Genomic DNA, 142,768 nt, shown 5'->3' on the forward strand with positions numbered 1-142,768 from the left:
GGCAGATGGGGAGAAATACCTGTAAATAGACTTGGCAGCCTGATTGCCTCCTGCAAGTTTAGGCTCCCGGAAGGGCTCAGTGGCCAGTGAGGATCATCCTGGGGCCTTGGAAAGCAAAGGCCATCAGCATCTGTCACCCCCATCATCTCCTGGCCTCCCCATTCATACTGCCTTTCCTGGGCAGTATGTGCCCCTCAATGTGCCCCCTGCCTCTGCCCCACACTCACTCCCCCATCAGGGAGAGAGATCTCAAGTAGAGCTCTGAGCAAACCTTGTCTCCTGGGAACAGGTCCCAGCCCTGGGCCTGCCGTCTGAGGCCTTCCCCCACTCTGTCCCTCCTCTGATTCTCTGGGACTCCCACTCTGGGGTCACCTCAATGAGGCCCACAGACCTCATGGACTTTCAGGGTCTCTTAAAATTCTTTCAGGGTCTCTCACCAACCTTTCACCTTGAATGATCTGCCATCCAAGTCTCCACTTGTCAAAACCGTGCCCATCCATCAAGACTTAGGTAAGATGCTGCCACCACCGAGGAGCCCTCCAGTCCCCTCTGGAAATATTAAGAGCAAACACTTTGCAGGTCCTTGTGACGTGCCAGGCCCTACTCACTGTGCATTGACACACTGAATCCTCAGTACAGCCCTGGGCGGGTGCTAATTTTACAGAGGAGGAAACTGAGGCCCAAAGAGCTTAGGTCAGGTGCTCACAGCTGCACAGGCAGGAAGCAGAGGGGACCCCTGGTCCTGATGCTGCTTGTTCTTGGACACTTCTCCCGCACGTCCCTTCAGTACAGCCTCGTTATGGGGCCAACTTCTGCATCCTCACACCCTCAGTCCCACAAAATCACAAGTTCTAGAGTACAGCTCTCTCTAACCGTAACCTGAGTCATCTGACGGTTTTATTAGAATGCAGATTCCGATTCAGGAGGTGGTGGGTGGAACCTGAGAGTCTGCATGTCTAGGAAGTGCTCCAGTGTTGCTGGTGCTCCTAGTCTAAGGACCACACGTTGAGTAGCAAGACTAGAGCCTACACTAGGGCAGACAAGTCTTCCCCTTGCCATTGTTGGCTTAGCAGAGCCACAGGACTGTGGGAGCCTAAGACTGGTCCTTCACCATCCGTGGCCCTCCCAGGAGGGTGGGCCCCCTGTCGGTGCTCGTGACGGGCTGGGCCCCCACCGCTAACTTCCTTCTGCTCAGAAAAAAGCAGTGGGCTGGGGTCTGGATGCACCCCTGCCTTAGGATACCTCCCAGCACCCCTCCAAGCCTTGGCCCAGCTCTGAGCCCCCAAGGAATGCTTGCAGTTCTTCTGGAAACTGCTCTTCTTACCTGTGCTGCTGCCACAAAGCACCTACAGAGACAGCAGGTCTCTGCTCGGCCAACACATCCTGTCCTCTGGCCACGGAAGAAGGTGAAGAAAGCACTTGGCAGTGGAAGAGGCCAGTAACTACTGATGACTTCTTTGGAGAGAGGCGTCAGTGTGCCGGGATCCCTTCCCCCAGCCATGGGGCATAGAGGCGTGCATCTCCTCTCCTAAAGCCAAGTGGGGGAGGCTTCCAGAAAGCTGCTTGAAAGCTTACCCTGTGTGCCCACAGTGTGGGAAGGTCCCTGACTCCCACCTAAGGATGGGAGACATTGCTGTTCCCTATGGGAGGCTGAGCAGAGAGACAGGCTGAGGTGGGAAAGGTCTGACCTCCAGAGCTGGGGAGGCCTTGCATGGTTCAAACGTGGATTCTGCAGAAGGAAGACTCGGGTCTTCTTAAGAGGGGAAGGAGGAGGTTGACTTCACCAGAAGCTGGGTGTGACCAGGTACCAAGAGCTGTTGTAAGCAGCAGCTGGAGCGTGAATCACCTGACTCAGGAGAGGTCGCTAGTGACCGGAGCCCCAAAGAAGCAGGGGGCGGAGGAGTTTCCACTGATGGGGGAGTATGGACTTGAGCGGTCGTGAGATGGCCCTTACTGCTCACACAACTGGGAGGGCAGTGCAACTGGCCGGCTCTTTCCCCCCAGAGACCAAGAATTCACACCTCACTGAGGTCAGCTTGCTCACTGACCTGGCGGGGCCCAGCCCCCCCTGCCCCGTGCACGTGGGACACAGATGGGGCAGCCACGCCCAGCGCCGCCCTTGAGTGGGGTGGGAAGCCACCCAACTCTAGAACTCTCGACATTTTCTGCGGAATTCAGGAGGGTGTTAGTCCAAGTTCAAGGGTATAAGAAAGGCTAAAGATGCTCTTCCCAGAAAGTTACACATACATACATGAACACAAAGATTTTAATAGAATTTGGGAAGGAGACTGTGGACCCGCTGAAGCCTGCCCACAGTCTCCGTAGAAAACCATGCACCTTGGGTGGAGAACACCCGCCTGCAAGGAGGCACGGGCCTCTATTTCATTCTTGCAGGCTTGGTGGCAGTGCTGTGGCTCTACTCCAGGAGAGGGTGGCGCTGGGCTTTGCCCCTCTTCCATTCCAGGAAACCCCAGGCCCAGGGTGTCACCCTGCCCATGTACCTGCATCTTGGCTTCTAGAAGAGTGTTTTTATAATTTGTTGGGACTGGGTTTTTCAAGCAACGCTGGGAATATTTTGATTTGTCCAGCCCTGCCAATGGGACCCCGGTCAGGAGGTTAAGTGAGTTTCATTGCAAAGACACACTTTTCCTTCCCGGGTTGATAAACAAGCCTGCTGCAGGGAAACCGACTTCCTCCACTGGCGCTCAGCTGGAGCAGCCTGTCCCTGGCCAAGGAAAACAAATGCATAAACATTTCGGGGACATATAGGAAGCATTTCTGCTGGACGCCTGCTGCGAATGGCCGCTGGAGTTTACACAGCAAACCCCAGTGGGGCCTCCGCACAGCCTGGACAAGGCACTCCCTGCCTCGCACTTCCCTCCCGGCTCCTCCCAGCTTCTCCCCAAAGACCCACAATACGATAATACAATACGACAATCCGGCCACGGCTCGTGCCCAGCCCACAAGAGTGCAAAACAGGCCCTTGAGCTGTCACCTCCATACGCCTGGTACTTAAAGAGAAAGGGGTCTCCTTTCAGCCGGCATTGCAGAAGGAACACAGTCCCTGAGCTGCTGTGTCCTGAGCCAAAGAGGGGGCACACAAGAGGCTGGGGACCAGCTGCCGTCCAGTGTCCAGGACTCTCCCAGGCCTCTCCCTGGGCCAGGACGACACAGGAGGAGCTCACACCCTGATCCTTCTGTGCAAACACCCACCTCTGCAGGGCCCATTGACAGCAATGGCCCACGCCCCTGCTGTGCACAGCAGGGGCGGGCACTGTTGCAGGCTCTGCCTTTATGCTGCTCACGGCTTCTCACGTGGACGGACCTCGTGACAGAGGCTCCTGGAGCCCAGTGCTCTGTCTCTGCGTGCCCTTGCTCAGTCCCACTGTTAGGAGCCGTCACGAGGGGTTTCTTGACTTTGGTTTTGGACACATCTCTCTCTCTCTCTCTCTCTCTCTCTCTCTCTCTCTCTGGTCTTCTCTCCCACATGCCACTGCCTCTCTATACTTCTTCATATTCCCTTCTAAAGCCAGGAGGATGTAAATCAATGGAATCGAGGAGGCTGCAACTGTACAATTTTCCCTTTATGAATGATTGTGTTTTTCCCATTCCCACCTGTCCTACCCTTGCTCTGAGGGGGGGGGGTCTCCACAGGCTCTGCCCACCCACATTTCCAGCAGTTCTCTTCACAAGGGGCTCTGTGGCAGCCACATGGGGGAGACTCCCCCCGCTCCCTCTGCTCATCCCCATCTTATTGCCCTCTGTGGCCAAGAGGTCCCTCCCTAGAAGGTTCTTCCCCCCATATCCACTTGGCCAGGTCCAGCCTACCCGCCAGGTCCACATGACCATCCTCCCGGGATCTCCCAGGGATCTGGGTCTGCCCTGAGACAGGTTCTAGGGGACCTGAGTTGTTTCTGGTCAGCAGGGCTTACACTGGTGCCTTAGACCTGAGGCTGATCAGTAGAAGACAGGCTAGACCAGAAGCTCAGCCAGGGACCCTACTGGACCACCTGCCTGCACAGACCCTTGTTAGGTGATATCTCCAGGGCTCTGGGGCCCCTCCGCCATCACTGTTCCCACCCTAGCCATGAACCACGCAGACCTCATGCTTCCTTCGCCATCACAGAATGAATGAGTCTCTCTTTGTCCTTAGCAAGGGTTTGACTTCTGCTTTATAAAAAGCCAACTACCAGAAATAATGAACCCGGGGTCCCTGGGCTGACCATATCACAGGCTTGATGAGGGGACAGGCGGCCCAGCGGGGTGCAAGGGAGGGATGCAGACAAAAAGTGGCAGAGGCGGTCCAATCCTTGGCAGTCATGGCTCAGCTGAGAGGAAGCCACGTAGCAGCACGCTGGGCCCTCATCACCGTCCTGGGGGCCCTTCATGGAAGGGGCAGGGAGGTTCTGGACACTTCTGGAGCATTGCTGGTCCAGACAGGAGGGACGCTCTTCTGAAGGACTTGTCCCTGAGGCCTGGGGCTCAGCTGTCACCCCCAGTGATGAGTGGTGGAGCCATAGGCTTACCCACAGGAAAGGTCACAGGATGGGGTCGGAGCCGTTCCAGTTCACCGATGCCCCCTTCCACCTATGCACAGAGTGACAGGACAGAGTTAGAGCTGCAGAGGCCCACAGAGGAGCTGCCTCTTGTCCTCACTCACCTGAAGTTCCTGTCTCAGGGGCTTTGAGGATCTCTGGTTCCACCCTCCCTACCTCGCCTCTCCACATTCACACACGAACCTACACGCTAGGCCCTTGTGAAACACAAATACACCTCGGACCCCAGAGAGCCATGGAGAAGACAGAAGCAACAGGTCATTTGTTCATTCATTCATCCCACAAGGGTCTACTGAGAACCTCATCCGTGCCTGGCACTGGAGGGCCCTCAGCTGATGCAAGTAGGTGATTCACATGCGCGGATCCGGCCACCTTCCAGGGGTACTGATGGTGACACTTTGAAGCACATGGGAAGACCGAGATATGGGAGAAGGCTGGAGTGTTGTCCCAGAGAAGGAGGGAGAGAGGTGGGGGCAGAGGGTGGGAAGCAGGCAAGGTGGCACACAGCACAGGACCTGAAAGCCTCGAAGGAATCTGGGCTTTGCTCAAAGAGCCACCAGAAGCCAGTAGAAGGCAGTGAGCAGCTCGGTAAAACACAGACTTGCATTTTTAAAAATTACTTCATGAAGCCTTAAGAAGCAGTGAGTACTGGGGTGCATGGGTAGCTCAGTCAGTTAAGCATCCGACTCTTGATTTTGACTCAGGTCATGATCTCCCGGTTCAGGGGTTCAAGCCCCACATCAGGCTCTGTGCTGATGATGCGGAGCCTGCTAGGGATTCTCTCTCTCCCCTTCTCTTTAACCCCTCCTCCGATCATGCATGCTTTCTCTCTCTCAAAATAAATAACAAACATTAAAAAAAAAAAAAGCAGTGAGTATAATTTTACTGTAGCCCAGGGCTGGATACAATTTAATACTAGTTCAATTCCAAAATCAGAATTATTGGAGGTGAGACCACAAAACATCCCAAAACTTGATTTTAATACATGGCACCCTAGTGTTCTAAAACAGTGGATGGGATATTTCTGCAAGTTCTGGCACTGACTGTATTACACATATACATACATCCTAAGGTTATATGAACTAAGAAGCAGGTGTTGCACACCTCAACAGCAGTCCTAGGGTGCAGACTTTGGGAACTGGGGTCTAGAAATGCTTTTCACAGTGTGGGGCTTGAGGAGAGAGCAGACATTTTCAAAACCTGAAGTTCGTCTTCCAACTGAAGTCAAAATCTTAACTGCCAACAGAGGAGGGTTAAAAAAAAAAAAAAAAAAAAGGAAGCTTTTCTCGCTTTAATTGCACATCTGCATTGCCAAGTCCAGTATCGCTGAGATGGGAACTACTACCAGGGAGCGAACGGGTTCTCCAGAAGGAAGCCTGTTAGACTTCCCGATCGAATGCTTAGACGCACCAAGAGGTTTTGGTAGCCATTGGCTGTAAACCCAACCTTCTCCGCCTGCATGAATAACCCAGACGCCCTCTGAATTTCTTTCTCCTCCCTTCCTCAGGCTTCCTCTCTTTGTCTTTCTTCATGTGTGTGCCTTGCTTCAATTGCCACATCAATGGCTCTGGTTTTTAGGTGGGGAGGGACGGCCCTCCCCAGGGAGTGGGATTACTTTCCTCTTGACTACGGGCAGCTTCTTGGTATCTGTAAGACTGGATTTTCCTCTGTTGAGTATTTTGCACACTTTACACTAGCCCATTCCTCTTCAAATGGGCAAAAAGATTTGTCATGTGAAGAAAAAAAAAATCTTAGTGGTAATTCTGTGTGTCTTGTTCCCGTGGAAAGGTTTAGTGTGGGAGATATTTGCACATCGTCTGTTTTGGAATGATTACTATACTGTTGTTCTCCTAGCTTCACCCAGCACACTGTGAGGACAGACAGAATCTGAGAATATAGTGCTCGTCACAGTCTAGACACGAGACACAGCCCTGCCTTGTGTGGCACATGCCGGTCGATGTCCCCAGAACTTCTTATCCAGTCTATACAGGAATGCCAAATTGCATCTTTTCGTTACAATGCTTGGCATAGAAGGCTGAAATGGTGGATAATGGCAGAAAACGTGCCAAGCCATGACTGTTACACTGCTTTAGCAAACTCGTCCTTCAAATCTAGCTCTGCGTGCTCTTCATTATTGTTGATAATGCCCTATGATGCTGAGAGAGCCCACCCAAAATGGGGTTGGCTGGCTTTTTCACAGCCAACCCTGTCCATCCTGTATGAAAGGCTGGGAGGTGCCTCTCACCAGCCGAACCGTTCGATCCCTGGGATCCATCTGGTCACAAATGCTCAGAAGTGGGTCTGGATGTGCAAAAAAGTTTGCACACATTTCTAGAAGAGGTCTTTTCTCAAGACTAATTATTGGAAGACCTACCTCAGCAAGACACATTCCAAACATTACCTGTGATGACACACACAACCCTCTTGTGCTCGTCCACCGACCCTACCTCTTGCTCATCGACGATCACGTCACGTGAATCGAAACGGTCGGTACCACTCGTTCCTTTGGCTGTGGGGGCATTCAGTGATTCTGTGGTGTCTGGGTGCTTTAGATTTTTTGAGCTGCTATGTGTCAGCACTGGGGCAGATCCAGAGGAATCTATTAGGTGGTCTGGGGTTGAGCCACTCTGATGGATTCCATCAGCATCATAGCATCCAATCACTGCTTGAAGAAGCACTGGGACTGCATCTGGAGACTCTTCAACATGACTGGGAGAGGTCAGGCCACTCCTAGGTAGTCAGCACCCAATGCCTGTGCTGTTTGGGACTGGAGTCGATGATGCCCCAGGGTAGCCCCTATAGGTCCAGTCAGTAGCAATGATGGCTGCAGCTCTCACCTGCACAACTGAGCAGGCTGCGGGGGTAAGACAGGCTGGGAAAGCTCTGTGCTGATCACAGGCTCCAAGGGACTAGGCTGACCTATTGCGCCAAGTGGGTTACGAGTACTTCAACCATCCGCAGCAACACGACTCGGGGCTTAATTGATTCTACCATGCAACTTGAGATTTTCAGTTTTCTTTCTCTGCTCATCATATGTGCAGTTTTGAAGCATGTCAGGAAAAAGCTTTTATTGTTCCATTAAGATTTATAGGTAAGCATCAGCCTCTGTAAGTTTCTTATCAAAGTCTTGGACACTAGGGACACACCCTGAATCCAGACCCCCCCAGGAGGCGGCAGAAACGAGGTGTGGAGGAGAGCAATGCTCCACCCACAGTCTCACTCCAGGCAGGCATCACAGACCCAGATTGTGAAGGTGAAACTATTGCACAGACCACAATGGTTCCTTGCCCTAGTCGTGGCAAGAATGGGCATGGAGATGGGGGAGTCAAAAGTACACCAGACTTCTTGTATCCCTAGAAGACCTACCCTCAGCCTGGCCCCCGCAGCCCTTCTCCACAACCCTCGCCATCCCTCCCAGTCTTCACCCCTGACTCTGATGAGCAGAGAGAGGTCCCTCCTAGGAGCTCCCAATCTGCAAATATCTCCGATCCTGGCAACACGGGGTTTGGCCTCAATGCAGGGTCACATTTGTCTGCTACTGGGCACGCCACAACAATGGTCACCGAGTCTTACAGTTCGGGGGGCGGGGCGGGGGGGTTATGTTTAGTTTTGAGGCTTTTTACAGAGGTTAACTAACTCACTGCAGCCCAGCCAACAGGGGCCAATAGTGGGGAGAGCATTAGAAGCGCCAGAGAAAAGCAGTTCAGAATTGCTAGAAAATCAGAAATGTTTTTCAACAGCAAGGGCTGAAGACACAGGATACTGTGTTTGTGTGGGGATGAATGGTTCTCCAGCAGGAAAGTCCACGGTCAATTACAAGGACCGTAAACAGAGCTCTGCATATGCAATTAGGGACGAGCAGAGAAAGGGGAGGGATGAAACGGAACCGCAGACAGTGCAGCAGGCAGAATCCCAGCTCACTCATCCAGTGTTAATTCAGGACGTAAGAGTGAGAGTTTACAGCAGGCTTGCTCAGCCTTGGACCACTGACATTGTAGGCTAGGTGATTTTGTTGTGGGGGCTGTCCTGTGCATTCTGGGATGTTTAGCACCCTCCTCCCCAGCCATGATACCCAAAAACGTCTCCAGACATTGCCAAATATTCCCTGGGGCATGCAATCGCCTGGCGAGGACTACTGGCTTAGGGGTTGAGCTCAGTGAAGATGCTGTGGTCCCTGGAGCTCAGGGAGGCTCAGCATCACAGAGAGGGCCCACCTCATGGCCACAAATGAGGCCCTTGCCTCCCATGGGCCATCCCTATAGAAGAGCAGCAGGTACCTGCCTCCCCACCCCGATTTTCAGCATTGATGACACTACTGTATTTCAGCAGGGGGTTCTAGGGAGAACACCTAATAAAGCCTATAGCAGCAAGAAGAGGACAGACCTGGCTTTAAAGCCCCCAGAGCTGACCAGTAGAAATATACCACGGAATTCCTCTTACTCACTGTGGATTTCCAGACAAGCATCCTGTGGGCAAGTTCCCCTTGCTGTGCCCCAGCCACTGGGAGCCAGAGCACTGTGGAATGAGCCCCATAGGCTGGCTCTCACCTGGGCGCCTTGGCCTGTGCTGTGCCCTCCACCTGGAATAACCATCCCTCATCCCCGCCCCCCATTCTTCAGGATCAGATCCAGGACTCCTCCTTCCAGAAGTGTTCTCCGACCCCAAGCAGCCTGAGGGTCCTTTCTCAGCACCATGTTATCATGGGGTCTCCCTCCACCACTAGACTGGAAGCCCCTCAAGGGCAGAGCTGGTATCACTCACCTCTGTGCCCTCCAAGGCCTCTCAGTGCCAAAGCACAGGCTGCTGGGGTGCCGTTAAATGAACACACTCCTCCATGGCAGCTGCTTTTTCTGAAGCCCTGGGCGCCTGGTGGGGAAACCTTAGTCTTCGTGCACACTGCACTCTCCCTTGCCTTTGACCCAGGCAGTGACAAAGCCCTGCCCACGGACCTCGTCCTCTCTTGTCCCTCCCCCTCTGTTTCTTCCCGATTGTTCCTCCTCCCCACACCCCCACACACACATGAGCCCCTATGGTCTCCAAAGGAAAGGGATCCTTATACCCAATCAAGAGATGGGGAAACTGAGGTCTGGAGCAGAACCAACCCTCCTGGAGGTCATACAAGGTGACAGCAGCAGAGCCAGGACTCAACTGAGGTCTCCAGAGTCCCATTATGTACTCCTCCCTTGCATCATGATGTTGAGTATTCTGTGAACCCAACCACAAGGACACAATGGGCAGGGGTGTGTGCAGGTTGCATGACAGGGAATCAGAAGGGGCAGCTGGGGCCGTGGGAGCACCGAGGGAACCCTCCTTTGATGGGTGAGAGCCACTATGAAGAGGGCACCTGAGCAAGAAAGGAGTCCGTGGAGGCGTGAAGACTGGCACAGGCCCCCAGGCAGGTGGGGACACAGCTGAGGGAGTTGGGCACTCAGCTCCAGCCCCTGGAAGGCACTGTTCCCAACTGAAATTATATTTTCAATTTCTTGTCTGAGCCTCCAAATAGAAACATCTGTGGCCCAGCCCCAGGCCCTGGTTATGAGTTCTTTCCTCTTTCCTCTGGACTATTGACAACTGTTTCATTTTCTCCCGCTCTGGCTAGGCTAGAAGCTTGAGAGGTCACTCTGTGCAACTTGTTTGGAAATGACCATAAATGAGTCTGTTTTTGCTGAGATGGTTACAGAACAGCGGGAACGGGAGCGTGGAGGACAGACCCTACATTCCTGACACGAGTGGCGGCAACGGGAGACCTCCTGAGGCCGGGATGCGAGTCACACTTGAGAGCAGAGGTGGCGCAGGACCTGGGGTAGTTCGACTTAGGATCCTCTTCCCTGAAGGCAAAGCTGACAGTCTGGTCTTGTGCAATGTCGCTGTGGCAACAAAGCCAGGTGGCAGGAAATCACACTGCCCGCTCTGTGACCTTCCCCAGGGCTGGGACAGCACGGGCCTAAGCTCCAGGACCTGGGTTGTCTGTGACTCGAGGTGTGACCTGGGGCACTGACCTCCACTCTGGAAACCCCCATCTGTGAAAGGAAGGCCCACATCAGGTGGTGTTCAAGGGCCTTTCTGTGGATCTCGGCAAGTTGCCAGATGGGCCAGATGTGTGGTGTCCTCGGTGCTGGCCCGGGTGAGCATCCTTATGCTCACCTTATAAGGAGAGGTCCTTATGGGGCAACAGAGCTGGGTTTAAGGGTAGCCAGCACATCTCTCCCTGGATTAGGACAGGGTCGATCATGAACTTCTATTCAATGGTGAACTCTCTGAGAGCAAGAATCCAGTCTTATCCGGCTGTTTCTTCCATGGAGTCCAGCCCAGAAGTTCCATGAAGTTGAAGTGATGGGCCCACAGGTCTGGTCCCTCCTGTGGTAATGACCTGAGACGTGGCCTGACTTCAGGCCATGGCGCCACAGATACCCCCTTCCTGTCAGGGTGGGGACCTCCTGTGGGAAGCAGGGCTCATCCCCCAAGAGACAGGGCCCTTTCTCTCCAGGGTCTTCACTGACCTTGAAGGCCACTTTCCCAAGTTTCTCCCTTTGAGCTGTTTGAGAATCTGGGATGAAAACAAGACGCAAAGCCTTTGTAATCCAACCCCTTGGAACAGGATTCCAGGAGGCTAGGCCTGCTGTTTCCCATTATAGTGGTATGTTATCTGATGGGTACTTTGGTGCGGGGGGGGAGGAAGCCAACATTCCCACCATTCACTCACCCACTCAGCTTCTCTGAGAATAGTACTGGGGAAAACCTCACCGCATTAACTGCCCAGGTGGACCCGCCACGGTGGGACAAGTGACAGGGGAAGCAGTAGGCACAGGATGGATGCTCACACCTGGGGGAGGGGGAGAGGGAGGGGGAGGGGGCAGCCCACAGTCAGGAAGAAAGGACCCCTGGGCCAGCGTGTTACAGCAGGCCGGATGCTAGAGGGTCAGCACTTGACTTGACATCTGACTCACAAGGCAGCCAGGAAGGGCGACGGAGGGATAGGCGCTACCCTCACCGGGCACCAGAAGTTCTCAAAGTGTAGTCCGGGGCAAGCAGTGCCAACAGTTCCTGGGAACTCCCCAGAAATGTACATTCCCAGGCCCTACCTAGATCTCCTGAACCAGAACCCCTGGGGGTAGGACCCGCTGATCACACCCTCCAGGGGTGCCTGCTAAAGCCTGAGGATCACACCCTAGAGCAAATCTTCCCAATGGGTGAAACAGAGATGGGTACGGGTGTGTCAGAGCATTGATCCACACATCCATCAAGGGGCTGGGTAGGGTCTGGGCCAACCAGAGTCCCCAGGCCAGTGCTGTGTGCTACACAACGTGTGCTACACAAATGTGATTTTTGACCTGAGACAAGGACTAGGAAACACGGCTAGATGCCTTGCCCAACCCCCATGCCCTGACAGTGAACAGGGACAGAAAAGGGAAGGGCAGGGACTCAGCCTGGACCTTACACCCCAGGCCAAGGGCTCACTCCTGGCTGCAGGCAGTGTTCCCAGTTTCCTCATCATTTCACCCTTTCGTTCCATGGCACACCACTAGAGCTGGGCTGGGTGGGGTCCTGGGAGAAGGGGACAGCTGACGGAAGAGGAAGAGGCACTCTGGGCCCTCGCTCACACTCAGATGGCTCTGGCCTGAGCTCCCTGATGGACCAGAGCTCCGAGTTATTGTTGAACACTGGACAACTAGGGCTGAGCCCAGAAAAGTCCAACCGCTGGGCCCATGGGAGGTACTGGGTGAGTCCTGCAGTGGAACCATTCTTGGGGGAAGAGGAGTTTTTCCAGATGGGGTAGCTGGAGAGGTCCCGGTGATGCTTCCCAAGCCCGGACCCCAGGAAGGATAGAGAGACAGATGGAGGTCCTCAGGGCGGGGGAGGTGGGCGGAGCCTGTGCCTAGGGTGCGGTCCACAGCCCTGCTTGGCAGGCTCACCTGCAGGAAGGATGCCCCGTGGCCTCCCACCCGGTCCTGCAGAGGGTGCCAAGGCCAGTGTCACCTCCTTTTTCCACTGCCGCTCTTCTCTCATCACCTGGAATGAGTGGCCCTTTGTACATGAAAGGAAAGCGACCTGCATGGGCCTTTAATCCTCCCGACGAAAGAAAAGCCAGCACATGACCCCACAAGAATGCTTTGTGCCTGGCTTGGTGGGCAGGCAGGTGGACGGATGAACAGACAGACGAATGGATGGGGCATCATGAGGGTTCCCAACATCTCCCGCATCCCCTCTCTGGGGTCTCCACTGGGAATGGGGCTCCAGTCAAGGCTCACTTGCGGGCAAGTGGGCAGCATCCCTAGGCTGCAGGCAAGCCCCCTGGATCTCAGGCGGTCAGAGTCACGGGGCCTCAGTATCGTCCACATCATCCTCCATCCCAACCCAATCATTTCATAGTCAGGGACATGAGGTTCTGCCTGAGGTCACACCGGTCACACCGGGCCGCTAAGGCAATAATAATAATAATAAGAGCTGTTTACGGAAAACCTGGTAAAGTGCTAGGTGTTCTTCACAACAAGCCTGCGCTTGGCTCGCCCGTTTTCCCTGTCTTACAGCTGACAGCGTGAGGCACAGACAGGAAGACCAACAGCTCATGGCCGGAAAGCAGAAAGACCAGGGTTCGAACTCCAGAATCCAACTCTCACCACTTGCAAGTTCTACCTCTTCCCTGGAAAGCACTGGAATCCAGGCCTCCTCTTCCCCTCCCTGTCCCCCCCACCCCCGCCCACTGCTCCCCGAAGGCCTCCAAGTCATTGCCCGAAGGCTTTGTGGAAGGCCTGCCTGAGGCTGGGGGTGGCCCTCCAGAGTGCTGGTCCCAGTCCTGGGGCCTGGCCAGTGGGCTCATGAGTGAAGTGAGCCCCGACTCACCCCGAGTCTGAGCTGGACTGGAGGAGTCAAGGACCCCCACCCTGTGTCTGAGACTATAGGGCCCCTGGCCCGGGGTTCAGAGCGCCCAACCCGCACCAATAGAATGACTGGGGCTGCTCCTCTCTAATGCCGAGGGTGCTGCTGCTACAGGAAGCCATCTGTGAGCTACACGCTAGGGGCCACTGAGGAGTTGGGCCCTCTCGCCGCCCTACCTGGCGCCTTCCTATCCCCGCCCCTCCCCCTACCCGTCCTTCCTCTTGGTTGGACCTAACAGCACTTGCCACATGTGGTGGCTACCTCAAGAAGCACCTACTCATACCATCACCCCTGCCACGGGGGCATCCTCAGAAGCTGTCTGGAGACCGGTCACCTCACAGGTCACACACGTCTCCGCGTGGGCCACAGAGCCCACAAGACGCTCCATACAAACAAGCCCCAGGCACTGTGTCCTTCCATTCTGCAGGGGCCCCGCCTCACCACACACTCCTGGCTGGGGAGACCCAGAAACCCACCCTCCTTCCCACAGGTCCAACCACCCCCAACCACCACACCTCCCAGCCACTCAGGTGAGGTTCCACAGCCAGAGACAGACCAGACTCACCTGGTTCTGATGCAGAGCTCGAGGGGCGGGACGAGGTCATTGTCTCTATCCTCAGGGATGGTCTGGGTGGTGTCTGGGGGGCAGGAGAGAGAGGTGCCCGCTCATCAGCCCAGGACCCGAGCTCGGCCTACACCGACAGCCCAACTCTCCGGCACCTGCCCCACTTCTCATCTCTATGGGACCCACCCTTGTTCCCACCCATCAGTGCTCTTCTGAACCACAGCACTCTTCTCATGGCCTCCTACCTCCAGTCTTCACCCCCACCCTCCTGCCCCCTTCAGCTACCAGAAAAAGTCTTTCTCAAAACACATCTGATCTCATCACTCTCCTGCTCCAAAACCTTCCATGGCTCCTCGTTGCCTGGAGAATAGAACCCAAACTTGTCGGCATGGTATTCCAGGTCCTCTACTACGTGGTCTCAACTCCACCTTAGACCCCCCACTGCCATCAGTGTCTCAAGGCCCAGCTCTGGCCCCTCCTGTAGGAGGACCTGCCAACACATGATCTCTGATCCCCCAGTCCAGACCCGGGTCTGCATGGTTCTCTGCCCCAGGGATGTGCAAAGCCCGAGGGTGCAGGCCAGCGGGGGGCAGCGCACCCACGGTCAGCCGGATCTGCTCCTGCTGGTTGGCCAGGCCGTCGTAGTAGTACAGGTCAAAGAGCCTCTCAGCCCTCCAGTTCCTCAGGAGCTCCGGATGCAGGCTGAAGAGGACGCTGAAGTGGCTCTCACTGCACACCACCCAGATGGGGAACCTCGGAGTCTTCAGGAAGCAGCCCACCTGGAAAAGGCGGAGGGAGCGGACAGAGATGTCTGCGCCAGCACCAGGGAAAGGGCCTGAGCATCATCCATCCAACCCCGGGGTTGGGCTGGCCTCAGAGAGACCCTGCTGGGGATCACGGTCTGCGTGCCACGCTGGGGGCCCCAGGCACCACTCCCAGACACCAGCTGGTCTCCCGGAGCCAACCCCAGCACTCTCTGGGCCTTTGCCTCACACACAGTCCTGCGAGATACCCCGGCTGGAAACCCAGGCACCCCTGCCACTTCCTCTCCCGCACCTCGCTGGTTCACAGTGCGCCCATCCTGCCTCCAAAACTCCCTCACAGCCAGCCTCTCCTCCCCAGACGATGGCCTCCGAAGCGGTTCTTCCACACCCCCAGACCACAGCCGCACCAGCCTCTCACCAGCACCCCCACGCGCCAGCATGGTGAGCCTCTGTGCCTCTGCACCCACCGTCCACCACCTAGAGCACTGCTACACGGGTCCTCCCCTGCCGGGTCCTGCGTCGCCCACGTTACCCAAGCAGGGAGCACGAATCACCTCCTTGTAGCTCCCGGGCGGGGGGGTTACCAGGTACTAGGTCCCAGGTACCCGCCTTCTCTCCTACAGTGCATCACTGCCTCACAGCGAAGCGCCGGCCTGCCCTGCACACTGGACTATATACCCCTAGCAGCAAGGGCAGAGGTTCGAGGTCAACATCAGCAAATGTTTGACAAATGAAGGTCCTCATGCATGAAGTGGATCTTCAACCAGGTAGGACTTTACCTTGAAGGCAGGTGGGCTTAGAGCCCCAGGGGGAAGGGAAAGAGGGCCTCTGGGCGAGGAGTCAGGAGGGGATGCCAGGAAAGATGTCCGGAGACACCCGGGGGCTAGCAGGGCATTTGGGAAAGAACACAGGGGAAAGGGAGGATAAGGGCTGGCACTTTCTGATGAGAGACTCCTTTGGAAAGCTCCCCACAGAGACTTCCATGGCAGAGGGGTGTTCGGGAAAGGCAGATACGATGGAACGTGCCTTACACCCTCAGCGCTGCTGCTGTTCCGCCAGCAAAGGGCAGAGAAGTGGCAAGAGCTCCCCGCAAAGTCCTGCTCAGGTGCCCGGCTGGCTCTGCCCCTCGGACCAGCCATCCTTATGTGTGCTCTCTCCCGGTCACCTGTGACTCCCTTGAGCGGCACCTCTCCCCCACCCCGGGCCCAGGTTTATTCAGCTCTGCACACACCACGGGCCAGGCTGATTCTGGCCTAATCCCCACCAGCCCCAGGGAGATGTTTGCAAGCTCAGGTATTTACAGCCACAGCCTGCGGATTAAGGAAAGAATGGGAATTATTTTTCCAGTGGGGAGAAGGGCATACTTTCTCTGGCCTGTCACAGAAGAGTGGCCGAGCGGTCTTCCTGGGGCCTCTTGGAGCCCTCCTGGGAGCTGGCTTTGGGCTGGGGTGTCTCGGACAGGGGGGCTGTGCTCACAAGGCCCTGAACCGGGTCCCTGGTGAAAGGCTTGCCCACAAACAGCCGTCTCCTCCAAAGGGTGGGAAGGCGATCTTTACGATGCACTTGTTTTCCCATTTTCCAAGCGTCCCGCCCCACCCCCACCTGGCCAGTAGGGCTCTCACCCTGGCCCCTTGTGACATTAAAATGTGACTACAGAGCTCGCTCGTTGGTGGATGCGGGGGAATTAGATGCCTTAGAGGACGTGGCCGGACGTGCCTAAACCCCACTGCAAACTTGGCTCCTGTTCCAGGCTCAAAAGAGGCTTTTCTGGCGAGGGCATCACCTCGAACAGGGAGCCTTCTTGGGGACTCACGGCTCATTCACTGCAGGAAAAAGAACCATGCAACCTGCCAGGGGGCAGGCGTCTACATAATCAGCCACCCTGAATTTTCCAGCAGAGGGACAAAAGGGCAGCTTGCCATTTATTTATTCAACGGTCAAAAGATTACAGGCAAAAAAGCTGCCCAGAGACTTTATAAATGAGTTTTCTCATTCAGGAGCCCCTTCCAAGTGGGTGACATTTTCCAAAGATGAAATTCACTTCCTGTGGGTTTGGAGGTAGCTGACCAAAGGCTTGGGGTGAGGAGTGAGGCTGCGGGGCACATTTCCCTCAGTACAGTCTGAGGCTTTCTCCTGGTGGGTAGACGTAGTACAGCGAACATTCAGCACAGTTACAGTTAGGAATCACTTTTAAAGGGGGATTCTTCAATCTTTTGCAAGGGTGAGGTGAGCGAATGCCCCACCCCCATCCGTGGACTGCCAGCTTAAAAGCCCTGATTCAAAAGAACCAACATCTGATTAATGGCAGGGTTGCTGTCTGTCATCTCTAAGGGTAACTGTCATTCAACCTGACACACTCTGGTCCTAGGCACCACGTTCGACAGTGGGGGTACAGTAACAAAGGAAGCAGCAACCCTCTTGTCCTTACGGGGCTCGCCAGGTTAACGGGGAAGACAGACAGTAACCAAACAATCATCCAGACACATCTGCACTGCATTTCACTGAATCTAAGATGCCATCGAAGTTGCCATTATATTTTGTTTCACTAAGAAAGAAAGCAAGCTGGCACTTGAAGTCTGACACACCATCGACTGCATTAATGCATCAAAATCTCGGAAATGTTCAAATGTGCACAAAGTTTGCATCTCAAGGGGCACCTGGGTGGCTCAGTTGGTTAAGTGTCCGACTTGGGCTCAGGTGATGATCTCACAGTTGGTGGATTCCAGCCCCGCATCTGGCTCTGTGCTGACAGCTCAAAGCCTGGAGCCTGTTTCAGATTCCCTGTCTCCCTCTCTGTCCCTCCCCTGCTCATGCACGCTCTCTCTCTCTCTCTCTCTCTCTCTCTCTCTCTAAGATAAACAAACATTAAAAATAATTTTTAAAAATTTTTTTAAAAGTTTCATCGCAAAAGCAATGAAATGTGACACTTTGAACCAAGAAGAGGCCTCTCCGGGAAAGAATTGAGATTCTACAGTGGAGAATGACAAGGTAGCAGGGGACTGTGAGAGCAGACCCCTATTTAGATGGAGTGGTTAGGTCAGGAAAGCCTTCCCTTAGGAAGTGACATTTAAGTCAAAATGTGAAGGGAAGAAAAAGCAGGGGCAAGTCTCATAGGGTCTTGTAAGTTGTGGGAAGTTTGGGATTTCAGTCTGCATTAGTTTGCTCGGGCCGCCATAACAAAGTGCCACAGACTGGGTGGCTTCAACAGCAGAAAGTTATTTCCTCATGGTCCTGCAGGCCGGAGGTACCAGATCGGGGTGCGCAGGGCTGGTTTCCTCGGAGGCCTCTCGCCTGGGCCTGCAGCGGGCCGCCTCCCTTCTGGGTCTTCACGCGCTCTGCCCTTGTGTGTGTCTATGTCCTAAACCCCTCTTCTTACGAGGATACTAGTCAACTGGATTAGGGGCCACCCTAATGACCTCATCTTAACGTAATCACTTCTCAAAAGCCCTCTTTCCAAATCCAGTCACATTCTGAGGCTCTGAACGTTAGGACTTCAACGTGCCAACTTGGGAGGGGACACAAGTCAGCCCTCAACAGTTTCAGAGGATTGGAAAACCACTGACAGGTGGAAAGCAAAAGAATGATGTCATTCAATCTTCTAAAGATCACACTGGCTTCAGTGAAGGGACAGAACTCAGGGCAAGGCGGGGGGGGGGGGGGTGGCGGTGGGGACAGGGGCCAGAGGTGTCACTGGTGTCTAGATCAGCGATACTGGTGGCTTGGACCATGGTAGAAATGGACGGACTGGAAAAACAACTTAGGGCAGGAGCCACATGACCTTGTGATGGGTCAGCCATGCTCCAGGGTTTGAATTAGTGAGTGGATGGTACTATTTGCAGAGCTGGGGAAAATGGGAGGAGGCTGCAGCCGGCAGAGCCTTCCCCGCCAAGCTCAGTCTTTGCTCAGATCCCTTCGTGAAGGCAGCAAGGCACGTGCCCTACAGGGCATGGGAGAAGCACTAAAGTTAAACTTCTGGTCCCATGCTGTCCTTTCCTGGACTGCCAGTCCCGCACTGCCACAATCACCACGAGCCAGGAGGGGCTGGCCTTCCAATTACAGCTCGACAATGCGGTGCAGCCCACATTTGTGAGCTCGAGGGCAGGGAGAATGAGGTGCAAGTCAGATAGGCACGACCAGCCCACTGGGGTCATAGAGAGCCGATGGGGGTCCAGAACACGGCCAGGCTGTGGCAAGAGGCTGGCTAGTTCAGCAGGGGGTGCTTGGCCCAGAGCTTCCTCTGCCTCCCCCCAGACATACCGGGGTGTGGGCATCTAATAAGCTCACCAATAGGCAGGACCTCCCTACCCTCCAGCCCCCACATATTCAGTAAGGGTCTTAGAACCTCCCAGCCAGAGGCTGCACTGAGAAGCCCAGGACAGGCTGAATGACAGTCAGGCCCAGTTCTGCCATCTGGGAGAGAAAGCCTTCCTTAAAGAGCTTGCAGCCTCAAGGCAAAGGAGCAAATCCCCCTTGCTGCAGGGAGATACGAGCCCCAGGCTTCAGCCAAGCATATAACAGCAGAGGAGCATCCAGATTCAAAAATCCGGATCCTTGTAGGGCCTGAATTTCTTCAATCAGCAATTTATTCCAAGGGAAAGACGACCCCCTATTGATGTTCCCATCAATTATCCTCCACAGACCGAAGGAAAATAGTTTACTTTTTGACCAACGCCCTCAACACAAGAATGAAACCAGGGCTCATGGTAAGCCTGGGGATTCCACGAGCCTGGCCAAGGTTACCTTTCTCAGCCCATGGAATTTCGGGCTAAATGCTTTCAGAGCCCACCCAGGGATGCTCAGGGGCCCTGATGCTTCTCATGGGCCACGTGGCCACATTCCTGGGCTCCCTCCTGACACCAGCAAATCAGGGAGGGAGCCCTATCATTCTTTTCTCCCTAAGTCTTTGGAAGCCACAGGTTAGCCTCCTGTCCGTGGGAGAAGGGGTGTCACCCAGAGAGGGAATCTGGATGTGCAGCCATGCCACATGGCCCATTAGCAATGGGACAGGATACCTGACCCTGTGGTCATGCAGGAAGAGCACCACGAAATCAACCAGAGAACAATGTCTTCTCTGAAGACACGAAAACTGATGTTCAGACAAGGTCCAGCGGTAGGCTAGACAGGAACCCAGGGCCCGGTGGCCCTGCCCACCTTATAGACATACGGTCACCCTACCCTGCCCAGCTTTGCTTCGGGCCCAGCCCTTTCCAGGACCCTGGCTGCAGGGAGAGGGGAGGGAAAGGGACTAGTACACTAGCAAATACATGGGTGGCCTGTTAGGGGTTGAATTGTGCCCTCCACAAAAATATGTTGAGATCCTAGCCCCCAGTACTTCAGAGTGTGACCTTATTTGGAAATAGGGTTGTTGTAGATGTAACCAATTAAGCGGAGGTTAGTGGAGTAGAGTTGGGCCCTTAGCCCAACATGACCGACATCCTTCCTTCTAAGAAAAGGAGGAGGCCCACGGAGAGAAGATGGCCACATGACGACAGGCAGAGATTGGCATGATGAATCCACAAGCCAAAGAATGCCAAGAGTTGTCAGAAAATGGCAAAAGCCAGAAGAGAGGAGGATGGATTCTCTCAGTAGCTTTCAGCAGGGACACGGCCCTGCCAACGCCTTGATTTTGGACTTCTTCGGGGAGAACTTCTGCTCCCGGACAATCTCTACTGTTTTAAGCACCCATTTTGTGGTGCTTTGTTGTGGCAGCCCTGGGAAACTACGACATGGCCGAAGAGCTCAAATCCCCTGTCCCCGGAGAAGACCCCATCCCAACACCTGCCCGTCCCCCACCCCCCACGTACACACACGTGTGCGTGACATCTGCACCCACTCTGGCCCACGATCACACTATAAATCCCCAGGAGTCCCTTTGAAACAACCTTTCCCAGAAGATGGTATCGGCTGGCTTTGGGGGTAATTACGTGCCTATACTCAATAGCGGTGAAGCTATACTGCTTTCCAAACCCGCTGTGATTGAGCCTGGACCAAACTCTGACCAGCTCTGGCACCTGAAGTGGAACTTCTTCCCCCTCCCCCCCCCGTTTTCCTTCTCACCCATCCCAGGGAGCCGGGCCCTTCCGTCTCCAGAGACCTGAGCTGCCGGTACCTGGCACACGTTATAGTGCTCAAACAGAGATAGGAATCCGATGTCACTGCGCGCAGCAATGCCTTTCAGCAGTGTGATGTTCCCGTTCCCAGAATCTAGCTCAACCACATCGTTGAAAACATTGGACACCGCTTTCCCGGTCAGGAGCAGATTGACAAGTTCCTGCAGATTAAAGAAAGAGGGAGGGTTTGTCCAGGGGAGGTCGGGAACAAGAGAAAAGGGGTGGAAGAGGAAGGCAAGCAAGGAGGGAGAGAGACCAAAATTACAGGGGGCTGGGACTGAGTTCGTACGAGCCCCCGGGAAAGCTGCCAGCAGCCCCAGCCGAGGGATTCTAGGAGCGCATTGATCTTTACTCCATAGGCTTTCATTGAGTGCCAGCTGTGCACAGGACCCTGTCCTCAGCTCTGGGTGGCAGCAGGGGAGTGGGGGTGTCCTGTCAGGAGGGAAAGAATGGCTCATGACCTCAGGTGTCCGGTCTAAGCGGGGATCAGGTGTGTCCCTGCACGGCTGAAGCACAATGTAGGATGTGACCGGGGCTATAAAAACGTGTGCATGGCACACTCCAGGGCCAGGCACACATGGGACCACATGGCTGAGTCACAGCCACTTTGTGGAGAAGCCACATTTGGGTGGGGTCGTGAAGGATGGCATTTTTTTTCCTAAACTTCTTTTATTTTGAAGTAACTTTAGATTCAGAAGGATTTGTAAAAATAGCACAGAGAGTTCCTGTGCACCCTTCACCCAGCTTCCCCCAGTGATAACATCTTACACGACCAGAGCCCGTTAGCAGCAGCAGGAAGTGGAAAATGGTGTGCAGCACCAGTAACTCGGCTCCAGGCCTGATCTGGAGCTCACCAGTGATGGTGGGGTCTTCGAGAAGGGAGGGAGAGTGGAGGGCGGCAGAAGCAGAGAGGTGGAGGCGAGGAGCCCCAGTCTGGGTTCTGGCTCTGTCTCCGCCATCATCGCCAGGGTGGCATCACGTGTTCAGCAGCCATGCGACTTGTGCCGCACGGCCAACAGGTCGACATTCCCGCTGACCCCAGAACCGGGAAACGGGGACGTGTGGAGCCCTGTTCCTCCGGCAGTCTCCTTCAGCCAGTGTCCCCCGCATCAAGGTGGCAGGAAGCGCTCTTCCTTAAGCAAGGCAGCGATGGGTCCAACCCCCTGTGAGGAATGGGGACACTGGGGCTCGTAGACGGGAAAGCATTTACCCAGGCCCCACGGCTAGTTAGTGACGGCGCTGGACTTCTGTCCACATTTTCCGGCTCCCTGCCTGGTGTCCTTCCCTCGCCCCTCACTTGTTACCCTCAGGGTACCAGCTGGCTGCTAAAGATCCCAGAAGGGCGGCCGCTGAGTGTCTGCTGCACCCCTGGAGAAAGAGCTGAGTGAGCCCAGCCTCAGCACCTGGGCAGGCTGGACCCTCTGCGTCACCCACCCAATCTGCTCTGGAGTGCCTATAAGGCCAGCAGGCGGCCATCGCCCCCATGCTACTTGGGAACGGCCACAATAGCCCTTTCCCAGCATAAACTTTGGAGGTGAGAGTTCACAGGAGTGTTTTCCCCTGAACTGTAAAAGCCACGCTCCCGTTAGTGAATCCCTCCGTCAACACCAAGACCCCTGCCCTGGTGGCAGTAAAAGACGTCCCCTCTGATGGCCAGAGAGCGAACCCCATTGGAGGCAGATAGCAAAGGGGCCCCATTGTGTCCTTGCAGAGGAAACGAGAAAAAATTTGGAGGAAATGTCTGCTCTGAGATACTGTACCTCAGGGGCAGTGGCCGCTAGGAAAGGCACGGCCTTTTTCAGATGGGTTCAAGTATTCCCATCTGGTTTTCAAGGAGAAGTAAAAGGCCCCTGCACCCCATCTGTGTCCAACCTTCCTCAGAGCAGAAGGCCCTCTTGAAATGAGGGAAAAGGGGCGACACACGGCTCCCTGCCCCAAGTCTCAAAATCATGGGGTGGCAAAGCTCAGTGGTCATGTAGCCCCTTGCTACTCAAAGTGTGGTCCGTGGACCAGCAGCATCACCTGCTCTGAGAAGCCTGTTAGAAATTCAGAACCTCAGACCCCGGGCTGGACCCATCGAATCTGAGCCCGCTCTTCAACAAGCCTCCCGGGGCAGGGCTCATATACACATCAGAGTTTAAGAAGCACTGGTCTAATCCAAACTCCTCATGCTACAAATGAGGAAACTGAGGCTTGGGGAGGGGAAGAAAATCAGCCCAGCTCATTTGTGTGTGAAACCGTGAACACAGCTCAGAACTAGCCAGAGATTCTGGTCTGGCATCCTCTGAGCTCTGCTTGAGTGTCCACCCTTGGTCACATCTCTCTTTCCCTGCTGAGGGGGAAGCTCCCACAGAGAAGGCAGGCACCCAGAGGGGGCACTGGGCCATCCCGGACGGCCACTTACCCTGAGGCCTTTCTCTAGGAAGGTGGGCATCAGTCAACCCCATAGTCCCTCGGGTTGCCGGCACAAACTGCAGCTCTGGAGCTGGCCCCTGCACAGTACCCAGGTGTTTGCAGAGATGGCACAAGTGAGCCAGGACCATCGGGACAAGGTCCTCGTTTGGGCCTGAGCAATTCTGCCCAGCCTGTCTGTGCTACACATGCTGTTCCCGTGTGCGTCGAGGAGCAGATATAACGATGGCCCGGGGGCCACTCTGGGAGGCCTGGCCATGCCGAGAAAGGCACAGATGGAAGCCAGGAATAACATCTAGCTCCCAGTCCTGATGCTCACTGAAAGGATCATGAACAGATCTCTTCTCTGGTATCACCACATATCTGGGAGCATCGATGATAAGCAACTGTGCTAAGGGTCCCCCTGCTCCATCAGGCCCCCCGAGGGCCCCTTTGTGAGGCTGCAGAGGGGAGGGTTATTGCCAGGACGATGTCCTGTGCAAACATAAAGGGTGCCATGGCCCTCATCTCCCCAGCTGGCCCAGAGCCCCCAATGTGCCCCCGGGGCTCTGGCTGGGGCTCTGGGCTATGCAGCGCCTGGCTGTGTCCTCAGCCCCTCTTGCACCCCCTGCAGTGCCAAGCACACAGGTCTGGTGCAGCAAGCTCTCCAGAAGTGGAAGCTGAACTGAGTGGCCTTTCTAGGTCTCCATGACAGTGAAGCCCAAAAGAGGCTGGCACATGAGAGCCGCTTGGGGGAGGGGGGAGGGGGGGGAGGAGGGGAGCTGGCACGGGCAAAGAAAGAAGGGAGGAGGAAGGAAAAGAAGCACCCAGCTGCCCGGCGCCCCACTGCACCCCCTACCTGGGTGCAGTATCCATGTGCTCCAATCAGGTGGCTGGTGGGGACATCGAAGTCCTGGCGAACCCTGGAAAACACAGAAGGGATGGTATTAGGATGCCTCTGCCTGACGCTCCTGGGCAAGCCTCACCGGCTGAGCTCCGGGTCTGGGGGAAAGCCAGGACTCCTCAGTTCACACTCACTCTGCTCTGGGCAGCGGCCTCCACGCTGGCTTCACCAGGGCCACTGCCGACACGGAGAATGGCGACAGAGGAGTGACACGGCAAAAAGGTCCCTGCAATTGGAATCCAGCGTCCTGCTTTCACATCCCAACTGTTGCTTACTAACAGTGGGGGCAGGGACATCCCGGTCCATCTCTGGGCATCTGTCTGCGAGTCTGTTCAGTGGCAGCAACAGTCTCTAATGCCTGCTTGAGTCCTGAGACAGTAACTGCCACCGCCTGGGCACAGACCCTGTACCCCATACTACCATTATTCCTCCAACCCCTAGAACAAACCAAGGCTTTGAGAATACTGACTTGCCCGGGGCACTTGGCCATGGGCTTATGGAGCTGGTGGAGGACCCAGAAGCCAGTCTTGGAGGCCTGTGCTCCCCTGACCCCAGGTTACCACAGTGGCTCTACCCTCAGAAGGGGGCCCCTAAAAGGCAGGAGGTGAAAAGCCCCTTTGCCGAAACACATCCCTTGAACTGGAAGAAACCGACTTCTAGGGCTGTATGGAGCTGGAAACCAGGTGTCATTGTCAGCAGTGACTCTGTCATACGCGGGGCCAGCACCAGGAGGCAACCCCACCCCTCCATGAATCTCAAAGCTCTCCTACCATCTAGAAAGCCCACCACTAGGACACAATTCCTTTCACCTACCCCCACCTAAATCCTCCAGGAGACTGTCATTGTCCACCAGAACCGCGGATGAGCAAAGAGGAAAGGAGCCGTCATCTATGGAACGTGTCCGGGGATGCTAATTTCAGCCTCGTCCCCGGTGAAGCAAGGATGACTATATTTTACAGGCATGGAAAGTCCCAGCACGGCATCGCTGGGGGTGACACGAGGCTGCTGCACAGGCCCCGGGGCTTGCTGCCAGCCCAGCACCGTGCCCGCGGCCCGGCCTGCCTCCTCCGGCCCCACCCCAAAGAGACCACAGACAGACCGCCCAGAGGAAAGGGCTCAGCAATCGCGATGTTTGTTTTCCCTTTTAGTGCAAGAGAAGAGAAACCTGGTCTCAATTTTATGCTTTAAATCTAAGATCTGCCGAAAGTCCACAAACCTAAACCACTCTGGCCCCTGGTTCTTTCCCAAACGAGTCTAGAAACTCAAGCTCCATGACCTTTGTAGGAGAAAACGCTTTCTTGTGGTTTTTAAGAACCGTGGCCAAATGGGGATGCTTTGCGGTCCACATGGGCAGATGGGCTGGGGTTGGCCCTGCAGGGGCCCAGCGGAGAAGCACGGAGGCCTGGGGGTCCTGGGAACGGCCAGGGAGGCTCACCCACCAGAGACAGCCCAGCAGGCCCGGGAAGGAGCAGGCTGGGGCGCCAAATGGCCGCGGGCAGCGCTCGACTGGCGCTAGCTCAAGGCAGAAGAATTGATGGAAACGCTCTCTGCAGCATATACGGGCATCTTCTGAAGAGAAGAAAATAACCTCAAAGGAGCCCTGGGTGGACCGATAAGCATCGCTGGCCCCAAGCCAGCCTGAAGCTTTCAGAAGCGGTCTGATCTTCATAATCTCACAGCCTCGTGCTCACCCAGCGGGTCTGAGAGCCTGCGTCAGCTGAGCACAGGGGTACAGGCGGAAAGGACAATGGGAGGAAATGGTAATTGCATCCTTAGGTGCAAACACGATGGGAAATTCAGGAGTGAGCACGGAGCTTGAAAGGGAGGAACGTCTGCATTTCACATTAGGGCGTTCAGGAGACGCCAGGGAGCAGCTTAGGGCTTAAGAGATTTACAACTTTGGCAAATCTAGATGCCCAGACCTCCCTCTAGGGGAAATCCCTGGAGAGCTGAGTGTCAGGAGTCCTTGAGCAAAGGAAAAACGGCTTCTGCTCTGCCCAGAGACAGGGCAATTCAAAGGGCAGGGCCATCACCAGGCCCGAGTTCCAGCCCCGGCCTGCGGTGTGGTGGCAAACCTCTCCTCTCCAGCCTCAGTATCCCCTTCTGTGACATAAGGGACTTGCATGCACCAGATGAATGGTGTCATGGGCTGAACTGTGCCCCACACCCCCCCCCCAAAACTGGGCCCCGCACCCCCCCCCCCAATTCATATGTTGAAGCCCTGACCCCAGTACCTGAGAATGTGGCTGTATTTGGAGACAGGGCCTTTAAAGGAGTGATTTAAGTTCACTGAGCCCATTAGCGTAGGCCCTGACCCAAACTGACTGGTGTCCTTTCAAGAAGAGGAAACTTGGACACACAGGGGGACACCAGGGATGCATTCTGGCAGGGAAAACACCATGTGAGGACACAGAAGGTGGCAGCCACCTACAGGCCCAGGCGAGAGGCCTCAGAGGAAACCATCCCTGCTCACACTTTGATCTTGAACTTCCAGATTCCAGAGCTGTGAGTTCCTACTCTTTAAGCCACCCAGGCTGTGGCATTTTGTTACAGCAGCTCTAGCAAACTGACACAAGTGGCCCCCAACATCTGTTTGGACTCAGAGCTCTCTCTTCCAGTGACATCTTCTAGGCAGAAGCCAAATACATGAGCTACTCCGAAAGCATCCCATCCTCCTTCTCCTAGCCTCTGGGGCCCCTCTGGGGTACCCCCAGGTGTCCAAGGCATGCAGTGTCCTGGGAGCAGGGGCTGAATCAAAGGAGGGGCTGCCTGAGCCCTGAGGCTCCCACACTTTCTGGGCTTCTGAGCCACAAGCAACGATGAGCCCTTCCGTGGGATTGATAACCATTCCAGTCTAATAGGCAGGCTGTCCCTTCCACAGGCTACCTGAGGACTGGACAAACGCTGGGCCCTAAAGTAATCCTGCACAGCCTGGGGACACAGGTGCCAGGAGCAGGGAGAAGCCAGGGCTTGATGAAGTCTGCCCCCTGAGGCTGTTGCGCACTGGGGACCCCTTCAGGGAGGAGCCTACCTGGGTTCTGGATTCCAAGAAGCACCGTGTAGGAGAAGCCTGAATGGACTTGCCCAGGGCAGGGAACCTTAGGAGGAGGGGCTCAGCCCTAACTGCCCTACCACTGACCTCTTCAGTGTTCTGGGAGCAGAGGGCAAGACCCCTGGACCCGCGGTCGGAGTGACGGCCCCCCTCAGAGGTATCCGGAGGAAGGGGAAGAGAGATCTCTTCCTGGGATGCCAGCAAGGACCACTTCGCCCAGCTGTGCCCCCATTGAGAGGTCCCAGAGACAATGCACTGTACCCAGAAACAGAACGAAGAGGACACCAGGGCTGGCAGGGCCCTCCAGGCTCAGCACTGTGCAGATGGAAAAATAGATGCCTAGCAAGAGAACACAAGTGGACCAGAGCCAGTGACAGAGGCCAGCCCAGAGTCAGCCCCCAAAGCTGGGCTGGGGCTCTGCTGCCTCCTCCCAGTCATTCCTCGTCACACATCTCAAAGGGACAGAGGTTCTGCCACTGAGCAGCTTACAATGCTTGAGCCTTGAACCTGCAGAACCTGTCATCTCCCTCAAAGACACCATCCTCTCTGAAGCCTCATGAGGCCAGAAGAGCAAAGGCCCCCATCTCCATCTTTCTAAGGGGGAAACTAGAGAACCAGAAAGGAGAAGGGACTTGCGGTCTTGTGGTCACACAGGCAGTCAGCAGGCCAGGACCGTGTCCCCAGTGCCAATGTCACACAGTGTCCCCCGTGGCCTGGAACACGGGATGGTCAGCCTGGCGGGCCAGCTCCAGGCAGATCCGGGAGCCTTCAAGCCCCACTCCTGGTCCCACCCTCCCTGACTGGGGCATGGCTTGTCCCTTCACCCTACAACCTCCCCAACATGCATCTGAACATGTGAATCTGAGGATCTTGTACAGAAGTTTCCGAATAAGCAGAAATATGTCTAAGTGGCCTAGAGACACGGTTCCAGTCTATAGTCAAAGCCACTCACCTAAAATCAATGTCTGCGAGGTGGAGTCGTGGCCAGCTCGGCCTCAGACTGGCTGAGTGACCTCAGGCAAGTCCCTGCCTCTCTCTCAGCCTGTGTCTTCACTTATAAAACCAGAGGACTGGAACAAGGGGTCTCTAGGGACCTTCTGGGATGTGAAATTGTCTGGTTCGTGACTCTGATGTTTAAAACATCAAGCCTAAAATGGGTGGTAATTAACTCAGGAGGGTCAGGCCAGACACCTCCCCTCCACCTGACCCCAAGGTGGCGCCAGGCCCCAGGGCCACCACCACACCCCACTCCGCCCCCTCCCCTGAGAATTCTGTTGACTTTTGAGGACAAATCAGTAGGGAGAAGGGCAGCTGTGGAGCAACTAAGAGAACCTGGGCTCTGAGGTCAGGGGGCCCTGGATTCAAATCCAGTCACTGCCACTTCTTGGCTGTCCCCTCTCTGAGGCTGGTACCCCCAGCAGGAGGGGTGGGACGGTGCCTCCCTCTACCACAGATTGCTGTGAGAACTGAAGGACATGAACTATATAAAGCATCTGGCATTTGGTAAATGTCACTTCCTTTTTCCTACGATAACAACAATAATAACAACAACTAAAAACACAATGACCGAGAGGTCACGATTCCAGTAACCTCAACTACTCGTATCGCGGCCAAGAACCCAGAATACATGGAGGCTTGCGAGCGGTCGAAATTTAGCTACGAATATCTAACAAGGATTTGGGTAGAGTGGATGTTGACCATTTTCCCAGGAAGGCCTGCAGGGAGTGGGCGATGAGGCAGGACACCTGGCTGTCAGGTGCACTGTGTGACCTGCAGCAAAGGGCTTTCTGCGTCATCCCCTGCCGGGGACAACAAAACGCACATCAAAGAGTTGTTTCCATAAGGGTCAAGGCCATAAAAGGGCCTTGCACACTGCAGAGAGCCCCACAGGTTGGAGGGGGTGGCTGTTATTTCCCCTCTCCAGGCAGGGCCCTGCAGAGGAAGGGCCAAGGTGCACGGGTGGAGAGAAAGGAGCCGGAAGGAAGGGAAAGCAGAGGTGTCCAGGCCCTTCCCAAGCTGCCTTCCGCCTCACCACCCACTAGACCTCTCCCCACGTGCTGGCACCATCCTTTCCAACCAGACCTTATGCAATTGTTCTCTGCAAACCCCACCACTGGCCTTTGCCTGCTTTGTTCTCATTGCCTGCCAAAACCCTTCCCACATTTCCCTCAGAGCCCTGCTAAATGTCACCTCCTCCATAAAGATAGCTCCCTCGTCCCAGGACAGATGTGCCCCATCTCTCCGCAGCTGGCCCTTTCCTAAGAGCACTCGCCAATGCTTTTCCTGCGCCTGGTTTGTCCCTCCTGGCAGAAGGACTTTGAGGGCCAGAGTTATGTTGTGTCCATCTGCCCCCCACCCCCCACCTGGCACCCAGGCTCTTGTTCTGCAGATGCACAGCAAATGGGCCCTAAATTATGTGAGCCTGGCCCACACCTGTCCCAGGAGAAGCTCTAAGGAAGGCCCTGACGGAATAGGCTCCAGAAGCTGAATCCCAGGAGATGTGCAGAGGCAGGCGGAAGGAAGCTTCCCACCCAAGCAGCCAAGGTTGGCCTGGAACAGAAGATTCTTCCAAAAAGTTAATTGCTTCTCCCTCCTCCTGAGGCCCATGCTCTTTATCTGGACACCCAAGCCCTTTGAGGAACATGGAGGTATAGCTCTTAGGTGAATGGGTAGGAGTGCTAGATGCACAGAATGTCAGGACATTCTCTCAGCTCTGCCACTAAGTCCAGTGGGGTCTGGGCTTAGTCGCCCTCCTCTGCCATGGGAGACTCAGTGCCCATGGGCAGACCTCCTGCCCTCAGCCACACCCCACTGGCACTCACCAGCCGTGACTTGCCGCCCTAGCAGCCTGGAACCAGGCTTGCTTTGCCCAGACTATGCCGGCTGAAATTAAATGGAGAATGAAGCTGTTGGACCGCTTCTGGTTTGGTATGGGCCTACTTGGGGGTCTCAGTTCCCACTTCTCCTTCTAAGTCGGCAGACACACTGGGGCAGTGCCTGTCACTCCTCCCCCAGTCCAGATGGGGATGCGGGCACAGGGTCTTAACCTGGAAGCCAGGACACTCAAGGATGGTGTCAGCTTGCCACCAACCTGCCCTAAAATCTTAGATCCTTGGTTCCCACATCTGTAAAATGGGATAATGGCCTCAGGCCTCTGGGCCTGCCCCCTTGGGTTACTGCAAGCCCCAAAAGCCCAAGGTGACAATGAGGACCTCTTTCTCCTCCACCTCCAGGGAGGCTGGGTCTCTAGCCCCTGCCTTCCATGTGGCGAGAGGGCTTCACAGGGCCCCCAGAGGGAGCCAGTGAGATCTACAGGACACGGCTCTGGTCCACTATGGAGGGGACACAGAAGCAGGTGGCCAGAGAGAGGAAGGAGGGTCAGTGTAAGGAAGTGGGGTCTGAGTGGAGGGTCTCCTATTTCCAACGACAAAGGTACCCACAGCCCTTTGGGTCTATCTGCCGCGCATCACCTTGGCCTCTTCAGACACATGTGCTAAAAGAGCTCACTAGCATGGCCTCTGCCCTAATCTGAATCAAGGTTAAGCTGACTTGGAGTTCGATGAGGAAGTCCCTCTCTTCCTGTTTCCTAGCTATATGCAAAAGATGTTGGCATGTCGGGTAGGCAGGGCCCTTAGCCACCATGTCGGGTCTCTCATGCTGCATGTGGGAGACCCAGGTGAGGGAGGCCAAGGGCTTTGTTCAAGGTGCACAGAGCAGTTGCTATCTGTGTGAGGTCGGGGCGCCTGGTCTGGGTGGTTCTGTGTGCAGTACATTATTCTGGGCTGGAGGAGTCCAGGCGGGTGCAGCGGGAAGGTGGAGGAAGAACCTGAGGGGTATCCCATCTACCCCCTCCCATCACAATAGCACATCTGGGACCACCAAGCCTGGGATTCTCAACAAGAATAGCCCACTGCTCAAATCCTTATGCCACAAGCCCACCCACTGCGAAGGTGGTCTCTGACTCAGTGAGATCCGCTGGATCTGGAAACGTTGTCCTTTCTTTTCTTCATTTCTGAGAGGAACCAGTGGGGGCCTCCATTAAAGCCCAGGTCTGACCCGCCCCCAAACTCACATCTTCCCTCCTGCTTTCTTTGACACGTCCCAAAATCCAGTGCATCCCTTTCCCAGCCAGTGTGGTACACCTCTGTGTACCTGCCTGCCTTCTGGGCCCCCATGACGGATAGAGCCCAGGCCCGGCCACCATAGGTGTCAGGAATGGGGTCATGGCTGCCGGCAGGGCTGAGGAGTGCTGGGGAGAGGGCCTCCTCTCCGCTGGGCCCACCAGAGCCCACCACACAGCAGGGCCCTCCTGAGGACACAGACAAGACAGAGGGAAGAAGTGTGACAGGACAGAAGGAGGGACGCGATGTCCCAAAGACACCGTCTGGTTCCTGGATCCAGCTACTCTTAAAGCCCTGGGCTTTTGATATGAATCAATTAGCAGCGCTGTTTTCTGCTTACACTGGCTAAGAATCAAGTTTCCATCACTCGCCTTTGCATTACCAACACTCACGGTTGGCTTTCATTTCAGGGCTATTTCCACAAAAAAGAAAAGGTGCTGTTATTTTTCCTCTCCTGGAGAAAGTTACAAAGAGCAACAAAGCCACCATGGTGTGGCTGCTACCCCTCACCGTGATGCCTGGCTGGCGCTGTTAAAAATTACTTCAGCACATGACAAACTACTGCCTATTTTGGACTTCCAAGACTGCCTTTGGACGGCCCAAGTTGCCCCTGTAGCGAATGCCAAGGGTCTGAGGCATGAAAAGGGTCTCTTCACAGTTGCTTCCCCCCACCACCACCCAAGCCTAAGCCACCCAGTGGGTATCTCCGGGGTCCTCCCCTATGCCAGGCCCTGGCTCACTTGCTGGCTCCCTGGGGGACGGAGCACCCTCGCACCGCACTGTGCAGGTCTGGCTCTGAGCCAGCCAGGACCCCAGGGCCCTGAGCATCTTTGGGACTCGTGAGAGCATGCTGGGGAAAGTTCTAGGCTGTGTGGTTTGGAAAGCGGTGGAGCTAGGTAAGCATGAAAGCCTGTACAGATTTACTGTAAGCAACTCAAGATCTTAGGAAGGAAAACAGATGGCTTGAAATCAAGTGGAAAAAAATAAAACCTTCACAGGGTTTTGCAGTGAGCCCTGGTAAACAAAACTCAAAGGCCAGCTTCGCTACTATTCTTTCAGCCTCTGACGGAGAAGTGACCAGGCTGTGCCGGGCTGCGTGTACATCTGCCCTTGGTGCCCTCACCCTGGCCCCACCCAGAGCTGGCAACAGCCCATGGACAGAAGGCACTGACTTGGGTGCAAGGCCTGTCCCTGGACATCAGGCATGAGTCTGAGACCCTTGCTAGGAGGGAGGGGCGGCCGTGTGACCTTCATAGCCACCAGCACCCACATCACCTCACACCCAGCCCCACAACCTCACAGAGCCCTCATGCACAGACACAGGACCACAAATGCACACTGTGTTTGTAAAGAGTGGGTGATTCCCAGCCCCACACTCCACTCCTCCTCAGCTGCACAGCACGTGATCTGAGAGACTGCCCTGTCTGGGCTACCAGGACAGGTTTTCAACTACCCAAAGTGATAACAGATCACCCTGAAATGGCATCAAAGGGTTTGGCAATGCTGAATCTGAACCCCAGAGCAGGAAGGCCCTCGGGGATGGTCTGGTCCTATGGCTGTTAAGCTTTGTGTGCAGAGCTGGGGCTTCTCCAAACAGGGGTCTCCTGGGGCCAGGCTGGAGACTGGGAGGGGCAGGCAGGGGTCTCCACCTCCCCAACCCCTTCACCCTACCTCCCCCGGCCTCTACTCAAAACAGTCCTGGCTACATCTGCTTTTCATAGTGAGCCTGGGGATACAGTGTATTTGGAAAACAGTCAGATGTCAGGTTCACAATAGAAAGAATTTAAGCGGCTCTAGTTGTCCCCCGAGGCCTAAGGCACAAGCTGGGTCAGCCATAAACGTGCTGGCAACAGAGCAGAGGTGGGAACTCAGGTGTTCCGAAGCTACATCGGCAGCCAATGAGTGGGATGCTGCATGGGAGCCGTCACCCACTGGGCCACCGGGACAAGCCTGTCAGCTCAGCCTGACAAATGGAGCCCGTGCTGGATGACATCCGCCCCCGTGTGCCCAAGGGTCCACAGAGAAAGGCCTTTGCAAGTTGCTAGCCCCTGCGGCAGGCCAGGATGGGGTGGCCTTTCACAATCCCAGGACCGTTATCACTTGCTATCCCAGCAAACCTCCAGCCAGGTGTGGCATCCCTCCTGAGAACGGGGATCAGAGGCTCTGGGGAGCCGCGGAAGCACCGCTGGAGCGTGTGACTGAGACATAAGGGGCGCAGACCAATGCAGGAGCTCCCCCTTCTAACAGCTTCTTCAGAGGAGCCCAGAAAATGCCAGCAGTGCTAACATGCTGTTTCAAATAATGTCAGCGTGACTCTCTCACAGGATCTGGGCACCATTTCGAGCGGCTCTTCTCCTCACCATCAGTCCTGTCTTTCCTCCATACACTTGCCACCCCTTTTAGGAAGTCCCCCAGACCGCGGGAAGGAATGGCCGGCTCCACTCCATGATGTCGCCAGCAGCCCTGTACCCAAAGCCTGCCCCACTCCCCACCCGAAGCCCTCAGAGAGTCTCTCTAAAAGCGGTTTTGAGCTTGAACAGATAAGAGACAGCCGAGTGTCTTCTCGAGCACATCTTTGGTTGGCACCCTCCCAGGCAGGGACTGGTTCTCCCGCCTCCACTTCTCTTGCCCACTCTGAGAAACAGCACACAGCACCCAGGGAGGCCCCGGGCAGCTCAGGAAGTGCCTGCCAGGGTGGGCACCACCGCAGGTGGACCCATCACCACTCGCAGGGCCTCCCCGCGGCCACGTCTGCACCACCAGGCACGGGGCCAAGACTGAGGGCAAGACGGACAGGATGGGGCACGAGATGCCTCTGAGCGCAGCTGTGACAGGGCCACGCCGGCAGCAGCGGCCGTTATCCGAGCGGGCTACCCACCGGGAGCCGAGCCAAGCGCTCAACATATAAATCTTTATTTAATCTCGTGAAGCAGGAATTAGCATCCCCCTTTCAGAGAGTGAGAAACTCAGGTGCAAAGGAGTATAGAGTCAGGCCTGAAATCAAGTCTGTTTGAAGCCCAAGTTCCTTAAACAGAAAACCCAAAGAGTCCTGTCCGGGCCCAGGCTGTCTGGGCTAAGCTGTGTGAGCTTGGGGCAGGTCTTGTTTCTTCACCTGAAAGACAGCGATGCTGACGGGCATCATTAGTGCCACCTAACAGGGCTGCCAGGGGCGGGAAACAAGTGTGCTGTGTAACACGTTGCAGCAAACGATTGGGCACCCAGGAAGCTTACTAGGTGTCGGTCACCATCGTTCCTGCTGCTGCTGAGAATATCTTCCATGCTGTCTTCTTGGAAGGGAAGGGGAGGCCCAGGATAAGACGAGCCCCCCCCAAGTGCCTGCCGGGTAGAACGCTAAAGCAGATCTCTACCAAGAAAGGTCCTCAGGAGCCCTGAGCGGGAGGGAGATGTTCTCAACATACTTTTACTCCTTCCTCTGCCCTGAGAGCAAGGGGAAGGAGGTGACTCCAGACGGATCTTATGGGTCTCTGTGCCTGTGTGTGTCTGTGTGCATATGTATGTATATCTGTGTGTATGTGTCTGTGTATCTCTGTGCAACTCTGTGTGTGTATATGTATGTATATTTGTGTGTGTATATGTCTGTGTATATCTATATGTGTGCATGTGTCTGTGTGCATCCGTGTGTCTCTGTGTCTGTATCTCTGTGTATCTATGTGTGTGTGCATCTGCATGTGTGCATCTGTGTGTGCAGTGGAGAGGAGGGACGTGGCAGAGCTGAGACGTCAGGCCTGGTAGCATGAGGCCATGCAGGTCCAGCAGGGCAGCCATGCCTCACACAGATGCCCCCAAGGAGCCAGAGCCTGGGCGGGGACTCAGCCCTGCCTGGCTTGGTTGGATGGGGCAGGGAGGGGACAGACACAGCCCAAGTCCTCCCGCTCTGGACAACAATGAAGAGTAGCCTGGCTATGGGGGGTGAAGGCCCGTGCGCATGGAGAAGGCCTCCAGAGCCACTCCCTGCAGGAACACACCCAGGCTGGTGAGCAAGACCGTTAGCAGCTGCCCCAGTGACCAGAGCAGAAGCACTCTGATCACAGAGTCCTAGACCTTCAGAGCCAGATGGTTCCCTGTACAGGTGGAGAGACTGAGGCCCAGGAGATCACACAGCCAGATGTCACCAGGCATGGGCCTCCTGAGAGCCCAGCTTCCCCTCAGGTAGCTCAGGGGTCTCACCTACATACCCAGAGACCCCCACCCAACGTGGTCAGGCAGGGATTAGCAAACTTGCGCCTGGGGAGAAGACAGTGTGGCTTATGGTCTCTGGTGCACGTGAGCCCGGGCCAGGAATGAATCGTATCATTATGGCAGGATTAGAAGAAAAATGCCATTAGAAAATCTGTGTGTGCACCACATTTAATAAGGTCAGTAGCAGCAAGCAGCAGGCAGGCCGGCAGCATGAGGCCACAGAGCCCCCGCGTCCTCCTCCTACCCAAGCCAGAGCCTGCGGGGCACGGGACAGGCCCCGGCCCGGCCCGGCCACCAGGAGCATGTGTCTCCTTCTGCCAGGGCCTCCCCAGCCTGGGCACCACATGGCTACTCTTTCTACCTCTCCGCTCCCCAAGGCCCACCTGCATGGGGTTGTTCCCAAATCATCCCCCACAGCAAGCACCCCACAAAATGAAAATTCATTCCCTGGGTCTTCATGGCCTCTGGAGTCTGCTCTCTACTTGGAAAAGGAAGGAGTAATCGATTGCACTTTACAAAACTGTTAATGTTCTGTTAATCAGCTCCCCTCCCTGGTGACATAATGCACAGATGACAAATACGGATTAGAGGTCTAGAAAGCTCATGGAGAATGGACATGATGGAGAAACTCCAGCTCTCGGGCAGCCGGGCGGCCACATTTGATAAGGGTACACGGAACTGAAGTCCTCCACTTCCAGGGCCCCCAGGTATCCACCTACCCGTGTCCTCAGGGCTGGCCCTGGACCCAGACCTTGCAGCTTTCAGACTGCCACGGCCTACGGTGAGCCCCCCGTCCTGAGTTCATGGAGGCCCTCAGTCCTTTCCCAGACCTCCGTCTCAACTGCCCATCCCCATCCACATCCCAGGGGAGTCCACATGTGCTGAAGTATGCGCCCACCGACCGCAGTCTTACGGGGGACCCAGCGGCACTGTTAGCTGTTTGGGTGGGAGTCCCTCCAGGCAGCCCCAGCACAAGTGGGGAGACCTAGAAGGTAGCTCTGAACACACATGTACGTAGCATATAACTGCTCTCTCTCCTCCACCAGCCGACCATCCCCTGTTCTACTATTTCCTTCATCCTCTTGACTATGCTCACAACATGCCTGCTATGCACCAAGCTTGGTCCTGGGCTTCTCGGGGGTGGGGGTGAGGCAGCAGCGAACAAGACGGACAAGCCCTGCCTGGGGGTTTGAGGGAGGAAGACACTCACAGCTCCGTGGACCTGGACAGGATGGCAGACAGGGCGAGCAGGATGCATCCGTAGGGACCCGCTTCAAACTGGGAAGAGGAGAAAGGAATGAACACCCACCAAGTCTGCACCCTCTTCTTCTCACCTCCTCGGGGGCCACACCTAGGGAGCAGCCTGACCCTGAGCCAGCTGCCCCAGCCGGGTCCCAGAGGTCACCAGGTGGCTCCATGGCAGGCCCCCTAAACGATGGGGAGCACACCAGCCTGAGTGACAAGGGGGGCAGACACAGTGGCCGCCAAGGTGCATACCAATGACGACCGAGTCCCAGAAGTTCACAATACAGCAGCCAGGGCAGCCTCCCTTACCATGCAAGTGTTTGTCACAGGGCTGTGCTTTACAGTAGTGTTAATACTGCCCTCTGCCACACAAGGAAATGGGTCAGATACCGAGCAATTGGCCCGAGCTCACACAGCTGCTACACAGCCCAGGGGGATTCCAGCAGGCTCTATTTGATTCTGAATCCCTTACTCCAAAGACCTGCACTGTGTTAAGAGCGGCAGGGAGCAGGTGTGGGGCAGAGTCAGGGTCAGGAGGGCTGAGTGACCCAAGCCGTTCAAGTACAAGGACAGGTCCTGTCTTGCAAAAATTTTTGGTATTTTGTTCATCATGGGTTTTTTTGTGTGGATTAATATGGATATTTTAAAAATATTATTGATACTGATTATTGAGGATTTTGGTACCTCCTTGAATTTTTTACCCAAGGGGAGCCCCTCATTTATCTCCCCCAGGTCCCAATCCTGGGTTAGAGCCCACAGCCTAGAGCCTGGCTGCCTGGGTTTAAATCCTGGCTGTGCCACTCCTAGCTCTGTGATCATGGGGACAGTTCTCAACTTCCTTGTCCCCAGTCTTCTCACCTGTGAAACAAGGACAATTATACCAGGACCCACTCTCATCAGGGTGTTGTGACGATTAAGTGAGATCATCCTTATAAAGCCCGTAGGACGGACCTGCCACCCGTGTGGGCCGTTAGTATGGTGCTGGCTCTGCACTGCCCACCTGTCCAGTAGCCTCCTGCGAAGGGCTACGTCACGCTGACTCCCTAGAGAAACGCCACCCCCCAGCTGCAACTGTGTGAAGACCTTACGTATCCCCCCTCTCGGGATGACACCACTTCTAGTACGTTGTGGATGAAGACGCTGCCTTATGATGGTCAGTGTTCCTTATGTGTGGTCAGTTTCTTTTTGGACTTGAAACCAGACCCTCAAACACGTTTGTTTTGCTGAAACAATAAGAATAATATCGTCGATCCCCTTTCCATTTTTCCCTGGTTGCCAGGAAGCTCAGAGCCAAGTAGGGTATTCAGCTGTGGTAATTATTTCAGCTCAAGCTTCTGATAAAATTATCTTTTCTTTCCTTCAAAATACAGTCTTCATTTCCATACTGCAACTCAATTCATCATCTAAAAAATTATTGTGTGGGGCGCCTGGGTGGCTCAGTCAGTTAAGCAGCCGCCCTTGGCGCTCAGGTCATGATCTCACAGTTCGTGGGTTTGAACTCCCCCCCCCCCCCCCGTCAGGCTCTGTGCTGACAGCTCGGAGCCTGGAGCCTGCTTCAGATTCTGTGTCTCCCTCTCTCTCTGCCCCTCCCCTACTCGTGCTCTGTCTCTCTCTGTCTCTCAAAAATAAATAAATGTTAAAAAAATTTTTAATAAAAAATAAAAATAAATAAAAAATTGCTGTGTGAACTTTCGTGCCACGAGGAGGCTCCCTGATAAGGTTATGCTTGTGAACAAGGTGGACGCGGATCTGCCTTTGCGGGAAGTAACTCAGGGAAGAAAGAACAAGAAGCAACTTGAAAAGGAGGGGGAAATACAAGGTGCTCTGCAAACACACAGAAATGGCCTTCAAGCAGACTAAGGATTTAGGGAAGGAAGGAATGCAAAGGAAAGCTTTCAGGAGGAAGTGATATCCAAACCCAAAGGACAAGAAACAATCAGAAGAGAGGGAATGCTGTTCCAGGCAAGACGAACAGCGAGTGCAAAGGCCCAAAGGCAAAAGAGGGCAGATTTACTATGGCTGGAGCATAGAAAAGCCCCAAGAACATCATCTTTTTATAATTAACTTTTTTTCTAGAAATTCATAAGTAAGAAAATATTTTGGTGGGGGGGGATATAGAAATGGAACAAATAAATCAACAACAATCTTATATCAACCTCATTGTAATTCTCTGATCTCAAACCAGTCACTTAACTTCTGCTCTCCTCAGTTTCTCCATTTGCAAAACGAGGATGATGAATCACTACTTTGCGTATTTCCTTGGGTTCCGGTGCACGTTCTAGGAGACCACGGCTGTGGACATGCTCTGATGACTGCAAACGGTAATGCTGATGCCCTTGTACAGCAGGACGCGGGCTCAGGAGGGCCGGCGTTCTGGTCACAGCTCTGCTACTGACCTGCATGTTGCCTCCGGGAGTGACAAAGCTCTCTGTCTCCGCTTCCCCAACCAACTGCTGCCGTGGACCCACCCATGGTGTTGGGGGAGCCATGGCACCCTCTCTGTCTGCTTCCCCCTCAGCCATACCTGCAGCTGCAGGGCTGCAATGAACCAGGGGACACAGAAGCCCGCTGTGCACCCCAAGTCTGCATAAACATGGAGAAGGGTCAGTACTATGTGGGCCAGCATTTTCCACAGTCCTTGGAACAGCCTCAAGGGGAGCTTCCCATGAGCTCTGGATGTGCCCCTCCGTGCAGACTGGCTAGCAGGGAGAAAAGACGCCTGCCTGGGGCTTCTGGCCCCCACCAGAACATGACTGAATGGCACCAATATTCCATTTTGTTAAAAAATAAAAAAACATTAAAAAAAAATTTACTAAAATTATCTCATCAAATCCAAGCTGCCAAGACATGGGAGGCCACAGGGCAAGGTGCCTGCATCGAAAGGAGAGCTCTCCGGGCGGGCAGTTGGGCCCGAAACTGCCGTTAGGGTCCGGGTAAATGTCTGGTGCCATTTGGGAAGAAGGGGCCATCCTCCAGCGCTGCTCTGGCCCTGGGGAGAGCGAAGCCCAGCAAAGAACCCCAAAAGGAGGCAGGGGCGGAGGCTCGCCCAGCTCGCAGGGGGCGGCCAGACATCTCACCCGAGGGTGAGCGGTAATGAAAACACAGCAAGGAGGCTATTTATTTTGGGCAGCGATGGTTCAGTGTTCGTTTCCAGGCCTGGCACGAGGAACCCCTCTTAGGCCCAGGCCATGAAAAATGAATTTGGTGAGGGTAGTGCTGAGGCAGCTCAACGGCTTCCAGAAAAAACATAATTTCACTGTGGGGGAAGGCACCACCTTCCAGGGTGAGGAGGGCCAAATACTGACCACTGGTACACAGGGACCAAAGCCAAGTGAGGAGGGGGAGCCACTCTGGATCCAGAAGAATGACAGAAAGAAGGCAGCCCCTCCTCAGCACAGGCCCACCCTCTGAACCTCTTCCAAAGTCACTGTCTTGCTTGGGCTTCACCGAAACCCCGGGGTACAGACAGAGGGAGGAGAAAGGCCTCAGTTCATAGACGAAGATGCAGAAAACCTTGGTGCTGAGGCATCACCCCGGGGCCATCAGTGGGCGGTGACAGGCCCCAGGAGCATCTGAGCTATTTCCCAAGGGCTCTCCTTTGCCCCCTCGAAGCCTCCAGGGCACCTCCCTCTCCTGGCACCAGTGGCTCCACGCTCCGCTTCACCTGATGGTGTGAACACAGGAGCCCGGGGGCCTGCCTCCCTGGTCAAATCACATGCACGGAGGCGATCAGGCTTTGCTCGTCTTTTGGATGCACTGCTGTATCCTCATAGCACTCTGAGTGCATTTAAGAGTAGAATCCTTGGGGCGCCTGGGTGGCTCAGTTGGTTAAGCGGCCAACTTCGGCTCAGGTCATGATCTCGCGGTCTGTGAGTTTGAGCCCCGCGTTGGGCTCTGGGCTGACAGCTCAGAGCCTGGAGCCTGTTTCAGATTCTGTGTCTCCCTCTCTCTGACCCTCCCCCGTTCATGCTCTGTCTCTGTCTCAAAAATAAATAAACGTTAAAAAAAATTGTTTTTAATAAAAAAAAAAAAGAGTAGAATCCTTTCTGCTTATTTAGATCACCTGATGCTTAATTTAGAAGGCATTCTTGTCCATGCATTTAAGTTTCTTCTTTAAAAACCACAGCTGGACAGTAACGAGCTGGAAGTTACCTGCTAACTGCTCCATCTTCCATTTTCTAGATGAGGCAACTAAGGCCCAGTGACTTTCCCAAGGGCCCCATGTGGCTGAGGAATAAGCTAGCAGGGGCCCTCAGGTCCCTGCTCCAGGACTCCTACAGCTGTGTGCACCAGCTGGGAAGTGCACTGCATCGGCAGACAGCCCACTGGGTTATGTCCGTGAAGAACCAGAGAGAGCCAGAAACAGGGAGCAGGTGGCAGCCAGTCTAGGCCGGGACCCCTCCCATGCCAGAGCCCCTCTCTTGCACCTCCCAGAAAGGCCAGGTGGAACGGTCAGTGCAGAAAGACAGCGTCCTAAGCTGGGGACACAGGCCAGGCTCCTCGGACTGAATCATCTCTGGGCAACAGCTCTCGGGCAGAAAGTTTCTGAAGAGTCAGCACCTCGGTGACGGCACACCTGCCTCACAGTGGTCTCAGGACAGGCCCCATTTTCCTACCCAAGCAGCGTCTGTGACCACTCTTCCCTGGCTCCGCCCAGACGCACAGTGCCTTCAGGGAACAGGAGATAATAAGAGAGCAGAATGTCCAGTCCCACCACCCGGGCTCGCCAGCAAATCTCTAGGCAAAGTCGCCTTCTTGGGAACCTAAAAGAGCTCATCCCACAGCCCAGAAGGCTGAAAGAAAGGCGAAGAGGCATGGACCATTTGCTTGCACACCAGGAGAGAAGGCCTCAGCGCTGTTTCTTTCCTTCCACCCTGACACACAGAGGTCAGAAGATGAGACCTTGCAGTTGGGAATCTCAGAGGTCATCTTTTGGCCTTGGCTCATGCTGCACCCTGCCCCTGTAATGCTTCCCCCTCATTTGTACGTGTCTACAACTTACCAGTCTCAAGGTTACCTTAAATAATTGTGATAGTGGTGACCATTATATCAACAACGAAAGCTAAAATCACTGACCACACTGAACCAGGCACGCTAGTTCTAAGCACCGTTTTTATCAGCCCCATTTTACAGATGAGGAAACTGAGGCACAGGGAGGCTAAATAAGTTGCCCAAGGCTACAGAGCTACTAAGCAAGGGGTGTTACCTGGATTGGAACCCAGGCAGAAGGCTCCAGTAATCATGTCCTTTACCAGGGAGGCTTGGGCTCCTTCCTCCACAAAACCAGTGAGGCGACAGCCCTGAATTCCCACGGTGCTTTGTGCTGTTCAGGCCCTGGATGTGTTCCGCCCCATCTCACAGCAAGGGGTGGGGGCACAGATCTCCGCCAGCAGACAGGGTGCTGGAGGCCCCACCCAGCCGGGATATACTGAGCAGGGTCTCCATAAAGAAAGCAGACAGCTCTACCATGCACATCCCCCCAAATAAACCACTGTTCATACCTGATGGATGCTTTGTTGAAGAAAAGTCACCAGCTCCTCATAGCAGGTCAAACTGTGCAGTGTGAGCTGAGGAGACACAGACCCACAGGGTGAGCTGCCCAAGCCCCACCGATGGTTCCACGTCCTGGATTATCTCCCACCACCCCGGCTTCAGCAGCTACAAAACCCACTTGGAAATGTCCCTGTAGTCAGACGGGTGACCTTGAGAGCTGGGGCGGGGAGGCACACAGGCCCAGACCCGTGTGCAACTTAAAAGGCTGACAGGGCCCAGCTGGGGTCTCGGGGGTGAATTCCGCCCTGCCAGCCACACCAGGCCTACAGAGCCCTGGAATGGAGGTGTTGCGGAGCCAAAGCAAAGGAGCCCACGTTGTGCCTGCCCCCCACTGACAAGCGGGATCTGAGAAGCACCTGGGGGTGCAGGGGAGCCGGGGCGAGAGACCCACCCAGCTCTAAGCCCAGCAGGCAGTGTCCTGAGTTTGGCGGGAAGCTGCGGGTATGAGTCTCCTTTGCTTTCTCAGGCAGGATAGGAAAAAGCCATTTGTAGAGGAAACACCCACCAGGTGAGACCCCCAATTAGGATCCCGGGGCCACATGCGCCCAGACTCAGGTCAAATGAAGCAAACTAGGTAAAACAAAAAGTCCTCAGTGCAGGGGAGGTCCACTCGTGGAAAACGTCACTTTGTATTCTCAGGTCTCTCATTTCTTTCCCTTACTAGGTCACACCAGGTCTGGCTTTATGGCCGGTGCTCTGTCCCGCACAAGCTCTTCCTCACCCTCAAACCCCCCTCCCTCTCCATACCACCCCACCGCCCTCTCGCAACAACCCCAGAGAGGATGCTGAAGAGACACAGAGGGACAGAGAGGGTTGCGGTCCGGCCAGAAGGTGTTACGTATGGCCTGCTCTTCTCTGTGACAGGGCGCCTGTTGGCCTCTTGGCCATAGAGCCAGTCCTGGCAAAAGCCCACCCCCGAACTCCTACCTCTGCCCCCACCCCAATCCCAAGTGGAGGATCTGCTAGCCTGGGCTGCAGGGAGGGCTGGCCCATCCCCAGCTGAGAGAGGATTTACTTATATGAAAGGAGACCGTCCCCACACAAAGCCAAAGGTTGCGTGATAATTTTCCAGAAAGCCGTACTGTTTCTAAGACTCCATCTGCTTTGTATTTCCCTGTTGGACTGAAATGCTGTGTTCCTGAAGCCCTAAAAAGGAAAGGGAGATGCATGAGTCCTCTGCATGGGGAGAAGACATGCCCTTGAGCCAGGGTGAAACCACATGTGCCATTAAATGAGGACAAATAAAAAGGTGGCTCCAGAGGAAAGAACGGGACCAAGGGTTTCTTGTTTCTCCCCCACTTTGTACTCACCCACTAGGCTGGGTCCAAAGAACTCCACTAGTGGGGGTGGGAAAAGGAATAGAAAAAAGACGGCAGGAGGAGAGCTTAGGGTAACCAAACCCAAGTCCTGGCAGGAGGAAGCCTGCCTCTCACCCACAACTGACAAATAGATTTCCAGACTGAGGAATGCTGACTTGTCCTTCATTTTCAGGGCTGGGAGGAATTTCAGCCTCTGGCCTGAGGCTTCCCACCCTAACCCCACGTCCGTTTACACAACACCCTGCGTGTGCAGCCCAGGAAGGCGTGCACTAAAAGTGGGGTTTGGGGCCCACTGGGTCATTAGCCTGCTGCCTGGGCTGGGACCAGCCACTGCCCCTCTCTGGGCTCCTGTTTTCTAATCCATAAGACAGGGAGAAATTGAATTTTTGTCCCATCTGCTTTCAGCACGGCCATGCAGATCCTAAGGGCCAGGGCTAATCCGTTAACTGGGGCACGAGTACCAAGGACAAGCACTCGACAGGAACAACAATAATACCCAACACTGAGATGGTACTTAGTATGTGCCAGACATTGTCCTAAGTACTTCACATTTATTATGCACTATGTATTCATGTGGGTAAATGATTAAACTGGTAATATAGTCACTTATTACATATAACTTATTTAATTCTCACAGTCACTCTACCAAATAATCATTACTATCATCCCCATTTGCCAGATGAGTAAACAGATGAAGTGCAGAGAGGTTGACTCAATTGTCCAAAGCCACACAGCCAATAAGCAACAGGAGTTAGCTTCTGGAGCCCCTTCTCTTTAAATTTTTTTCAATTTTGGTTGTTTTTTTTGTTTGTTTGTTTGTTTGTTTTTTTGAGAGAGAGAGCAAGCATGGGGGGGGGGGGTAGAAAGAGAGAGGGAGACACAGAATCTGAAGCAGGCTCCAAGCTCCGAGCTATCAGCAGGGCTTCAACTCACGAACCACAAGATCTAGACTTGAGCCAAAGCCCACCGCTTAACCAACTGAGCCACCCAGGTGCCCAGGAGCCCTCTCTCTTTAGCAGTGTGCTCTACGGACCTTTCTACCCCACCAGAGTGTAATCTTTGGCCCCCAAAGGCATCCTTTTTACTAAAGCTTAGCCACAGGCCTGGGATGGACTGATGCTCCCACTGTGAAGGGCCAGACTGAAGAGCAGCCCATGTGGACTACACGGATGGCGTCCTCCACCTGCGGGAGGATGAGGCAGTGGGGTAAGTCTCTTCCTCAGTGGAACAGGGGTCCAGGTGACAAAGTGGACAGGAGCATGCTTTGGGACTAGGAGAGCGGTATGAATCAGAGGGTGACTGGTTACCGAGAGGCTGTTTGCCAAGGACACGGGGTCAGAAATACAGAGGGGAGCAGGCTGCCTAGGCCAGAGGGTTGTGTCCCCCAAAGCTCCCCAGGGAGGAAGGCGAGACAGATGTGACCCTCGGCAGAGAGGAGAATGGAGCTGCATGGAGACCCCTCCAGACCTCTCCCAAGTGTGGGGCTGCCTCTCTGGGCTCACACTGACATGGGGCACATGATAGGCACCCAGGAGGATGCACAGACAGCCTGTTGGAAAGACAATTTCCCCAAGGACAGGAAAGCAAGCACACAGCCAGCTTGCCTGCAGCTGTGCCCCACGTGAGTGGTAGTGACAAGGCCCTGAGAAGCACTTACAGTGTGACCACGGCTCTCTGATGGCCCCCGGCCCGCCACACAATGTCTGCGATGGCCAGGGCGAGGCAGTGGGTCCTGTGGGCATTGGAAGGCTGCAGCGGCCTGAGGAGGAAAAAGAGAACGTGTTTATGCCGGTAGGGACACAAGCCAGGGACCGCGTAGCCCTGCAGCAGATAGCCGATTCCTTCCTCTGCCACACAGAGGTCCCGGCAGGGCCTCCTCAGAGGAGGGCCAAGGGAAAAGCCCTGGGGGAGGGGCCCCGGGTGGGGCTGGAGGAGGAGCAGGCTGAGGAAACAGCCCAGGGAGCAAAGGGGACCCTGGAGGCTTGGCAGGGCCCGACGTATGTGTAAGCCAGTGCAGTGCGTTCTGACAGAGCCCAGGAGGCTGAGCTGAAGGCATTCTGGAGCTACCGCCACCCTGAGGAAAGGTAGCCATCCCTGGCAAAGGTCTGGTACTGCCCTGACCCAGCCTTGACCAGTCCCAATATCCAGGCCCCTGGAGACAATGGTTTGTGCAAGCAGGTGCCCTTCACTCCCACGAGCCACAGGAAAGGAGGTCATGGGTACAGAGGGGAGAGCAGCCTGCCTTGCTGGTTAGCTATAGGGCGTGGGATGTGGGAGAGGAAGGATTCGGGGTAATCTCTGGGGCTTTCATGGGTGCACAGTGGTGCTGTTCACTGAAATGAGGAATACAGGCAGAGAGGAGAACTGGGGGAGCAGCTGGAGGTGCCCATGGGACCCCCAGGTGAAGCTATCTGACCCATCTAAAGCCCAGGACAGCAGCTGGCACTGAGTATAAGTTTATGAACCACCAGCATGTGAGGAGTCCTCAGCATTTTGAGTGGCTAAGATTCCCCAAAGAGATGATGGGGAAGGGCAGAGGTGGTGGCCAAGGATGAAACGCCCCAGAACTCTGGCATACCAGGGAGGCAGAGGAAGGCAGGAAGTGGCAAGGTAGTAGGGGCTGGGCTGGGAGACGGTGCTGTTACATAGTTTTAGAAGCAAATGGGCTTTGAGCAGAACAGGCAGCCAGCAATGTCAAAAATGGCAGAGAGACGTCTTACGATAAAAGGGGTAACAGAGAAACCCTGTTGTGTGACACGAGCAAGAGGGAAGAACAGGCAACAGCCTGATACAGACACTTCCTTCAGTTTCACCTTCCCAGGGCTCCTGAGAGCTGTACTTCTTGCCCACCCCTGGAGTCCATGGATTTCTTCTAAACTCTTAGAAAAATTACATTATTACAAAAGCAGCCTGTTAGGCTCTTCCTAACAAAGGTGCCTTGATGAAGACCCCGCTGGGGCTCAAAGGAAGACACAGGGCGGAGCGGGGGTGGTTTTCTCTGTTTTCAGTAGCCAACTAACATCTGAGCTCCGTGCTGAGCTGCGGAGGTGGGGGAGGAGGAAGAAACTGGAGAAACGGGAACAAGGAGACCCGGACACAGGTCACCATGGTGGGCAGCACGTGGTCACTCCCCAGTGCCTGAGACACAGAACCAGTTGTCTGCATCCAGGCTGTCAAACGACTAAAATGGGAGGTGATGTGACATAGCCCTCCCTCAGTTTCCCCTTCCATAAACTGGAGATGACAAGAGGACCTCGTTCATAGCCTTGGGAGCTTTAAGCAAGACAATGTGTGTAAGGTCCATAGCCCAGCACCTGGCACGTGGTCAATATTCAATAACCAATACCTATTACTGTTGTCTCTATAGAAACATCAAGTCCCCACTTTGGCCATGGTGACAGGAAGTGAACTCCTGACATCTGGTGTGAAAGTAACAAGCCACCCTCAACCCACTTGAAAAATGAAATGGCAGACTGCCTGGTACTTCTGCAGCCTCTGGAGACCCGCCAAGCTCCTCGAGGAAATGGTTACCACGCCATCACCAAGCCAGGCAGCCCGAGCTGTGCGGGGAGCACTGGCCCGGGTCACCATCAGCTATGAAAACAAAGGTGAGGAAATGTTGTTCTGGGTTTCCGGAGAGGTGATGCCAAGGACTAAGGGGGGGCCAGGAAGGCAGGGCTTGTCAGACAAAGGAGAAAGGATTGGACATTTATCTCTTTGGATTCAGAATCTATGAAAGTGGGCTTCGTCATCCCCATGGATCCTGTTTCCTGCCCTGCCCCCACCCGAGTGACCGTCATGTCCTGTCAATCACACCTCCTGAGTACCCTTGCCAATCCCCTTCCTGCCCCCGTCCAGGACCGGGATGCCCTGCTCCCCAGCGGGGTTGTTACAGCTAGTGCCCGACCAGCATTCCACCCCATCTCACCCTTGTGGGCTCTTCCCACATCACAGGTGCGACGAGGGTACTCCCCGGTTAGAACCCTTGCCGTGGGTACGAGTTGTGCAAAATCGTCTCTGCACTGTAGACTCTGCCTAGAACATCTACGCTGGAAAACCAGCAGACAGGGAACTAAGAGGTCACCTTTCAACATTCACTGTGTTCTACACGAACTTGCTGAAGCAAGTCATGTGCTTGACTGAAAGCTTCTCAGTGTAGCCACAAATGAGATTCAACAGTCGACACATATTGAGTGCTTATCACATGCCAAGCGCGGTTAGAAACACTTCACGTGTATTCTTCCATTAGTCATTAAAGCCACCCTGTAACGGCAGTAGCATCCTTGCCCCTTTCAAATGCGAAAACTGAGGCACAGCGACTAAATGATTCATCCAAGTGAACCACTCAGTCCGTAAACTTGGAAAAATCAAAACAGCATTGAGGGAGGAAGGAGAACTTGGGGAAGTGGAACCAACTGTCTGGAGCTCTTGCCTTAGGAATCAGCATCACTCTGCCTTCGAGCTCAGCTCTTCAGCACCGGACAACACTGGCTCTTCGATCCGGCCCATGTCTTCCTGATCTCTCTCACAGACTGATTACAGCCCCTCGGAACCTCTGCATTTCTACACAAAAATCCTCATTCTTTTCACTGGCTTCCTTCTGGAAACGCTTCTAGTCTCTGCATCCTTCCCTGAGTCTTCTCTAGCTTGCTCTCTTGAGACACGTCTTTCTAGAGAACAAAGTGGAAGAGTGCAGTGGTTGGGCCCAGGTTTGGTTCCAGGTTTGGTTCACAGGCCTCGGGGAAGCCCCTCGCCCTCGCTGACCTTCGCCTTCCCGCATAGAGGCAGACCCTGAGCCAGATGCCCCCAAGCATCATTCCAGCATTGCCATCTCTGCCGTTTAACCAGCCACAGGGTAGACGGGGCTGTCCGTGCCGAGGACGAGAGGAAGGAGGCGCTGTGGTGAGTTGCTCCGACTCCAGCTTCACCCGGTTAACTCCCGGCTTTCACCTGCAAAACCTCAATGACAGGGGTGGTCCTGTGTTGTCTTCATCAGTCAGACACACGTTCATCAAACTCCTACCATGAATCTAGCAACCAGCCAGGCTCCTCAAGCAAGAACAGTTTCTTTAAGCACCTACTTCCTCACAGAAGTACAGACTGAAGATATGTGTCTATGGATGGTGGAGGGCATAGGGGAGTAATACATCCTACATAGTTGCTTACACTACTTAAGTCCTTCAGATTAAAGAGATGTTTTGATCCTGATTATCTCGAGATAGCCTACAGCATCTACAGACAATCCAGAGGAAGGCCTGGGAACGACTGCAGGCTTTCTGCTCCCTCTCAGGGTCAAACACTGCTGCAGGGGAGGGGAAGAAGGCTGGTCTGGGGACCATCTGACCTGGGGTCCAGGCCTGGCTCTGCTCCTAGTGTCCAGCCAGACAGGCCCTGGGCAAGTGCCCCTCCTTCTCTGGGCCTTGAATTTCACAATTCCAAAGGGGAGGAGGCGTGGGGCCGTCAATCTTGTCTGTGGCTCTCTCTAGGCCTGCAGGGGAGTGGGGCTCATGGTCTTCCCACAGGCAGCCACAGGCACAGCCCTCCTCAAGTGGAAAAACACGGAGTCCTGTCACCGGGTGCTGTCTTTCCCGATGGAGGAGAGGCCAGCTGCCGGCCTGATGGAATAGGTCCTAATGAAGCCAGACAGTCCTGCAGAAAAAAACACCATCCCTGCCAAGAGGCCTTTATTTCAGCATGACTTCCCTGGAGGGCGCAGTCACATCCTCCACGCTGCTTTCACAGAACCATTACCCCCATCAGCTGTGAGTGTGGGCGGAGGGTGCGAGGAGGGCCCAGAGTGGGGCAGCTGCAGACACCGCCTCGCCTCGCTGTGGCGAGCCAGGCCACCGTCCTGCTCCTGAAGAGAACAGAGCAGGTCGCCTGCGTTGTTTTTGTTTTTTTTTTTTTCAGTTGGGTCATTTCTGAAATCCTGGAATTTCAGAGTCAAAAGGAAGTATTGAAGCCTCAAACCCAACTGAGCACACACGGCCCATGCAGCAACACCAGTGACCCAACCCATCCATATTAAAATTGTATGAATACATCAATGAGACTGGAGGAGCCGGGGACTAAGGTTGCTGCAGGGACGGGACTAAGGTTGCTGCAGGGACTTCACCCGTTGCTCACGTGAGGCAGTGGGTCCCCTAGGTGTTTCCGTATTACTCTTTGTACTCTTCTGTACTGAGTTTTTCCAAATTAGGGGAAAAGGGGAGGGTCTTCCCAGAAGCCCTTTGTAAAACACAAAGCCGCACCTTGGTCACTGAGAATCTGTCCGGGAGTCCAGCATTCAAGTGTTTCAAACTCATGACATCAGCCTCCTGGTGCCAGCCACTCCTGACCTCTCTGGCTCTCCCACTTCTCAGCTTTTCTTCTGGGGCACAGCAGCATGGGATGGCAGACAGGGCTCGGCCATAGGTGCCAGGGGTGACCCTGGGCCAGCATCTTCCCTCTCTGAGCCTCAGTTTCCCCATATGGTCCCACCTTCTTGCACAGCCTTTGATGATTTACAAAGGACTTCATTTGTGTTTCCTTGTTGAGTCAAAGTTAGGCAAGATAGAGATTCACCAATGAGAAGGTGAGGCCCTGCAGTCTAGGTCTCTGGACCCAGCCTAGCATGCCCCACCCTGGAAGGGGCTAAGGAGCACAGAGCCAGGCACCCCTTCCCGCCTCAGCATGGGCACCTACAGGATGCACCATGACCCAGGCAGCAAGGACAGCTCTGGGTGGCCTCTGACCTGCAGGGCCTCACCATCACAAAGCAGCAACCCCAACTCTGCTCTCACTTCTCTCCTCTGCTGCCGGCCCTGGGCACCAGCCCCTTGCTCCTCCGGCCTTTGCTTGACCCAAGTCCTAGCTTGAACCACAAGAACTCTCCCCTTCCACCCCCAATCACCTTCCAGGCTCTGAGGCGGTCTCTCACCTCAAAACCCCATAGCAGGGGAAGGGGGAGAAGAAAGCACAGGAGTGTGTGTGTGTGTGTGTGTGTGTGTGTGTGTGTGTGTTTGTGTGTATAGACATCTGGTGCCCCTCGCCAATAGCCCGACACCACTGGACCTCCCCCATCTTGTCCCCCTCTGAACTACTTCTGCCTGAGCCCCTGAAAGAGCTCTGATGGATGGACACAGAAAGCCAGCCCACTGCACTCCACCTGTGTGGAGATCAGCCCTAGTTGCAGTGCCCGGGGAAGCAGGGATTGGGAGTGGGAAGGGGAGGGACTTACCAGGAGCACCCATAGCTGGGAGGCTCCAAAGAAAACTGAGGTCACTCTTCTGCAGCATGAATCCTTCCATGCTTCTTGGAGGAGGGGGCCCTGGCCAAGAGGCCGAACTCTGTGGATACTCAACACAGGCCTCTTCTGGTCCAGCCAGGCAGACAGAGTGGGGCTCCTTCCCACCTGGAACCCCCCCCCCACACACACACACACCCCAGCCACTCCGCCTTTCCCCTTCTCCCTCTGCCTACCCACCGCTGCCCCCAGGACCCAGCTCAGCCCCACCAGCCTGGCTGCCAAGGGCCTTCAATCTAGGCTGGCCCCAACTCCTCTTGCAGGGTCCCAGCCGACAGGGAGCCCATGGAAGCCAAGACTGCACTCCCTCCCCTGCCTCCCAGCAAGGCCTTGGTGGAACTCTCCATCTAGTCGGTGCTTAAACAGAGGTCGGTCAGTATAAACTTGGGCCTGAGTCCACATTTGGCTGGTGTCTGACTGGCAGATGGCGGGACATGGAAGAGAACCTCGCTTACACAGCTGGCCCGGTTTTCTTTCCACCCAGAGCCCAACTTGCACCCACAACCAGGTTGGCTTTTTGCTTTCCAAGCCCTGGATGCACTCCCTGATGTGGAGAGCAAAGCGTTCCCTGGAGAATGCACCTGTGGATCCAGAGGCTCGCATACTCCCTTAGTGGTGGGTGGGGTGGGTGACAAGGAACGAAGCCTGCCTTGTGCCCTGGGCAGGAACAGCCCTGCTTGGAACCAACTTAAACACCCCATCCTGACCGCTGGGAAGCAATCCCCAACGTCCCCCAAGTACAAACTCCAAGTTCAAAAGCAGCTCTGAATGAGAAGGGGGCCAAGATGAGTTATGAGACATCTCCCATGAGGGCCAAGGCCAACACTTAGCCCAAGCAGATGGTAAGCCCCCAAGGCCCCTCTGGCAGCATGTCCCTGACCACCATCCCCGGCCTCACCCTGCCCCTCCGAACTCTGCCCCGGCCACCCCAGGCAACTCTTGGCTCCTGGCCCTGCTGTCCCTGCCCTCAGGCCTCTGCACATGTTGTTCTCCTTACCGGAACACCATTCCCCTCCCCTCCCTGTTAGTCTGGATAACTCATGCATTTGTCCATGTGTTCATTCAACAAAAATTCTGAGGGCCTCTTCTGTGGACTAGGCCCTGGGCTGGATGCCAGAGACAGGCTGTGAACCAGGCAGCCCAGGAAGGCCCCTGTTCTCATGGGGTTTGTGTTCCCAGGGGCTGGGGGATTGGGGGGAGCAGACAATGGACAGGTAATGATGTCCATGAACAAGGGTGCCATTTGGTGGGGAGGCCTTGGAGCAGGCCTGGGTTTATCTCAACCAGGGAGGTCTGGGAAGGCCTCCCTGAAGTCATGGCCTCTGTGTGGTGAGGAGCCCAGAACCAAGTACGAGGGGTTTGCTGGGAAGGGGGAAACTGAGGGAGAATAAGCATGTGCGAGGATGTGTGCCAAGCCAACTGGGAGTCCTGATTACCTCCAGACCTTGGTGAGACTCAAATGTCACTCCTCCAACAAGCCTGCCCCACCCTCTTCATGTCTGGGTGAACTCCAAGCTTCCTGCACATCCCCTGTAGGCCTCCTATCTGCCTGGCTCTCATGGTCAGTCATAGGTGCCATGAAGGCAAGGCCACAGCTGTCCTGCTGAGCCGTGTATTCCCTCCAAGCACCTGCCAAGTCCTCCCTGCATGCTTCTTCTGAATGCAAGGAAGGAAGGTAGGCAGGTGGGGACATGTACACTCAGGGACAGTCCCCGCACCCTTTGAGGGCAGCTCCCTCATTTAGCAAATTCCACTTAGTTGGGAACATTCCAGAACATCAAGCACTGTGCTGCCTCTCTGGGAGAGTCGGCAGCAGGGTCTCTGTCCACACTGTGGGCAGCACTTCGCTGGCTGGCCTTCCAGAGCACACAATGGGGAATGGCCGTGCACAGACAGGAGCAGCTATGTGTGGACTGGTCGGGGTATGGAGAATAAGGTGAGATCCTGCTGTGGAAATGTTATATCACTCTGCTTCTGGTGACAATTCTGCTATGCTGAGAATTAGCATCTTTTAGCTTAAGATAAAACACCTTGATGATTACTTGGTAATCAGACAAATTATATTACTGGACACATTCTAAAATGCCAAGCATGCAGGGGCGCCTGGGTGGCGCAGTCAGTTAAGCGTCCGACTTCAGCCAGGTCACGATCTCGCGGTCCGTGAGTTCGAGCCCCGCGTCAGGCTCTGGGCTGATGGCTCGGAGCCTGGAGCCTGTTTCCGATTCTGTGTCTCCCTCTCTCTCTGCCCCTCCCCCGTTCATGCTCCGTCTCTCTCTGTCCCAAAAATAAATAAAAACATTGAGAAAAAAATTTAAAAAAATAAAAAAATAAATAAAATAAAATGCCAAGCATGCAAAGCCGCCTTCCCTTGGACCCTGTCTAAGGCAAAATCCTCTAAGCTGGTAAAAGATGTTTCATTTGTCCCGAGGTTGGCAGGATGTCTGGGGAGCCAGCGTATTTCCCAGGAAGCTGAACATGGGTGAATGGGGAATGAGTTGCTGTCTTTATAACACCTAAGCTTTAAAAAAAAAAAAAAAAAAGACACTGAAATACATACATCAAAGAACAAGCCCCTTGAATTAAAATTCAGGAACTGGCAAAACCAAGCTGTGATTTTAGAATTTGTTTAATCTCAACTTTTGGGAAGAGAATGGGGGTATCTACTAGGCAGGACTCTTCTGGGGTGCTGGAAGTAATTTTCTTTTGTGATCTGCATGAGAGGTTCATGAGTGTGGGATTTTGCAATAATTCATTGAGCAGAACACGTCTGAGCCGTGCACGTTTTTGACACGTGCACTTTCCTGCATGCATGTTATATTTCAACTAAAAGAAGAAAGAGACGCACCAGTTCTGTAGGTCTGAGGGGAACTCAGAACAAGCTAGTAACTGGGCACACAGAGAGACAAAAGTAAGACGACGGTCTCCTCGAATCGGCCATCTAGCCCCAGCCCTGGCCAGCACCTTGCCAATCCCTCCATCTTAGCGCTGACCACGCCATAGAATGAGGGTTTTCTATCCATCCATCCCTCACAGAGCATTCTGGAGCATAGAGAGTGCATCTATTCCTGTCTGTATCACTTGTGCCTGCACAGAGATGTTCCAGAAAAGTCTGTTGAGTGAGAGAGAAAATGAGAATGAGGGGGGGGTCCATGTGCAAACACTTAAAGCGTGAGGTGGAAAACAAACGGCCAGAGGGAGTGGAAGCAATGTGCCGCTGGGCTGGCTGGAATGTGTGGTAATGGCTGTTGGCAGAGGTGAGGTAACATGGGGTAACATGAGGTAACTGAGACCTGGGCTCAGTCAAGGGGTCAGGGGGTCGATGTGGGTGTGGATGGGAGCCGGGCAGCTACCGCACTCAACTGCTGAGGAGGGGGTGGCCTTAGTTTCGATGCCATTCCAGCAGCTGCTTCCCACGTGGAATGGGACTTCACGACCCTCCCTTCTTTTAGAGGCAAGTGCATACAGGTCATTTCAACTGGTCAGCACTGGACCTGCTAGCCGGTCGCCATTTCCCTTTTCAGAAGACGGGAAATATCAGGGAACACACATGCTTCCTTGCTTGTTTTTTCTGGACACTGAGGAGAGGCCTTGGGAAAAGAAGATATCGCTATTATGAGCACTGACTTACCGAACGCAGTCAGCTTTGCTATCTCCTTCAAACAGGAGTTTTTGTAGGACACAGCCTTGGACAGCTGCCAGAACCCCACAGGGACCCCCCTGCAAAGAAGGACACACATTAGTACCAGTGAGGACTGACCAGGGCAAACCTGGCTGTTCCTCCAGAACCAGCCTGCTCCCACCAGTTCCTGCCCCTCCAACACGGGCCTTTGATGTGCTGAGTACTTCTGCAAAGCACTGAGCCCAGTCACAGACAGGGGGTGACAAAGGCCACGGTGCCCAGCACTGGAAGAAGAGCAAGTCTGCAATGTCTCACGGGAAGAAAACAGGCCTTCACTACCAGTCAGGTGTAAAACCAGGTTCATCACCATAGGTTCCCAGTCACCCAGAGAAATGCTTCCATGTCCACAGGCTGAGGGTGTCAACAGTTTACTCAGCTTCGAGGCCCATCCTAAAGGCCTCCCCCTCCAGGAAGTCTCCCCTGATCACCTCAGTACCCCCTGCAGCAGCCTCTGCTTATGTGAGCAATCTTTTGCCCAGGTGTGGCCTCCCTCAGCACCCATTATGTGTGTCTCTATTGCCCCCCCCCACCCCACGTTAGAGGAAGAAGGCTTCCTGAGGGGTTCATTCCTATAGGCATCAACAAGTACAAGGAATATCAGAGTAGCAGATATGGGTGCCCTTGAGCTGGGGGTGCAAAATGAGCTGAGCTTGGCCACACTAGGGACAAAGGCGAATGGTCTTGGGGTTCTTCCTCGGGCAGTGTGGGGCAGGGGAGCTTCCTGGGATTTGAGAAATGGAACCTTGTTGGGCTGCTGGATTTAGAGTATCTTCTAGCCCTTAAAGTGTGTAACTTGGTAAATGTGTACACACCATGTCCAAATCCTGCTCCCGTCTGCCTACACTTCCCTGTCTTGAAAACACCTCCTCCTCACACACTTCTTCTCGAAGCCTCTCCTTTATTCAGGCTGCTTCCTGCCTCAAGTGTCCTCTCTCCAGCCCTGCTTGCAAAACCATTTCCCAATACTCTGCCTGTGGACCCACTCTGATGCCCCCAACAAACACAGAGCCTCCTTCTGCTCCTCTCAGAGAAGATTCTGGACACTGAAGAGAAGTCTTCATAGAGTAAGGGTCACACTCCCCAGCTCTTGCTCTGCCAGCCACACATGAAATTCCAGCACTGGGTGACAACCTGGCAAACACAGGGCTAGTTGGCACTGAAGAGCTCAGGAAATGCTCGCAGGACTTACCAAACTGGGGGACATCCTGCCCCTGTCTGTGATGGGCCCACAGAAATGTCCCTGGGAAACTTAAAAGCAACCTGCCTTGTTCTGCACGATGCCGTATTTTAACGAGGCTTTGTCATTAAAGGAAAAACTCTGAAGTTTCCATTCCTCATTGAAACAGCAAAAGCTGGAACCAAACAGAAGGACCTTTATGTCCTGTCAAAAGAAGAGAGAGTTTCGTCAATTGTCTTAAAAGCAAACAATAACACACTGCGCGGTCTACAGATTCCCACAGGAGCTGGTCTTGCATTCTAGCAGGGCATCCCGTTTTCCAGCAGGGTTATTTATTTTCTTTTTCTTTTGCAAACTCATTATTATCTGAGAAAAGAGAAAAGTCGATCCTGAGGGCCTCATCTCTGGAACGTCCATAAACCAAACCAGCCTGTGCTGACCTGGGCCCAAGTCTTGGTAGGTTCTTTAGGGGAAACTGAAACAGAAACTTTTAGTTCTAGAAGGGATCTTGGAGGTTCTTGGCTGTATGCGGTAACCACCTGTGGAGTGTTTAACCATCCTGATGCTCAGGCCACAGGTCAGGCCAACTAAATCAGAATGCTTGGGTGTCAGACTCCAGTATCTATGATTTTAAATGCTCTCCAGACAATTCCAATGTGCAGCTACATTTGAGAACTGGTGCTGACAGACAGGCTTAGCAAACTACGTCCCACAGGCCAAACTTGGCCCCACACATGTTCTGTGGATAAAGTTTTACTGAAATACAGTAACACCCATTTGCTTACATACGTTGGCATTTGCTTCTATGCTGGCTTTTACGTTACGATGGCAGAGTTGAGTGGTTGTAACAGAGAGCCAAAAATAAACGATCTGGCCCTTTTTGGAAACAGTTTGCCGGCCCCTGCTCTAACACTCTTACTACAGGGAAGAATCTCCTCTACAACATCACCCACAAGTGGTCCCCCATGAACTCAGCTTGAAACCCAACAACCCAGGGAGGGGTTCCCACCCCCTCCCAAGGCAGCCCCTCCATTTTTCCACAGCTCTGTCTTCCCCAAACTTCTAGATGACACTGATCTCACAGTTCATCTCCCAGAAACCAAAGCCCCACCCTCCAGAGCCCCAGAAAGTGCCAACCCCTCCACCTGACCAGCCCTGGAAGGCAGAGCCTCGCCCTGGACACCCCCTCCTTATGCCAGCTCCCTCCTCTCTCTCCACCATGGTTTTACAGCCAAGGTCTCTGAAGGGCCATCTCATGGGTTCTGTTGCCACCTCTCCAGGTCAGATCTTTCTTATAGATTCAGATTATTTCCTTCTAGAATCGGTTCTCTTTTGCTTTTCATTAAGAAAATCTCAGCGACAGAAGCATTTGTCAACACGTCAGCCCATCAACATGGGCTGGCGGCACACAGGAGAGAAGCCTGGGCGAATTCATCTGTCAGGGTTTGCTTTTCCTTCTTGTGCCAACAACAATCATCCGTGTATTTGAACTGAGTTTTTTGAGAGCCTAGAAACTATAGGGACTTGAGTTTTCTGACTGAAGCCCATGTCTGTTCTCTTAATCACAGAATGACAGCCCCCAGCTAGGCACAGCATGGTCACCAGGTCACAGAGTTAACAGCCTGGAAACCTGGGCGCTATGGATGCCATGTGCCCTGAGCCCTCCTTTTCTCTGGGTGGGCCTTAGTTTTTCCAGCTGCTTTTGGAGATGCTACTGCCGGGTGGTCTGAAGTTAGGGGCCTCTAGGGCCCTTCCCAAAATAGGAGTGTTGTGTTCACAGCAAATAATCACAGCCTCGTGGCTACAGATAGCCAGAGCACTTTTCCCAGGCTTGGGGCCATGTAAAAGTGTCCGACCCCCCAACACACACACCCATGCCCTCCACGGTTGGAAAGAAGGAAAGAAAAGGGAAGAGAGGAAGGGGAAAGGGAAAAAAAAATCTCTAGAAAAATCTTTGACTTTTTTATCTGTGTGCTGAGTAAATAGGGGGTCAGCTGTGTCCCCAGACATTTTAGCTTTTCCTCCTGGATCCTGGCTGAAAAGCCAGTGGGATAGTGTAAGAGCAGCATTCCATCCCACAGGAACCACTGGTCAAGGGGAGGGGTAAGGCCATCTGGCAGCTGAGATGGTGAGGAATCCAGGGCATCCCTGCAGAGGAGGCCGATAAGGCCAGGAACCTGCCCCTTAAGTCCTCTCAAGTCCCTCCAGGAGGCCACTGGTGTGAACCCAGTGGTGCCGAGGAATTGTTAAAACCCTCCTGTCCTTCCCTCACTGCAAGCCCAGCCTAAGCCCAGCATGGGGGACGAGCGCTAAAACAGAGCCGCTCTAATGAGGACAATTCTCCCAGGGCCGTCACAACTCTGGAGTGGCCCACTGCAGATGTGCAGAAGCGGCTCCGGGCCAAAAGAAGCACGAGACCCTGGAATGTTTGAGTGGGAGGAGGCTGTACCCACACTTCTTCCTGGAGAAGACCACACCCCCATTTTCCTGACTCTCAGTTCAGGTTCTTCTACACCACGCCCGAATTTCCACTTGAACAACGACTGAGACATAAGATGGTTGGGGTCAGGGGGATCATAACCACCTCACCCGCACCAGTTCACATCAAAACAGCTTCAATTCACACCACACCAATTCACACCAATTCAAATCAAGACGTATGAACGCGCACTTTCAAGTTGACAACGCACCTTGGCCACTGAGAGGTCGATTGGCTTTGACACTATCTGCAGCTTGAGCATGGATGGGACTGGAGACAGGATGACTTCTTCCCTTACCAATTCATCCTCCACATCCTCTGAAAGAAAACCGGGGCACGTGAGCTCCTTGTTATGACCCATGGGGAACAGAATAAGAAATAACACCAAGGGCATGGATGAGTTTGAAGGAAGGGAGGGCTTCCCCACCCTCCACCTGCCTCTCCCCCTTGGGGCTCCCAGGCCTTCACAAGAAGGAAAAAAGACAGAGTAAGGGCCCTGGTTCCTTGTCGCAGTCCCATGCTGGTCCATGGCACAAGGATGCCAGCGGGCACAAGGTGGTTACTGGTCCACTAGAAAGCTCTACCTGTGGACATGCAGTGAGACAGGAGCCTGGGGCCGAAGCCACGGAGTCAGGCCCAGAAGAGCCTCACTCAGACACATTTCTTACAAAAGGTAGGCATGGCACGCAAACCTGTGCCTGAGGCCAAACATGAAGAGGGCAGAATTAGGGGGGAAAAACGCCACTATTCCCAATAAAATAACAACAGATTATCACTGTCTCAGCTTTCACTTACCAGCCACTTGTGTTTTAACGCCTAGGTCCCATAACAGCCCAGGACAAGGTAATTATTGTCACCCTTACTTGCAGATGCAAAACTGAGGCTTAAAGAAGTGAAATGACTGGCCTGACATCACACAGATGGAAAAGTGACAGAGACACGACAAAACCCAGGCCAGCTCCTGATCGTTCTGTCTTCCTGCCAACCAGACCTCCCTGGACCTCCAGCTGGAAGGGCCACTAAGTCACCTGCCACTCACAGTCATCTTACAGCTGAGGTGACGGAGGCCCAGAGAGGGTCCCAGCATGGGTCTCCCAGCTGGGCCTCCCTCTCAAGATTGTACCCACAGCCGTAGCATTTACCAGAACACTCAGAGGAAGGACCCCAGTGTAAACAATCCAAGGTAATTATGCTGGCAAAACAGAGCAGACCAGTCTCCAGAGAGCCTGTTGAACCATCCCCGCCTCCCATTTTCCTGAGGCTAAATGACTATTTAAAAAGTACACCACACGACATAGAAATCAACATTATCTCCTATAATTCTGTATATCTAGGACTATAGAAATGTCATTGTCCCTGCCCCACTTCTTCTGGAGAGGCTATCCAAAGGCCAACACCCCCAGGACACATGTTTTATATCCCATTCTACAGGCTCCTTTTCTTCCCTTGGGGAGGAACAGGCACAGCAGCACAAGACCAACTCCCAGAGTCCCAGTCCACTGAAAAGGAGACCCTCCCACCCTTAGGCTGAAAACAAAAATTAAAAATAAGCCTGGAATTTAAATGAGAGTCTGAATTTAAATGCAAACTTTTCTTAGTTAGGGTCTCTGAAAAAGCCACCCTGTGACCATGGTCTTATAAAAGCACCCTGAAATAATGACCAGATGTTCACTTAGCAACATGCATGGGTCTTAAAAACAGGGTGCTGGGTAGAGAAGGCAAGAACACAAATAAGATATATATATATATATATATATATATATTCCATCTCAAATCCACACATACACTTACACATTTGTATATACACACACATATATATAACACAATATGATTTACATCATTACAAATATATGCACACAAACACTATGCATTTTGCAAGAATATGCAAGAAAACAGATACCAACTAAATACACGAGAATGACTGCTTGAGGAGAGGAGGATCTTGGGAGGGTGGGGGTGGGGCTAAAAAATGAAGGAAAGGCAGGAGAGAGAGAAGGAGAGAAAGCGAGGGAGGGAAGGAAAGAAGGATGAAGGGAGGAAAGGGAGGGAGGCCAAGGGGAAGCCTTTGCAAAGATCAATACTGAGAATGTTCCCTGAAGGAATAGAGATGTGTGATTAATTCAACCCTGGGCAGCTGAGGCCCAAAACAGAGTAGGGGAGAGTAACCTGAGTGATTCCACCAGGCCCTGAAGGGCTCCTTGCAATCACTCAGGCCAGATTGTTTCCTGGAGGCATAGAAGGGGCAGTATTTAAGCCTATTTGGAGGCTTCTGTTTAGTCTGAGGTTGTCCGGAAGGGAGCCCGGGCCGAAACGTGCCTGCTCGGGGCTCCATGAAGTAAATCTGAGGATGAAAGTTGGGGGCCCAGATTGGGTGGAGCCCCTAAAAGGAGGCAGCCTCCCTTGGCTTCTGCCAGGAGGAAGTTGGCCCCTGTGTAGGGATTTGGTTCAGGACCACATAGCAGGCCTCAGGCCCAGATGTGGTGGGACTGCCATGCAAAGGAAAAACAAAGCAGTCCAGAATGACATGTTGGCCAAGCAGACAAAACCATCTGCAAATGCCAGTGGTTTAAGAATGCTATTTTTAAGGCCCTGGTATAAGTGTCTGGTTGAAAGAAGCAAGGGAGCTTGCTTCCCATACCACTTTATCTACCCTTTGGAGGAAAACGTATATATGTGGTAATATATAATAAAGGTCCATATACCTCTTTTTCCAGGTACCCTAATCAGTATTTCCCGCTGACTACAGATATCTTCTCCTGGAAGTGCCCCACCACCCCAGACTCCAGAATCTCAGCACGGCACCCCTCCAGGCTTCGGTTTTGATAACACACTCCATCTCACCAGTCCTCCTCCAGGGACTCAGTCTGAGACCTTAGCCCTCTCTCCCACATAATGATGATCTAGCCTCCCGATCATTCTGCCTCCAGGATGTCTCATACCTCACCCCCGCCTTTTTCCCCTCCGCTGTTACAGGAATATGTCATTCTTTTTCTATCTGTTCATTAAGCACTTCATTGAGCATCCATGAGGTGCCAGGAATTATGTGGGAGAGTGGAGGTCCAGGATGAGTAAAGCATAACCCCTGCCTTCAAGGAGCACACTGCCTGGGGGCGGCGAGAAGCCCAAACAAATAATGGAACATGAGTTCCACTTAAAATAGGGACAGTGCGAGGGTTTTAAGAGCAGAAGAGAAGAGGTAAATAGCTCTTCCTTAAAGGGTCAGAGAAGCTTTCCATAAGAGCTAAATATTTGAGCAGGGTCTTGAAATACCCAGAGGATTTCACCAGACAGAACAGGGGCCCAATCATATCTTTTCTCGACTATTCCAAGAACTCCCTCCCTGGTCTTCCAACATCCAGGCTCTTACTCCTAAAATCTATCCTCCGCACGTATCCAGAGATAGCCCCAAAGCCACAGCCCTGCACACATTACTGCCCCCACACAGAATTTTCAAGTGCTCTTTACTGGCTAATGATTTATGGTCAAGCTCATTAGCACAGCACTCAAATCATCCCCACTCTTCCACAACTTTGTTCCCAGCCTCATCTCCCCCTGACCCTACAACTTCCCTTCCAGGCCACTCACTTCAAGCCAATCACTCCCTCACCCTGCAGGCCTTGCATGTAAGGTCTGTTGCACATCTCTACTTGGCGAGACCTTGCTCAACCTTCAAAGCCCCGTCTAAATACCACCTCATTATGCAAACCTCTGGAACCCACCACAGAACTCAGCTTATACGTGTCTAGAAGCAGTGATGAACTGCTGATCCTCTGCTTTATATGTTGCTGTCAGAGGATACCTCTCTCCCTTTGTCCCACCCAACCTGGCCCTCCAAGAAAGCAAGCCCACTTTTAATTCACCTCAATCTGCTCAGCCTCATCTATGCCCTGACATATAACTGCTAACAAGTCTGTGGAACTACAGCAAAGGAAAATGAATCAGGGTGGAGAAGAAAATGCCATTCCTCTAACCAAATTTTGTTCCTTTCTCCTCTTCACCCCAAAACTTCTGTCCCTTTCCCTTGGTGACTGCATTCCATGATCTCTTACCTTCTATTTCTTTCTCCTTTTCTAAATCATTAGCTGAGCCACTAGCAAAGAGGGGTCTGCCTCCCTCTGGAAAACACACACACACACACACACACACACACACACACACACACACACACTTCAAACAACTGAGTTCTGAGAGAATTGCTAAAAGCCTTCCTTCCAGTAGAAGCCCTTTGGGTTCTGAAGGCCAGGAAGTGCTTCGTTTTATGTCCAAACAGGAGTGGCTTTCACTGGAAAATCTTCAAGTGGAGTGCTTTACAGAAACGTTTCAGATGCCAGCATTTGCTGGCTCCGGACCTCATTCTGCATCGCCGTGGGCAGAACTGCCCCTTCCCGGGCTGGCCAAGTGATCCCCACCAGCCATTTCTGATGATTAAAACTCGAAGGAATTGTTACCTCTGACGCGAGCTGAGCAGAATAAATAAACCCCTGCCTCATCATTCCTAGAGGCCCCTGCCTTTCAACTTCATCAAAACGAACTGTCAGACTGCACGTCGCACACAAGTAACTTCTAAAGAGAGCGCTGCTTTCTTCCTTCGCTTTAAAAGGAGTGCTTAAAAGGAGAGGAAAGAGGAAAAGTCACTGAACGGCTGTCGTCTGCCAAGATGGCCAAACAGGTAAATCGCTGGCTTTCGGAAGAAGAGCAAATGTCAACGGCACTCAAGCCTCATCCTTTCGTGCCTGGTCACTGGTTCGCCATCGTCCATTCTACTGCTGCTTTGCCAAGCCCTGCAAACACATCGGTCTTTGGGGAGTGGAGAATTACACAAAGGCATACAAAAGATTGCTTCCAAACTAAAGAGTGGGTGGACACGTTCTCTACCTTGATCTGAGACAGCAGTTACGTGGGTGTACACATATGTGCAAATGCACTTAAGATGTATGTACTATGCACTTCACTGTATTTTATGCCTCAATAATACATCGATAAAAGTTTTTAAAGGATGCTCTCCCCCAGGCAAAGCTGTCGTCTAGAGACCTTTGTAGGTTCTGAATAGTCCTAAAAGAACCTCCAAATGCAAAAAAGGCTCCTCCGCATCCCACCCACCCCCCAGCCCCGTGTGGGTCCAGAAATGCCCAGACTTCTTATAAGGATTTCTCCAGGACAGAAAGACCGAAAGCAGAAGAAGACAGCAACCCAAAAGAGAGAAGCCCGCTCTACTCACTGGGCCAGCCTCTCCTTCCTGAGATCAGGTGGGAGGAAAGGAGTCCCCACCCACTGCCTCCCAGACGGAGCAAATGAAGACCACTGGACCCTGATGGGCACAGCATACAGGCATCAGCTGCACTTACCAAGCTGCAAAACGCTCAGCTCCCCATCAGCCTTGCTGGACACTGGCAATTGATTTTTCCTAGAAAAAAAAAAAGAAAATGTCAATGTACCAGAGGAAAATATAAACAGCAGAGAAGAATGCAGGGAGCACTGGCTGGGGGTTCAGGAGATGGGTTCTCTCTAGCCCTGGCCCTGCCCCTTATATGTGCCTTGCCCCAGTCACTCTCCCTTCTCTGAGCCACAGGTTCCATGTTGGATGGGACCAAATCGCCTCCAAAAGTGCCTTTCAATTCTGTGTTCTCACACACACACACCAGCCAATACAGGATGATAAACCCTGTAGTTTGACACTTGCCAAAAACCAAAATGCAAGCGTATCTTGCTGATGTCATTACGATACTGCTAGAAAACACACACACCCACACACACACACGCACACACACACATAAGTTCTTGTAATCACTGCCCAGATTTTTTTCATCTCATTCTATTTTCTTTTTTGTTTATTTCCTTTCTCCCAGCTTTTTTGTAAAGCTATCAGCTACCATTTATAAGAAACCTCTAAAGTGCACCAAAAACCTATTCTGTGATTCTGATTTGTAAGTTCAGGTATGTACATGTGGAGCTTTCTAAAAATGGCCCACCTGTATTTTAGCTCTCTTTAGATATTTTTTCCCCTCCAGCATGCATCGATTTGTACTAAAGTAAAATCTTTTCTTTTAAAGAATGTATTAAAAATAACAATATTACATCACTCTCTGAAAACCCATTCACTACGTTAAAATGACAGCTCTTTTGAACGTGGAATTGAAATATATTTTCCTCCAACATCCTTGCAGGGTAAGATATGATTGAAGTAACAATCGTAATCTCACCACGGTTCGTTCTATTGAATTAGCTTCCTCCTGAAGACGTATTGAAGGGGTGTGAGTGGAAGACCACGGAGGACTCACGGTACCAAATCTGTGAGCACGTACTGCTTTGGACTCTGGGTTTCTTTTTCTGGCTCCAGAACACAGAGCTCCTTCCCCCACCCTCCCAGGCAGCCCTAATCCTCCCCCACTGGCTCAAGCCTACTTTCCTCAATTCAAAATGGCAAAATTCCTATGTCCCTACACGACCAGGATTCTGCGAGCATTCTCCTGGGGACTGGTAAAAGAACAAGCTGGAAAGAGCATTTAAGGCCTGAAGGGGCAGTAGAAGGAGGTGACGGAAGAAGCAGTGCAGATGCTGTGTCAGAGCCCCTCTTCCCCAGCCTGCAGCAATGAGAAACAGCATGCTCATCAGAAGCTTCTGGAAGCGTACCTCTCACACGGCAACTGGCTATGCCACTGAAGGCTGAGGACCGGAGTCCCACTTTTATCTGTCCCTTCTAACACTCTTCCCTCCGGGGACTAAGGCAGAATGCCTCCCCCCTGCATCTCACTATCCGTTTCTGCAAAGTGAGGACTGACGCATGGTACTAAATGGCCTCTAACACCTGCCTTGAATCATTTCAAGCAGGGAACAGCAGGCACAAAGCCATCTCTGGACTACCCCGGAAAAAGTAACATCTCCCTTGTACCCATCTCTGTTCTCTGCCTCTTCATCTGTCACCCGGATCATTGGAATGGCCTCCTCACGGGTTTCCGGATCCCCAGTGTGATGCCCCACCCCAGACCATCTTCACATGGGTGTCAAAGGCATCTTTCTAGAAAGCAAACCTGACCGTGCCACAGCCTGGCTGAAGTTCTTCCAGGGTTCCCCATCGTCACCAACAACAACAATAATATTTATAAAAATGACAGCAATCATAGCAGCAAACACTCTCCGACTCCTTTGACTGTTCTAGGCACTGTGCTGAGTGCTGTGCAAGCAACAAAAGCCATCTGCTCCTCAGGACGGCCTTATGAAGTAGCCGTTGTGCTGAGCCTCAGAGAAGTCCAGTAATTTTCCCAGTTACAGAGCAAGCAAGTGGCAGCACAGGAATTTGAACCCAGGCAATGACCCCAAAGACAAAGGCAGCAACCACCACACATATTGCTTCCTTAAAAAATAAAATCCAGGATGGAGTGCCTGGCTGGCTTAGTCAGCGGAGCCCGCGACCCTTGATCTTGGGGTTGTGAGCTCGAGCTCCACGCTGCAGGTAGAGGTTACTTAAAAATAAAAATAAATAAACAACATAAAACAAAACCCAGGCCCATTAGGGTGCCCTATGGGCTATCATGACCTGGCCACCTACCACTCCACCCTCTGCACCCTCACACTCCACGCGCATCTCCTGAATGCTGAGCTACTCAGCCTCTGCCTCTATACCTTTTCGTAAGCCCTTCCCTTCTGCTAGAATATACTTTGGCAAACTCATGCTAATCCCCTACAGCCCAAGTGGGATGCCACCTCTTTCTCAACTCCAAACGTGCGTTCCTTCATTTCTTCACCCTCTCATTCAGCAAACATGTGGCAGTTATCCGGCAGGCCAATCTCCCTGCCCAAAGGAGACCGGGGCATGCGAAAGGACGAGACATAAACTGCAATTTGACATGGTGTGGTGGGCTGGACAACAGCCCCCAAAGATATCCTGTGACTAGCGCCTTATATGGCAGAAAAGACTTTGCAGATAGCATTTACACTGGGGATCTTGGGATGGGAGAGGGTATCCTGGATTACCCAAGTGGGAACGATGTAATTACAAGTGTCCTCATAAGAGGGAAGGAAGCAGAAGGAAATACGACCCGGAAGAGGAGGGGTGGTATCACACCAGAGGCAGAGGTTGGAGGGACGCACTCTGAAGACGAAGGAAGGGCCACAAGTCAAGGACGTGGGTGGCCATGAGAAACTACAAAAGCAAAGAAACAGATTCTCCCCTGGTGTCTCCAGAAAGAACCAGACCTGCCAACACCTTGACTTTAGCCCCAGTGGAACTGATGTCAGACCTTGATCCTCCAGAACCTAGTGCCATAATAATAAACTCATGTTGTTTTAAGCCACTGAGTTTGTGGGAATTCGTGACAGTAGCCACAGGAAATGAATACATACGGTAAGAGAAATAAACAAGGAGGGACGAAGGACCATGGATTTTCTGGGTCAGCTCTGTACCCCGCACGCCCAGCACCTGGTCAGGGCTCCATAAATGGGTGCTAAGTACCAGAGTGACCCTCACAGAAGTGAGGTGACTCACACAAGGTCACGCAACTTAGGAGCGCCCAAGCCAGAACTCAAACCCAGGCCGCTGGCTCCAAATGCTTTATTTTGTTCTTTCTTCTATCTCATGCTTCCTTCCCCTGTCTGGAACCCTCCATGGTTTCCCGTGGCCCACAGGACAAAATTCAAACCTCCCAAGTGGCCCCCTTGGCTTCTGGGGGCCAAGCCTTGGAGGATGTGGGTGGCCAAGAGCCACGGTTGAGAGGGTGGTGATGATTTTCCTGCCGCATAGGGTACAGCCAGGCCTCTCCTGGGTCATGGGACTTCCACCCGGAGCGCCATCCATCAGCCGCAAAAGCCCAGCTCAGATGCTTTGTGCCCATTTCCCATAGATCTCATCACCAGAGGAGACTTCAATTATGCTCACACTCAGGGAATGTGTTTATTGTTCCTTTCATGTGTCCCTTTGTGGCATAAGCATTGCAAAGTTTAAAAGGTCAGTTTAAAAGCATGTTCTTGCCTTTGAGTGAAAAGCTATTATGCAAAACAATGACAAAAAGATAAATCAAGGAGTCAAAACACTTTTTCAAAATGTGATTGTGCAGATAACCCAGAGACATGTGTCAGAGTGTGCATCTAATAAATCCGCAGGAGCCGGGCTGTAGACACCCAGCTTGTCCGCTGTGTCTGAGGTCACCACTTCCTACCCAAGCTCCCCTTTGTGGCCCTGAGGGAGAAGCAAGGACCAGGGCGCTGCAGGTGTTCAGGGCTACACGGGGCCAGGACTCAATCCCACATAACTGAATCTTGGCTGGGTAGGAAGAGCTACTTGGAGACCTGAGTTCTCATCCCTTCTCTCCCAAACTCTGCATGCCCGCAGGCAAGTCATTTACCCTCTGTGGGCATCAAGTGCCTCATCTGTCCCTCAGGGGAAGCCTGAGCATGCTGGTCATTGCAGGACATGACCAGGTGCAGGGGCTCCAAGAAGCCTGAGGTGCCGGGTCACACTAGTTTTGAAGATGCTCTACTGCCTCTACAGTCCCACATTCTCAATATTTCACTAGCTCTTAACATAAAAAGAGACGAGGAGATGCTCCTTCCTGAATGTTTGGTACTGGACACGTGGCTAAATAAGTTACGGAGTACAAAAGAAAGGTGTCCCATGAGAATAAAGATATTGACCACTTACTATATATTCTATTTGATGAAAACTCAGAACCCCGTGTGGACGGAGTCCAAATTGACCCCACTCACGTGGCACAGGAATCCAGAATAAATAACATAAAATTTTCCTGAGCCAGTGATATCCTAGCACACCTAACTAACGCAATGTAAAAGTATCTGGAGGGGCACTTCTACAAAGCAGGTCATACAAGATTCCCCAGGGGAGACAGATTTTTTTTTAAGCCCCATTGAAAATATGCTCAACACTAAAAACTGGTAAATACATGAGAAAATCATGCATCATAAGTGAAAGCCAGATGACACAGCCAATAGGACTCCCAAGAACTTGAGATAATAGAACAACAATCTAAAAGAGACTGTAATTGGAATAGGAAGAATTTTTAAAAAGGAATGGAAATCAGAGGCACCTAGCTGGCTCAGTCGGTAGAGCATGTGACTCTTGATGTCGGGGTTGTGAATTTGAGCCCCACACTGGGTATGGAGATTACTTAAAAATAAAATCTTTAAAAAAAAAAGAAAGAAAAAGGAATGGAAATTATAAGGAAAGACATAGACACTATACAAAAAGAATGAGCCATTTTGAAAAGTAAATACAATCATAGAAATAAAAAAACTTATGGACATATAAGGATGGTAACAGATAACAACATATGAAATTTACATAGAAAATGCTGTGAATCTGTGCTAGAGGAGGGAGTGAGGGAGGAAGACAGGGACAGGTCACGGACAGCTCTTCTCTGTATGACACCATCACCTAATAAATGTAAAAGGAATGAGAATATGATAAAAATTAGACAATCACCATTTTATAAACTCCTAATATGGGAAAAGATTATCAATGGATGGTAAAACCACTGGTTAAAAAGTTTTTGAGGTGGGGCGCCTGGGTGGCGCAGTCGGTTAAGCGTCCGACTTCAGCCAGGTCACGATCTTGCGGTCCGTGAGTTCGAGCCCCGCGTCGGGCTCTGGGCTGATGGCTCGGAGCCTGGAGCCTGTTTCCGATTCTGTGTCTCCCTCTCTCTCTGCCCCTCCCCTGTTCATGCTCTGTCTCTCTCTGTCCCAAAAATAAATAAACGTTGAAAAAAAAATTTTAAAAAAAAAAGTTTTTGAGGAACAGGATAAGCATCTAGTCTGAAAGTAACCGATTCCTCATTAATTGCAAAAGGGAAAATTTCCTTTATAACGATGGAGAGATTGGCAGGAACCACCTTAATGGAGTGATCCAATTTAGCATCAGCAGAAATTAAACAAGCTGACATTATGTGCTCCTGATGTGATGTAATGGGAAATACACAACATCACATATGTATTGTCCTTGCCCAAAACATGTTTAACATAAACCTAATAATGAAACAGACATTATCTAGAATGTGGTCATTCCGTAAGACAACAAGACTATACTCGTGAAAAACTAAGAATAGAAAGGAAATTGTTTGAGATTAAGAGAGACTAGAGAGACATGACAGCCAAATGCAGGTAAACCTTGAATGGATCCTGGATTGAAACAACTAAAGCCTAAGAGAACATTTTGGAGCCATGTGGGGGAAATCTGATTATGGGCTTTATGTTAGCTGATGTTACGGAAATTTCTTGGGTGCCTTAACGGTACTGTGGTTAGGCAGTAGAACACTCTTGTCCTTAGGAAATGCAAGCTGTGATATTTATGGATGAAATGCCACAATGTCTGAATTTTACTTTCAAGGAAATCATCAAAAATGTATGGGTTACAAATATGCGGAGAGGGGAGAAAGGAGAGGGAGAAAAAACAAATGCGACAAAGTCCTAGAATCACTTAATGTAGGTGAAGGTCGTATAACTGTTCATTTTTCCATTCTTTCAACTTTTCTATAGGTTAGATCTTCTTTAACATTGGGGGGAAACTTGGGGTAAGCTTAAACAGCAGATCAGATACAATGAAGAGATAAGAAATTACTAGGGGCCATCAGATGGCATGACCTGGAATGCAACTCAATCCAAAGAGATCAAATATATGAAAGAGCAAAGAAGAGACATGGAGGGAAAAAACCTTAATTCCAATGCCCATGTAAAAGGAGTTCCAGAAGGAAAAATAGAGGGAGTGTGAGAAAGGACAACTGCTAAGAACTTAGCAGACATAATCCTCACAGAAACCTAAGAAGCCTCAAATGGCACATGTGGAAATAAATATACTCCTAGAAATGTCATAGTGAAATGACCAGAATATTGACGACAATGAGAAAAATCTTAGCGGAAAGGCAGGCTATCTATAAACAAAAACTACTTTAATAAAAGACATCTTTAATATTCAAAATATTAAAGGTAAGGACAAAATGAAGACATTTTCAGAAAATCACTGAAAAAGTTTACCATCACAGACCTTCACTGAACAAACCACTCGTGGATTTACTTTAGCAAGAAGGAAAGTGAACCCAGAAGAAAAGAGCAGGAAGAAAGCAGTGGCGAGAAAAGAAATCCATAAACATGTAGATAAACCTAAATGAGAGCCGATGATAAAAAATTAGTAACAATAGCACTAGTTAGGGGGTGGTTAAAAACAAAGGGATAACGTTAGACAACAATACACAGGAAACATGGGAACGGGAAATGAGCAACTGAAGCTTTCTAAAATCCTTGTATTTTTTGAGGGGGTAAAGAGATTGATTAAACTGAAACTTTAAGTCATTATGATAAAAAATATTTTAAGAGTTACTGCTAAAATAGTAAAAACATATTTATATAACTTCCAAATCAGAAAGCCCAAGAAGAAAAAATAAACACCACTTGATTCACAAGAAAGTGCCACTGTGGAAAACAGGTTGGCAGTTCCTCCAAAAAACTGAATATAGAATTACCACATGATAGACTTCTACTCCCAGGTATATACCCCAAAGAAGTGAACACAGGGACACATGTTCATAGCAGCACTATTCTCTATGGCCAAAAGGTAAAAACAACTCAAATGTCCACCAGTGGGAAAAAAAATGTCCACCAATGGATGAGTGGATAAACAAATTGTTGTGTACCCACGCAATGGAATATTATTTCACCCTAAAAAGGCATGAAGTACTGACACAGGCTACAATGTGGAGGAACCTCGAAAACACGATGCTAAGCAAAAGAAACCAGAGAAAGGTCACATACTGTATGATTCCATTTATGTGAGATATCGTAGATTGGGAGTTGCCAGGGGTGAGGGAATGGGGGCAGAAATGGGAAGAACCTGCTGAATAGGAAGAGATTTACTCTGAAGAGAAGAAAATGTTTTGGAACTAGACAGAGGTGATGATTACCCAACATTCTGAATGTACTAAATGCCACTGAATTGTTCACTCAAAAATGGTTACCTGAAAAAAAAAGGAAAAGAAGAGGAAGAAAAAAGATTTAAAAAAAAAAAAAGCATGGCAGCATGAAAGTACAAAATACAGGGGCGCCTGGGTGGCGCAGTCGGTTAAGCGTCCGACTTCAGCCAGGTCGCGATCTCGCGGTCCGTGAGTTCGAGCCCCGCGTCGGGCTCTGGGCTGATGGCTCAGAGCCTGGAGCCTGTTTCCGAGTCTGTGTCTCCCTCTCTCTCTGCTCCTCCCCCGTTCATGCTCTATCTCTCTCTGTCCCAAAAATAAATAAAACGTCAAAATACAAATGAATTCAAGTGTATCAGTAATTATAATAAAAGCAAACAAATTCAACGGGCCAGTTCCAAGAGACACTCAGACTTTTTTTTTTTAAATAGCAATATGCTGTTTCATTAGGTACGTGACACAAAAGGTGAACCATAAAGCCTGGGGAAAAAAATAGATCACCTGTGGGCCAACCATTTAAAAGCTAACGTAACTGATGCTGTACCATCAGATTAAAAATAGACTTTGGAATAAAAAGCATTATTAGTGATAAACCTACAGAATAACAAAAGGAAATTCAACAACAAAAGGAATTCAACAGGAAAATTTAACCATTTTCAACCTCTATAAAATGGGTTAATTACAGTCCTACCTCAAGCGACTGTGGTGGCAATGAAACAGGCTAATCCATCAAGTACTGAGAAAAGTGCCCAACACAGAACTGCCACATGCTCGCAAACACGATGAAACCTCGATTCCAAATACCTACACGTATAAATACAAGTACAAAACTATGAAATAAAATAACAAACAACTGCATCAGCCATGAGTCTGAGGCAGATCTTGGCCGAGAAAGGATTGAAGTATACTTTAACATTAGACAGTCCAGGAGCACCTGAGTGGCTCAGTCAGTTAAGCATCCGACTTAGCTCAGGTCATGATCTCATGGGTCTGTGTGTTCGAGCCCCGCATCAGCTCTGTGCTGACAGCTCAAAGCCTGGAGTCTGCTTCAGATTCTGTCTCCATCTCTCTCTCTCTACTCCTCCCACCCCTCTCTCTCTCTCAAAAATAAGTAAACATTAAAAAAAAAAGAAAGAAAGAAAGAAAGAAAACCCAATAATGTAATTCACACCAACAGAGGGAAAAAATGGAAAACAATCTCAATAGATGCAGCAAAAACATTTGATTAAAAAAAAAATACTCATACATATTTTTAAAATAAAACCTAGCAAAGAGGCGCCTGGGTGGCTCAGTCAGTTGAGTGTCCAACTCTTGATTTCGGCTCAAGTCATGATCTCACGGTTCATGGGATCGAGCCCCACGTCGGGCTCCGTGCTGAGTATAGAGCCTGCTAAAGATTCTCTCTCCCTCTTCCTCTTCCCCGCCCCCACTCAAAAAATAAATAAAGATAAACCTAGCGAGCCCAAAGGACAAGAAGGGTTTCGCTCTACTTGACATATATGTACTTCAACCCGACCAGACATCCTAACACTGAAGCCCTGGAAGCAGTAGCCAGCTGAGGATGTCACACCCATGGGACTCGAAGTCTCCCAGAGGTGCACCAGAGGCAGTGTAGCAAGACAAGCGAGACCGACGAGCCGGCGGGGGCTGCAGAGCCCAGGTTTCCCGACACAGGTTTAGCACCCTTGCTACTGCCCGACTCCCAGCAGCACCTCCTTTCAGGACTAGACGGTAATGAAGCAGAGAGCTATTCCGAGGTCAGTGGACACAGAGGCACTAGACGGACAAGCCACAGGACCAGCTCGTGCCAGAGAAGATGCATCGCTTCAAGTTGTGATCGCCTCCGAGTCTCAGCTTCCCTTTTGCCAGAATCATCTTTGGGAAGCTACGAGGGCCCTAACACCTAGTGATTCCGGACTTCGGCTCTCGGGACCCACCCCTTCCCCACCTGCAGACACTCCTTGGAGGGGGGTGGGGGTGGGGGGAGAGCAAGTCCTTAGGGGGCACCCTCAGAGGAATAGCTGTGTTAGGTTCTTTTCCTCACAGTGACCTTCCACAGCCTGTGCTGAAATAAAGCCTCTCCTTAAGGACTGAACTTCGGAGGAGTAAGCCTTAATGAGGCAGATCCCTGAGGGCCAGCTGATTTAAAAAGAATTAAAAAAAAAAAAAAATCAAAGCTCTCTATAGAAAAAAAGACTCTTCACTTTCCTGCTCTCCAGTTCTCTTTGGCTTCCTACAGAGGCTCAGCCAAGCTCCCCCAGGTAAAGGTACAGAATCATGGTGACCTAGATTGGGAAGAAGCTTGGGGGTCACCCGGCATAACCTTGGTTTGATGGATGAGGAATCTGAACTCTGGGGAGAGGAAGGGAGCTCATCCATTGTCCCCACCACCCACATGCCCCCTGGGGGATCCATGTCCCAATCTTGAGAAGCCCTCTATCTCCCTGGGCAACCCAATCCGCAGACATTTTTTAAATTAAGCCCTAAAGAACAGGAGGCCTCATGAAAGGTGGGGCTGTTGAGAAGTCATCCTGTGCAGGATCACAATGTTTAACCGATCTCAGTTTCATACCCTGCAGTTGCCAGTTCCCAAACTGTTGACCTTCACTATATAAAAGGAATCTTTTTTTTTTTTTTCTTTCCCCCTCTCTCTTTTCTTTTTTCTTAAGGATGTGGAAAACTTGACTAGAATTGCCTGGTCTGACATTTCCTGTGAGAAAGCACTCTGCTTGGAATACTGTGAAAGCAATCTGCCTTAACAATTCAATCCAAATAAATTATCTTCCTGAAACTAGTGAAAAAAGTTAATTGGGAATTGGGCTGCATACCCAAGTCTCTCTCATCCAGGTCCATGATGACGAAGGTTGGACAAAGATAGGGATCGCCTGGTGAGGACAGATCTGGGGAAGGGGAGGGGGCACGGATGGCCCCGCATCCTCCTGGAAAAGCCATCTGCTCAGCCCGTCTAGCTGGAGAGAACACACGTACTCCAGCCTCCTGGACCATTGTTCTTTCGGGGTGACGATTTCTCAGCTTAACTATCTTTCCGTATGTGCCCTTCCCCACAGGCTTTGGCACACACCCTTGATGAGAAGTGTGCAGAGCCAGAGCAAGATCTGAAACCAAGTCCAACATTTATTTCTCTTTCCTTGAGTCAGGCCGGATTCTGGCACATTCCAGAAACAGAGAAGAAATTTACCCAGTTACCAAGACATCAGACTGGGAGGGTTCCTTCAAGGCACACAATTCACAAAACAAAACTGTACTAGGTGTGACCTTCCCTCGTATTATTCTCCCCTTCTCCCAATTGGCACAAGGCCTTAGCATACAACTGGTGTTTAATGAATGCCCCCTCGGAAAGCTGACAAGTTCTCAGAGTTCACCTAGATACGGCTCTTCCATCTGGAAGGGTTGGAAGGGCCAATCCAGACCATCTAATGTAATCCCGCAGCCCTGTCAGGGATAGGAGTAAGGTGGTGCAGAGCTTTTGCTAAGGACCCTGGCTAGTGGGCAAAGCCAGAAACAGGACTCTCATCTCAGTTCGTTTTCATCCATCCCATGCTGGATATCGGAAGCACTGATTGCACTTCCTTAAGACCCGAATGCATTAGGACAGGTTGACTGCTCTTCCCTTAAAGCCGCTCGCAGGGGCTTTGCAGCTCTCCCAATTGCTATCTCTTGCCCTTCTCACAGGCTACACTCTCCTGGGTGTGGCTGAGCTCAGTTCCACAAGGAGACTGGTGCCCAGAGGCAGACGTTGCCCAACAGGAAGCGAAAAAGTGGGTAGAGCTGGTGTTACACCAGGGAAAGAAAAATATCCTCTTGGAGGAAAGTGGTCTCTATGGAGTGGATCTCTGGAGCATGGCCAAATTCATTGAACTATTCATTCACCTGAGCTATGCTGTTCACCAAGCAGCATGCTGCTAGCCCACGATCTCCCTTGGTCTTGTCTCCTCCCCTCTGCCCACCAGCACATGGCTGCACAGCTCAGCCAAACCTAGCCACCATGAGATGCTGGGTGAGGCCAATGACCAGGGCCAGAGCTAGAGATGTGACATGGTGCCTGGCTCATGCCACAAGGGCCCCGAGGTGTGAGCCCCAGACTGCACACCCAGCAACTGGGATCAAAAGCCTGCCTCTGATTAGGGCTCCCGGCCTCAGAGTGAGGACCCAATGGCAAGGCTCTACCAGAGACAGAGACTAGCCCTGGCCCTGCCCTCCCCAAGGCTGGTATAAGAGCCCGGGATGGAAAGGATTGCCTCTACAACCTTGGCCCTGTCCCAGGGAGTCTATAAAGTCACACTTGGCATTATAAAGGGGAAGGTTCTGACATGCCGCCTGAAAGACATTACATAAGAGTTGCCGCTGGTTTCCACAGTGGACTGGAAAGCTGCGTGGAGATGTTTACTTAGCTGCTAGGGGCAGCTGCTTTGGGGCACTGTCCCTGCCCTGTTACTGTCCTGGTAAAAGCCAACACATCCAGGGAAGGAGCTGTCCCAATGACAGAGGTCGACTTTCTCCAAGTCTCATTAAATAGTGATTCCACTTGGGTTCCGTGTGGCTAAATATGTCAAAGAGTGGCCTAAAACAACTTCTGCGATGAAGTATTTCCATTTTGAACACACAAAACTCTCCCCTGCATAAGCAGTAATAAAAAAGCCATGAGTCACAAATCTAAAACAATGCTGTCTGGGTGCGTTAACTTCTTCTCAATTTTAAAATGGAGAAATTTGAAAAAATAAAATAAATTTTAAAACACATAAAAATAAAAGAGAGAAATTTGGGTTCATTTCCTTTTAGAAAACCTTTAGAGTAGGTTTACACTTAAATAATTCTTCTTGTTGGAGCTCATGTCTTCCCCCCAAGTGGTCCTAGATGGATATCACCTTCCCTAGGCTTCTATTTTCCTTCCTGTTACATTCTAAAGCTTCTAAATGTTCCACAGTTTTGTCCTTATGATAAACACGATTTATCTGGGCGTTCAGATCGACTTCACCAAGCCCTTTCAAAGCATAGTTTCTCATTTAATTCCCCCCAGAGGCCTATGTGGGAAGCGGCATTTTCACAAACGAGGACACTGAGGCCGAGAAAGTTGGAAGTTGTCTGACACAAACCAGTTCCTGACACACAGGTCCATGGTCAAGTGAGGAAAACAAGCACCTATACAGTGCCTCTTTCACACAGCGTTGATATTAAACGCCAGAATTTTATTTCAAGAGTATATCTACATTTAAATTTTACGAAATTGGTTTTAACATTCCCACTTGGCCAGAAAACAAAATAACACCACACTGAACAGCATGTGACTGACGGTGACGTTAACGGGGCTTAAGCTCCACGGGCCCTCACCTTCGCAGACCCCTTCCCAGAGGCCCAAGCAATGTGCTGGCATGGCCTTCTATTTTTATCAAATTTTGCAAAAATGAGATACTTTTATATTCTTCATCTTAAAGAGGCTGCCAAAACAGTTTACGTTTCAGGCTCTCCACGCTTGGACCTGAACCAAGTTGGTCCCCCAGGGTTCTGTTTTCTGTTTCCAACTTTGTTTTTATGTTGCTGACCTATGAACTCCCAGTGACCCACTGTACCAGATGTCTGACACCACAAGGACTCCTCCGACCCAGAGACCCTGTCATTGTCTTGGCCTCGTTCATACTGAGGAGGGCCCAGCCAAGACTGGCTCTCAGGGCATCTCTTTCTCCCAGCTCACAGTGCCCCATCACAGAAGAGGAATCTTCAGGAAATTCTGACCTACTCCAAAAGCACAGAGAACAGGTTGTTTTCTGGAAATTTCTTAGAAAAAAAATGAGAAAGAAACATGCTGCTTTAAAACCAAGTTAGCTTTGCTAACTTGGAGCATTACGCCACTCACACACATAAAACCAGGGAGCTGTGGAATTTCCATGGGTGGGCCAGCCCCAACTCAGGACGAGCACACCCGGAGCTAAAATTAGATGTGTCCCTGAGCCAGTTCAGCTGCTTCCCGGTGCTTCTTCTGGCAGCCATTTTCACTTGAAATGGGGTGTGAGGGTCCCTTGGGTACCAACCAGAGTGTGGGTCCCCTCCCTCCCCACCTGCCGGAGTTACAGCCTCTGCCTCTAATGAAGAGTTCCCAGCTCTGGAACACGGGTGGTTTCTGTGCAGGAAGCCCAGCAGATGGGGGTACTCAGTGGGGAGCTGGGACACTGCCCAAAGGTAAGGAATCCACGCTGCAACTTGACGAGCGAGCACTAAAGCTGAGGAGCCCAGAGAACACCTCACACAGAAGTCAGGAAACAGGGACTTAGAATTTTAGCACAGGACAAGTATTCCTTCCCAATTCCTTAAGAGGTAACACATTAGTGTGAGTTTGTAAAAGGGGGGGGGAGAAATGCAAGGAGCACAGTCTTTTCTACTTAACAGAGAAACTTCTGCTGAAGCAGAATGAAGCCCTTTGGCAAGGCTCTGGCTTCCCTGGTTTCTAAGGATCTGAATCCAAATAACACAAGAATGAGACTGAAGGCACACGCCCTCCAAAACCACACCTAGACTCCTTGCTTCTCCAGGCTGCACCCTTCTGCCACCCATCACCTGTCCCCAGGGGGGCAAACGTGAGGGGCCAGAGATGGCAGCCCCTTCTGGACCGTGTGGGCGAGAAACGGCCCCGGCAGCGCAGCCGACAGGAAGAGCTTTGACCAAAGGTATCTGGAGCTTTTTCCAGAACAAATATAAAAACCATGTGAAGCAGCTGGACTCCTGTTGGAAATGTCACGTTGAGCCTCACGATGTGGGTGTGATAAAAAAAAAAAAAGAAAAAAAAAAAATCGGAGGTTGCAAGAAAACATCCGGAGGGTCTGTAGAGGGAAGACCCAGGCAGCTTGTACTGCCAGCTTGTGGGTGTATGGGCTCCGGTCCTGGCAGTGTGGGTAGGGGAGGCCGGAGCTGGGGGACAGGCAGGCGTCAGCTTCGAGTGCCCACCAGGATGACACTGAAGGAAGCTGCTTTCTGTGTGTCTGGACCAGGTGTATGGACTATTGTTTCTGCAACAGCCATTGGTTCCTTGGAGACCGAAGGGCTTGAGGATGCCCACATAGGACAGAGAAGGGGCTGTCATACCACTTGCCGGGCATGTTGGGGCATTCGCTCGGTGCTTCTTGGGCTGGCCCTGGGCTTTATATCATCACCTCGCCCAGATTCCAACCTTTAGCGGCACACCACGACCCTGTTAACACTTCTTTAGGATCTTTTCTGAGAAATAAAAGATAGATTCTATTGACTAGTCATTTTTCCTATGTGCTCCATGCGCGTTTTCCCTTTTTAATTGGAAAACTATTGAACCTACAGGAAAAATGAAAGAATAATACAACGAACACCAGTATACCCTTCACTTACAGGGACAAATTATTAACATTTTACCACATTTGCTTTTCTCCTTCTCCTTTCCTCTCTCCCTCCCTCCCTCCAAACACACGCAGACACACAGAAACACACACACTTCTTTTTTGTTTTTTGCTGAACCATCTGAAAGTGAGTTATAACGTCATCCCTAAATACTCCATCCAGCCTGTATCTCCTAAGAACAAGGACAGTCTCCTACAAAACGCATGTGGGGTTTATTTGCATAACAGCACTTTTTAAAGCCACGATCCTCATTTAGGCTCTCCCACATCCCGACATCTGGTAAATACACCTTTCAGAGTTATTTTCTTTAAAAAGATGGAGAGAACAATCATAATGTCTTTATTTAATGGGCCAGCTCCCCTTTTGGTTTTTATCTAAAATGGATACTTTCAACTTCTCTTTTCTTCTTTTAAAACACTCCTAGGAGTGTATTGGGTTTTAAGGATGCCTGACCGTCCACATCTAGGCTAGAAAGCGGCCTGAGATTTGTCAAGAAGCTAAGGGGGGGCCGGGGGGGTGTGGAGAGGCTCTGGGTTATAGCACCCAGATGGATTTCCTTGACTTCCGCTGGCCTTGGGTCCTAGACACTTGTCAAAATGTCCATATAAGTTCATCTGCCCTCTATAGAGTGGCTTGTGGAACGTGGACGTTCAGTGCGCCGTTGCTCCGTGAGGAGGGGAATATGAAATTATGAAGGTGATTGTAAGGCCTGCAAAAGAGCCTCCAGTCTCAGATGATGGCAGAGAACTTGGTCATGGTGTCCATTCAGGAAGTTTTTTGGTTGGTTAATTTTTTTTTTCTCATACAAAAGAAATTTTATTTGAAGGCAGAAAAGCTGAACCAAGTCGATTATAGGAATGCCACCCTCCTCTCATGGACTTCCCATTTCTCTTTACACCTTCACAGAATCTTACGAAGCCCTGAGGCCCAGTGCAGTAGCCCTGAGATGGAAGACCACAGCCACGGGGGGCCAAGCAAGGGCAGCCAACTGTGCCAGCCTAGGGGGAACTTCTAGAAAAGAGACAGGCAGGAGCACACCTCTGTGTCAACCTCAAGAGCTTTCAAATGAGGGCCCAGCCTCACCTTGGCCTTGAGTGTGAAAGGGAGGAAATGCCTCATGGAAGGCAAATTTAATCCACACATGCTCCCTGAAGACCTACTAAGTGCCTGGCCCCAGGGGGGAGACCCGTCCTGAGGCACAGGAACCCAGGTCATGCTCCTCTTCACCGCCTTTGGCCATGGCCCACATGGCCCACACAACAGATCAAAACATTTCTCTTTGACCATCATAATCTCCCATAATCTCTAGTCTTACTTCCCACCTCTTCCTTACAAAATTTCCATTTATTCAGGAATATATCCATCCACTTAAGAAACAGTGTGTTTTGGACAACCAAAGAGTAGGAAAGATAGCCAGTATTTATTAACTATTGTGGGCCAAATATTCTATATGCATTATTTCCCTTATTCTTCATGACAATCCCGTAAAGACAGGTATAATATCCCATTTCTTAGATGAAGAAACTAAGTCACAAAGCGATAAACAAAAACATCATGCCCGAGGTCACCCTGTTAGTAAGTGGCAAATCTGTCCAATTCTAAATCCCAGGTTCTTTCAACCTCACCAGGCTGAGAGTCACTAAATCTGTTAAAGATGGAGAGCCCTGTTTCAAAGTCTCAAAACTCGATAAAACGCAACGTTTTCCAAACAGCAGTCCTCAATAACTTAACAAAGCTTTGCTTCATTGGACTAAGTTTCAAATAATTCAAAAACTCTTCTGAGCAGAACTGGCTCTTTCACTGGGGCTTTCAAAGCTACTCTGAGAACTTGTAATGCCCCAGGCCTGGCATCACGACCTCAACTACCGTTGTGGAGAGTGGCAGAAAATGAATCTGGATACTGTCAGTGCAGCCCCTCCCAGACCCAACCCAAGGACACACTTCCTGCCTCTTGGGAGTCTCTGTGAATGGCTGGTTTCTCCTGTGTGGCTGGCACCCAGCCCAGCCTTGGGCTTACAAACATGCTCACATCTCTCCGGTCCTGGAAAAAAAGACCCTGTTCCCTGACCCTCCCCGGTCTGGAGCTGCCATCCTGTCCCCGTGCTTCCCTTCACCTCTAAGCTTTTAAAAAGCTCCACGCTCTGTGTAGACGACCTCACCCACACCATTCCTCGATCTGCAGCAGTTGGCCTCCTGCCCCCAGTACCCTCCTGAAAGAGCTCTCTCCAACACTTCTTCTGTCAGCACACCTGGTGTGTCCTCCCCCAAGGGAGCACAGAAGCGTGGGATTAGTGATTCTGCGGACAGAAAAAGTCACCTGAAAGTAGCAGGCAGCATCTGTTCCAGGCCAGGTGCCGCAAGGCTCCCAGCCTCTCCTGAGGGTCCAAAACTGTCACCTTCCTGCTTCCTAGAGACCCTCTCTTCCCTCACCTCCGCAGTCCTCCTGCTCTGACCACTGTTTTTCCTTATCACACCAAACACATGGCTCTCCCACTCAGGATTTGGACCCAGGTGCCTTTACCATGTACCCTTGGCAGTGCCCATCGCTCCAAGGACTTCAGCTTTTGGCCCCATGCCAGTACCTCTCATGCTTCCATTAAGCGTTTCCCGGGATCTACACTTCTGCCCCACACCTGACTGTGGACATGAAGGCTCGGCTGGACATGCCCGGGATCCGACTCGCCTCCCCTTCAGGGCCCCATCTCTGCTACCTGCGCACCCAGCCTCCCGGCCCTCCTTGGCCCACAGCCACTACACCAGTGTGCCTACCTCTTTGCCCCTGCTTACACTGTCCCCTCAGCAGGGGACGCCTCTGCCTCCTAAACTGCCAGATCAACTCTCCAAGTCCTCACAAATGGCAGCTCCCCCACAGCCCTTCTTCCCAAGACAGGGGCCTATGGACAGTGGCTGAGACTGAGGCCCCAAGAGCCAGACCGTCTGCATGAACTCAGACCGGTTGGTCATTCTGTGCCGCAATTTCCCCACCTATGAAACGAAGACGATAACTCTCCCCATGTGGCTATCAGGATTAAATAAAGTAATGTATCTAAAGCTCTTGCCACAGGACTTGTCAAATGTGAGTGCTCAAGAGCTTAATTATCCCTGAAATAATCCAGACCTTAGTTCCATGGCTCTCTGCCCTTGTCCCCTGGTCACTTGCCTTTTTTTAATCTTGTATGACAGTCATTTGCATGGATGTCTCAGCCTCTTTGGGACAGGAACCTATCCATCATCTCTCCTTCCAACACTAGTCGAACAAGCAAGATGTACTCCATAAATGCTTTGTTGAATTGAATAACATTAAATAACATGTATTTAGATTGAGATCAAAAACTGTTTACTCTATTGGGGAAAGGCTACACTTCTGAGGGACCCATGGCTGCAAAAGTGGCCTCAACAGGAAATGGAAGGAATCCCATGGCTTTAGTAACTTCTTGTGGAATGAGCAGAGAAAACAAAGTAGAATTTTCTGGAATGAGGCACACACATGGAATCCAGCTATACAGGAAACTGCCCTGGCAGGCCATCTTTGCGATCTGAAGAACTCTACCCAAAATGCCCTTGACAGAACTCAGGATCAAAGCCCATCTTTCTACAGTAGAGGCACCGGCCTGAGTGAGTCACAGCAGTATTCCATCCCACGGCCGCTGTTTGGGAAAATGAGCTGGGGAGTCACAAGGGAAGGTCCGCTCCATCAGAATAGAAAGGGATTTAGCAGGGGAAAGACATCATCAGCTCTCTCTGCCCCAGTCCCCGAGGCAGTTAGCCTAACAAAGTTACACTCAGGGTGCTAACAAGAATGCCCATCTTTTCCCTAAACCAAAGCCCCTTCCCAATCTTTAGCGAAAGCTATGAGCTTAGGCTCTTTCTCTATGAGCCCCCATAGATGCACATCATCCATAAATGTCTACAAATGGAGCAGAACCCAATACAGGCTCCAGAAAGAAAGGGTTCAGGAGGCTCCAGAAAAAAAAGGTTCAGCTGAACCACCAACTGGGTGGTTCAGTTGGTTAAGCATCCAACTTTTGGTTTCGGCTCAGATCGTGATCTCATGGTTTGTGAGTTTGAGCCCCGCATCAGGCTCTGTGCTGGCAGCACGAGCACAAAGGCTGCTTGGGCTCCTCTCTCTCCCTCTCTCTCTGCCCCTCCCCTACTCATACTCTCTCTCAAATAAATAAATAAACTCTAAGAAGGAGGGGGGTGCTGAGGAAAATTGAGAGAGTTGCTTTAGCTTTCAGGAATGAGACTCCCAGGAATACCAGCACACTTTTTCTCAAGAAATCTCAGACTGGGAGAAAAGTGGAGAACAATGAGTATGTCCAGGCACCACGGTGAGGCCCTTGGCAATTTCCCAACTTGACTATTCCAACCCTGCTCACCCTTCAAGGCCCAGCCCAGGAACACCCCCTCCTCTAAGACCCTGTGGCATCTGAATGGGCACCATCCACCTGGCCTGGGACAGATGCTGCCTGCTACTTTTAGGTGACTTTTTCTGTCCAAAAAATCACGAATCCCACTCTTCCGCGTGTTCCTTGAGTGAAGGGAAGACCTCACACTTCACTTCCCCCTCCCCAAGGCAAAGCCGATACAATCCAGTTGCATCCAATAAGTGTGGAACAGTTCTGAGCAAAGTTGAGGGAGGATGGGTCATAGACAACTCACCCCCACACTCAGGCAGCTGACAGTCCAGCAGGACGAACAAGGTAGCCTGTGAGCTCTCTTCAGTGTGACATGTGCTGTGAGAACTATGAGAAGGGGGTCGTGTCCAGGTGTTGGAGCAGAAAAGAGATCAGGGAAAGCTTCCTAGAGAAGGCAACATTCAAGATGACTTAAATGTAGGACATCACGGTTGGGATGGTTTGGGTTGGTGGGCTGGCGGGTTGGTTGGTTGGTTGGTTGGATGGATGGATTGTTGGTTGGTTAAATGAATGTATGAATAAAAAATGAATGAGTGAATGAATGAATACCAAGTGACCCTGAGGATAAATCTGTGATTGTTTCAATTCTACTGAAAATTATCAGTTTAAAGTTTTATGACACTGTCCCAAGCAGATCAGCATAATTTTTGCTTCCTTTCTCCTTTCTCCTTTTGCCCAAGACTTATTGCCAGGTCCAGGGATATGGCTAGAAAAAAAGGAAGGGAGGAAGGGAGGGAGGCAGGCAGGCCCACTCCAGTCCTTAAGGACTTCATGGAAGTAAAGGTGAGTTATGAAGTCACCACGCTATAGTGAGGGTTATCCATGATACCCAGGAGCAGAAGAGAAGCGCACAGACTATGTCGATCAGGCCACCATTAGAGTGACATATGCAAGGCACCTAAGGTGAAAATTTTAAGGAGGCACTCACTCCCAGGTTCATGCAGATGAACCACCCTGAGAACGAGTGCTCCTTAAACCCTGCACCCTAGATGCCCCATTTGCGTCACTCTCATCCTGGTCCTGTTGCTGACCTCTAGATGGAACTCTTTGCAGTTCTGGTAGCCAGGGTCTAGTGAGCTAACTGGCAGACCAGCAAAAAAGCATTATGGAGGGAAGGGGGAAGAAAATTAAAAAGCACCCAAGAGAGAAGAATCTCCATATACTACCCCTGCTGGCAGCCATCTCCCAAAAATTATCCCTGAGCCTTAAGAGCCTCCTTCTATCCAGCAGTAGTGGCTTCCCTAGGCGATGCCCTGGACAGAAGACCCAGGTGCCCTGGAGCTGAAGGTGGCCAGCAGCGAGAATTACCCCACAGGGTAGGGATATCTGCCCCTGTCCTACAGGACTCCAAGTGGCCTGAAATGTGCACTGGGGCAGTTTCATCCTATTTAATCTCCTGCACGTGCGAGGAAACGAGAACTCGTATTCCCCCGCGGGTGGGGGGTTTGGGGGAGCACACATGTAGGGTAAATGTGGGTGAGAGGTGGGAGGGAGGCCAGCTGAGCACAGAGCAGCCGTACCCACCATAGAAGAGAGGTCCCTGGAGTCAGTTAGGAAGGTGAAGCCGGACCAGCACAGGAGCCGCAGGCCGGTACCTGTTCACACGGGGCCTCTGGGACACAGGAAAGCAAATGTGTATGTGTCAAGAGTCAGCTAATTTCGAATCCTTACAGACTGACTCCAAATAATGTGCAGAGATAAATTAAACTGGAAGTCCCACCCATTACTCATCCCATGCAGTGCAGATGGTGTCAGACCCGGGATGCTCGGGTATGGGGAAGAGCCCGTAAACCGCAAATACCACATCCTCAGCTAAGCCTCTGCCAAGCCCCAGATGGCATTGTCCACTCCCTCTCAGGGCGCAGCCAGGCATCTGTGTGCCTGCCGGCCTCTGCTCACGATCAGGAGCCTGGGAGGGGATGGGGATCCGGGAGGGACCGGGATTCGCTCCTAGCTCCTCAGGGTGCACTGTCCTTAAGACGGGCCTGCTGAGGGCCTGCTGAATGAAATCACCAGCAAGGGTCTCTGGAGTCCTGATGACTGATGACGATCTGCCGCCACCTACTGTCCATTCTACAAAACCCGAAAAATCTGCTGGGGCCCCCTAATGGCACTCACTGAACCCCTGGAATCGACTACTGGCTTCCACACAGAGGCAGGGACACTGATACTCGGGGCTAAAGCGGAGTCCAGGCTGCACAACAAGGCAGTTTAATTACATTCCTCACCCGATGTCACTGCTTCACCGTGAAGTCTTTGCGTTAACCGTGGCCTCTCCAAGCCCAAGGCCCTCTTCCCTGTCCGCAGCACTCCCTAACCGCTCCAATCTTCCACTCCTCTGAGGGCCACAATCGAGCACCCAAGTACGGACAGCTTCACGAAAGGCCCTGGGCTTCAGAGACAAGGAGCCATCTCACCCTTCTGTAGCCCTAGTGGTGGCCTGGGCACCAAAAGGGCTCAAGAGGCACCTCCCGTCTGATTGACACAGCAGGACATTAGCAGCCACGAAGCCAGTGACAGTTCATCTGGCATTCTTGCAGCAGGGGCTGCGGTTTCATGATGGGAGGGGCTGTCTGTGGGCCTGAATTAAGCTTCATTCCAGTGTCCCCTCTAGAGTCTGTCTCCCAGCCTATAAACGAGCCTGCCTGACCTGCCTCACCAGGGCACCCTATGCACCAGAGGTGATGGCCACGAACAGGCTTTGCAGCTTGTCTGTCATAACCTGGGTTTGGGGCACCTGGGCGGCTCAGTTGGTTAAGCATCCGACTTCTGCTTAGGTCATGATCTCACAGTTTATGGGTTAGAGCCCCATGTCGGGCTCTGTGCTGCCAGCTCAGAGCCTGGAGCCTGCTTTGGATTCTGTGTGTCTCTCTCTGTCTCTGTCCTTCCCCTGCTTGTGCACTCTCTCTCTCTCACACACACATATAAATAAAAACATTAAAAACAAACAAACAAACAAATAAATATTTTTTAAAATAACACCAAGTTCTGGGCGAGTGTACAAGGAGCCACAAGAATGACACAGACAACACTGGTGTCCCGCCCAGGTGCCCTTGCCTCAGCGTGCCCATCCCGGCTGCTGTCCATGTTGGCTAACAACTCACAGCTGCATCCTTCTCCACAGAATCACCCTTTGCCAGACTCACCCAGGAGGTGGCACACTGCCCATCGCAACCCCCCACCCCCACCCCCTCCCAGGACGGGCGACCCTTAGCCAGTGACTGACTTGGGAAAAAAGCCCTCTCCTAGCTTAAAGGTGGGGCCAGCTCTGGGTCAATTCACACTCTCATCTCCCTGGGAGATCAGACTAAGGCCCCACATCCTGGCTGAGACCTTCCCACCCTGTCCGCCCCCCCCCACTGACTTTCTCCTGAGAGCACCCCAGTAATTACATGCAGTCACCCCTCCATCTCAGGCTTCTAGGGCACTGGTTCTTCAGCTTCACCTGAAGCACATCACCTGAAGGGCTTGTTAAAACACACTGCTGGGGGGCGCCTGGGTGGCTCAGTTGGTCAAGCGTCCAACTTCGGCTCAGGTCATGATCTTGCAGTGGTTTGTGAGTTCAAGCCCCACGTGGGGCTCTGTGCTGACAGCTCAGAGCCTGGAGCCTGCTTGGGATTCTGTGTCTCCCTCTCTCTGCCTCTTCTTCCATGCTCATGCTCTGCCTCTCTCTGTCTCTCGATAATAAATAAATGTTAAAAAAAATTTTTTAACAATAATGCAAAAAAAAAAACACACTGCTGGGCTTTACCCCCAAAGTTCCAGGGCCCCATTGCTCAAACTGCATGAGGGGATGCACATTTGCTCAGGGGCTCTGGTGCCTAAAGACTGCTGCTGTGGCCCCTGCCATGGGTTGAACTCCCAAGGGAGGCCAACAACTTTCAATTTCATGCCCATGTCTACATACCGTGTTTCCAAAGGAGATTGGGCAAACAGTGAGTGGCTGGAGCTTGTGTGGCCCATGCACACCCGGAAAATAAAAGCTGAAGCCAGTTCCTATTGCCAGATGCCCAGAGTGACAGGTTTTGAGCAGATGTGCAGAAAAACAACCACAGCACAGTCCATGTGGCCATCAGAAGGCCCAGAAATTCACTCTGAAGGATTCTTACACAAATGACAGGCCAGCACGTCCTCAGAGAGGTCTGTAAGCACCGCAAGGGCTGGTCACCCCCAACCAGACCATCAACTTTCACAAAGTGCCACTTGGGGAGCCACCAGGCTTAGAACACCCAGCTCTGGGGACTTCTAAATAACGAATTCCTCTCCCGTGCTCTTGGTCCTTCACCTAAGGTTTCCTGAGGACCTACTTTGGCCAAGGCATGTGGGTGATAGCAACATATGTAAAGGTACAGAGGAATGTCCTGCCCGCCACATAGTGCAATGGCGGGAAGCAGAATGAGGCAAGGGTTACAGGACTACCCAGGTCGCGGCCAGAGTCCCAGCAGATCCAACTGATGAGCACAGAAACCTAACAAGGGCAGCCCTGACAAAGCAGTGACAAATGACAGATTGTCTCAACCCATAGTGGGAGCCCAGAAGACATATTTTCTGAGTATCTTCTTAGATCGAAGGACACGGGAAAGGAACAAAAATCAAAGCAGAAAGTGGTCCCTTCAGCCACTGAGTTAGATCCAAGGGGTTAGAAGGGCCTGATTGCATAGATATTCATGTCCCCTAACATCTCAGCAGGTCATATCATCCGCCACCCCCCCCCCCCACATTCTCTCCCAGGACACATGCTCCCTGCTCCTGCCCCTGCCTCTGCCCCTAGGTGTGACTTCCATGGCCATCCCTGGGCCCGACGTTGCAAGGCCCACAGAAGGCTCCAAGTAGCCACCTTTCCTCAGCTTCATTAGGGCAGGGTGATGGGGCAGCGCTGCACACACAAGCCGGCCCTGCTGTCATCTCACTGTCTTTGCCATGCTTTAAAATAACTGCATACGCAGGGTGCCCGGGTGGCTCAGTCGGTTAAGTGTCCAACTCTTGATTTCGGCTCAGGTCATGATCTCACAGTTCGTGGGATGGAGCCCCATGTTGAGCAGTGTGGAACCTGCTTGGGATTCTCTCTTTCCCCTCTCTCTCTGCCCCTCCCCAGCTCATGCACTCTCTCTATCAAAATAAATAAATAAACCTTAAAAAAAATAAAATGAAATAATTACATACCCACACATCTCTCTCATCTTGAAGAGCTCACAGGTCTGATACACACTATGACTCCGATCCACATTTACTGAATCGAATGAAATGAATGGGGAAGGGGGTATAGGTGGGCAGGACTGATAGAGGGGGGTTGGGAAGGACAGGGAGCTTACTATGGCTTTTAAGTCAAAGGTGCTGCATAGGGTTATGTAGTATGTGCACTGTACAAACATGCCTAGCTGAGGGGACAAGAGGCAGCTGAAATCCAACCCATATTCCATCCACCAAACTGAGCCCTGGGACCTGCTTCCACCCAGAACCTTGAGAGGTTCCTTAAATTCTCTGGCCTCCGTTTCCTCATCTGTAACATAGGGATAATAACTGCTGGGTGGGAGGATGCCCACTCTGAACCTGCAGTGTCTTCTGGGAGTTTGCAGGGAGCTCTACTAGTCTACCCTCCTGCAGACCTTTACTCTCCTCCCTCTATGCACTCCAGCCTAAGGAAGGAAGTGTGACATAGCTGACCAGTTAATTTGGGAAAGAAAGAAAAGGGGGACATTAAGCTCAGCTGTAGCCTTTCTCCTCTTGAGAGTGAGTTGCTCTCCCGGGGGCAGCCGCTCCCACCACGTGGCCACAAGAGCTGACCTGCCCATGGCCTGAGATGAGGTGGGGAAGTCCATCTAGCTCTGGGCCCACGAGGCCTCGGGGTCTGTTGTGTCTTCTATCTTCCCCTTATCAATCACAGAAATGATATGTATGTTACTCCAATCTAACTGATACCCTTTGTTTTGTTTGTCAATTTGTTCAGAGCTCAGGAGAAGAATACTATTTAATAAGCACACAAAAGAAAAAAACCAACAATAAATAATATTCACCTCAACCGATTAGTATAAAGAGCAAATGGGATAATACATATAAGCACTTAGCACAGTGTCCAACAAATAGAGAGTAAGTGGTAGGTAAAAAACAAAGCCCCCCAAAATGTTTGTTGATTGAACAATATAAGGGTCAACACTATTAAACATGTGTGAAACACCCCTGATTATATTTCTGGTATTGGGGATGGGGGATGTGAATGCATTTTTACCTGCTTACTGTAAGACAAAATTCACAGCATCTTTCAAGGGTTTACTAACTGGGGTAAGGCCACAGTGGTTATAAGGGGCAGAACTGCCAGTCCATGGAATCTGAGTCCAGCCCATTGGATTCCAGAGCCCATGTGCCATACCTCCTAAGAGTACTGTCAACAGTAGGTGTTCAATAAAAACCTGATGACTGAAGCAGAGGGCCCAGAATAACTCTGAAAGTAAGAGCCACAGGCCAGCAAAATGCACAGGCTGAAAAGAAACCTGGACGTCATCTACCCAGTGGCCACATTTTACTGTCAGAGACAGTTAAGTCCAGAAACAAATGACTGGCGCAGGTCAGCCAGGGCAGAGCGAGGACTAGAACCCAGGCCACCTGCTATCCAGCCACTCCTCTTTCCCCTCAACCCACCATCTCCCCCCACCGATCACCGCAGCCTGAGAATGCTCCCATCCATTAGGTTGGAGGCGCTGTTCCCTTTCAGGTGCGCTCAGGTTGTGGCATGGGAGGGCAAAACAAGGCCCGCTGAGTCAAACCACAGCAAGCAGATTTTAACTCAGTGTGAAGAAGAATTGTCTCGCAGTCAGAATCACGCAAAAGTGCTGTGGGAACTGGGGAGCTCCCCATGGCAGGAGGGATTCAAGTGGAAGCCAGTCACCACCCTAAAGGCTGTGGAAAGGATTTCTCTTCAGGGAGAGAGGTGACGCCATTTGTTCACGTATTCCCCAGACTCTGGAGCTCGCCGCCCGGGTTCTAACCCGTTCTGCCTCTTACCAGGTATATAAGCATGCACAAGTACAGCCACTTCTCTGGATGAGCTTCCTCGCCTGTAAAATGGGAATTATAATAGTATATCCCTCCTAGAACCATATGAGGATTAAAAGAGTGAATTTACTCAAAACACTTAGAACAGTGTCTTACACAAAACAGGTCAATATCAAAAGTTGATTGATCTTGTTACTGCTGCTGGTGGTGGTAGAAATAGTATTAAGCAAATGCTCATCGAATGCCCTCTGTGTACCAAGCACTATTCTAGGAGCAGGGAATATAAAGTCTCTGTTCTCATGAAATTTATTTTCTATTGTGAGGGAGACACATAATGGGTAAGTAAATAAAATAACTTCAGGTAATGATAGGTGTTGAGAGGCCAAAAAAACGGGCTGGAAATGCGGGGGTAGAGGTGCAGTTGGTCAGAGAAAACCAGTCTGAGTCCAGAACATCTGACTGACAAGAAAGAGCCAGTCACGAAATGATTCGGAAGTCGGGCCTTTATAGCAAGAGGACAAGTCAGTTCTACCCATGTTGGGTAACGGGAAAAAGACCTGTAGAAAGAATAAAGATCTAGAAGTAGCTACAAGAGGGCGCCTGGGTGGCTCGGTGGATTGGGTGGCCACTCTGGATTTCAGCTCAGGTCATGGTCTCGGGGTTTGTGGGTCTGAGCCCCACGTCAGGCTCTGCAGTGTGTCAGCACAGAGCCTGCTTGGAGTCCTCTCTCTCTCTCTCTCTCTGCCCCACTTGTGCTCTCTCCCTCTCTCTCTGTTTCTCAAAATAAATAAATAAACTTTTAAAAAAACTTTCAAGTAAAAAAATATTAGTAGCTACATCAATGCTGAAACAAAGGAAGAGAAGGGGGGACTGGCCCCACCAAGATACTAAGCTATAACTACGAAGTCATAGTAATAAAAGCTGTGGTCATGTGGTTTTAGATTTTTAAAAAAGGACAGAAGACTAATAACCCCAATAGAGAGCTCAAAGACAGACCCGCATCGAAATGGGAACTTTGTAAAGAATAAAGGTGGCTTCATGAATCAGTGGGGTGAGGAACAGATTGTAGATGGTGCTGGAAAACTGTCTTACTCTGTGGGGAAAAATAGAAGCGGATCTTTTCATCCTACCAAATGCAACAGGCAAATGTAAATGCAACAATTATCCCAACTAAAATAAAAATTATCTGAGAGGATTAAAAATTCCCAATATTCACTGCTGAGAAGAGATAAGCTTTAAATCTATACCAGGCCATAAAGAAATCCCAACAAATATCCAAAGACTGAACTCATACAGAGTGTATGTGACTGAAGTGAAAACAAGCCAGAAATCAAAAACAGAAACCAGAAAAATACCCCAGATGTTTGCTTCGGTCAATATGTGTCTAAATAACCTATGGGTCAAAAGAAGAAATCACAACGGGAATTAGAAAATATTTAAACTAAGTCATATGAATAGACAACATATGAACTCACGGAATACAACAAAGCATTGCTTAGAGGGAAATCTGTCGCCGTAAAAGGTATCACAAAAGAAGGCTGAGGGGAGCAGAGGGTGGAGGAATGGGTGAACTGGGTTTTTGTGTGGGTTTTTTTTTTTTTTTTAGCTTAAATAAATTATAATCTTTTAAAAAAGAGGGAAGGATCCCGGCAAACCCCATAGGGTTTTGGTCGGAACCCTTAAGTAAAAGGCTATAGAATGGATGAAAGGAAAAAGATAGAAAAAGATATTCTATCGCTATACTATAATCAAAGGAAGGCTGTGGTAGCTCTCCCAAAATAGACATTAAGGCAATAAGCATTACCAGAGATAGAGATTTCATAATGATAGAAAAGTCTATCCGACAGGAAGACACAAAACTTCTACATGTACACGCATCGAATAACATAGCCACAAAACGTGTTAAGCAGAGTAGGCCCAGCTTACTAGGGTCATAAAGGGAGTTTATGGACTATAATCTATTTATTTTGCCTGTTCCACCAGCACCCAAGTGCCTAACTCTTCAAGAGAACAGAAAAAAGGGGCACCCCTTCAAGCATATCCTAGATAATGGAATCTCATGGTGTTGTTGCAAGGAAGGAAATTTGCTAGCCAATCTCCTTCACGAATTTATACATAAAACCCTACATACAAATATTAATAAATTTAATCAAATAATATATAAAAAGATAATACATCCAAGCAAGATTTATTCCAGGAATGTAAGGTTGGTTGACATTCAAAGATGAATCAATATAGGAATCATCAAGGTCTATTGTGAAAGAATAAAAGAAGAGTAATACAAAAAAAAAAGTTTGCCCCCAAGAGCCTTGTGGGAGCCGATACATCACCATGTCTGGGCCTCCCACAAGAAACATCTCTTACGCCACATCAACCTGGCCATGTTGCTGCAGGTAAGTCTGGGAATCAGGTGCCAAAGTCTCGAGACTGTGAGAAGAAAAAAGGACCAAGGAACCCTCCCTCCTCTGAAGCTTCCCGTATGTACGCACTCTGGGCTGTTCTCTCCCTCGTGGGGGGACCATACCCACTTTGTGGACTTCACAGGCTTGCTCTGAGAGCCCAAAGAGCCACGGGGGACTGGGCAGATCTCTGGGAAAGCCATCACCTCAGCACAGCCCGCTCACCTGAGGGGCAGGGGCTGGGTCCCCTGCCGTGTGAATGCTCTCTCCAGCCTCTCCTGGGTCGTCCTGGCACTCCCACCTGGCAAGGAGAACTTCGAGGGCATCCTGTTGCCCTCCGGGCCACTGTCCACAGCTGGGCTGTCCTCTGCAAGATCTCGCCACCTGCCGCTCCCCCTCTGCAGGAGCCCTTTGCTGGGCAAGTGAGGGGGGCTGCTGGGTGTGGTTTTCTGTTTTTCTGAGGTCAGCTCACTGAGTGGGCCCAGGGGACTTCTGGAAGTGGAGCCAGTGCTGGACGCCAGGCCCTCCTGGGCTGCAGGATGGGCCGGGGCACCGGAGGAGAGCTCAGGCACTTTCTGGCCCTCTTCCTCGGAGGCCTGGGGGGCGCCGCTGCTCAAGGACAGGGACCGCCTCAGGGAGCGCTTGCGAAGGGAATCCTGAAAGGGGCAAGGACAAGCAAGGGCAGTGAGGATCCCATCCCCTTCAAGGGAGGTGGGAAAACACTCCATCCCACACGACAAGCATTTGCCCATGGCGTTTCCTCCCCCTGGAACATCTTTCCCCATTCCCAACTCCTCTTAAAATCCCACCTATCCTTTGAGGAGGTACTCACAGGCTGCCACATCCGTAATGCTGTCACCGTGCTCCACGTGCATAAGCCCCAAGAGTGTGCCTCGGCCCTTCTCCCACAGTCTTACAGAGAACAGCGTCCAGGAGCAGGTGCAGCTGTAGCTCCAGGGTCGGATCTGTTTCCCAATTCCTGCATCACCACCTACCTACCAGCCATGCTCCCTGTGGCAAGTTATTAATTTCTCTGTCCCCCACTGCCCTCACCTGTACTATAACCTGTCCACAACCCACAATCTGGAATTTCTCTCTTTTTTCTTAATATTTGTTTATTTTTGAGAAAGAGACAAACAGAGCATGAGTGGAGGAGGGGCAGAGAGAGAGAGGAGACACATAATCCAAAACAAGCTCCAGCCTCTGAGCTATCAGCACAGAGCCTGACACGGGGCTCGAACCCACGAAGATCATGCGAGATCATGACCTGAGCCCAAGTCAGACACTTAACTGACTGAGCCAACCAGGCGCCCCTAATTTCTCTTTCTTTTAATGTTTATTTTGAGGGGCAGAGAGAGAAGGAGAGAGTCCCAAGCAGGCTTCAAGCTGTCAGTGCAGAGCCCGATGCAGGGTCTCGGTCCCAAGCCAAAATCAAGAGTCAGAGGCTTACCCAACTGACCCCACACTATCTGTAATTTCTAAAACCTCTCAAAACAAGTTTCTTCTGGAATCCTGTGGCAAATTCTTCTGAACTGTTACGAGGTTGTTTATAGTCTTTTTCTAGTGTGAATATTCATATCTTTAGTTGTAGAAATGTCAGTATTTTTGCTTAGGGGGTGCTACCCCAAACCCTACTGCAAAGCATTAGGTGATATATGGTTTGTGCATGGTGTTTCTTTCCTGAAAATAATGAAATTCTGAATTCCAAAACACATCTGGCCCAAAGGTCAAATGAGGGATTGGGGACCTATAGCATCTATTTTCCACAAGATCACAGTATGAAGGGAGACACCCATAGAAGGCACTGGCACAGAGCCAGACCCATGAGGGCAATCAACAAACATCGGCCACTGCTCTCTAGCTTTTCCCCAGTCCCCAGTCACACAGGGCCTTAGCCTCTCCTGCTGATAGACCAGGAACAGCAGAGGCCAATCTTCATTCATCTCTGGTGTCCAGAGTTCCCAGCTCAGTGACCTATACCTAGTAAGCGCTCAAGGCTTGCTTAGTTTCTGAAATGAAGGAATTCGAAAGGAGTCAACAGAAATCTCCTATTTTACTGTCAATGATCCACTGATGAAACGGGAACACAATTTACCAATCTAGGATAGGGGAGCGGAGGTAGAGGGGACAAAAACAGACCTGCGAGGCTTTTCCTGAGTTTAAAATTTGGGACCTCTCAGAATTTCCAGAAATAATCCTGAACCCAGTGGTAAAGCCCGAGCTGGAATAAAAATAGCTAATTCTGTAGTATTGTTGCCTAGTGGAAATTACTAGGCACTACCACCCTCTGAAAGCCACCAGGGCATCCCTGCCACACAGTGCAGAAAATATTAGTCACCATTCCCTAGGAGACCCAAGCTCTGGCCAAAGGCAGGGAACCCAGCCTCTTACTCATCCTTCGTAAGTACAGAGCTGACCTAGTAAGTAAAAAAAAAAAAAAAAAAAAATGATGAAATACCTAGCAAATCTTGCTCTTCTCTCTCGAGCAACCAATTAAGTATGGCCAAGGTACTCACAGGTCCACAAAACGCTTTCTAGAAAGCCTGGGGAAATTCTACAACAACCTGTCCCATCTTTCAATGACCGTCATAGGATTCAGGTACCCCAAGGGAAAAACACACCTCCCGAGGCAATCATCCCCCCCTTCAGAAGTTTGGGTCAATCTCCTAGTGGTAAAGCAGATCTATGCAATCTGCCTCGCATCTCAGTTGTGAAGGGGGTCTCGACTGCACGGATGTGATGGGATGTCGCTGTAGGACAGGACCCCAGCATTCATCTGGTCCACCAGTTCTCAAAGTGTGATCTGCCAGCCTTAAAGGTCCCCAGATCCTTCTGGGGAGCTCAAACCTCTTTTCATAATAATATGACATGAGTTGCCTTTTTCACTGTGTTGACATTCGCCGTAATAATACAAATGCCCTGGTGGGAAAAACTGCTGGCCAGTAACACGAATCCAGGGGGTGGCACCGAACTTTACTAGCACTGGAGGTATTTGCCACCACTTGCAATAACAGTACATAAGTAAAATGCTAATTTTGCTTAAGAACGTCCATGATGAGGGGCGCCAGGGTGGCTCAGTCAATGGTTAAGCATCCAACCTTGGCTCGGGTCATGATCTCACGGCTTGTGAGTTCGAGCCCCGCATCAGGCTCTGTGCTGACAGCTTGGAGCCTGGAGCCTGCTTTGGAGTCTGTGTCCCTCTCTCGCTCTGCTCCTCCCCCACTTATGTTCTGTCTCTCTCTCTCTCTCAAGAATAAATAAAATATTTTTTTTTAAAAATTGGAAAAAAAGAAAAGAGAAAAAACGTCCATGCTGAAGCATAACACTTACTAACTGTATTCAATCTCAACCCTATGGTCTACATCTCTTTAATATTCCATGGGACAAAATGGGAGGTATATATACGCACTCCACTGGGTGCAGAGGACCCGGGTGTCTCAAGGAAAAGCACTTGTGCAACCATCTGAGCTATGAAACGAACTTGCTAATGTTTTTTGCGAAACAACTGACAGACAAACTATGGTTACTCAGACTTGGGTATCCGGCAGGCGTTTTCTTGAAAATAAACTGAGCCTGTCACTTCAAGTGAAACAACTGATGAATGGTCAGTGATAAAATACAATTATCAGGTAAAAATGAAAATTTGGGGAAACCTGAATCAGCCACGGTGAGCTTGAGGGCTTCTCAGCACTTAAAAATTTTTTCTGATGAATTGGGTGGCAACATCAAGCAATGTGATTTTTTTGATGTGGGTTGTTGGGTTGTTTTTGTTGTTGTTGTTTCTTTTTTTTTTTTTTTTTAATGAAATGTGTTCACATTCAGAAGATCTCAGGAACCCAGATAACTCAGTAAGCCAATATTTTCCAAGTGAGCAAATGCACCATGTTACTAAACTAGGCGGTGGCAAAAGATCCATTCAAAGTGCAAGGCAGACCAATAGATATTGGTAAGGTACAAAAAGTTCCTGGCTATGCTTTCAGACTCCACAATAAGAAACCACAACTTGTCTAGTTTGGTGCAGCATCAAAGAATACCCCTGGTTTCCGGAAGAGACTAATAACACGCTTTTCCCTGTTCCAACTACATATCTGCGTGAGGCCATATTTTCTTCATGGACTTCAACTAAACTATCATAATGGGACAGACTGGATGGAGAAGCAAATATGAGACTTGAACTATCCTCTACTAAGCCAGACATAAAGAGATTTGCAAAAATGTGAAACAGTGCTCCTCATCTATTGTTTTGGAAAATATGGGGGGGGCGGGGTTTGGTTTCACAACATGTTATTTGTATTAAGTGTAATGGGTTTACTATTGTTGATGGTTTAGTAAGTAAATATTTTTTTTAATTTCTCAGTTTTAATTTCTAACGTGGCAAATGTCAACAGCTATAACCCACATAACAAAAGCTCTTCAGGTCCCTCAGTAATTTTATGAGTATGGAGAGACCCTGAGACTACAGTGGTTTGAGAACCACTGATAGGGTGTAAAACAATGTCTCCAGCAGAGAGTGTCCCTGGTTTCCCCTTGACCCAACTAGTCTAGTGGCTTCCGACATGGCCTGCTCTCCTCCTGAAGCATCTCTGACTGAAGTTCCTCATACGGGCCTCCACCTGCTGGTCCCAGGTGTGCTCTCAGGAGACATCAGGCCAGGCTACACCACTCACCCCAACAAAGGGCCAGCAAGCCCACACTGCGCTCTGCACACAAGTATGGCAGAGTCCCTGCTCTCAGGAGGCCCACAGCCTAAGCTCAAGAGGCCTGATAGGGATCATCTCCCTCGCCACTCCAGTCCACCCATTTGGAGCACCGGCTGAAGATGCCCAGGAGATTGTGACGTCACATCCAGGCTTGACAGGAAAAGAACACTGAGCCCACTAGCAATGTCTGCTGCAGGCACAGCATCGGGCACTTGCAGGCATTTGCCATCCTGGGACCAGGTTATTCCCACATCCGTGTTGGAAGAAATCTCTTCTGTTCTGCCCCTCCTCCCACCTTCTGTCTTCTCTTCCCAAGACTAAACATTCCCAAATCTTGCCACTTCCGCCAAACTCTTCACCTTCCTGGCGGCTTTCCTCTAGGCATGGTCCAGTCCCTCTCCAAATACACAAGACACGAGGATGGGACATGATGTGAACGTGCACTGTGAGCCACACACTGGTTCACCGCCTTGATCTGGACACCAAGACTGTAGGACCATCTCCAGGCTGTGAAATCCCAGTGCTCGGCAGAGCCTTAGCCACCTGAATCTAACAAACAAGACCATGGCCAAGAGGAATAAAGACCTTGACCAAAACCCCACAAGACGCAGGCAGAGGCAGGGAGAGGGTCGGCTTCTTTATGTCTTGATTCCAAGTGAAATGGGAGAATAACACCAGCCTCTAGAGCCACAGCCCACATCTAGCCATGCAGCACAGGACAGGACGTGACCAGCCATGGACACGGATGACCTATGTGGGTTTGCTCAGGCTCCCTCGTTTGACTAATACTACACTGTGACTTGGTGTTTGGTTTTCCTTTGGTTTTCTGTTTCTTTGCTGTTTCACAAATTCCTTTTATATTCATTCTCTCATTTGGTTTAGTCCCCCCACCTAACGCGACCCTACCAGAGCCCCTCCTTAAGGAAGACTATAAAAGAATGATGTGAAATTATTAGAATTTCTTTTTAAAGCAAAGCAAATGAGACTATTAGGGTTGGGATTTCTTTTACCCTTTTAACTATGATGTCTTAAAAAAATAAAAAAGATTTTCTCTAGACTCGGATGGGTCACCCACCACTCCTGAATGGCAAAGGTAAAACTAGAAGATACATGTGTTCTCACTCAGCAAAGGAAGACAAAGCCATGGCATCCACCTCATTGACATGGTGGGTAAACTGAGGGCAGGGAAGGAAACGAGGCCTGGCCATGATCCCATAAGGATCAGACAGTCTGGCTGACAGTCATGTACTGTCTTTTTGACAGTACAACCAGAGAAGACACAGGCAGGTGTTCCTCCCATCCCAGCTCACAGCTCCCCGCTTCTTGGACTACGTCGTGGGGAACCCTCCAATGATCCCAGGCAGCTCCTTAAGCCCTGCCTGCCTCTCACTTTCCACTCTCACACGAGCAGTGAGATCAGCAACCCTACCTGCGGGGAACTGGCGATGGGCCCGGTCATCATGCCTCGGACAATCAGGCCAGACTTTGGCCTGATCTTCTCTCCCATCCTTTTCGTGTCCAAGGAAGGTTCTGACAACTGAAGCCTGTCCATCTTCTCCCATGCAGGGGCCACGGGGGGACTTTCACCTGGGACAGCCTGCGTGGGCTTACGTTTGTGTGGGGGCCTTTTGGATGATACAAAATTACCAAGTAAATCCCCATCAAGATTGTCATGTCTGCAAAAAAAGATATATCTCCATTAAGACAGATTCCCCAAAAGGAACAGCTAACATTGATAACAAATTCCACATTCAACAGGCACACAGAGCAAGCCCATTCATAACTATGCGAGGGTTCTAACCAGCCAGGGTTCTAACCAGCCAGTGCCTATCATTAAGGTAAAGAACAGAAAATACTTTCATATCAGGGCAAATCTGACCTATAAAATAAGACCAGGAAACAAGAAACAAAATCAGAATTGATGACCCATGACAGGATTCCTCAAATATCCTTAGATATTGTGTATCCTCAAATATAAAGAGCATCCTTATTCCAGACCCAAGTTATAGAAAACCATAACCCTTCAATACAGTCATGAGTTACATGGAACCCAGTCTTACTGCACCTCATTGAGATTGGTGGATAGAGACCTGTGGTAAATTTTCCCACAACTATTCAGTTAATGTCCAGTTAAGTTGGGCATGCTAATGCCTTCTTTCCTGGGTTGCTCGGCATTGAAAGAGAGTAAGATAGATAGATTGTGTGTGTGTGTGTGTGTGTGTGTGTGTGTGTGTGTGTGTGTGGTGTGTATGTGAAAGAGAGAGAGCAAGAGAACAAAAGAAGGTGAAACACAGGGAAGTAAACAAGGAGGAATAACAAAAATGAGAAAGAACAGAGCCAGAGACCCAGATAAAGAGGATGTTCGCCTATGATCTGTGATGGATCACCCAGAGCCTTTCTGACACAGGCTGGGATGCTTTCTACCACTAGACTCTGGCCTAAAGGGGCGCTGACTGCTGCTCTGTGCCAAGCTGCTTATCACCAAGCACTGGGTCACATGTGAGAGAAGCGGTCATATGTGCCATGACTGGGGCATGTCTGGCAGAGGAAGGGCTCAGAACCAGCCTGGAGAAGCTGAGAATGACTTGCAGAGAGGACAGCACGGAGTCTGTAGGAATGAGTAGGCAGGAGATAATCAGAGGCCCCGGGCACTAACACAGAGGCCTGTAAAAGCAGGACAGGCCCAAGTGAGCCACGCAGGCTGACTGTGGAAAGAGTTTTGCAAGTTACCCTTAGGAGTTTGGATTTTTCCTGGAAGCCATGGGAAACATCTGAAGGCCTTTCCGTGGGGAAGCCAGCAGAGCCAGACTCGTTTGTAGGAAGCTCATGCTCTCGTAGGTGGAGGGTGCACTCAAGCAGATCACTAGAGGCCTAGAGACCAGGGAAGACCCGGTGGGAGTCAGTGCAGGCAAAAGGGGAGGGTATGAACTGAAGCACTGCTGTCGGGGCAGAGAAAGTAGGCAAGAGTCTAGTGTCATTAAGGACTCATGGAGGCAAAAATGATAGACTAGGAGAAGTCAAGGATAACACCCAAATATGTAGCTTGGGCAACCGGGTGGAACTCGGGAGCCTCGACTACTTTCTTTTGCTGGTTCTTCATCGTCTCAGAAATATTTATTTTCCCAGCCAGGCGGTGAGCATCTCCGAAGAAGAACCACCTTCTTCCGCAGCACCCTGATTCACTTACATCCGAAGCCTTGTGTTAATGTTTTTTAACGGTGCTCATCCTTTGGCAGCTCGATGCCCAGACCCTATACTTTGGCTACCCTCAGGAAAGAAAATGCTTCTCAACAGAGCCGGAAGGAAACACCCAGTCCCGGGGAGTTAGATTCACTGGTGGTGACTACAGGCGGCTATTAAGTTTGTAATGTAACATAACTGCTTTCCAAATAAGGGAGGTTCAATCCAGAATCCCAATTCATTTTCTCCCTAAGAGGTCCAAAAGGCCTTATTTTTCAGATGTGTCTAATTCTACAGTGTTAACTTGCTTTGGGAATTCTGTACCTGTTTTGTTCCGTTTTTAAGAAAATGCAAATGAAGCAAGCCCCTGAACCTGACAAACGTTAAACATCTGAACCATGAGCATCCCCCTCGCATCCTCCTCTACTCCCAAGGCCTCCAGAGAAAGGTAACAGTGCCCCACAACAGGGAATTGGAAAGCACACAATGTGTAAGCTGAATAGTGGCCCCCCAAAGATGCCCTGACCCCAGAACCCATGAATGCTATCTTATGTGGAAAAGGGACTTTGCACATGGGTTAAAGTTTGAGATTATCCTCCCTTATCTGGGAGAGCCCGATGGAGTCACAAGGGCCCTTGCTAGACGGAGGCAGGAGGTCAGTGTCTGGAGTAGGATACAATGACAGAAGCAGAGGCTGGAGTGATGTGCCCTCAAGAGAGAGGGAGCAGCCACAAGCCAGGGGATGCAGGCAGCCTCTAGAAGCCAAAAAAGGAAAGGAAACAGATTTGCCCCCAAAAACTTCCAGAAGGAACAAGCCCTACTGACACCTTGTCATTAACCCAGACCAGTTTTGAACTTCTGACCTCAGAATTGTAAGATAATATGTTTGTGTTGCTTTAAGACATGGTGATGGTTAAATTTCATGTCAGCTTTGCTAGGCCATGTTGCCTAGTTGTTTGGACAAATACTAGCCTTGATGCTTCCATGAAGGTGTTTTTAAGATAGGACTAACATCTATAATTAGTTGACTTTAAGTAAAGAAGATTACCCTAGATAATATGGGTGGGCCTCATTCAATCAGTTGAAGGCCTTAAGAGCAAAACTTGAAGTTTCCCAGAGAATTCTGCCTCAGGACTATAACACAGAATACTGCCTAAGTTTCTAGTGTGCCAGTCTGCCCTACAGATATCAGACTTGCCAGCTCCCACAATCATGTGAGCCAACTCCTTAAAATAATATATGTATGTATATATAATACGCATACACATATATATGTGCGTATATATTTGCATGTATGTACACACACACACACACACACACACACACACACACACACACACATCCTGTTGGTTCCTATTGGTTCTGTTTTTCTGGAAAACCCTGACTGTTATAGCCACGGCATTTACAGTCATTTGTTACAGCAGTGATAGGAAACCAACTCACAGTGTAAATAAGAAGAGATACCTGGCTTTGCTTGTTTCTGACAACGATGTTCTCCATCCTGCATCTTCCTCTGCAAGGTCATATATATTCACCAGCGTGGTCTCTGAGCATCTCGGTGGCGATTTGGTATTTTTCTTTGGAATTGAGAGTGCAGGAATTGGTGTTTCTTGAGTGACATTGTTAGCAGTATTCCCAAAGTGATCCAGAAAGTATCTGGTAATGAGTTCGAGGTTTGTTTTTAGAGGATTCTCCTTTGCCTATCATTGGAAGAAAAAGTATCATTAACCACAGGTACAACTTCAGGGGAAAAAGGTGGAAAAGAGGACTAGTCCAGTTCTTTGACATAGTTTATCAGCTTCTTATTCATTCATACGCTCTTTCTTTCAGCAAGTATTCAGTGACTGCCTACCATGTGTGAGGTGCCATGGTATAACAGAGATGAAGACAAAAATCTCTATCCTAAAAGAACTATCATCCGATGCATGAGTCAGGCGATCCGATGAACAACTGTAACAAAATATGATATGAATAGAAGAATACCCAAGAAAATTTCCTCTTGGTTTTTCTCCTAGGAGTAATTTTAGAAAATATATATCTTTTCATTTAAAAAAAAACTAAACCTTTTTTCGGGATCATTAACTCTACAGGTTTATAAATACTTGGGACCCGAATGTGCTCTAAGGTTGTGTGCTCTGCATTTAACACTGGACACTGGGGACCACAGGGACTCTTCTGCAGCAGTCTATTGCAAAAAACATGAGAGGCCATCAGGATTGACTCAATCTACACCAGAATCTTGAAAGAAAGAAAGAAAGAAAGAAAGAAAGAAAGAAAGAAAGAAAGAAAGAAAGAAAAAGAAAGAGAAATGAAACTCTTTAGTGGTCAGTTTTACAAAGAAATGATATCAGTATTTCCCAATCCTGACAATACCAAATATCATCTTTGGAGGTTTTAAAAATACATATTCCCAGGTCCTGCTGTGTCTTACTAAGTAAGCCAGAATTGCAAAGATTGGAGTCCTGACTTGTCTTAAAATTCCCCCAAGTAAGCTGGACATAGTTATCCAAGCAGCAATCCACAGGCTGACCTCGGGCCATGGAACTGTGTCAGTCCCCACCCCACTTGCCCAGGAACACCAAGCTGTTGGGAAGTGTGGTCAGACACGGGACATTTGGTGAGTCCGCAATCGGAGCAATATAGCGCCTGACAAAGAACCTGGCACAGAGAGGACCCCCAGGCACATCCAGTCCTTCCCTCTTCCTGTTCCCCTGCTCTGCACAGCAAAATCCTGGGACCCACACCCACAGCCAAATGGGTTATGACCAACAGCAACAGATTTATCAGGCAGTCAAAACAAGGGGACAGCTTTATTTTTTTAGAATGGGGCCCAAAAGAACTATTTTGTCTAAGTCTAAATGAAACTCACAAGGAAGAGAGTCAGGGGAAAGGCGTTGCATAAGTAATTTAGACCGTCCTATTTTTCTTTCAGTACGAGAGATTTATAGCCCTGCGTTACATGAATTATACTTTGTGGCTCTTCACAGCCTTTATATGAATCTAGACACCATTTTTCAAAAACTTAATTTTACATTGGCATTTTTATATATTGTATCTTTAATAGGGAAAAACAAGTTCCTGAAACTAACATTAAATTGCAGGGCTTTCCTAGAAGCAGGCTAGCTTTGTGCAAATGTCAAAATCATTATGCGATAGATAGGTTAATAAATATGTCTTTCTGTTAAATATAAGCTCATTTCATTGCATAATAACTACTGTAAAAATCAAATAATCAGGGCACTTACCAAGATCTAATGAAAATATCTTAAGTATCTTCAGATAATTATTACCTTAGGGAGACTATATTATAGTGCAGAAATAAAAATAACTTGAATGGCAAAGATGATTCCAGGAAATTAAGTAAAGTTGCATTTACATAAAAAATCCCAGTGCATCAGCAGGGTTATTTGATTTTCTGGTTACCCGTCTCACTTTCTATGGAAAAGCCTTTCTAAAATATACAGTCTACTCTGCTGCCTTGAAATGCAGCCAATGGAGATCTGCTGAGTGTCTGGTGCTGGGGTCTACAGGACCCCAGCCGACCACACAGAAGCGGTGGAGGGGCAGCGGTATCACACCGGGACCAAGGATGAAGGGCATCGATCTGATGTCTTTACTGAACCTATGCCAGGACTTCACCTGGCTGCCACTGCCCTTTTCTCATCAAAGTCAGGCACAGGAACTTGTGGCAACCTAAGTGTTCCTGTAGGTTGATACCATTATTCGTTTGAGGGAAACTTGGCCTGGGTTCCTCCCTGGGCTATGTGACACGTGCGAGGGCAGGTTTTGAGCTGCTCTGAGGTTTTTGCAGATGTCTCAGAAATAGCCTTGGAGGGCTGGTGGGGGGGGGGGTGTCCCACTCCCATTCTAACCTCATCTGCTAAGATATCGTTTGAGTACAGGGTTACAATTACAGGAAGCTTGACTGCCATTACTATAGTAGGACTGAGAATCAGATCTGGTTCTAGCTTCACCCCTACCCCGTAAGTCACTGTGAGATCTTGACAAGCCACTTTTCTCTGGCTCACAGCTCCTCCAGATGGGTCTCCCATTCTATCAGTAATTTCAAAGCTTTGGGGCACATGGGTGACTCAGTTCAGCGTCTAACTCTTGATTTCCGTTCAGGTCATGGTCTCATGAGTTTGAGCCCTGCATTGGGCTCTGCACTGACAGCGTGGAACCTGCTTCAGATTCTCTCCCTCTCTCTCATCCCCTCCCCCACTCACACACACTCTCTCTCTTTCTCTCAAAATAAATAAACTTAAAAAATAAAATAAAAAATAGAAGCTGCTTAGTCCAGCCCTGAGGGGCTGCCCTAAAAGGCCAAGAAGGCAAGTCCTCTTTATCCCCAATCTAACTAGGGGGTTTCCCTTCTTTGTTTTGCATATTTGGACTTCTGCAGGAAATATCATTTTATTGCCTTTTCAAAAAATTATGATAAATGCTTAACTGCATGATCATTAGATTCTTTCCAACTCTGACACTATTCCCTACCACAAGGCAATACCTACTGGAGAGCCCATTCTTCAAGCAAATTAGAAGATACCGTGTTCAGGGCGCCTGGGTGGCTCAGTCGATTAAGCGTCCAACTTCAGCTCAAGTCATGATCTCGCAGTCTGTGAGTTCGAGCCCTGCATCGGGCTCTGTGCTGACAGCTCAGAGCCTGGAGCCTGCTTCAGATTCTGTGTCTCCCTGTCTCTCTGACCCTCCCCCATTCATGCTCTGTCTCTCTCTGTCTCAAAAATAAATAAACGTTAAAAAAAGAAGAAGAAGATACCGTGTTCATGGCAGAAAAAGCAATTAAGCCAGAATGGTAGCTTCATTCATTCAGTCAGTCATAGAATCCACAAATACACATGGACCATTTGCCGTGGCCTCAGGCAACATGTTAAGTAGGGGATACAATAGTGAACAACATAGATGCCCTCTCTGGCCTCCTGCCACATCCAAGGTGGTCGGGAAGCAGATACTAATTAAACTACCACACAGTCTATTATAAGTGTGCTGAGCACAACAAAGGAAAAAGTACACGGCGCCGTGCCGTGGAAGCTTGTAACAGCCGGTAGGGGGAGGGAGGGACAAGGCCAAGGGGTCAGGGGAGCCCCCCCAGCCCCCCAACCAAAGAAGTGCTGTTCCATTTGCTACCTCAACTCCAGTGCACCAGGGTTAGCTGAGCCCAAGCCCCAGGTCTGCCTAATTAAATGTCACAGTGGACTCAAAAATAAGCTATTACTCAGAACTGAAGAAGGAAAATCTTACACAGGCAGGGAATGGAAAATTTTAGTATAACCCAACACTATATTCTTTAGTCTGACTAAACACAGCCTCATGAGGGAGGAGGGAGCACAGGGAATAACTGTCATAGGCCCAGGTTCAAAGTGAGCTTCATACCCACACATGCGCAATAAGCCCACAGGGGCGGCCCGGGGCCTCCCTGAGGCTGGAAGCCCAACTCACACTTGGGATTTGTCGGCACTTGGCTGGGTCTGTTTCTCCCCGGCCACAGGCACGGCAAGCCTCCCGCCACCCATCTCCGACAGCTTGGCCGGGCCCACGAGTGCTCTGACATTGCCAATCTCAGTTCCAGAACATTACACCACACCTTAAAAGCATGTACCTTGTTCTCCTTGTAGAGAAATTCAAGATGCAAAACCTTGCGGAGATCGTTTCTGCTGTTTATGCTGAGGTCGGAGCGTGGGCGTTCCTGGTCCATGGTCACACATGTCTTCTTTAAGCCCTGTGGGAAGAAATCTGAATCATTCTTTTCATTTTAAACCAAAACCTTTCATTCCCTGATGCAGGTTATAAACAAAAGACTGTTGATGTTCATTATGATCATTCCTGTCCTGCCTTCCTTGCAAGGATACTGCAAGCACCAGAAGCTGACTTGAGAATTTATTTTTATATAACCTTTACACCCGACATCTTCAGAATTATTATTCTGAATCTTACAGTGACCCCATGGGCTGAGCTAAGGTTGGACTTGTTGTCCCATTTTAAAGAAAAGGAAAGTGAGATTCAGGTTACTGACTCGCCCAAGGCTGGCTCAGGAGCTCTGGGTTTGACAGATTTGGAGCCACAGAATATGAAGCTTTAAAAATAAACAAAAGGAGGAGCGCCTGGGTGGCTCAGTCAGTAGAGCATCCAACTTCGGCTCTGGTCATGACCTCATGGTTCACGAGTTGGAGCCCCACATCGGGCTCGATGCTGTCAGTGTGGAGCCTGCTTCAGATCCTCTGTTGCCCTCTCTCTCTCTGCCCCTCCCCTGCTCGTGCTCACTCGCTCTCTCTCTCAAAAGTAAACATTAAAAGAAAAGATTCTCTCTCTCTAAAGTATAGATAGATAAATAAATAAATAAATAAATAAATAAATAAATAACAAATAAAAATAAGCAAAAGGAAAAAAGAAATAAGCAAAAGGCCAATAATGATTCCTTTCTCAGGTGGGAGCAAGGGTTGATTTGCCCGGGTAACACAGTAGGATCACATGACACGGGGTTCCGCCATCCCAGCCTGTGAGTCAGCAAGGTCAGGCCTGGGGCCCGCTGGAAGCACATGGTAAACGTTTGCTGAGTTCCCAGGAAAGCCACTTGCCGTCATCCAGCCCTGACCTCCCAGAAGGCCCAGCTAAAACATAGTCTGGCAATGACAGGCGCTATGCTTCCCAGGAACCTGGCTTCTTCATTTGGAAAAGAACCAACTACCTGCCCACCTCCCCAGGCTCCGGTGATCACAGAGCAGTAGAGAAGGAAGAGATGCCTCACAAACAGTTCAGCCTGGCACCAAGGGGCCCCTCTGCTCTTCACGATCCAGACCCTAGTGCTAGTCAGGCCTCAATTTCTCTCCCAGCCTGTGTGTTCAGAATCACAGAGAACAAAAAGGAAGTTGAGGAGGGAGAACAGAAAGAAATGGGTGTACATGTTGGGGAAAAGGTAGGGGCATGTGTGGGCACTCCAGGGAGAGTGATCTAGAAGGAGAGGTGGGGCTCACAGCAAGCACCTTCCCCACGGCTTTCCTTCCAGTCGGAGTGAGGCAGAAACCATAACGAGAGTCCCTCTCTGCTAGATAACTCTTCACGTTTGTCAACGGTTCAGATCGGCAAGTCTTGGCACACTTAACAAACTCGCTGAGACCGTGGTACACACTGACGTCTGAAAACCACCAGGGCAGTGGGCAAGGATGCCCTCGGGAATCAGCCAGTCCTTGGTCTCATTGGTTCGTTTAATCGTCATGACTCAACAAACATTTCCCACGCACCTACTAGGTGGCGGGCTCTTCTAGATGCAGGAGATACAGAAGGAATAAGACAAACCCCACCCCTTCACAGGGTGCAGAAATTCTGTTGGCGAAGTGGACCACAAACAAAGGGGTACACGTACAGTGCAGCAGCTGCTGACGTGCACTACTATGCACAGATAAAACGGGGAGAGCAGAGACACAGAAGAGGGACACTGTTTTCCATAGTCAGCTACTTATGCTCACTCCTATCTTCCGGTTTTCCCATCTGTGAAATGAAGGGAACGAATCACTGGTCCACTAGTTCGGCTGCTGGAGGCAGAGGAGGAAACAGATCAAAGTCCTAGCCCTCATGGAGCTTATATTCGGTGGGGAAAAGGGAACAAACATAATACGCTGGGGGGGGGGGGGGGGGCGGAGAAAGTTTAGCAGAGCAAGAGACAGAAAGGACCAGGAGGGGGTGAAGGAAGGGTATGATACTTTAATAAATGGGTAGTCAGGAAAGATTTCATGATTAAGTGCCATTAGAACAGAGACTTGAGGGAAGTAAGAGAGCAGGCCATGCAGACACTTGGGAGAAGTGTGTTCTCGGCAAGGAATAGCATGTGCAAAGGCCCCGTGGCAGTCACAGGAGGCCAGTACAGCTAGAGTCGCATGACCAGGGGAAAGTCGCAGGAAATGAGGTCAGAGAGGCTGCCCAGAGCCTGATAAGGAAAGGCCTTGTTGACTTTTGTGAAATGGTGTGGTGGGGGTGGGTGAAAAGAACAGCATGGACTGATTGTATTTTTTTTTTTTCTAATGTTTATATTTATTTTTGAGACAGAGAAAGACAGAGCATGAGAGGGGGAGGAGCAGAGAGAGGGAGACACAGAATCGGAAGCAGGCTCCAGGCTCTGAGCTGTTAGCACAGAGCCCGACGCGGTGCTCAAACTTTGTCACCTGCAAGATCATGACCTGAGCCGAAGTCAGACGCTCAACGGACTGAGCCACTCAGATGCCCCTGACTTGTATTTTTAAAGGATCACTGGCTGCTAGGTTGAGAACAGATTTTTTGGAGACAAGGTATTAAGCAGAAACTAGTTAGGATGCTATCTAGGTGGCTTGGACCAGGGTGTTTGCAAGAGAAGTGGAAAGAAGTGGCTATGCGCTCTATGTGCTCTGATGCTAAAGCCAACAGATGGGCTGATGGACTGGAGGTGGGGTATATGAAAGGGAAAAAAGCCAGGAATGATTGCAAAGGTTTGGGCCCAAGCAACCAGAAAGACAGCGACACTGCCTACTGAAATGGGGAAAATTGCAAGACACAGAGGGAATCAGGAATTAGGTTTGGGATGTGCGGAGATATTTATTGCATATCCACGTAGAAATATAAAATCGTCAGTGGGAAAGAATGTAAGAGTTCTGAGAGAGACCTTGGCCAGAGACAGGCATTTGGGAATGATCAGCATACTGACAGCACTGGGATCCAGTAGACCGGCAGAGGCATCTAGAAAATGAGAGAAGCCGAGAAGATTGAGTCTTTTGAGTCCCCAGCACATACAGCTCCAGAAAACAAGAGGGACCAGCAAAGAATCATAGCAGAGGCCAAGTGGGAGAAGGTGGTCTCCAGAAGCCAAGCAGAATGAGTTTCCAGGAGGGAGCCTGCTTCAGATTCTGTGTCTCCCTCTCTCTGCCCCTCTCCCTCTCATGTTCTGTCTCTCTGTGTCTCAAAAATAAATATAAACATGGGGCGCCTGGGTGGCGCAGTCGGTTAAGCGTCCGACTTCAGCCAGGTCACGATCTCGCGGTCCGTGAGTTCGAGCCCCGCGTCCGGCTCTGGGCTGATGGCTCAGAGCCTGGAGCCTGTTTCCGATTCTGTGTCTCCCTCTCTCTCTGCCCCTCCCCTGTTCATGCTCTGTCTCTCTCTGTCCCAAAAATAAATAAACGTTGAAAAATAAATATAAACATTAGAAAACATTTTTAAAAAAATACAATCAGTCCATGCTGTTCTTTTCACCCGCCCCCACCGCACCATTTCACAAAAGTCAACAATCAACTGTCCAAACACAATGTTAGATCAAGAAGTGTGAGGACTGAAAATTAAAGATCATTGGCAAATTTGACAAGAGTTGTTTCCAAGGATTGGTGGGGACAGAAGCCGGATTACAGTGGGTTAGAGCAAGCCCGAAGCAGGATTAGAATCGGAGCACACACAGCTCTTCCATGGGGTTTGGTTATAGAAGAGAGAAGAAAAATGGGCCAATAGCTGGAGGGACTTGAGGCTCAGGATGGGATTCTGTAGGAGCGACAGTAGAAAAGGCAAAATATATATGCAATAAAGAGGTGACGACAGCAGTGTTCTTGAGCAGGCTAGCAGGGACAGGCATGCGGGGAGAGGGTGGCCTTCCCCAGGGGTATGGAGAATTCCCTTGTAGGCGCCGGACAGAGGCTGGAGTGATGGCTCAGGCCCAGGAAGGCTAGCAACTGTGGCGGTACAGGCTGCTGGGAGTTTTCTCAAGACCGCTTCTGCTTCCCCGGTGACCTGAGAATGGGGAAGAAGCTTTGGGATTGGAGGAGAGAGAACGTGTGAAACGGTCATCCAAGGGCGGAGAGAGGGAACGGGCTGGAGAGGGCTAACCAGGTACGCAGGCATGCCTGGGGCGGGGGGATGGTGAAGGGCCGTGAAAATGTGGACACGGTGCTGTGTTTTCCTCCAGCCCCGCTCAGCTTGCAGGGCAGGCATGGGGGAGGCCCGGCTGAATTTGGAAACTTGGGGCGGGGTGGGGGTGGGGGGCTATGATGCAAGAAGAGGAGGGCAAAGGAGGTGAGCACGTTGCTGAGGGTGTGACTATAATGAAGGGTGGGTAAGAAGTGGGGAGAGGTCACGACAGGGCTGGGGGGCAGGGGTTCGGGCCGGGGAAAGCTGGCAGGAACTGTGGAATGCAGACGTGAGTGAGACTGAAGAACAGTTTATGCCGGGCTGTTGAGGGAGGTGAGCCGCAAGTGAGGAATGACAGAATGCCCAGACAGATGACAGAAAGGGTGCCCTGCTGGGAACAACAGGCCTAGGACACGACCACTTGGAAAAGGGTGGCGGAGGTGGGATGGGGACAAGTCACCGCAGGAGAGGGAGGCTGGGGCACCAGAAGAGTCACCTTGGAAGGCCCTGACATTGCAGGAGACTATCATGGCTCTCCCTGAGGGCCGGCCATGCTTGGAGGGACCAGTGTAGCTGGATTCGATGTAGGGTAGGGGGCACATGAGGCAGCAGGGGAAGGTGAGGTCGGAGGCATGGCCTGCAGCAGGGTCGTAGAGAGTCTTGCAGGCCCTGGTGAGGCTTTCCCTCAGATTTTCTTCTGCTTGAAGTAAGAAGCCCGTGGAGGGTGTTTTGAGGAGAGGAATGTGACAAGATCTAACTTGCGCACCAGGGGCACGTTTCCTCATGATCGTCTTACGTGAAAGGGAACAGGTATTCCTGTCTTCCAGGACGGTTATGAGGATCTGAGAAAACGAACAGACGACTAGAAGGTACCTCACACCACGATGGGACCTCTCTAGGTTCTACCTGCCTGGGGCCAAGCCCGGAGGGGAGTACATGGTCTCTGCTCTGGACTGCAATCCCAGCTCTACACAACCTTATCTTTTTTTAAAGTTTATTTATTAATTTTGAGACAGAGAGAAAGCACGAGTGGGGCAGGAGCAGAGAGAGAGGACAGAGCGAGAATCCCAAGCAGGCTCCACACTGCCAGCGCAGAGCCTGATGTGGGGCTCGAACTCAGAAGCCGTGAGATCACGACCTGAGCTGAAATCAGACACTTAACTGACTGAGCCACCCAGGCGTCCCCACAACTTTCTGAGTGACTGTGAGCAACCCCTTTCTCACGTCAGAGCTTTAGTGTGCCCAGATTTAAAAAAAAAAAAAAAAAGAGTGAGAGAGAGAGAGAGAGAGAGAGAAAGGAGCACCTGGGGGGCTCAGTTGCTTAAGCATCCAACTCTTGGCTCTCAGCTCAGTTCTTGATATCAGGATCGTGAGTTCAGGCCCCATGCTGGACTCCAAGCTGTGTGTGAAGCCTACTTAAAAAAAAAATGCAGGGAGAGGAGGCCCAGTGAACCAGACGACTGCCAAGGTTCAACCCAGATCAGGTGTCAGTTCTGCGGACTGGTCTAGTGGGTGAGATGTAGAAACAGACGTATAAACCACAGATGTATAAACTATAACGTGACTGCCAATGAGCAAGCCACAGACAAGGTTAAGTCAGTTATTCCAACGGGACTTATCCAAGAAGACCTCCTGCAGGAAACAGACTTGGGGGGGCCACAAGTGGAACAGGGGAAAGCAAGTGGGAGAGGATGGAACCAACGCTGGGGGTGCTAAGCTGGGGTCAGACTACAGGGGAGAGCCTCAGGTATCCACAGAGGACTTTAGATTTCATTTGTACTCAAGAAAGGAAAGCCAGGAGAAAAACTCTCTGAGAGTTTTGCTTGGTGGCCCAGACTTAAAAGAAACGATGGGGGGCGCCTGTGTGGCTCAGCCAGTTATGCATCCGACTCTAGGCTTGGGCTCAGGTCATGATCTCGTGATTTGGTTTGTGAGATCGAGCCCCGCATCAGGCTCTGCGCTGGTAGCCTGCTTGGGATGCTCTCTCTCTGTCTCTCTCTGCCCCTCTCCCTGGCTGGTGCTCTCTCTCTCTCAAAATAAGTAAAACTTTTTTTAAAAAATTAAAAAAGAAATGATGATGGTGGGCAGCCTCACAAGGCTGTGTCACTGATAGCCAATGTGCGCCCAGGACTTGGTGACGGAAGGTCAAGTAACTATAAAAACAGAGCAAATACAATGAAGACACACTGCATTTTTTAAAAATTTTAATTTTTTTGATTAAAAAAATTTTTTTAAAAAGCAAAGAAAGATACTTTCAAAACAGATGCATAAAAGAGATAGGGGTGTAGACACTGCTGAACACAGGTACCTACTATGTACCAGATGCAATGCCTGGGGACTGCCCATATATTATTTATTTTTTTAATGTCTTTATTTAGAGAGAGAGAGAGAGAGAGGCAGAATGCAAGTGGGGGAGGAGCAGAGAGAGAAGGAGACACAGAATCTAAAGCAGGCTCCAGGCTCTGAGCTGTCAGCACACAGCCCAATGGGGGGCTCGAACTCACAGACCGCAAGACCATGACCTGAGCCAAACTGGGTAGCTTAACCAACCAAGTCACCTAGGCACCCGCCCATATGTTATTAGTCCTCATCATAAATCTGCAGAGTGAGTCTTATTAGGCCTGTTTTACAGATAAAGAAATTGAGTCAGTGAGTAACGTACCCAAGCTCACACTGCTAACCAGTTGCTATTTTTGAACCCTCCACCTGATTCCAAAGCCCTTCCCCTTTTCCATACAAAAAATTATTTTGTTGGGGCACCTGGTTGGCTCAGTTGGGAGAAGCATGAGACTCTTGGTCTCCAGCTTGTGAGTTCCAGCCCCATTTTGGGTGTAGAGATTACTTAGTGAAAACTAAAATAAAATCTCTAAAAAAAAAAAAGATTTTGTTTCTATGTATGTTTAATCCAAACAACTGCCCACGGCCCCTACTCCACAGGACACGGCTTGAGTGACAAGCCGTGAGTCACTCTGTATAGTTATAATGAGGAATACGGGCTGTTCCTACACTGGCATCCGCAGTAACCTCTTTCCCACGGTGTCCCCACCTGCATTGCAGATGACTGCTAAGGACCTCCCCAACTTTTGAGTACTCCGGAAAGTCTTCCGGTGCAACACAATGGAAGTTCAAAACAACTACGCTGCAACCTCGGAGCGCGACTGAAGGGTTCACCCATCGGGAACGCTTTTCAGCCCCTTGGGTTCCCCCGGCGGGGGGACGTTCTTTCCCGGTGCGATGGAAGTGCCGGGACGGGCCACGGGGCCCCGACCAGGCGGCTGTGCTTTAGCAGGCCGCCGCCCATCGGCCCCGTCCCCGGGGTCCCGCGCCACGTCCCCCGCCGGAGGGGCGAGATGCCTGCGCAGGGCGGAGGCCGCGGGCCGGCGTGGCGGGCGGGCACTGCGCGGGGCCTGATGGCTCCTGGGAAATGTAGTCTCGGCAGGCCGGGAAAGCGGCGCTCCCGTCGGGCATCCCCGGGGCAGGCGGCGGCAGGGGCGGCTCTCCCTCCGCGAAGTGCGGGGCTTGCAGAGCACCCCCAGACTGCGCCCCAACCCTGGAGCCGCGGCCCCAAGCGGCGGAGGCGGCGCGACCCACCTTTCTGCTGAGGAACTCCCGCACCAGGGAGGCGGCCACCTCCTCCACGAAGAGGCTGTCCATGCCGCCGGCTCTGCCCACGAGGCCGCGGCCGCCGCAGCCCAGAACCCCCGGTCCGTTGGGGCCAGTATGGCCGCGTTGCCGTGGCGACGGTGTCACAGGAGCCGGGAGAGCTCCTCCCCTTTCCCGGAGCACGCGGGCTGGGAGGGCGGGAGGAAGGGGAGGAGCGTCTTCGTTCTGGCTTCTGGAAGCGGGAGAGGGGCGAGGTTCCAGGTTTGGGCTCCGGGCTCGGGTCCTGGCTCTGGCCTGCCCATCTAGGGGGCCTAAAACAAGCCACTGCTCCACGCTGAGTCTGTATTGCCCAAGATGGGAAATGGGGAGAATGCCTGCCTCCTTGTTCCTGGAGGAGTAAACCCACAGTGAGGCGGCCCAGAGAGGGCCACCCACAGCACCACAGCTGGCTCCTGGGCTCACCGAGGCCAAAGACCTCGGCTGGCCTGGACTGCGTGGGGCAAGGAGGCCCAGGACTCTGCGTACTCGGTGCTGAAATCAAAGGACAAGTCCCTCCCTCACCCGCTTAGTGCCTTCTTCCCTTTAATGAGGCTGCCAGTAATTGAGCACCAAGCATTTTAACACAGCTGTCATCAAAATAAGGACTCGATCTTTACAAATATCTATAATTATTTACAAATAAAAATATGCTTTTCCAAGTTCCATAAAACGGAGCCGTTAAGTACACCAGAGCTACGGAGCATGACCCGGGTACCAGCAAATACAATTTCTCCAGGCCGCAGGCTGGCCTAAAACCAGCATTAGCCCAGACGAGCAGTGAACATTGGCCTCACTAGTGATCAGCTGTCATCTCTTCGCCTACTCAGATATTCAGTGGAGCTTAGCAATGGAATTGTGAGTGGAAAAGTTAACCCCTAAAAGCTTAAACACAGCATATCTTTGTGTAAACATAAAACAACTTAAACCAGAAAATCATAATTTGTAGGGATACAATGCTTCCGTAAAGCTTTTTTGTAAAAAGAGGAAGGGAGTGAAGACCACATGATTCAAAACAGCCATTGCTTCTGGAGGGGAGGAAGGGGCACAGGGTAGGGGAGAACCACATGGGTGAATATAAGTAATTGTCAATGTTCTGGGTGTTTTTAGGGCGTTTGTTTCATAAGCATTCGTTCCAGTATTTCTACTGATTTATTAGTTTAATAACAGACGGCCTTGCAGGGACCAATGATGAGAGGATGTTGTGCACCAAGATGTATTATTAATTCTGTGCCCCTGAGGTCCAGAAGGAAGGGAGGGAGGAAAGGGGAGTGGAGGAGAATTTAGCAGACATGACATTAGAGGGACAATTTAGATGGCCTTACCTCATAACACAGAATTCTGTGACATGCGTGTGCATACGTACATATAGGCATGTGCAAAATCACACACGCATCACTGCACAGCAGTGGCTGTAAGCATCAGAGTCTGTGAGCTCCTGCATTTGTGTCAGTCTGACCACAGGAGTTTCTGGGGTCCCCGGATTCTGCCCAGGGCCCTGTTGGGTTCTGACAGCAGAGTCCGGCAGGTGTGGTATGGGCCTTAGAACAGGCCTGCTGCATTCTGCTGTGAGAGTTGAGGTTCGTGGCTGTCTCCTCCAAGATGCTCCAGGGAGGGGACTGACTGTATGGATCCCCCTCCAACCTTGGGCTCCTTGAGAGCAGGGCAGGACTGGGCATTTACCTGGGTCGGGGGCTCCAGAGAACAGAGGTGGGGCATGAATCCGACCAGGCGCAACATGTCTGGACCAGCTGGTTTGGAAGGACATTGTGAAAGTCCTTTTTATTTTTAAATGTGTATTTATTTTGAGAGAGAGCACACACACGTGAGAGCGGGGGAGCAGGGGAGGCAGGGCAGAGAGAGGGAGAGAGAAGGAAGGAGAATCCCAAGCAGGCTCCACTCTGTGAGTAAGGAGTCCGATGCAGGGCTTGATCCCACAAACCACAAGATCGTGACCTGAGCCAATACCAAGAGTCATATGCTTAACTGACTGAGCCACCCAGGCACCCCAAAGTCCTTCTAATGACGTGATCCTCAGTCCTTCTCAGCTGTCTGGCCACCATTCCCAGAGATCAGGACAAGGAGTCCAGCACACGTCATTGTCCTTGACAACATGAAGGAGGAGTACATCCATACACTCTCCACACCCCCCCCCCACCTCATTGGCTCACCTCACATGGCCACCAACATGAGACTGGAGATGGAGGGAAGACCCAGTCCTAACCAGGCCCCAGCAAGATGAAGTGGGACAGCCACAACCCTGGTGAGATTTGGCCTTTCACTCAGCCCCAAATGTGCCAGGCCTCCTCACTGCCAGGGATGAGGGGTCTTGTCTTCTGTCCAGGTCCATGCAGCAGGGCCATCCAGGCAGAAGACAAAAGGCAGGGAGGGAGGGAGGGAGGGAGGAAGGGAGGAAGGAAGGAAGGAAGGAAGGAAGGAAGGAAGGAAGGAAGGAAGAAATATCTTCCTCACATTTGAATGCCAACTAATAAGTGTAGAAAGAATGATGGAATTAGCAAAGCAGTATTTGACAACTAGCATAATCATTCAGGCAAGAATCATCATGAATGCTAAAACTACTGGGTAAAAGTTTGATCATCTCAAAGTGACTCTCCATAAGATATTAGTGAATCACAAAGGGGAAAATTGTCACTTTACAGTAAAGAAAGTTGGCTGACACAACACTGTCCAAGTGATCAGAGTCGCCATCACCAGCAATGGGACAAAATGGGACATCATGTACCCCTTTATGCACTGAAAGAGACACAACACCACTTCTGTGGTATTCCTGCCAAAATAACAACAATAAGAAGAACAACAACAACATCAGAGACTTAAACAAAATCAAATGCTATTTGTCTCTCACAGAAGTCCAGGGCTCATGTGGTGCCGCGTATTATTAGGTTCCCAGTTTCTTTCTATCTTCTTCAGCATGTATGGCCTTGACCTCATAGCCCAAGATGGCAGCTTCCATGTTCCAGGTAAAGGATGTAAGAATAAAAAGCAAAGAGTCCACGTGTACCACATCTTAGAGAAGGTTTCCAGAAGCTGGTGCAGAATACTCAACTTACATCCCTAGGGCGATAATTCACTTGCTTGATCACGTCTAGCTGCAACGGAAGTTGGGAAATGTAGTCGTTGATGTGGCAGCCATGTGCCCGGCCAAAAACCACTATTATACGAAAGGAATGGTGGGTACAGTGGACCCGGGAGGACCACTAACAATCTTTAGCACACTAGTGTTGTTCTGTTTCAAAATGGCATATTTCTGCCCCCTGGTTCTTTTTCTTAGGATCTCAAATCATGACACTCTCTCCACCTCACTTACCCTACACACAACACATCCATCCATGTGCCCAGATGTGCACACTGCTCAGAGCCCATACTCTGCAGACCTTGACCCCCAAGCACCCCCCGGCCAATTCCGCCTCTGTGCCTGTGGGCAACTTTAAGTCTCAATATCATTTCCTATAAGGAAAGTCTGTAGCCTGTGGAAACTCCCCCATGGCCACAGTGCTGACATTGAAGCTGATTGAAGCCAAGATGATCAGAATGTCCAACCTTTGCTCCTTCCTGCATCAATCAGCAAATTAAAATACGTGTGGTAAACAACTGTTTCTCTTGACTTGGGCTTCTTCAGACCTCTGGGGAGAAAAAAGGAGACTTGGGTTTTTGAAATTAGCATGGAATGGCAAGATGGCTGTACTGGTCAGTGTTTCTGATGGAGCCCAACGATCACCACTTGCCCGGAAAGCACTAGGGCAAGATAGGTCTGCATTTAAGGGCAAAAAGGGCAACAGCCACAGCTCTCTCATCGCTGTGTTTTTTTCTTCCTTGTCCCCATTCCACCCATCACCTCCAGCTCCACCCCTACGAGGATGTGGGGTGTTACAGTCTTGGGGTGGGAGAGATTGGAAAGTTGACATGCTTTTTAGAGCCTATGGAGTCTTTGTGGAAGCTTCTGTCCAAGTCTGGCTTGCCCTAGGATGGTGATTTATTCCCATAATATGGTAGGGTGGAGGCGTGGGGAGAGGGGAATCTCCTGAGATTCTGTAGCCGCCAGCCAGAGTCTTCTGTTTTCTTATCTGCGCCACCGCAGGACCCCAGGGGCCATGCCTGTGAAGTGGGCCTGGGTCCTTGTATTAATAGTCACATCACACAAGGTTTATCCTCTGCCAGAAGTGGCTAGCCTTTCTCCTCTCTGTTAGACATTAGTGAACGACTCACTCTTAAAACCCAGCTCAAAGGTCACCTCCACGGAGAAGCCTTCCCGGAATTCCCCCAGGCCCAGCACCACGCTCCCCTGACACTCTGTGAGATAACAGTTTGGGGCTACAGGTGAAGCTCTTAAGCTCCTGAGCTGCACTGCCTGGATTCACAAGCCTGGTCCAGCTTCTTTGCAGCTGTGTAATTTGAGCAAGTCTTTTCACCTCTATGCCTCAGTTTCCCCACCCATAAAATGAGAATTAAAAGCAATACCTTCCACGCGGGGCTGTTGTGAGAAATAGATGAGTGTTTCACATGTTTTTTTAAAGTGGCCGGCCTCACAGCAGTGTTATTCACAATAGCCCAAAGGCGAAAATGATCTATGTGCTCATTGATGGAGGCGTGAATAAACAAAACGTGGTACACGCATACAATAGAGTATTATTCAGCCTGAAAAAGAAGGCAATTCTGAGACATGCTACAACATAGATGAACCTTGAAAGACAGGCTTGGTGAAATAAACATGTCACAAGAAGACAAATACTGCATACTCCACTTACATATGGTACCTAGAGTAGTCAAATTCATACACATTGAAAGGAGAATGGTGATTGCCAGGGGCAAGAGGGAGGGAGAAATGGGGAGTTGTTTTTTTTTGTTTTTTTTTTTGTTTTTGAAGTTTAAACCATTATTGTTCCCCCAAAAGGGGGTGCACCGTTCCTGGAAGTACTGCAATACCAGGTCGATGCGTGGAGTGGACGGAGCAAGCTCCTATTCCATCTCCTAATTCCAAAAATCCATTTAATATATTGTCCTCGGATAGAGGACGTATCAGATATTAAACTGATAAGAACAGATACTACGCTTGATCTTAGCCAAAAGGCCGAGAAGCGATGGGGAGTTGTTTTTTAATGGGTATGGAGTCTCAGTTTGGGAAGTTGAAAGTGTTCTGGAGACGGATGGTGGTGATGGTTGCACAACTATGTGAATGTACTTAAGGCCACTCAGCTATGCACTTAAAATGGTTCAGATGGCAAATTCTATGTTATGTGTATTTTACCATAATTTTTTAAATGAATATTTTTTAAAAAAATTTTTAATGTTTATTCATTTATTTTTGAAAGACAGAGAGAGAGAGAGCACAAGCAGGGGTGGGGCAGAGAGAGAGGGGGACACAGAATCTGAAGCATGCTCCAGGCTCTAAGCCATCAGCACAGAGCCCTCTGCGGGGCTCGAACTCACAAACCGCGAGATCATGACCTGAGCCGAAGTCTGACGCTCCACCGACTGAGCCACCCAGGCGTCCTGAAAAATGAGTATTTTTAAAGGGGGCTAGCACTTAATAAATGCTATGAAAGGGCCAGCTATTAATATTAGCACATGATCTAGGTGTTTGTTGCCTATCCCTCTCCTCCTGGGTGAGCACTGAAGCAGTTCAGCCCCAATATAATGAGCACTCCAGAAAGGGCAGGAGGAGGGCTGAATCTCATGCAGAATATCTCATAGGGATAGGTCGAATTGTTGGGGGAAGAAGGGTGTAGGACAAGGCAGGGAAAATCCCAAACAGAGACTTCCCCCGAAGGAGGAGCGGCAGGGAATAAAACTCGCCCAGGATAAGCCTGGTGAGCAGGACGTGAGATAGACTGTTCACAGCACCAGGAGGGCACAGGAGAGCTGGGAGCCCTTCCTCCTCCGGCCTCGGGATCGGTGCCTGCAATCATCATGCTGGGCACATCCTTTTCCAGTCTTCCCACACTGGTGTCAGAAGGAGCTGTCATGTGGAGGACAGTGCATATTGGAAATGGGAGACTGAGGCACTGACCTCTAAGAACAGGGTCTCACCCTGCTCCCAGCAGAGCCCACGGAGGAACAGGTGAAAGAGGTCTAAGGTATGAGAATGGGTGCAGGGTGACCGCTCTCGTGTCCAATTGAATCCCAGCAGGACCCACTAGCACATGCACAGTTGGCCATGCATAGGCTTTGTCTAGAGATGAGGGTACTGCCTCCCACCCAGGGATCTCATATTGGAGGGGTGACTCATACACTACAAGGTGCATGTATTGACCCAGTAGTCTCTTGCTTTCCTCTCCCTGCCAAGCCCACAGCTGTCCTGTAGCTGCCATGGAGAATGGAATGGAGGAGGCAAAGAGCTCCGGACAACCAAGAAACAATGGCTGGGGCTGGCTATGCTTAACCCAAAAAGGATGTGTCAGAGGCTGGTTGCTGGCTAACCTATCCCCTGCCAACCTACTTCTTTCTCCCCAGCCTGCCTCCACCACAGAGACTAGAAAGTGACCTACTTTCTCTCCTTGCCTACTTTGCAGCTAGGAGAGAGCTACATGAGACAACTGAAGTCTACTGGAAGGCTTCTGCAGTGGTTTGTGCTTCCCTAGTAAGAGGGCCAGAGACTGATGAAGTCTCCTTTTCTTCCATTTTCTTGCCTTGAACCTAGGATGCCTGGAGCTATAGCAGCCACCTTGTGACCATGAGGAAATAAGTTAGTCACAGATATACCAGCTGCTTTACTACTGAGTCACTGAACCAATATCTCAAGCTGTTACACAAGAAGTTAAAAAAAAATTTATGAAGCCACCGCGATTGGGTTTTTTATTATTTGTACTCGTGATACAACAGGAGACTTAGCCCATCACCCTAGATCACAGTTTAGTGAGTTACTACACAAAAGGAGCCTTGGTCCATAAGTCCACCTTCCCTGTCCCCAAATAGAAGACTCCTTTCTCCAGCCACAATGGGGCTTTCTTCTTTAAATTCTTTTTAATGTTTATTTTATTTTTGAGAGAGAGAGAGAGAGAGAGTGTGTGTGTGAGTGGGGTAGAGACAGAGAGAGAGGGAGACACAGAATCTGAAGCAGGCTCCAGGCTCTGAGCTGTCAGCACAGAGCCTGACGCAGGGTTCGAACTCATGAACCGCAAGATCATGACCTGAGCTGAAGTCAGGCACTTAACTGACTGAGTCACCCAGGGGCCCCTTTCTTCTTCAAAGACCCTTACCCACCAAACTGTTGACGATATATCACAAGTTCTGCCCGCTGGACAGAGGAGAACAAAATGTTTTATTGAAGTATGTAGAGAGTACAGACTATCTTCAGGAAGACAAATGGTGGGTACGTAGCATAGTCACTCAACCTGCATGGCCTCATCTAAGGTGTTAGGCAGCTTTCACAAGCCCTTGTGGGTCCCCTCAAACCCTGCCCCGCCTCGTCCCCAAGGCAGCCAGCAGCTCTACATCCCGAAACGCCCAAGGAGCGAGGGCCCCAGTTTGGATGCTCTCTTCTTTAGGCTCTGTCTAGGCCAGATTACACTCTCCTGGAGGTCCTGGCACTGTAAGAAGGGACGCATTTGATTAGCTTCCTTTCCTTAGCTAGCTCCACTCCTGGGCATTGTCCGTCCTCACCTTGGCAGAAACCACCCCCCTTTTAGCTGCTCAGCAGCTCAAAACATCCTATTTGCCAAGCTCCGTTTTCTCTGCTAGACCTCATCTTAGCCCCTACCCCATCCCTGTTCCTGGACACGGGTTTGCAGGATCTCTAGGTCTGCTGGGCAACCCCCCCTCCTCCTTCTGCCTGATGATCATCCTGCCACAAGCATTCCTCAAACCTTCCCATATATGATGACTCTCTAGACAAGTCCGGAGAGGGGTCTACTCGGATAGATACACACCAAGGGAAGGGCTGAAGCTGCTGTTGCTGACGAAGCCAGTGCTAGGAGAGGCCCAAGGGGAGGGAAGGGTTTCTGCACCCTTCCAAGCCTGTGGGGACACCTAGTGGAAGAGAGGGTACACTGTACCAGGAGTTCTCACTCCAACTCTGTCATCAGCTTGCTGTGTGTCTCTGGGTAAGTCACATACCCTCTCAGGACCTCGGCTTCCTGGACTATAGCACAAAAGCATTGGACCAGGTAATTTCAGATCTCCTATGGGGAAATAGTGTCAACCCTCATTTGTGCAAAATATTTTACTTGTCAAAGTTCTTTCACATCCGTGATTCCCTGCTCCTAGAATTTTCTTGTAGATTATTAGATTGGATCTCGTTTGCCCTACTTCACAGAAAGGAAATATAAGAAAGAAAAAGACTCACCCAAGGTCACCCAGCCAATGAGCGGCAGAGCCGAGACTAGAATCCAGGTCTTCTGACTCTTACCAAGGATGCTGTGTCCAGGTCTGGTGAGTATACCCTGCACAAAGGGAGGGGGCCAAGTGAGCCTTAAGGAAAGGTCACCTTTCCCTAATCGGTCTGCCCAAAAAGGAGCACCTTGTTCTTATCGTCCTTCCAGAGGGAAAGGGAATAGCCCAGAGGGCATCTTTCTATAATTTGTCCATGCGTCTTTTCCTAATTCACGCAAAGGCATCTTACATGCTCACAACAGCCCTGACTCCCAGCCTGTGCCTCTTCCCCTCCGGGCTGAATGACCAGATCTGAAACAGGGTTGCCAGATGAAATGCAGACCACTCAGTTAAATTTGAATTTCAGAAAAGCGATAAATAGTTGTTTAGGGTAAGTATGCCCCATGCAACTGGGGGACATACTTTGTTTAGATGTGCGTAAATATGCGATGAAATTTATTTTTAAAAAGCAAAAGAAGGGGGGGCGCCTGGGTGGCTCAGTCGGTTAAGCATCCGACTTCAGCTCAGGTCATGATCTCACGGTTCGTGAGTTCAAGCCCCGCGTCGGGCTCTGTGCTGACAGCTCGGAGCCTGGAGCCTGCTTCACATTCTGTGTCTCCCTCTCTCTCTGCCCCTTCCCTGCTCATGCTGTGTCTCTCTCTGTCTCAAAAATAAATAAACATTAAAAAAATTAAAAAAAAAAGAAAAAGCAAAAGAAGGATAAATATAAACTTCACATTAGTGATTACGTCAGGCAGGGGAAGGCAGGGGGCAAGGAGTAGGGGAGAAGCACATGTAAATGTCATATCTGTGCTCAGCATGGGTGTGGGTTCACACTCCTACAGGCAATATAGTCACAGCAAATGTAGACAATAGAGGGAAGAAGGAAAGATTGATAGACAGAAGGATGGGCAAATGGATAGATGGATGGGAGGATGGATAGATAGATAATAGTTACAACAGATAAAGACAATAGAGGGAAGAAAGGAACAATAGATGAGAGAGAGAGAGAGGAAGGAAGGAAAGATAGAATGGATGGATAGAGGAAGGATAGAGGATGGAAGGAAGGAGGGAGGGAGGAAGGAGGAAGGAAAGATCCTTCCATCTGGTCTTCAGTGATCATACCTGGCTATATCACATCTCAGTGCAGTCCTGTGATCAGAAACTTGCTCCTCGAAGTGCTATAATCCTGTAACTGGGGGTCCCATCCACTGTCCCACCCAAAGCACTGGTCCCATCCTGGAGGGACCTACTGTCCTGAGAATGCCAGGGACAACAGAGAGAGCAGAGGGTCCTCTGAGAAGGAGAATTGACATCCAGTCCCCTGGGGAACCCTCTCCCCAACCCCTGTGTCCTATGCATTCCCTTCCAGCTCACAGGTAAATCACACTGGCAGAGAAGTCAGAGGGAGTGATGTCTCTGAAGGACACACAGGCGGTGAGCACTTGATAGATGGTAGGACCTGGGCTGAGGTCAATGAGCATGTCCCCTGAGGGAGGGAGAGAGGTGACCAAGAGTGATAAAGGCAGGCGAAAGAAATAAGACCTGAGATAAATGATAAATAAATAAGATCAATTTCCCTCAATGGTAATATGTTTCAAAATAGTAGTAAAATATCACAATCAAGATATTGTTATTGATACAATCCCCTGATTTTGTTCAGATTTCTCCAGTTTGCTGGTGTGTGTGTGTGTGTGTGTGTTAAGTTCTGTGCAATTTTATCACATGTTCTGTTTATACATGGCAATGCTTTTTAATGTTTATTTATTTTTGAGAGAGAGAGAGAGTGTGAGCAGGGGAGGAGCAGAGAAAGAGGGAGACACAGAATCCGAAGCAGGCTCCAGGCTCTGAGCTGTCACCACAGAACCCGACGCAGGGCTCGAACTCACAGACCGCGAGATCATGACCTGAGCTGAAGTCAGACGCTTAACCAACTGAGCCACCCAGGCGCCCCTGGCAACGCTTTTTAATGGTTTATCCAAACATCGGATTCCTAGGATTTTCAGAGGTCCTGGCTGTTTACTTCTAGCCTACACAAAAAAGGAAGGATTGACTAAGCAAGTAGAATAAACAGAACTGAAGTCAGGGAGAAATATGTAACCACATTCAGGACAAGCTGCTTTCAACAGTAAGCTCACTGTCATGGGCCAGTGAAATCTTAGCCATCTCTGATTCCTGTTCCCTCCCCCTTAGGGGTCTTTCCACTCCGGTTCTTGTTTTCCCTCCAAACCCAAAGAGGAAAGCATCCTTGACCTATTGCAGACACCTAGTCTCTCTCTGTGCCTTTGTTTTTTGTGTGTTTAAGATTTTATTTTTAAGCAATCTCTACACCCAACAGGCAATTCAAACTCACAACCCTGAGATCAAGAATCACATGCTCCATGGACTGAGCCAGCCAGACACCCCCTCTTTCTGCATCTTTATCTCTCCCTTTGCTGCCTGTCTCTCTCTGTCTCTCTGTCTCTGTCCCTCTGTTACATTGTCCCCCTCTCCCCTTCTCCCACAAGTAGCACCTATACTCAAAATATTGCCTCTCGGAAGCCAAGAACCAGAAAACATTTCCATGCTCTTGATAAATTCCAGATAAATTCCAACCGGAGAAGCTAACACTGTGGCCTGGCTCCCTGTGTGTGGACTCTGCTGCTCCCTGAGAGGAGGGCCCAGTCTGAGATCAGGAAGCTCTTCCTGGGAAGAGGCTGGGAGACCAAACACAGATGCAACAGAACTGCAGGAGCAAGGAGACGCGGAGGGAGCCACAGCCAGAAGGGCCGGCAAGCTGTGCACAGGGACAGAGGACTATGAGAAAGAGGGCGACCCTCAGACCACCTATGTAGTCCTGCTATGCCTTTTTTTCCCCTAAGTTTATTTACTTTGAGAGAGAGAGCGAGCAGGGGAGGGCAGAGACAGAGAGAGAGAGAGAGAGAGAGAGAGAATCCCAAGCAGGCTCCGTGCTGCCAGCACAGAGCCCGATGCAGGGCTTGAACTCACAAGCCGCAAGATCATGACCTGAGCTGAAACCAAGAGTCAGACACTCAATCCACTGAGCCGCCTAGGCGCCCCAACACCTATGCCGAAAATAAATCCTAAAATGTAATGTGGAAAACCTCTTCCAGACCTTCTCTTCGGGTGAGTGGCTGGTATCCACCTTGGGAGGTGGGGAGTACAGGACTGCACCCGGCAGAGAGCTGCTGGGTGGCAGGAGGGCACCGGTCCTCGGGGCCACTGCTCTCCAAGGATGCGGCAAAGGCATCCCAGCCTGTGAATCCACGAGGGCCTCCACTTAGGTGGCAGCTTGGTAGGGCCAAAGCAGTGGCTGTGGAGGCCAAAGAGCTGGGCTCAGGTCTATGACAGGAAGCCTCTGTTTCTTTACTGTGAGGAGGGACGATTGTCCTGAAGGGGGGAGGCTCACAGGCTCACGCTGGGTGAGGAATTGACAGAATACACACGAGCACACTACCTGCCTCTGACCATCTCCTCCCGCATCCCCTGCAGTGGCCTTAAAGCTGGGTTATGTAACCTCTCTAGGCTCACAAATCCCTCTGAAAATATAATGAAAGCTCTTGCAACATACACATATATGCACACACCCATAAGTTTTTACATAAAGTTGAGAGAGTTCATTGATATCCAAAGCCAAACTACAGGCTCAGTTTATAAACCCCTACTCTGGGGCATCAGAACTGGGTAAGCTGACAGAAATTGTTGTCCAGGTTCCTCGGTGCACACGAGGGGAAACTGAGGCAGGAGAGAGAGGGGTGGGTAGCCCAGGTCAGACAGGCAGTCAATGGCAACAGCAAGGGTAAAGATCAGTTAATTTAGGTTTGCCATGCACGGCTGGGCAGGGAGTATACTGCTCAACTCTAGGCGTTAGTCACTCACTCAACAAACTTTCCCTAATCATGTAATCACTTCCAAGAAAGGCATATCAAGCAATGTCCACAGGAATACAGAGGAAATAAATCTTAATGCCCACAGAGAAATCTGAGGAGACTTCCTGGAGCAAGGACATTGGCACTAGGCCTTGAAAAATGGGCAGGTGAGTTTTAACGGAAGAGGGAGAAAGCAGCAAGAAGAGGGCAGTGCACTGAGGGCCACTCTGAGGCAAATATCTCTTCCCTGCTAACTCGTCACCAAAGCTTCTCGCCTCCCCTGATTGGCTAAGCCAGATACAAACCCGCTGGCTCAGGTCTCAGCCCTTATCAGAGCCTCTGTCCTCTGCAGCAGAGTATTTCACTGTCCCCCGTGTTTTAAATCTAGAGTCAGACCCTGCTGAAAATAAACCAGTTGCTACTGGGGAGCCTTTCTGAAGCCTGCCCAGAAGCACAGAACTTTTCCTGCCCGGTCCCTGGTAGCAACTGTTGGGGCAGCAAGGGGGGTGTGATATGGGAGGCTGCGCCCCCCCCCCCCCACCACCCGACTGGAGCCCCAGGTGTGTGAGTCTGGTATATCCCCACACAGCCTCGCTCCCCCCACCAAAGGCAGAGTCCGATCTCCTGTATGGCACCCTTCCCCAACGACAAACAGCCTGTGGTTGGTTCTTTTCCAACTACTTAGCTGGGCATGGAGTTGGGATGTCCTCCCACCACTGACCTGGTGGGTGCCATGCAGTACGTAGGGAGACGGGTCCCCGCGGGCCACCATGCTTCTCAGATGAGGTCCTCCCCATCCCCCACCAGATAGCGTGTGAGCCCCCCCCACCTACTTCACACCCATCTCCCTGCCCTTTTGCCTTGACCCACTTGGGGTGCCGAGCCCCCTCCCTTTGAGTGAGTGCCACCCCTACACCCAGCCTTTGGGTGGCCCTCAGGCCGTGTGAGGGTCCTGAACTCACACACCTGGGGCTCACGTGGTCGACGGTTGGAGGGTGGGTCACAGCCTGGGACACATCAAGTGCCCCTTGCTGCCGCAAGAGTTACTACGACCAGAGACGGGCTGGACACAGCACTGTTGCCACGCCCCCCAGGCCAACAGCACTGGCCCCTCCAGGCACCCTCCCCACCTGGTTCACAGAGAATGAACACATCTACAGGAGCCTCGGGGGAATAGGCAGGATTCTGGTCCAGATTCCACAGCTGAGCAAACTGAAGCCCAGACCTGGAGAGTGACCTCAAAGCCACGTTAGAGCCAGGACAAAGACCAGACTTTCAGATTCCTGCCCTAACCTTGGGCCACGGGCACCTGACCCAGTCACAGGTGGGGCAGCCTGCAATGGGACAGGGTTGGAGGGTCTCTGAGCACAGGGGCCTCCACAGCAACCCAGCCTGGGCTTCATTCATTCCCGTTACCCTTTCTGCAGCACCTTCTGAGGGTCAGGCCCTCTTCTAGGTACTGGGGATATGCAGGGAACAAGACAAAGTCTCATCCCCACGGAGTTCATATTCTAGTAGGGAACACATCTACAACCAAACTAGATGGAGATTCAGATAACGGTAAATGGCCCAGAGGGGGCGCGTGGGTGCCTCAGTCGTTTGAGCTTCAGACTTCAGTTCAGGTCATAACCTCGCGGTTCACAAGTTCAAGCCCCGCGTCAGGCTCTGTGCTGACAGCTCAGAGCCTGGAGCCTGCTTCGGATTCTGTGTCTCCCCTTATCTCTGCCCCTCCCCGGCTCACCCTCTGTCTGTCTCTCTCTCTCTCAAAAATAAACATTAAAAAAAATTTTTTTAAACAATAAGTGGTCCAGAGATAAAGCTTCAGCTGGGTAGGGGCCTAGAGAGAGACAGGGGTGCTGTGCCTGTGTCAGCTTGGGCTGCCAAAACAAAGTACCACCGGCCGGGGGACTTAAGCGACACACATTCACTTCTCACAGTTCTGGAAGCTGGAAGTCCAAAATCAGGGCGCCAGCATGGTCAGGGTCTGGGAAGGACCCTCTTCCTGGCTCGCAGAGGGCCACCTTCTGTCTGCGTCCTCACATGGAGGACAAGGAAAGAGAGCGAGCTCTCTAGTGTCTCTTCTTTCAAAAGGCATGAATCCCGGGGGCACCTGGGCGGCTCAGTCCATTGAGCGTCTGACTCTTGATTTCAGTTCAGGTCATGATCCCAGGGTCATGGGATCAAGCCCCACCTCAGGCTCTGTGCTGACAGCTCACAGGCTGGAGCCTGCTTCAGATTGTGTGTCTCCCTCTCTCTCTCTCTGCCCCCACTCCCACGCATACTCTCTCTCTTTCTCAAAAATAAACATTAAAAAATTAAAAAAGGAAAAAGAAAAGATTCTCTTTCTCCCTCTTCCTCTACCCCACCCCCGCTGCGTGCTCTCTCTCTCTCTCTCTCAAAATAAAAAATATAAAATTTTAAGAAGAGACAGAAATGAATCAATAAATTAATAAATTAATTTTAAAAAGACACAAATCCCATCACGAGGGCCCCACCCCCTGAGACCTCATCTAACCCCGATCACCTCCCCCCGAGCCCTCTCCAAATACCATCACACTGGGGTTAGGGCTTCAACATAGGAATCTGGGGAAACATATGTGGTCCATAGCGGAGTAAGAGAAGGCATCTCCAAAGAGATGCCCTCAGAGCAGCAGGAAGATATAGGGAAGGAGAGTGTCGGGCAGAGGGGAGAGCGAGGACTGAGGCCTACGAGGGGAGAGAGCTGGCTGGTGTCCGAGGACCAGGAAGAAGGTGGGTACGCATGAAGCAGAGCGAACAGGACAGTGCAGCGTCGGGGAGGGTGGCCTCGGCTACCCTCCAGGGGAAGCCATGATAAGCAGTAAGGACTGTATTGTGAGTCTCGCGGCCACCAGAGGAGGAAGTGACATGTTAACGCCTGCGTGTTGAAAGAGACGGGGCTGCTGGAAGGGAAGCAGGGAGTTATTGCTTAACGGGTATAGTTATTGCTATGTGGGCTGATAAAAAAAATGTTGGAAGTAGACAGTGGTGAGGGTTGCACGACGTTGTAAATGCAGTTAAGGCCACTGAATTGTACACTTAAAAATGATCTAAATGGCAAATTTTTTGTTATATATATTTAACAACTTAAAAGTTAATCATATACCAAAAATTGGATTATTTTGAATTATTAAAAAGAAGGAGGAGGCAGAGGAAGAAGAGGAGGAAGGAGGAATCAAACACCAAATCCTCCCCCCAAAAAAATCAAATCTGCTGTCCCCTACCAGCTGTGTAGCCTTGAGAAATCACGCAACCTCTCTGGGCCTCAATTTCTTCATCTCTACCACGAGGGAAATAATATCTCCCTCAAAGAGTCGCTGAATGGGTTAAAACACAGGCCTTGCTGATAAGAAGCAACCTAGATGGCAGTGAGGGTGGGGGGCTGTTTTCATAATGTGCATCATCCCTCTGTGACCCCCTGCCCCCCCCCAAAGGAGCGGGCGGCAGGAGAAGGAAGCGGGCTCCGAAGGACAGTCATATGGCTGAAGTGTGACGTGACCAAGTTACAGCCACAGGGGCGGGCCCAAGTGCCTCCGGCTGACTGCACACTGGCCTCACTGGCCCTGGAGACCACCTGCGCTGTGGACGTGAACACCTACTGGGTGGCCACGCAGGGCCCGGCTGAGCTACTGAAGCCAGGCCGGCCAGGTGGCCACTGTCCTGGCCCTAGACGCCTGGCACTACATGACAGTCTCCAAGAAGTTCTTTGGGCTGTACCTGGAGGAGGAGACAGCAGAGAAGGCAGTGCAGGAGACCGACCACCAGGTGCTGAGGTGGGACTATGGCCTCAGCAGCTACTCAGAGGCCTAAATGAGGGTATCTGCTTTGTGGTCACCCACGAGGTCCCCAGGGCCTGAGGTCTGCCTGGCAGAGGGGGGCCTGCCCCAGAGGTGAAGTCAGGCCCAGCATCTCTAGAGACTCACTCCACAGCCCCCTAAGGCAGATCCAGCCTGAGATCTATCCCTTCACTCCTATACTTTGTCCCAAGGCCACAGGTGAACAGCAAGGGTGTCCTTCTCCACTCACTCCCACACCCAGCCTAGGGATCTGTCTCCTACTCCCTTTTCTTGTTCATCCTGAACCAAAGATCAAGCAAATAAAATGGCTCAGCTGGATACTGTCTTGATTTGGGTTCCCCCAGAAGCAGACCTTGAGACAAATTTTGAGTGCAAATTTCAGAAAACACCAGCAGGAGCATGGAAAAGAAAATGAGGCGGGCAGGCCACAAGAGGTTGTGTCATCAAATCCACTACCGCTGTGGGCGACTGGAGCTCTCAGCTGTGCGGGGGACCTTGGGAGACAGGCATGTGCCTCGGAGTTACCCCACCCGAGGGAGCTGGTATGTTTGTCGAGCTTCACAGTCCTGGCTGAGGGTACCCCAAGGACATTAACTGGCCAGCATTTTTGGCCTGCCTGTGAGTGGGCAGCGGAGGACGAAGTTCAAAGGCTCGTGGGTGCCAGCCACTGGAAGGTGGGCCAGTGGGCCAAGGGGGCCGGGAAAGGCTCCAAGAGCACTGCAGCAGACACAGCTACCCCATTGTCTGGGGACCATTCTGGGAAGACTGGCCCTTCTGCTGGAGGAACATGACCTCAGGTTCTCAAAGCCCAAAGGCATCTGCAGGAACTAGATGACTTCTAGGCCAGATGCCTGCTCCTCCTCTGGTAACGAACCTGAGGTCTGGGAGGGGAGGTGAATGGCTCCTGATGGCTCAGTGAGTCAGCTGCAGGGCTGGAATTAGAGCCTGGGTGCAGGTTATGATGGACCTGGGGGATTAGGAGCTGCCAGGAAGCAGAGTGCAGAGTGGGGCCTGGAAGGCACCAGGGGGAGGCAGGGGCCTGCAGACAGCCTATGGACTCCGTGCCCCTCATTCTTCCCTGCTAAGGTCACCCCAAGGGCCCAGCCTCCCCAGGCTTAGGAGGAGAACCAGAGGCTGCTACAGAGCTCCCCCAGAGCACCTGTGAGTCTAGGTGACCATGGACCTGGTAGCAACGGAGCCTCAGGGAGGAGTCAGCTGAACCAGGCCGGCCAGCACAGGGAGTCAGGCCGCTCCATCCATATGGCCAAGAACAGGGGCTCTCAAGCTTTTGGGAAGGCCTAGGGTCATGTCCCTAGAAAAATTTCGCAAGGCCCTGTGTCTCCCCAAACGCCCCTTGCCCACGCCATCAGTCAGCTCACATTCCAGTGAGCTCCCAACGCTGGCTGACATGTTCTGTCTGGGATGTGGGAGGGAGTGTCGGCCTTTCTCCACCCAAGCCTGGCTCACACGAAGCCACTAACATCCTCTGAACTGTGGCATGGGCCCCTTCCTGGACTGTCAGCTCCCAATGTTCACACCCAGTCCATCCTCCACCGAGCAGCCTTCCAAAGAAAACTCAGCTTGACTGAGTCTCCCTGAACCAGTCCAGCGACTTCCTACCTGTGTGTGTGTCCCCTTTACACAGGACTCTTTCCTCCAGCTTGTGTTCTAGCTCTGAACAGCCTCCAACAGGGTGTGAGGAGTGATGGGGAGAAGGGTTGAGCCAGGACCCCTCGCCAGGGAAAAGAGAAGCCTCCATTTGCTATCCTGCTGCTAAAGCCCAGTGTTTTCCAAACTGCCTCCATGGTGTTCTTGAGGGTCTCTGAGCCTTATGTCAGAGATCAGCAACAGGCAAGTCTTCCTTTCACCTCGTCTCGGTCTTGGGATCCTGAGCAGACAGGAGGCAATGTGACATGGCAATGGCACCACAGGGCCACCAGAGGGCAGTGCAGGACAGAAAGCTGCCGGCTAAGGTGCAGGGAGGAAGGATGTCACGATATTCCTTAGGAAAGAAGACCATACGGGGGCCAACTTTCGGCCCATTGAGGTTCTACCGGTCCTCACCCAGCAGAGAAGCCATGAGCCAGCCCATCCAGAGGAGCTTGAAAACCTCCAACATCCTGTCTCTGTGGCTACTGGAACCCGCATTTCAGCTAGGGCCCAGGAGAATAAGGCTTTCCAAACTAACATGCATGTGAGTCACCCTGGGAGCTGGTTAAACTATGAATTCTGACCCAGTAGGTCTGATCCAGTAGTGCCCAAGATTCTGCATTCCCAGTAAGCTTCCAAATGATGTTGATGCTGTCCAAGGGCCATACTTGGAGTAGCAAGGCAGTGAGGAATGTTCGAATTCTGACTTTTCCCTAAGATGATGGGATTCCTGGGCAGACCTTGGAGTTGATACGTATAACTTCTCTGGCTCCTATCTCCAGGTGAGAGAAGGAGGAGGGCCCAGCATTCCGCCAAGAAAACGCCCCCCACTCCCTTTCTCTTAGCCTGGACGTGGTGGGCTCTCCTCTCTCTGTCTCTGACAGTTCTCTACCTGATAGACCTCCTCCAAGGTGAGGAGCAGGTGAGGACTCCTCAGCTCAGCAGTTCCCTGTCTGGCCTGGCATAAAGTAGGTACCTGGGGAGATGAGGGGCAGCTGAGCCTGGTGTATATTTCAAACAACTAGACACCTGCCCGCCAGCTCTTCGTGGCCTTGGAGCCCTCCCACAGCACCTGCCCAGCTGCTACCTGGCAGAGGGGACAGGGTGGCTTTTGTTGCAGACTTCCATCTTGAGACCCAAAGATGTAAAGTGGCCTTTGACATCCTGGCTCTGGTCCATCAGAGAGGGGCTGGGGCTGGGGTTTTCACCTAGGTATGCAGTAGAATCACCTAGTCCGTTGGGCCTCACCCCAGACCAACCGGATCGAAAGCTCTGGGGTGGGGATGGGGCGGAACCCCATCTCCAGGTAGCAGAGACTGAGAACTATTGGCCTGCACCATTGCTTCTGAAATGTTATTTTGCAGAATAACCACTTGGAGTCTATTTAAATTCAGATTCTGCGTTGGTAGGGCTGAGGTGGGCTGAGAATTTGCATTTCTAACATCTTTCCAGATGCTGCTGCCGCTACTGTTCCAAGAACAAGTCTGGGTAACAAGAGGAGTGAGACAGGGCTGCCTCCTCTCCACCTCCCCCTTCCCCTCCCCCGGCCCGGGTGCCACACTGGTTGGGGGAGGGGGCCTGGGGAACACAATACAGGGGCCCATGTGTAGACTAATGGCCCTTGATGACCACATCCTTCAGGACCTGGGACCTTCTGAATCATCAGCACTGCCTCTATTAATATGTCATTGGGATCATCCAAAAATCACTCATGTCTTCTAGAAGTTCACCTATAGAGCATCTGTCTGTATTTCAGCCCCGCTTGCTCTCCTGCCCTCCCGACCACAGTGTCCGAACGCCTCCCTTTCCTGGCCCATGGCCCCTCCAACTTAGCGGCTCCAAAAGCAAACTCCCCACACTTGCTCCTCCTCCCATGCTTCCATCCCAGTGAGGACACCTTCACCCTTGACTGCACCCATCCCAGCCTCCTTCCGCTCCCCTCCTCGGTCCCCTCCCTGGCTCACCCAGGCCTCTTCATGTTACCTCCTGAACAGTCTCAAGTCCACCGACTGCTCACACTGCCCTGTCACTGCCCTGATTTGGCTCTGTTACCTTCACATCAATGCCGCGGTGGTTTCCTGACCCGGTCCCCAGCATCCATGTCCGCCATTTTGTGTCTGTCTCCATCTTCTCCACCTGCCGATGAACTCCTTGGAGCATAGTGGGTCTTCACCATGTGTGAGGCTACCACACAGTAGGTGTTTGATAAATGCCGTCTGCAGGGAGGAGCGAACCGGGAGTTACCAGTGTCCAGTGTAGGTTCTGTTCACTCGCTCACTGATCTTGGGTGAGCCCTTCCTCCTCCCTGGCCTCTCTGTCCTCATCTGACACTGTATCCATACAGTGATCCTTAAATACCAGCTTTGAGATCCCTGTGAGGCGAGTGTGGCACTCTCCCCCTTCACACCTCCCCCAGGGGCCAGGTGGGACGCCTGAGGGTCCCAGGAAAGAACTACCATGCCACTCTCCTGAGCACAGGGGTGACAGGTCAATTGAGATTAGACCCTTTTTAAAAAATTTGTTAACGTTTATTCATTTTTGAGAGACAGAGACCGAGCACAAGCAGGGGAGGGGCAGAGAGAGAGGGAGACAAAGAATCCGAAGCAGGCTCCAGGCTCTGAGCTGTCAGCACAGAGTCCGATGCGGGGCTCGAACCCACAAACCATGAGATCATGACCTGAGCCGAAGCCGGACGCTCAACCAACTAAGCCACCCAGGCGCCCAGAGATCAGGCCCTATTATTCCCTCTTTTCTCACCTCCAGTTCATGCCCTTCCCTGAACCCAGAATTCCTGGGCCTGAGAAGGATCAGCACTTACCCCACCTCGGTTGTTGCCTGTCCCTACTACGTTCAGACAGAGTCGATTCTCCCTCCTTACTCCCCTGTGGCTACCAGAGCACCCCTTCCTTTCCTTCATCTCCGGACATACTCCATTTTCTGCCTCCATCCGCACTCCCCTCACTGGAAGTGACATTCTCTCTACTTTGAACTGCACCCCCAGTGCCTATAGGGCACACGGTAGGCACTCAGCAAGTATTTGTTGAGTATGCAAGTCCAATACGTGCAACTTATCATAGTGGACTTCTTGCTGCTGCAAGCTTCACCCTTTCAGCTTCAAAGCCTCCGGAGCCATCTAATCCAATGGCTTTGTTTCATCTTTACATTTCAAATGTGCCTTGATCAATCAACTTGTGCTTCAGGCAGAGCGTCAAGAATTGCAAAAAAGCGTGTACCGAGTGCAATAGATTGAAGAAATGACCATAAATCCTTTCCACTCCGGGAGGCACGTGTCTTTGCTGCTCCTCCCATGGATACGTAGAGTTTGGGCTTGGCCTTGTGACTTATCTGTCCCGGTACGACATTGGCAAAAGCCATGCCGGCAGGAGCTTGAAGAGTGCTTGCACACTGGGCTTTGCTCCATCCCTCGCCCCTTGGTATTTACTCAAATGACTTGAAAACTTATTTGCACACAAAATTCTGCACACAGACATCTATACCAGCTTTATTCATGATTGCCAAAACTTAGAAGCAATCCAATGTCCTTCAGAAGGTGAGTCGATAAACTGTGATACATCTCAACAATGGAATATTGTTGAACACTAAAAAACAATGATTGCTCAAGCCGTGACAGACATGGAGGCACTTTAAATGCCCGTCACTAAGTGAAAGAAGACGATATGAAAAGGCTATGTAACGTAAGACTCCGACTATATGACACTCTAGAAAAGGCAAAACTGTGGAATCAGTAAAAGGATCAATGTTTGCAAGGGCTGGGGGACGGGACGGCACAGAGGATTTTTAGGGTCGTGAAACTAGTCTGTGATACAATCATATTGGATCCATGTCAAAATATACATTTGTCCAACCTAGAACGTACCACGAGTGAACCATAATGTAAACTGTGGATTTGGAGCAGTAATGATGTGTCAGTGTAACTTCATTGATGGCAACAAATGTAGCCCTCTGGTGGGGGATGCTGATAGTCAGGGAGCCTGTATGGGTGCTCGGGGTAAACGGGAACTCTCTGTACATGACAGTTTCTCTGTGAACCTAACACTGCTCTTTAAACAGTTTATTTTTTTTTTTAAAGTGCTTGAACACTGGAGATTGTTCCTTTTCTTGATGCTCTTGGGAACCCTGTGACCCCTAGCATATGGAAAAGCCCAGGGGGTCTGTTGGATGCTGACAGCCAGCCACGTCATGCGTAGTGCCCCAGGTGACATCAAGCCAACTGCCGGACATGGGAGTGAGGGCATCCCAGACTATCAGTCCAGCCAAGATGCCAGCTGACTGCAGAGAGGAGCCAAACCAGCCCTGAGCAGCAGGACTGCCCAGCCAATTCACAGGATCATGAGAAGGAATTGACGCTTATTGTTTTGAGCCTCTAATTTGGGGATCCTTTGAAACATAGGCTCTTCAGTTGAAATTGGCAGATTGGACACATGTGGGAGATCTGTCTCTGCTGTAGCCCCACTCCAATGGCACTAAAGCCATAAGCCTCAATGGGAGAAGAGACAGCAGCAACCAGATTTTGAGAGCTGGGAGCAGACTGATGAGCGTTCACTAACTCAGCAGATCCAAGAGAGCAGTGGCATAAGCCTACGGTGGTGGAACTTGATTTGCCTTAGGAAAGTTCCAAGACTGGACTGGCTCTTTTCTGGAAAGACTGGATTGGCTGCTTCCGGAAAGGGTGAGCGTGGCTGGTTATGGGTTCACAACAGGAGGCCTGCTGAACGCTGTGTGGCAGGAGGCCAGGTTCCCACGCCCTGCCCACCACCACAGCGTGGCTGAAGCTCCTTACCCCACCCAGCCGGGCCCAAGGATTCGTTTCTTAGAGAAGAAAACAGAGGGTGTCTGGACCAAGGACTGAGAGGCACAGTGAGTGCTGGAAGCTCTGTACTGAAAAATAAAAGGATCATAAACATTTATAGACTGAATATCAAGGCCATCCCCTTCCCCAGCCTTCCTGCCTCTCACTGGGCTCCCAGATCGCTGGCCACTAGGGGTTTCATCCTCCAGCAGGAGGCTTAGGCAAGTTTTCTCTAGAGAATCTGACCAGCCCAAGAAATTGACATCAAGTGTCCCCTAACGAATAGCTCAGCCAGAATGCCCCCCCTGTAAGTACAGAGCTTCTAATCTCTGTAGCTCCCCACTCCATGAGCAGACAGCTAAGGATCGCCATATATATGAGGAAAGCCCAGGTGGAAAACCAAAGAAACAGGGAAAAAAGCAACATGAAAGAATCAGATTCTGTAGAGAATACTGGGTTTTTTTGTTTTTTAATGTTTTTATTTATTTTGTGGGGGTTAGGGGCACAGAATCTGAAACAGGCTCCAGGCTCCGAGCTGTCAGCACGGAGCCCAACATGGGGCTTGAACTCACAGACTGTGAGATCATGACCTGAGCCAAAGTTGGATGCTTAACTGACTGAGCCACCCAGGCATCCTGAGAGAAGAATGCGTGTTGTTGTTGTTGTTTTAAATTTTTTTTAACGTTTATTTATTTTTGAGACAGAGAGAGACAGAGCATGAACGGGGGAGGGGCAGAGAGAGAGGGAGACACAGAATTGGAAGCAGGCTCCAGGCTCTGAGCCATCAGCCCAGAGCCCGACGCGGGGCTCGAACTCACGGACCGTGAGATCGTGACCTGAGCCGAAGTCGGACGCGCAACCGACTGAGCCACCCAGGCGCCCCTGTTGTTGTTTTTTTAAAGCATCAGTATCCCCTGCAGAGAGAGATGTTGCGTGCATGTAACAGCATGCCCAGGCTGGAGCTAGCCCCCACATCACATCCCTCGCCACCTCGGCTACAGCGGGGGAAGCAGTCCCATGCCCACGGATAGTCCAGCTGTGTCCCACCTCAAGTCAGAGACTGCCCCTGTCTCTCCACTTTTCTGCCTCGAGGCATTTTCCAAAACTGCCGCAGCCACCAAGCCACCCGCTGCAGGCTCAGCCCAGGAGTGGGAGGGGGGCATCAACACGCCAGGGTGATTCTCCAATGGTGGGAGAAGAGACCTGTGGATAAATGCCGGTCCTCCGAGTGAACGAGGAGGAAACAGCATTGCAAACAGCATTGCAAAAGGAAACAGTTTGCAACAGCATTGCAAACAGGGTCCTCCACACGCAGGAAAGCACCTCCACATGGCAGGAAAGCGCCTCCAAGCAGGCAGTGAGATCTGAGGAGAGGGGCTCCCACTGCACACCCAGGGCAGGTTCGCTCCGGGGAAACAGTTGGCCCCTGCTCCTGGAAGAGGTGACCCTGAGACAGAGGCCTGGCCTGGGCATCAAGAGGCACCTGATGCTGATCCTGAGTCCACCAGTGACCCCAGCATGACCTCAGGCAAGTCATTTCCCCTCGGAGCCTCATCCCACGTGTGTGTGAGACTTGTGCCCTCACTTAGTGTGGCTGCGTGGATGGCACCCTTCCCTTCGCAGACCCAAGCGCCTGCTGACTCTTTGCTGCCTCCAGCCCCAGGTCAAGGCTGCCTGCTTCTCTCTTCTCGAGACAGACACCCTTGTGTCCCAGAGCCTGTCAGAAGTAACAGCTCTCAGCCCCAGGCAGCCTTCTCTCTCCCTGACTTCCGGGGACACCAGCTCCCACCCTGACACCCACACGTGCAGGCACACACACATTACGTACTACATCACACACATACACCATTTTACATGTGCATTATATACACACACATCACAAACACACACACACAAACACGGATCATACACACGCTGCCTGTGGAACACGTATACACCCACACGCACACACATAATCACACACTACCTACACACACGCACGCCTCTGCATTCTACACACGTCCCCGTGTAAATATATATCATAAACATCATACCCGCACACACACCATGTATATGCATACTATATATACATACTCCACACACACACACACGTGCGACACCACATACACGTCTACACATATACATGCCCCCACATAAACATACATCACAAACATCACACACACGCACACACACGCGCACACACACACACACACACATCTCTGCTCTTGTCTGTCCCCTATGGGTCTCTCTGGGTCCTTACGTACTTTCAGTGTTTCCTCTGTCTGCCTCAATCTTCTCCAGCTCCCCATAAAGTGAGTTCACACGTGCAAAGCATTGAATGCCTAGCACACGCCAAGAGCTCACTACCCATTAGCTAGGTTAACTGGGGTCGTGTTTCTCCCTCACTCTGTTGCTGTGTATCTCTCTTGGGTTCCTGTGTGTCTCTCTTGCCCTCCATGTCTCTCTCTGTCTCTCTCTCTCTCTCTCCCCCTCCCATGACTGTCTCTGTCTCTCCATCTCTACCTTTTCCCCGTTGCCTCTTGCTCTCTGTCTCTTCACCTCTGTAGGTCTCTCTCTCCCCCACCCCTTCTCTCTCTCACCCAGTGACTCACCTGCTCCACCGTCAGTCTCTGCTCCCCACCCCAGGCCCCATCCCCTCCAAACTAGAGACTCATCTCACCCTGAGCTGGAGCCAGAACTTCAAGGACAGCCCTTCCCATGAACGCTTCTCCCAGACCAGGCTCAGCTGCCTGAGTGCTGCTCTGTTCCTCACGCTCCTGGCTCTGGAGGCATGCCCCATGTGCTGGGCCCTGAGCTGGTTCTCCAACAGAGAGCTAGCCCATCCCTCCCAAAACCTCCTGTGGAGGTGGCTACCCCCCTCTTGGCCTTGGCATCCACAAGGAACAGATTCTGTCTTCCTGGAGGCAATCAGAGTTTAAAATGGCAGGAAATCAGGAGATTCAGGAAAGGAAAATGCAAGCTTTAGGTAAGGAGGCTGGAATTCAGGAAAGAAAGGGACCTCCACTTCTGCCCTGCACCACAGACAGGCAGATAACAGGGATTCCTCCAAACTTCCTCAGGGGTCACCCCACACGTGTGCCCCAAACACTCCAGCCACGCTGATGTTACCGTTCCCCCAACCTCAGCCCTTCCTGCCACAGGATCTTTGCACTACTGCTTGCACTACGGTTCATGCCCTTGGCCTTGGCTGTGGCCACACTTGATAGATCCTCCCCTTCCTTCTAAACCCAGGTAGTCTATCAGCTCCACCTGGAGCCGTCTTCCCTTCCCCCTTTACCACCATGTACCATGGTACCATGTACCATGGCGCTACATGGCTTGGAAAGGCCCTGCTGACATGTTGACTTGTTCGCCCACAAGCCCGTGAGCTTCACCGAGTCGGGGACAGGTCTTAAGTACTTCTGTACCTGGCAGTAACAACGTGGGAATCCGCACAATGAGCGTGATCCTTAACTAGCCATTGTGTCACCAGCAAATTGTTCCCGGTCACAGGGCCCCTGCTCCAGGAAGCATCCCTGGAGACCCCAGACCTCAACAGTCCTTTCCATCGTTACAGCACAGGGGGCAGTAGAGAGTAGAGATCAAAGGCATCACTGGCTGGGTTTCCAGCTTGACCCTGACACTCAGGTATACGAACCTAGGTGAGTTACTTCAGCTCTCTCTGCCTCTGTTTTGTTATCTATAATGAGGATGGTGGTGGAGACGAAATGAGTTCATATATGGTAAATACTCAGCACTGCGCCTGGCCCACGGTGAGTACTAGGAAGCATTGGCTATTGTTAGGACTCCTTGCTCTTTAATCCAGAACACGTCCAGTGAACACAGAGGAGGAGCCCCACCCTGCTGGGCATCCAGGGGTTGTGCAGTGGCTCTGTCAGAGGTAGGGCCGGAGCATGGGCTCCCACCCTCAGAGCTGTGAGGCCCCTGAGGAGGTCAGCGGGGACTTGGTGAGCCCCGAGGAGGTCAGTGGGGATGGAGGGTGTCCCTCTGAAGGCCAGGGGAGAGGACAGATGCTTGACCCTGGCAGAGGTTTCCAGAATGACAGAGTGACAAAGAAGGAGGAAAGTATGGGGGTGGGGGTCCTGGTGAGACAATGGGAGAGAACACAGAGGCAGGACATCTGGTTGGACAGACAAGATGGGCCCGTCGGGGTACGGATGTGGTGGCCAGCACCATGCAGGCAGCTCCCGGCTCCTGCTTCAACAGCGTCCCTGGTCACAGCCTCGCTGTGGCCATCACCATCTGTCAGGGAAACACACAGCGTATGGGAGGTGGCCCAGCACCCTGCCTCCACCCCACTTGCCAAACACCAAAGAACAATGGTTCTTTGCTCTGGGAATTATTGAACCTGGGAGTGTATTCATGGAATATGTGTTCATGGAATACTTGACTAGAGTCTTAGAATCCAACCTTCAGGTCTACAGAAGCTGAGGATTCTAGGAACTTCTAGAAGACAGGGGTACTTAAGGCTGGCCCCAATTTGACCTTTGTGGTAAGAACCTGGTCGAGCTTTCAGATTCTTCTGAGGAGAGCAGGAGCCTGGGTGCAGATGGGCTCTAAAGCCCTGCCCTCCCCATACACCTGGATGATGGTGGGTGGGCTCTTCAAGACATGCTGAGTGAGGGGCCCTTGGGTGGCTCAGTCAGTTAAGCCTCTGACTCTTGATCTCAGCTCAGGTCATGATCCCAGGGTCATGGGATCGGGCCCCGTTTAGGGCTGCATGCTAAGCATGCCCCCTCCCCTGCTCACACTCTTTCTCTCTCTAAAATAAAAATAAATAAATAAATAAACAAACAAACAAATAAAATTTAAAAAAGACATGCTGAGTGAATCTCTCCCTCTGCTGGTGGGTCCTGAGCTCCACCTCAGAGGGCCAGCTCAGGGCAAGTTGGGGCAGCCCAGACCACATTGCACGACTGGAGCGAAGGTCCACTCAGAACCCCCTGACATGGCTGTCATGTCATGCCCAGCTTGCTCTCCTGCAGGGGTCGGAACGCCTGAGAGGGCAAGAGGGACTTAGATGGCAGGAGTCTCCCATGGGGGCAGGTGATGGAAGGATAGCAGTCATCCACGGGGGAGACTGGTGGGTGAGTGGGTGCATACATGTGGAAGGGAGAGAATGAGTTCTCCATCACTGTGGGGTGTGCAAGCAAGAGTCTGAGAGCTCCCACAGGATGCTGAAGAGGGAGTCCTGCAGCCCAGCACACGGAGGGAAGCTGGTCTAGAGAAGTAACTTCCGGGCTTCCCTTTATTCTGACGGAGAGCAGCCACTCAGGCCAAGGGTCAGGGTGTGACACGCTGGGATCCTCAGTGAAGGCTCCTGCAGCCGCTGTGGGCTTAGAGGGGCAGGGGGAGGGGCTGATAGTCCCTGCAGAGGGACCGGTGTGGTCGAAGGCAGTGGGAAGTGGGCTGTTGCCACGAGCCTGCACCAGGAAGGCTGGGCAGCTGGTGCACACAGGCTCGGCAGATAGAGACTGGAGAAGCACGATGGGTCTGAACCACAGGGGCCCTCGTGTCAGGACTCTTGGCGCCTCTTCCTTGGGCAGGGGAGGGCCAGGAGCAAAGGAGGGTGAGATGCTTCTCTGTGGCTGTGGAGAAGCGAGGGACATGTTCTTGGGAACGTGGAGGACTTTCCGGTGGAGGTGGCAGCCATTAGCCTGAGCCTGGGTGGGGAGGCAAGACGCGCGTGCAGCGGGAAGCGGGACGTGGGGCCTTCCAGGAGGACACGTGGCCTGGAAATACTAACCGTGGCTGCTCCTGCTGCTGGAGAGGCCAGCCCAGCTGAGCCCCTACAAGGCCCGTGGGGCTGCAGGCAGAGCGAGTGCACATCTGTAATTAAGTGAGAAATCCATTTCCCACTGCTGTTAGACTACCCAACGCACTGGAAAGAAAGCAGGGTGTTTTTCTTTGTAATGATAACTTCTGGATCTGAGACAGGTGTCAGCTGTCATTTCTGCTGGCCGGCAAAATACCAGTCTGCCACTCCCCTCGAGTTATGGTGCCCATTTTAGACCCCAAAAGGCATAACTGCTGGTTTTTCCTTCCATACCGCAGAGAAAGGAACTCTTTTCTACTGCGGAAAACTTCTGGAAGTCCATTAAGAGAGCCAGCCGTCTGGCTTTCAGACAGCCGGATAAACCCCCTCGCTCTTGCATGGCCATGGCGGTGGGGAGTGGAAAGGTGTGCCAGCAACCCCAGAGTGACTGAGAGAGGGGTACCATGGATGGAGCCCGCCCACTGTCCGCCCTTCCCCAGAGCTGGCAGGAAAGGGGAGCCCCAGCGCCCGGAGAACTCCTGAAGACCGTGGATCAACCACCCGATTGATGAATGGGAAAACTGGGGCTCCCAGAAAGGGCTCGAGGCTCGGCGCTAACTATGTGCCCTGGATCCCAGGCTGGCTGCACAGCCCATCAGCTTGGGCAGGTCATGCCTTCCCTGATATGCAGGGAATACGAGACCGGTGTTGCACAGTGCACCTCTGAGGACCCCAGGCCTTCTGCCCATCTCAGCGCTTCTCCCACACGGAGGAAGTCTT

At 51.3% G+C, this 142,768-nt stretch overlaps 1 protein-coding gene, 1 non-coding gene and 1 pseudogene across 4 annotated transcripts; all 3 read right to left on the reverse strand.

Moving 5' to 3' along the window:
* Window positions 1-4,146: 4,146 nt before the first annotated feature.
* On the reverse strand, window positions 4,147-113,879 carry MINDY4 (MINDY lysine 48 deubiquitinase 4). 3 transcript variants are annotated; one of them, XM_040472327.1, is made up of 18 exons: window positions 113,714-113,878; window positions 105,867-105,986; window positions 101,714-101,949; window positions 98,499-98,745; window positions 92,595-93,025; window positions 63,623-63,681; window positions 58,489-58,595; window positions 55,886-56,002; window positions 54,571-54,659; window positions 45,315-45,416; window positions 43,421-43,484; window positions 42,287-42,352; window positions 36,751-36,818; window positions 24,123-24,186; window positions 20,872-21,033; window positions 14,597-14,777; window positions 13,999-14,071; window positions 4,147-4,587 (listed from the first exon to the last, which is right to left on the reverse strand). In XM_040472327.1, the coding sequence occupies exons 1-18, from the start codon at window positions 113,774-113,776 to the stop codon at window positions 4,539-4,541; spliced, it is 2,298 nt and encodes a 765-aa protein (XP_040328261.1). In that variant the 5' UTR covers window positions 113,777-113,878; the 3' UTR covers window positions 4,147-4,538. The 3 variants fall into 3 exon arrangements, with proteins under 3 accessions (XP_040328261.1, XP_040328262.1, XP_040328263.1); XM_040472328.1 differs by lacking the exon at window positions 113,714-113,878 and adding an exon at window positions 107,013-107,121; XM_040472329.1 differs by lacking the exons at window positions 4,147-4,587; window positions 13,999-14,071 and having other exon boundaries at window positions 14,605-14,777; window positions 20,820-21,033; window positions 113,714-113,879.
* Window positions 5,350-7,788, reverse strand: LOC121028948 (oxysterol-binding protein-related protein 9-like; annotated as a pseudogene).
* Window positions 113,880-118,671: 4,792 nt separating the features above from the next.
* On the reverse strand, window positions 118,672-118,862 carry LOC121029022 (U2 spliceosomal RNA). Its single transcript, XR_005789544.1, has one exon. It is a non-coding gene; the product is annotated as a U2 spliceosomal RNA (small nuclear RNA).
* Window positions 118,863-142,768: the final 23,906 nt, after the last annotated feature.

Source organism: Herpailurus yagouaroundi, unplaced genomic scaffold, assembly GCF_014898765.1.
Source record: "Herpailurus yagouaroundi ecotype Mexico unplaced genomic scaffold, PumYag 100, whole genome shotgun sequence".
Lineage (NCBI taxonomy): Eukaryota > Metazoa > Chordata > Mammalia > Carnivora > Felidae > Herpailurus > Herpailurus yagouaroundi.

Coding starts and splice junctions, on each gene's coding strand:
- MINDY4 (XM_040472327.1), bottom strand. CDS start 113,776: ATGGACAGCCTCTTCGTGGAGGAGGTGGCCGCCTCCCTGGTGCGGGAG. Junction 58,596..63,622: donor GCTGAGCGTTTTGCAGCTTG/GTAAGTGCAGCT, acceptor GTTTTCTTTCAG/AGGATGTGGAGGATGAATTG. Junction 45,417..54,570: donor AGCAAAGCTGACTGCGTTCG/GTAAGTCAGTGC, acceptor TTTCCTCCTCAG/GCCGCTGCAGCCTTCCAATG.